Source organism: Blennius ocellaris (assembly GCF_963422515.1).
Source record: "Blennius ocellaris genome assembly, chromosome: 10".
NCBI classification, from domain to species: Eukaryota; Metazoa; Chordata; class Actinopteri; order Blenniiformes; family Blenniidae; genus Blennius; species Blennius ocellaris.
This window is the reverse complement of record NC_137659.1, coordinates 13,063,273-13,206,467: the sequence shown is the minus strand read 5'-3', so window position 1 is coordinate 13,206,467 and position 143,195 is coordinate 13,063,273. Positions and strand designations below refer to the sequence as shown.

The 143,195-nt window shown below is 40.9% G+C and overlaps 4 protein-coding genes across 5 annotated transcripts; 2 read left to right on the top strand and 2 right to left on the bottom strand.

The window, feature by feature from the left end:
- Positions 1 to 14,815: 14,815 nt before the first annotated feature.
- Positions 14,816 to 17,467, top strand: LOC308135165 (protein shisa-like-2A; the record flags this gene model as incomplete). The annotated part of the gene is made up of 3 exons (XM_080503040.1): positions 14,816 to 14,997; positions 15,628 to 15,764; positions 17,271 to 17,467. 3 exons carry the CDS (start codon positions 14,816 to 14,818, stop codon positions 17,465 to 17,467), a joined length of 516 nt encoding a protein of 171 aa, XP_080359166.1.
- Positions 17,468 to 29,599: 12,132 nt separating this feature from the next.
- LOC308135936 (transmembrane protein 125-like) lies at positions 29,600 to 30,304 on the bottom strand (the record flags this gene model as incomplete). The annotated part of the gene is made up of 1 exon (XM_080504100.1): positions 29,600 to 30,304. One exon carries the CDS (start codon positions 30,302 to 30,304, stop codon positions 29,600 to 29,602), a length of 705 nt encoding a protein of 234 aa, XP_080360226.1.
- An 8,351-nt stretch (positions 30,305 to 38,655) lies between these two features.
- On the top strand, positions 38,656 to 122,635 carry LOC308135604 (low-density lipoprotein receptor-related protein 8-like; the record flags this gene model as incomplete). The annotated part of the gene is made up of 18 exons (XM_080503676.1): positions 38,656 to 38,722; positions 39,376 to 39,492; positions 67,890 to 68,012; positions 79,408 to 79,536; positions 93,755 to 94,144; positions 97,023 to 97,145; positions 98,681 to 98,803; positions 103,085 to 103,204; positions 104,064 to 104,189; positions 109,218 to 109,389; positions 111,501 to 111,728; positions 113,965 to 114,083; positions 114,510 to 114,649; positions 116,697 to 116,838; positions 117,547 to 117,699; positions 118,992 to 119,282; positions 120,178 to 120,246; positions 122,295 to 122,635. The coding sequence occupies 18 exons, from the start codon at positions 38,656 to 38,658 to the stop codon at positions 122,633 to 122,635; spliced, it is 2,973 nt and encodes a 990-aa protein (XP_080359802.1).
- Positions 122,636 to 128,141: 5,506 nt separating this feature from the next.
- LOC308135466 (KN motif and ankyrin repeat domain-containing protein 4-like) lies at positions 128,142 to 140,734 on the bottom strand. 2 transcript variants are annotated; one of them, XM_080503475.1, is made up of 10 exons: positions 140,480 to 140,734; positions 135,495 to 135,573; positions 133,921 to 135,393; positions 133,137 to 133,212; positions 132,129 to 132,461; positions 131,900 to 131,984; positions 130,949 to 131,168; positions 130,718 to 130,860; positions 130,005 to 130,205; positions 128,142 to 128,714 (listed from the first exon to the last, which is right to left on the bottom strand). In XM_080503475.1, exons 2-10 carry the CDS (start codon positions 135,511 to 135,513, stop codon positions 128,622 to 128,624), a joined length of 2,643 nt encoding a protein of 880 aa, XP_080359601.1. In that variant the 5' UTR covers positions 135,514 to 135,573; positions 140,480 to 140,734; the 3' UTR covers positions 128,142 to 128,621. The 2 variants fall into 2 exon arrangements, with proteins under 2 accessions (XP_080359601.1, XP_080359602.1); XM_080503476.1 differs by having other exon boundaries at positions 133,948 to 135,393.
- Between the last annotated feature and the right edge of the window lie 2,461 nt (positions 140,735 to 143,195).

Here is a 143,195-nt window from a genome sequence, read left to right as displayed (position 1 = left end):
GCAGATTCACATGATTGTATGTAATAAAAAACAAACGAAGGTACATGTGTACTAACAGAAGCACAGGGGTGGTCTGTGGTAATGGGAATGCTGAAGAGCATTTGGAGACACGCCATGCACGGTGCCACAGCAGATGAAATCAATAAAAGTAATAATTATGAAAATGAAGTGAGCGTCTAGCAACAGTGGTAGGTTCATGACATCCTCCATCATTGTGGTAATACTCACATGAATTCATGTTTAAAGGATAAGGCTGGCAATAATCTATTTAAGATAATCCCGTGAAAGACCTAAAACCAACATCGTATCTCCATATTTTTTGTGACTGCCTCATTCTGTCCGTGGACGATTCGTACCAGCTGAAAGTCTGAGCTTGTCAACTTTGTATGCTCGGATGATTTTTACACACAACATCATGATATTGAGTTGGACACGTTAGTGAATAAGTGCACTTGTGTGAAGCGTTTCCACCTGCTCATGTAGAGTCATAAAGGACGGTGTGGAGAAATAATAACTGAACTAATATTTTGCATGAATTACTTTCTTTGTTCATGGGTATGTAAGATTTCAAAATAAGTAATTACATCTTTGTTTTAATTGTTTTACACGTCGCTATAATTTGTCCCTTTGAAATGACTGAGAAGCAGAAGGACATCAACCAAAACATGCCACCAAAATGATCCAACATAGTGACTCTGAAAGGGAAATATGCAACTTGTACGAAGTGAAATTGCCATCGTTAACATATTCCAAATGTCTCAACAAACAGTTTCATCCATGTGTAATCCTATGTGAGTGTTGCTGGTTATAAATAATACAGTGCTTGTAATATGTGGTAATCATCAGTTTTGACCACATGTTTGACACATGTTTGAAGAAAAACAGAAGGCCTACTGGTTTGTAAAACACCATTCAAAGCATGACCTGTAATGATAACTGACGGGATTGAATGTAATCAATGCCTCCTCATTCATTTCCCTTGATTTCCCTTCAAACAGTTCAATTCATAATGTATAGTGCCAAATACCACACAGTTATTTCAAGGCACTTTTACTGAGATGAAAAAAAACCCAATTCCACATGAGCAAGAATAAGTGACAGTGGAAATAAAAAAAGAGAAAACTTCCTTTAAGCAGGAAGAAACCTGTAAAGCCACGCCGAGAGGTGGCGGCTTTCTGCTGATCCATTTGGGGTGAGGGGATAGAAGAAGAGAAAAGGATCGGACAGACAGATTGTGAGGAGGGATTCAAACAGTGGTTCATGTAAGGGATAGGAATTCTCCACTCAAATCAGCATACAGACTGCAGGAGAATGACAAATGTTAGTGACATGTGATAGTGAACGTGGTGAGTGAGGTAGGAACGAAGCTCAGTGTCGATCCTTCAACAGTCTAAACATGGAGCAGCTTCACTAGGAAATGGTCCATGTGCTCTCTCCTATCAGGACTCGCGCTGCGGCATTGAAAACTTTTTAATCAGTTTGTCAGACACCCTGGTAATATGGAGTTACAATATTCTGTACGTAACAAGCGTAGGTGAAAAAAAGGCCGTCCTGCAGACTTGTTTAATGTGGGAGTTGAAGGATAGTTCCTGGTCCAAAGTAACTTCCAGGCCTCTCACAGTGGTACTGGATGTCAAAGTAATTCCATTCAATGTAAATAGATGTTTAGAGAATTTCTCTCTCAGATGTTTTGGGCCAAATCTAATAAAAACATTAAAAAAAATAATAAATTTAAGTTTCATACGGAGCCCCACAGAGGCCACAGAAAAACAAACAAAAAACAAAAAACAAACAAAATGCGTGGGATCAATAAGTTATTCCCTCAAGTTACTAATGTGAGGGAATGAGATAATTTAATTCGTAGCTGCGAGATATTAACTCATGGCCACAGGATAGTTATTATTTTGTTCTCTTGCAATAGATTTTTTCACCGATGTCGCCCCTATCCCTGTCATATTTGCTGTTATGGACGCTTTGAGATCAAATGATGCGGACCACATTAGATATTGATGTTTTCTAACTAAACCAAGTGAATTACAAACATGTTAAACTCCCCTTGGTCCAAAACCAGGGGATATAATTCTTAGCACCTCCAAAATCTTCCCTGCCGATTCATGTATCCACTCTTTACCATAAAACAATGAGCTCGTAAAAAAAACAAAACAACTCAATATTGTATGTTCCCTCCTGGAAATGAGGAGATGAACAGTGAATATGAAAATGCAAGAGAACACTGAATTTAATGAGGCAGATAGTAAAAAAATTAAACCCCCACTACTTGTCTGTCACCACTGGAAGAATGGTTGCAATGCATCAGCTGCGTATAATGAATGTACATATTATTAGTGTCACAGGAAGAGGGAACTGCTTCTTTATCTGGTTTTGTACTTCTAAGGATTAGGAAGTTAAGAATACCTTAAATACTAACCTTGGCGTTTTTAATTTAATTTCATTATAATAGAGGTTGTTCCATCAAATATGGGATAATGACTTTTATAACATGCAAAAAGAAGCATATAAAAGCAGTATATATAGCACAGTGTACATACTAACTCAGATGAAGAGCCCAGAGATCAAAATATTAAAATACTTTCAGGTCTCAGTAACTTACTTTCATGTTAATGACAAGACATTGAAAAAGGTTTTGCTCGTGTATGTGTTGGTTGAGTGGAGGGACTGCACTATTTTTGCGACGTGATTAAAGTAAGTCAGGTGTGTCTGACTGTGTCTCCACCCTGGAGGACACTCGTCTCACATGCAACATGGGTGGATGTTTCACTCCTCTTCGATCTATGTGTGATCAGTCATGGGTCTACTTCACATAGCGGCTTCTTGAGGCAAAGGGAGAGCTTCTTGTACCATGACGTTAATGCCAGCCCAGTCCAAGGTGAATAAATCTCTTTGAAGTCATACTTTACTTTAACTCCACTGATGTTGAATATTATGAAATGATGCCGTATTTCAATGCAAAATGATTTCAATGTCATTATTGACAGAAACATCAGATCACTGTAAGAATTAAATATAAAACACTAATTGGATAGCTGTCTCACTTAACTTGTCCTAATTACAATATCCATGAGCCATCCATCTTCTATGTCCGGAGGCGATCCATTATTACTGTGGGAGAAGGCAGTTTACTCCTCTTGTTTTCATAAAGGGACAAGCACAGAGACACAGGCAATCACACACATTTATGCTGAACTTGCACTTTCAATTAACCTCAAACATATGTTTTTGTACTGAAGCAACCAGAGTGCCTAAACAAGACCTGGTAAAGAACACAGAGTGAGAACCTTTAAACACACACATACGGCGCTTTTCCATTACACATTTACAGGCCTTGACTCGACCTCCTCATCACTCCATGGAAGTTGCCAGTATCGTAAAAATGGAGTTAGTGGTGCACGGCTATTTTTTTTTTTGGGGGAAAAAAAGGAGGCATACAAGTACGGGTAATTACCTTTTGCTACTTGCCAATACCGAGTACCGATTACGAACAGGACAGCTCTCCCACCGTTCTCATGAACATTAAAGAATCTCTAAACCACAGACATCACTCATGCTTCCTTGCGTACTTCTAGGCAACATTGCTCATGCGTGACATCATGTAGTGCTCGCCTGATTGTATCCGGGATGTATAAATACTAGTACTCTGTGCCACATCAGACCCTACCCAATACTGGTGTCGGTGCATCCCTGATTGGCATACATGAACAATACATGTGTTGGTGGTTTTTCACTGAAATTGACCAACCGTGGTTGACAAGCGGCGTGTTATTCCTCTATGGCACAAGTTGTTGATTACATCCAAAATGCATATGGTTGAAGGCTCACATCAGTGTGATATTACTGTCCAAAACTGTGTCTGCGTCAACAAAACCTTCTTCATCCCTGCAGAATTGTTAACACAATGTACTTGTTCTTCCTGGCCATGTTTCTATTGACAGTTGCTGTTGTGATTGTGGCAGATCAATATTTCCCGCAATCATTGTTCACACGTTTGCTGAGCAGAATTTGAGTGACAACCAACGACGTGCTCCCGGTGCTGAGTAAACACCTGCGTCTACCATGTGCAGTTTGGATTAGCTGGTTGTGAAAATGACGTTCGACTTATTGGACCAGTCTGCGTGTTGGTAGTTGGTGTTGCTGCTTCCCTGTGTCATTTTAAAAAAAATCCAGACTTGAGGTGATATTTTCCTCACAACATCTATTTTTAGCTGAACTTCACAAAACATATTTGTATGAGAAGCCCAACTCAGGGTAATGTCATTTCGTTTTAAGTATCTGTGGAAACCAACTTGTACTGCCAGTACATTATGAACATGTGCTGGCTTGATAAGATCATTGCAAACTTGTCGGCTAAGAATTACACTCCAATATACAACTAAAGTAATTGTGTCTTGAGTTCATGGAAAACCTTAATGCCACATTATGGGGACAGGAACATGTGGTTGATGTTCTCCGTCAAACCCTTTTGGGATCCAGATGACCCACACAAAGTCCCTTGGGAGTCAACGTGGCAACAACTTCTTACTCTAACTCGAATACCAATCAGCCACTACCAACCTCAAAACTGAAGCAATCTGCCAGAAAACCATTTGACACATTAAATGTAATCGGGAATAAACTGTAATTTTCATGGAGAGCTGGTTGGTTTACTGACAACCTAATTTAAGTGAAATGATGTGTTCACCTGAACATATTCTCTGTTGCAAATGAGCAAGATTGATGCACAAGACAGATAAATGCCGATAAATTCCACTGTGTTGTTGATCAAAATGAGAGACAAAGCAATGAAGAAAGGCACTGTGGCTGAGAGGTGATTAGGCACCTGAGAGGAGTCAGGTGTGCTGCATCACCTCTCTGCCTATAAAAGGAGGAGCTGCCCGGACACGCAGGGTGACGGGTGGGCTTGAACAAACAGAACAGCAGAGGAGCCTGCAAGATGCAGTTTGGTCTGTGAGTTTGTGTTTGGTTTTGATTTACTTTAATCAAAACAATGGATTTGGAAAGCTCCGACTCTGCGGGGGAACCCGGCGGTGGCATGGTCAATTGCAACAGGCACATTATAAACCGAGAACAACGCTGTTGTACTTGACAGCAACAAATGAGGCTGAATGAGACAAACTGAACTGAAAATGATAGACAATGAAAGTAGAAGAACACACAACTTTAATACAAAAAAGAAATTATATGAAAAAAAAATGGGGACAGACTACAATGTGCATGAAAAAGATAGATGCATAAAGCCTGAAGCAAACTGACTGGACTGACTCAACATGTCTGAGGTTTCACCCAGAAGTCTGTCATGAGCCCTGGTCTCCCAACCTTGTGTTCCTGTGATCGCTGCTGCAACATGCAAACTGCTTATAATTCACCTGAATTAACAACGACACCCCACGTGCAACACAAGGACAAAACCAGAGGCTCTCCTGTTATGCTAGCGTAACAAGCTTTCAGCATGATGGGCAATATTACTCTAATTGTAAATCCCAGATGCCACAGCTGCTGCTGCTGCAGTGTAATCCGGGACTGGGCTCAGGCATGACATCCTCTGCCACTGAGTGTGTGGGTTCCCATGTGAGCAGGACCCACCAACGACAATCTGCCACACCAAACTTCATGAATTATAGATTTACTGATATGAACATGTATTCAAGACAACCTAAATCTGACATGGAACAACTTAACAGACGCAAACACCAATAATGTTGTTGTTTTTTTTTTCTTTTTCTATTTTTGTTGGAATTTGACACAATGTTACAAGTTGACCTTTAACTCTATCAATCAATTTAATCCAAACAAAACATTCTTAAAGTGGGGCCACATTAAAAAAAAAAAAACCTGGGACAAATGTATAGAGCCGAAACACACTCAGTTATACTGAATGTGCATCATTACAAATCGGCATGTTGCAGGGTTTCTATGAGCTCCCGTTTCTGCTCGATCCATCGAGTTCTTGAATTCATTAGCATATTTTGACCGGTGGTAGTGATTCAAACTGTAATCTGCCAACACATTGAAATGTAGACCTGCAATCAGGAAAATGCACACAAAACCAAGAAAGCTGTCACTTTTAAAAGAGAAGCGAAACAGTTGTATTGTATGCATTGTGCAGACCCCGTTTCATTAGGTCGAGAGGCCAGATGATACCCATGTGTCATCTGAACACAGACCTAACCAGTCAGTTTCAAAGACCTGCAGCTTTCTATGGTTAGAGCCGGATAGCTATTATTTTTTTTACACATATTAGTGATTCAGATTTTTCCCAATTGTAAATAGGGTCTACTTCAAATTTATTCTTCCATGTTAGCTATAAAGCCACATTCTAAACTTATTTTACACATTACTTTAAATTAGTTTCACATGAAAAAATTGCCCTATGACAGACTGGCAACTGGTTCAGGTTGCATCCTGGGTTTTTTGCACAGTGAGCTGGGATCAGCTCCAACACCCTGTGACCCTGAACAGGATAAGTGGGATAGAAGATGTATGGATGTATAGATAGACGGATGGTTAGAAGAAAAAAATGTTGAAACTATAAACCATTTTTTTAACACAAATCCAAATAATACACATCGTTTCTTTTTTTTAAAAGACAGAACCTGCGTTAATATTACACCAAACATGAACTAATGTTTAAATCAAAAACTTCTATGCCCGTAAAATAAGCGTTGTGGTAATATTGAAGTTGTAATAATGTGGAGCCTAAAGCTTGTTAAGATTTACTGAAGATTTACAGAACCTCTGTTTATTTTCAGTGTGTTAGAACATGGAAAATCTGTCTGATGCTGCACGATAAGTAAACATCTCACAACAATCACATTGCTCAGCTGACGATAATTCACTGGATACCAAAGCCATAAAAAAGCAGATTTTCCATGTTTCACCTATTTTGGCTTTCAGAAGACATGGTGCGTTCTGAGGTGTCACTGAGACATGAGCTAAGAGATTGTTTACATATAAAATGTGTCTGGTGGGAAAAGTACGTCAATATATTTATTTACATTTGTTGACAGGTTGCATACATATGCAAACAAAACATGACTGAAATATCAATTTCTAGTAATTGTTGAGGCTTGGGCTTGTGGTGGTGATTGTTGCTATGCAGCTTGCAGAGATGGATGCCATGGAGCAGAGCGCAGGGATGAAAGATGTTTACCAATGTTTTCCTGCAGACCAGCCGCGGATGACAGATGAGTGGTACAGGGAGAAGCACAAGAAGGAGGCGGTAGATAGAGCAACGCATTCATGTTTATGTTTGCATGTTTGTGAACGTTCCTATTTCAGTGATTAAAAAAAATGTTTTTTTGAAGAAACAAATAGGTGTTGATCTGAATTCCACCACAACCATTTACCCACCAACCAAAGTCAAATAATCCCCTTTCTTCTGCCAATTTTTCCCTGTTTCTGGATTGGTCAAACAGAGATAATCCTGGGATTAGAGTGAGCAGTCAGGGCTGGTGTGCTCCTCATTCATTTAGATGGAGTGAGCATGTCAACACCCACAGGTCATCTGCTGTGTGTCTCAACATATTCCATTACATATCATCTCATTGGTAAATTTCAGCACATTGGAGCTGGTTGCATGCTAAACCGAGCAGGAATAAATGCAACTGCACCAGTTGACAATATATGGAGATGTTCCAGTATTACCATATATTCATTTTCTTTTTCACGTCTCACCGCTGAAGACTTTACAACTCATGTTCAGTATCTCAGATTTTTCAAACCTTTTATGTGAAAACCTGTCTCTTGGGAGCAGGATAGATTTTTTTGGTGGGGCTTTTAACATACAGTAGCTTTTACAAAACTGCATGCAAATGAGCTGTTATTGCATTATTGCAGGTGTTATTGTACCTGTCCAGGGTGTATCCTGCCTCCTCCCTCAGTTCGTAGGCATTTCCATCGCTCCACAACCCTGAAATGGATAAAGAGATATAGAGGATGTATGGATTAAAAATATCTGCCACATCCAGTCATCATATCTGCCCGAATTGTTTTACTGCATGGAATTATTGTTGAGTTTCTGACCCCCAGTCCTTGGTGGACTAACCATACATGAATCCCCCCCAAAAAAGGGAGAAAAAAAAATAAAAAATCCTGTTGGAAATGATGTGATTGAATCAGTGTGGACAGAATCATTTGCTGCCCTATCTTTAGTTTAGACATTAAAAAAATAGGCTTTTTTACGTTTTCTTTCTTTAATGACCTTCATCTTTTCCCATGTACATACAGATTGATAAATATCAATGTAATATTCAAATGAACGAACGAATGAAGGAACTACCCTATAGAAGGCTTCTCTGATCTTGACATGATGGTTTTGACACTAGCAATGGTTTTAAGATCTGAGATGTTTTCCATTTCCCCATCTAACCCTAACCCATCCCGCAGCTCTTCCTGTATTTCTCTTGACTTTATTTGTGTTTTTGACCACCTGTCTTTTGATTAGTCTTTTTGGGTTTAATTTTTTTTTTTTTTTTTCTACTCTCGATTCTTCAAAAAACTCTTTAAACTATCATCACTGCTCCGAGTCTGCTTTTGGGTTTGCCATGATCTTTGATGTCTTCATTCAATTCAAAGCTGACCTACTCAATATCAACCGCTTCTTCGCACAGGGCTCACACTGTGTTATCTGTTTGTGATGTAATTTCTAGATGAACATTTGCCTGGTGTTATGGCGAACAAGACTGTCACTCAGTTCAAGGAATTCAAGGCAAAGAAGTGCACCACCTCATCAAAACCAGGAATGGAAATCTGATCTTTCATGTGCAGGCTGTTCCCCAGTGCCTTGTTACTGTAATGGAAGCACCTGAACCCGGAGTCCCGTCGTCTCACTAGGTTTTAATTGCATTAATTTACCACTCACTGTCAATCATGAAGATAATTATATTGCATCTAAGCAATGTACCCCACACTTTGATCCTTCAGACTTATTAGAAGGGAAGGGCTGCTTTCATATTAATTGTAACTCCTCATGTATTAATATGCTGATGTGGAAATCCTCATTGAGTTGTAGAAAATGCATAGTCTACTATTGTTGAATTTAAATGTTATTTAACCAGCTGGGTGAGTCTTAACCCAAGAGTAACTATGTCATTCATAGCTTAGTGAGTAGAGGGAGATGTGGTCTGTTGTATCACATATTAATGATTCTGGCCAACCACAGTCATTCAGCTTTGGGGACATTAGTCAAGGAAATGTGACTTTGACGAGTTCATTTGTGTGTCAGCATTCAACAAGCTCTTTGCACTGTTCGTCACATTTGCCCCATTCCCACTCATGCACAAGCCCACTCACCAAACAAATTAATTCTGCCATGCAAGGTTATTGTCCTCCAAAGGGAACTACTTGGTGTTGTCGAAGAATTTTAAAAGGCGGAGAGCAACCTGCTCTCTGGCTCAGGACTCAAAGCTATTTACTGAGTGATTTACTTAGTGATTGGGCTCAATTGTCAAACCGTATCAAGTTGTCCTATATCGCGATGCATCTGAAATGAAGTGGTGGAACTCACTCGGAGCTATCCATGCTCGCTGGCCATTACTTAATGCATCATCCAATCAACCGCCCCACATTTAGAAGCTTTTCCCCAGTAAGGAAACTCACGTCAGGATTCCATCGGCTCTATAGACTTTAGCTGATAATATGAATGTTTAAAACTCAGAACACACATGTCGCCTGACAAAAGATTTTAAAGCGGCTATAGAATACGTTTCTAAGCAAACAGCAACCACGTGTCCTGTGCTTGGTTTAAAATCAGGACTCACTCGTTTGTCAGCTCCTCACAAACTCCCCTGGCAAATTGAATATCTTCAATTTTCTTAGGATTCTGATGAAAAATAAATGTCTAATGAAGGGTATGTTGAGTATGGTAGTAAATTGCTGCTAGACTGCACTCGCTGTATTATAGAATAAGATTGAGTGAAACTCAATGAGTCCGCCTGAGCCCCAAATCTAAATTGGACCTTTTTAGTATATTCAAATCATGGGAACATGAAATGGAGTACACTAAAATATTGTGGTTTCAAGTAAGAACACGTGAGCCTTTTTTCCTGATAATTATTCCAGCCTCTCCTTTGTTAGGAAAGGCTTCAAGTTAATTATTTTCCATCATACCAATTACTCCAACACCAGATTGTGTGCATAGTGCCATCTGACACTTAAAGTTGCTGTTGGCGATAAGTCAGTAATATTGCAGCTTTAACAGAAGGTAGGTTGAAGGTGCAGGTGGCCCAGGTGCTATTTATACTGTAATACACATCGAGTTGTTGTTAAAATGCTCACGTTCCAAAGCTCTTGTTATTATTTTCGAAAGGGAAAGGAATGTATATATTTTAGTGTAATCACAAATCCAAACATTGTCTGCTTTCCAGTTTGATGATTACAGCTTTCTGATAAAAAAAAACAAACAAACAAAAAAACAAACTGGAAAAAGTGTTTTAATATTAGAAAAATTCATTATATATTTGCATTCCAGGTAATGTACATGCCACGTAAATCATGAGGAAGACTGCTGACTCTAGTTTTTTGGACGAGAACCATCAAGAATGGGAAGGAGATTCCTGAAGAAGAGATCCAAGGGGGCAAAGTGTGTCAGGGGTTAGCTGAAATTGAATCCACGCCAGTGGGGGGGGGGGGGGGTCTTACATTGGCTGAGGAAAAGAAGAACTAGATCATGGCTCAGTGGTCCAGAGTCCTTGTGTTAGATTAAAGTCAATATTGCATTTCATTTTATTTCAGAGCTTCTGGAAGAGAGAGCGGAGAATCAATGAGTCCGAGCTGGAGCGAGCGCCGTGTGATACCTTGCCATCTGCTGTTCTTATTCATCTTTGTTTTTATCACAACTTCAGCTGACATGTTTCTCCACCAGAGAATTTTCAGGGTCCCCCCCCCCCCCCCCAATGGCTTTATGGAAATACTAATTTTCTTTTCCATTCTGTGCAAATTGAAAGATATATACAGAACTCCATTCTGGTCACGGTGTTTATATGCACCAGCTCTCCTGAACTGAACCCCTTGGAGAACCTATGATCAAGAGGGAAATGAGCAAGGCCACACACACACATTGACATTAGCGTATGAAATGAAGGTGACCCTTTGGTAACCTAATGAATGTGCGTGAATCTGTCTGCTGAGACAAATTCTTTAGCTACCTCAATATCTGAATCTAAAATGTCTTTTTACCTGCTATATTTGTCTCAGTATTGCTCTTTATAGTCCAGGAAGATTTGCTAAGGTCTTCTCAGTATGAAGAGCGACCTTCAAGGGCACCCTTCACTCCGGTACTAGAGTTAAATTATCGATCAAGAAACATACTTTTGTAGGTTCCAACATTTTTCTGCACTGAAGTGGAAATTCCCACATACCGAGAAGAGAAATACTATAATGTGTATGAGTGTAGTTTCTTAATTCTTAGTGTTTTATTTGTAATAAATTTGCTAAATAAAAAATAAAGAAACTTTTTATATTGTCAATTTGGGGTATTTTGTATACGATTATGACAATATCTTTTTTTCTGTTTGGAATAAGGTTGTAGCATAAAATGTGGAAAAAAGTGAATACTTCCTGGCTTTCCCTGTATGTTCTCCTTCTGAGAGCTGCGTGGCACCTCGGGAGATGATGATTGTAGGTCCTCCGATGAGTCAGTTTCTATTTAAACAAAATGGGGAGAACATTGGCTGTTTTTACACACACACACATGCACACACACACACACACACACCCACACACACACACACGCACACACACTGTAATCTCTCGGTGCTCATTTGGGCGTTTCCACAAGGGGAAGAAAAGGTCATGACTAACTGTAACGGGGCTGCTGGTCAGATCTGACAGATAGTTTTTAGTTTTTAGAGCACGTGGAGCGTCTTTCATAAATGTCAAGCTACGTTGAGCGTCACAAAGAAACTCAAGGGTTCTTGGCAAGCAGGGGCTTTATTCTTGGAAAGAGAATGGATAGTTTAGCTAATGAGCGTTTCTAAGCCTGGAAGCCAGTGCATCAACAGATTAATGCAGTATTAGCGGATATGAATCTGATGACCTGCCACACACAAAACCCCCCCAAACATATTAAAAACTGAATGCATTCAAAGGTTCCACTGACATCTCACTTACAGTTCTTTTTTCTTTTTTCTTTTTTTCGGTTGCTAAGATGCATTGGTCGATACTGAAGTGGCATGTTCAAACGCTGTTAATGTAGAAATCCACATGTGCTAGACTTTGTCTCACTTTTCATTGCTTTCAATTGAAAATCAATTCAGTGACCACAGTCACCGGAATGGATAAAGTCTTTTCTCATTCACACCTGCAAAACACCATGCTTTACTGTGACAGCACATTTTTCAAACGCTCACACGCTTTGTTCAAAACAGTTAAAAACACACTCAACACAGAATTATAAGGGGGGGGGGGGGGGATCACACTGAGAGTTGGCGCTGCAGCCACATTGAAATCTCTTGAAAATTATATCAAAAATATTGACAATAACAATAAATCAAACAAAAATGCAATTCCAAACAGCTGATGGTAGCTTCCAGCTGAAAACTGATTCGGGTGATTCGCATTTGGCCTCATTACAGTAGAAAGCGTATACAAAAAAGAGTGGCTTCTGATTCTTTTTCCTGTTAAGGTATGGATCAAAGAGCAGTTGAGCAGCCAGACAACATATAAGATGTGACGTCGACGAAAACATGTGGCCAAATACAGATGGCAGAATCTGAATATTACATTATATGTATCTTGTTTTTTTTTTAGTTTGATCTTTTTAGTTGTATCTCTTACTGTAATTTCTATTCTAGCCCTGGAATTCTGAGATTCTACATTATTCTGTTTCTGTAATTTTTCTTATTTTTTTTGTATGGTCCTGAAGTACTTATGCAAAAGCACAGATGTTCTGAAATAAATCTCTGCATTCCCGATTTAGTGTTGTTGCAATATATTACAAAATATGCAATAATTTAGAACCATTAAAGTGCAAAGGATCCTCTATAAAACACTGATTTACCTGACAAAAATTATTCAAACTTGAAATATGAGGTGTATCTGATGTACTGTGCTTTGCTGTTAGTATTAACAGCTGAGCTGAGCTGCGTGATGGAAATGGAGACCGTGTTTAGAGTTTTAAATATGTCGCTTGAGTTTCGACCAATACCTCTGAGCAATCAGTAAAAAAAACAAAAACAAAAAAAAAACCGTAAATGGATTAAATTAACTTTATAATGGATTACTTTGCATTTCATCCATTTTGGTTTGGTTAGCTTTCTCTTCCTCTTTGTGAAGGGAATATATTAGAGCCAATCAACGGGTTGATGGTTCCCCTCAACATCTGCTTCTTCAGAGCAGTTATAAGATATTTACTAGACATTATTCAAGCTTCAGTGGTGCAAAACAAGAACAACAGTGTTATAGCATCGTCAATGGGGACAGAGTGTTACGGGGGAAAAATACAGAATTAGCCTCACAGAAAAATATTCATTGATTTATCATTGGTGTTATTTGTACACGGCGTGTACATCCTTCCTCAGTACTTAAGAACTGATAAAATCTAACTGATGAGGTCTGCTGTTGATAATCAGTCTCTAATTTTAAGTCAGAATATCCCCTGTGTGAGGCTGTGTGATACAAGACTTCACTCTTGCCACAGGCGCAAAATATAATTTACTCCTGTGATGGGAAGGACAATCACAGCAGTGTCACACAATGAGAGGACAACAGGGTGAGGCGTCCTCCGCTTTCATTATTGCAGCATCACAGCAGTGACCTTCATACAATAGTAAGGAAACTATAATTTCTAAATACTATTTCACAGTAGAATTGAGTGGATGATCTCATTCTACATGCATTCTAAATTCAATACTGCCATTAAAAAGACAAAGTGAGTGTGGTAAGGCCATGTGTGTGTGCGTGTGTGTGTGTGTGTGTGTGGTGGAAAGATAAGAAGGAATTGGGATTGTGCATGGAGGTGAGAGAGAAATAGGTAGAGAGGGAAATAGGGAGAGATAGAGAGAGAGCGGGATAGAGACAGAAAGAGACAGAGAGGGAGAGATAAATAGAGAGAGGGAAAGAGATAGAGGGAAAGAGAGAGATAGAGAGAGGGAAGGAGTGATAGAGAGAGAGAAAGAGAGGGGGGAGATAGAGAGGGAAGAGAGAGATATATAGAGAGAAAGAAAGACAGAGGGGAGAGATAAAGAGGGAAAGAGAGATAGAGAGTGGGAAAGAGGGATAGAGAGAGAGAGACAGAGAGGGAGAGATAGAGAGGGAAAGAGAGCGAAAGAGAGGTAGAGCGAGGGAAGAAGTGATAGAGAAAAGGAGAGATAGCGAAAGAGAGGGAAATAGATAGAGGAAAAGAGAGATAGAGAGAGGGGAGGAGGAGAGGGAGAGAGGGGGATGATAGATAGATAGATAAATAGATAGATAGATAGATAGATAGATAGATAGATAGATAGATAGGTACTTTATTCATGTATGAGATAGAGAGAGGGGGAGGATGGAGATAGAGAGAGAGAGGGGGGGAGGAGGGAGAGAGCGAAATACCGAGGGAGAGAGAGAGGGGTAGGGGAAGAACGAGAGCGAGAGAGAGAGAGAGACAGAGAGCGAGGGCTGGAGGGGTTGCGCCACAGTTTTCTTCAGAATTAAACTTTTGTACCTCCTTCACTCTGCGCCTCCTCGCACATGGAGAAACTCGCGGCTCCTCCACAGCGCACCGCAGCCACACCGGGATCCTCTTGTCCTTGTTCTTTTTCTTCATCCAACTCCAGACTCCAGCGATCACACGTGTTTCTCCCCCCGCCGTCTCCTCCGCTGCAGTATGAGCGCAGAATGCAGCAGCTACCAGAGCGCGGACGGCGCGTTCGTGGGCGCGTTTTCTTGCCCCAAACCTGGAAGTGCGGCTGTCGCGGTCTTCTGTTGTGGATTTAACGATGTGAAGTATTGCTGTGACGATCCCAACAGTTTCTTCCCATATGAGTATGGATATATGTGGTGGCTGAGGTAAAGCCTATACCCCCCCCCCCCCCCTTATATTGTTACTCACTTGTACTTTCTAAATATTTACGCTCGTGGTGTAACCAAAACATTTTGTTTCTCTTAGTTTTTGTTCACTTACTCAATTATGTGGGCGTGTTTCATTTTATTCCCACACTATATGGGCTCCAATTCCATCGCTCACTCTAAAATATGGCGAGAGGAATTCTTTCAACACTTAAGTGGTCGTGGTGGAATTTGTGTGAGACAAAGATGAGTTCTGGTTTCAATTGGCACGCGGGTTGTTTCTTTGGAATTGCAAAGGATTCAAACGCAATTGACTGAGAGTAAGAACAGAACTCCAACCAATCTCTGACATTTCCACAGTCCTCTTCACAATCACCAGATTAATATCTGTTGTTTTACCCCAGATCAGAATTCATGAATCAATCCAGTATCAGAGCAGTTTGACCTTTCCAACACGTGTGTTTGAAGGAACTTGAAATCTAAATCTGATATTGAAGTAAAAAAAAAAAAAATATCTAGGTTAGAAAAGCAAAAATATTTGAGCTGCAATACTTGATCTTTACTCTATGTCTAATCTTTGCACCTCAATTTCCAGTTAATAGCCCTCTCTGCTCCTCTGCTCTCCTCCAGCATCGGAGCTCTGGTTGGCCTGTCTATTGCAGCAGTCGTCCTCCTTGCTTTCCTCATCACTGTGTGTGTCCTCTGCTACCTCTTTATCGCCACCAAACCCAGTCGTCTTGACAACGGCCTACCCCTCAGAGCTCCAGGTTAGTGTGTATATGTGACATGCAGCAATATGCATTATGAACATTTTTCCATGGATTCCACTCGAGACCTCTGAGGGTGTGCTACGGATAGTTCATGATAAAGTGGGGCCTCCACCTATTGGACTTGTTTGTCTGGCACATTCCACAGATGCTCAATTAGTTAAAGGTCGCAGATCGAATCAACACAAAAAACTGTGCTCTTCAAGCCATTTTGCTTTGTGGTTGGATGTATTATTCTGCTGAAGAAGGGCACCACCAACAAGAAATGTCATATCGGTCTGAAATCAGGCTTGAGTAGTTGATTCCTGCCAAAGTAGCAATCACATGAATGGCAGCACACAGCTAATAATCATCCAAAGTGTCACATTAGTGGTTTGCCTCCTTCCCATAGTACATATAAGCAGTACACATGCACCCAGTCATCCACATTATGTAAAAGAAAATGTGATGTATCAGACCAGGTCGACTTCTGCCATTGTTCTGTGGTCCTTCGTCAATTCACTATTTGATACTGGCCACAGCAGATTGGGACTTCAACACATCAACTTTGTGGACAAAATGTTCTCTCGCTTCTTGACACACCCCACCTGTTAGCAGGTGCCATGATAGAGGGATTATCAGTGGTATTATACCTGTCAGTGGTCATAATGTTATGGCTTTTTTGGTTTATTTGCCTACATGCAGTGCATTCTCGGTGGTATGTTAATATGTTTCTGGTAATACCACTATGCTTGGAATACTGTAAAATTAGTGGCACAGCTATGATTCGCAAGTTTGTGCTTTTTTAGTGAGTCTGTTACACAGTTGTTCAGGTTTGCTCAGAGTTTGGAGGGATAAAAGATGTTTAGTATGTCAGAAAACAGTACAGCTTGGTCTACTTCTTTTTAAATATGAATTAAAATATCCATGATATTTACATAGTTTCCTGAATGCATGATAGAATCACTGTACAAACTGTGCTTTGTATTATGAGCACACTGTTTGCAGCCATATCAACAAAAGAACCCAACTCCAACTTCAAATTTGAAATTCTGACATCAAGTGAGTTACTCCTTCAGGATTTATGCTCCTCAAATGTTAGAACTCCATATTAACTCACTTAACTGGAAAAAAGAGGCGATTTGGAATTCACCATTTATCCGTTGAGTTGTTTCCTTTATTATACTGATTACAAGTATATTATGGCACATATCTGATATCCTGTGCCTTAACTACGGCATTTTAAAGAAGTTGCGAAATGCATTACACAATCTGTCAGAGTTGAGTGTACTTTGGTCAACAATAGTTTCAAAATAAGAAGAAGCCTCAGAAAAACAGAATATTGCACAATTGCACATTATCATCTTTTGTGTGTGTCATAATGCAGACATCTACCACACAAAGCCTTTATTGCATCCATTCAAAGGCCCTTTCAAGATTCAAAGCTTTCAGGGAGTGAGAGTGATAAAAGATCATACAACTGTGGTCTTTTCCACATTTTGTTCATTATCTCTGCATTCTTTTCAGAAGGAGAGTGCAGTGAGGGACCCAGCCATGTGACGGTGACCTGCACTGCGGGTCCTCAGGGATTAAGAAAACACTTCATGAGCAGGAAGTTGGACTGCGATAATAACCAACCTTCAGACCCGGAGCGTCTCTTCCAGAGGTGTTTCACAGCTACAGTCACTGGAGTGAAAGTGGACAGTCCATCATTAGGCCATTGAGAAGCTTCTTAATGGAATAAAATATTACCAGCAATTGTTCAGCCAAGAAGAATGAAAGGATCTGGAGGAGACCCGAGCTGCTCATAAGTGCTCTTGGTTGGGGAAAAAAAAGAGTAATTGACCTCGTGTTGTGTGCAGGGAAGCCTCAGTTAATGAATGAGGAATACGGCAAAATAGTAACCATTGAAGAGAAAAAAAAAAGACCTGCAGAACATCCTGAAAAAAATACAAATTTAAAATTGTTTCACCTTAATGAGTTTGTTTGAAGTGGTTGATTTCCCTAATTTTTTTTTAATGTATTTCTTTTGACATCATGACGAGTGGAGATAATTATCCTGTGTTGAATCATAAAACATAGGCCGAGGCAGACAAGAGAGCGAACACTCAGATTTTCCGCTTGATCTGCACATAGGGAAAATGCTAATGGTGTGGCATTTGGTAAGAAGAAAAGCCTGGATACACCAACAGAAAAACAGAGCCTGTGCAGCGAGCTTGTGAAGCCAGGAGGCATAACTGTGAACTGAAGTGCTGCTTTTTTGTAGTCTTTTATTTATTTATTTATTTATTTATTTATTCATTCATTTTTTGTGGTACATTTCACTCAGGGACCAAGGGTGTGAGGGAGGAGGAGACTAATTACCATGAGACTAATCACTAAAAAAAAAAAACCCAAACCAAACAGTATCAGTTGTTTCGACAAGTACTTACATTTTTTTTTTTTTGTGACAAGTGACCTCATGTGAAGGCCTGTGTGACGCATGAGGAATTTGCTGGAAAAGTGATTTTTATTTTCATAAAGGCATCTATTGATATAAGGACTGCCGCGTTGGCACTGGAGCGTGAAGAAGTTTAAAGCTTAAAACAGCGACACTGCCATCTGATATATCCAGCCAGCTGAGTGAGCCGATGAGCGGAGCTCCAACGAAAGACTTGACGCTTCAGTCGAGATTACTGCAACAGTTCAGGACACTGACGAAGGGGACAAAGGCACTAAGAAAACATAGCGGCTCATTTTTTTTTCATTCTCTGTGACGTAGAGAAGCACCCAGTATGTAAAGTGGTCTCATTAAAAAAGAAAGAAAGAAAGAATGAAAGAAAGAAAACCCGCAGAAGTGGCTTTTCACTTATTGAGCATGGTGCTGCATTGACAAATCAAATACATGCAAGTGCACACTCCCGTTGTATTACTTGTGTGCATCAAGTTTTCAACTCGTGTGAGTCTTAAGGTGTTATATTGGCAAAGATGTTTTCATCCAAACGCCATGTTTTCATGAATATACAGTGCGTACCTGTGATTTTATTTTCAGGAGGTCCCATTGTCTCTAATGTAGTCCACAATGAACACTTTGTTTGGGCATCTTTCTTTTAAGTTCAAACATAAACACTTACACTTAGAGAGTACAAGGAAGAAAACAAATTAGCCTCATTGTTCAGAAAATGCAGTCTTTTTTGCTGCACCTTCACTTTGCAATTATTGTAAGAACAAATGTACTAACTTTTGATTGTATATGAAATCCCATGGCAGTCTATTGTAAACTCCGTGCCGTCATTACTGTCATCTCAGATGTTTGAATATTCGTTTTGAGTGAGGCGGGCTGCACATTGGACTGCAGATGGGATGGCATGAGCAACAACTTTTTCCAGTGTAAAAAGCTCACAAGTTTAATTTCAGGGAGACCATCCTCCCATAGAAGAGGGCAACACACAGTAGATGTATTTTGGAAGAGTTTATTATGACCCAAAGAAAGAGGTGGACAGGATGGATGGAGCCACAAGAGGTCTGTTTTTTCAATGATAACTTATGTTTCTTTACATTTGACCTTTCCATATACTCCATTTCCATAATGCGTATTTATTTTATTTTATTTTATTTTATTTTATTTTATTTTATTTTATTTTATTTTATTTTATTTTATTTTATTTTATTTTATTTTATTTTATTTTATTTTATTTTATTTTATTTTATTTTATTTTGAATTTAAATTTACATTTAATTTAATTTAATTTAAATTCAATTTTAATTCAATTTTTTTCAGTCAAGTTAATGCCAAAATAAATTGAGACAGAAACATTTCGAATTAACATTTTCAAATCAAGCACCAAACTTATTGTCCGCCTTGTCCTTGTACAGAGATTTGATGTGAGCCACCTCAATTGCCTCTGTTTTCATGACATTTAAAGCAAATCAGAACAGAAAGTACAAAAACTATTGATGTAACTTGCGTCACATTGTGTTCATCACTACCATTTAAACACAAATCAATGACACTGCACAACCGTTGAGTTAAGTTATTTATTTATTTCCAGACTCAAAGAATCTGTTCCCGAATCTTCACCAGACGGTTTCCATTTGTTGGAATCTTTTTTTTTTCTAAAGGCTTTTGGCACTTGTGTGTTCATCATTTCTGTGACCTGTCTGTGTAACCTTTCTATAAATGTTTTTATTGGGGTTTTATTCACGCCATTGTAGGTGAAATGACTGCATGAGACACTTTCACCTTGATAATTACAGATGTATTCATTTCTCTGATACATTTATTGCCTTCAGTACAAGATGCAGTGATGCAGCCCGACAAAGGTCCCCCATGTTACTGGCTCTTCTCTGACTTTTTGTAGTTTTCTGTCTGTGGTTTCTTTGTCCACGGCGCTCCGCTCGGCTTCGAGAGCAGTGTTTTGAACAGGCTGGAAGGACTTTTCTTGATGGATCGAGTGCAGCCAGAAACACACTCTTCCACACACTAATCCTGCCTTCGTCAATAATAGCCCACACTGCTCCAAAAGGGATGTGGCATTGTTTGATGATTACCCGTAGCCTTTAGGGACAACGTATGCCATGAGACAACAATCCACTCATAAATTATATGAAGACAAAATAGAAAAAGCCTTTAAGAAAATGCTGTCAAGCAGAGTCACTGTTTTATTTCTTTAATTTAATTCTCTTTTATTGTCATTAATTGCAATTCATTGGGGAAATAAGAGTGTCGTTATTCACAACTTGAAACCGTGTTCTGGTTTTGATAACCGGTGACATTTCATGTTACCAGAAATAGTCACAGAAATTATTCTGTACCTGGCTCATACAACCAGACACTTGATTGTCACTGGAGCTGTCTCCTGTTTGTCTAGCGATTTCTGATCAGCTTTATAGCGCCATTATGCTCACAACAGCCTTCACCAGAGAAACTTTGGATAAAGAGTCAATACTTTCAAGTGCCCTTCAAGACTCGTAAGTCTGGTTGCTCTATATTTCACATTTCATGCAACACGTCAGATACTTGACTTTGCTGTCTGGAAACAGAAGTCAGTTTTCCTATTTTTCTGCAATAGTTTCTTGTCAATTTCCCCAGTTGAAATGTGATACTTTACAGTAACGGCCTCATTTACTGTGCTCAGTGTATACATGTGTTTGTAAAGCTGAAGGTTTTTGTCTTTGTTCAGTTCACATTATCATGAACAAAGAAAGCTAATGTGTTCAGTCAGTAGACATATTAAAAAGAAAGATGACGAGAAAAAAATATGAGAGCTTCGGTTTTGTTTTCGAAAGATGTTTGTGTTTGTTTAGAATTGTTTATCCAATGCATTCTATGAATGTAAATGCTGATTTATTCACACAATTCTTAAACGAGCATCAATAAAATGGGACCCAAACGATGCTCTCTTTTTGATGTGCTGGGACGCTGCCGTGTCAGACTAGTTGGGAAAGAATAAAAGTACAGCTCACAATTCCATATGAAACTGTGGTTTGATGCACACTCATCCAGATGTATAGTATCCACGAAAATATTTACATAGAAACCCGAAAATGCAAATGAAACATCAGAAGGCTGCAGCAAATTACAGTACCTCTCTCTGGACTTCATTGATCAACCTTGACATTTATCGCGGTAACTAATTTCAAAGAAATCGACTGAAGACAGGCTGCGCAACAAGTGTGATTCATAGCACATTTATGTTAAACACATCAGTCTGAGACTCTTTGATGTTCATGGCAATTCAGAATTATTTATATAGTGACAAATGCTTAGTTTAATTTAGCAGCGTCACTCTGAGTCAGTGTGGTCCTGATTTGAGAGACATTACGCAGGTGAAAAATGGCAGCCATGCAGCTATATTCAATGTAGCAGTTGAAGAACAAGTCCTGGTCAACTGGTTTACTGGTTCCTCACAATGACACTGGAGGTCAAAGTAATACCATCCACTGTTACAAGAGAATATCTTTAGATCATTTCTCTCTCAGATGTTTTGTGTCAAATATAACTATAGTGAAGGCGTTCACTATTGGAACACCCGTTGAAGACTTTCAGAGAAATGCATCACATGAGCCACTGAGTCCGCATTTCCTTTGCAAAAAGGATGCAGTTCTTACAGTAAAAGAGAAGTATCCTACAAAAAAAAATGGTAAAAGGATTCAGTGAAAATATTTTGGAATCAGCAAACCCAGTTTGATCATTGTGCAGTCCTCAGAGTTTAACAGCTTTACTCATTCAGTATATTTCCAATATATTAAATTTGTCAGCAATTTGCCATCACTATCATCTCTTTTCCCACACGGTGGAGCAGTGTTTTTGCACTCTCCCCTCACAGCAAGAACATCGTAGGTTCAAATCCCGCCTGTGGCCCTTCTGTGTGGGGTTTGCATGTTCTTCCCGTGAGTGCGTGGTTTTCCTCCGGGGTACTTTCCTCTCACACTACAAAAGATCAAAATAAGAAATATTTTCTTCTTGCTGCTCCTTTCCAGTCATGGAGCTGTTTCTGTAATTGAAAATGTAAAGTGCAAGTGTCTTGGGCTGTTTTCCTCTTTAGCCATTTTCAGCTATTTTAACTATTTTGTCTGCTCCCGGTTTTGATTCTTTAAGATGTTTTAGCCATTCGATCTATTTGAGCTGTTCCTTGAAATTCAATTTTGTTTTAGATTCTCTTGTTGCTTTAGCCATGTTGGCAAGTTGAAAACTTTTCAAGTCAGTATATAAAAAAAAAAAAAAAAAAAAAAAATTGAAAACGAGTCTATTGAGCAAATAAAATATCTGGTAAATTTGTTAATTTGCTCAAAATTGGGAGGAAATCTCCAGGGAGCCACTCTGGTGGGACTGAAGAGTAACATGTGGCTCCAGAGCTGCTGGTTACAGTCTCATTTCTGATGCAGACATATATTTACTCTCACAGGCAATGTTTGTCACCGTAAACCTCCAACGCATTTCTGGGAGCTGCGAGAGAAAATGGGGCCTGTAGAGTCACTGATCATGATCAATTAACGCTTGTGCCTTTGAGCGGTAGATGGTGTGTTTGTATAATATCTACACTTGCATAGTTGAAATGTGTAAACTCAACAAACAAACTCATGCCTGTAATTTAAATGAGGTGTTGATGCTTTAAAGTGACACTGACATAATCACAGCATACAAAGCACCATTGTTCAGTACAGATTTGACCAAAATGGAATTTAAAAAAAATTTAATTCTGTATTTTTACAATAGAATTCAGGGTGTTTGGATGTTTAGCGCACATGTCTGTGCTCACTAATGGAAGTATTTTTGTGTGCCTCTCTCATTAAGTCCTTCAGGATCTCAAAATGGTGCACCACCATTAGGCTTCACCACAAGAAATGCTCTGCACTCCTGGAGGTACATTATATTGGATGCATCTATTCACAGCCTTCTCCCATCATTATATTTATAAAGCTCTATTAGTCCAGCTTTCATGCACACTGATCTTGCTTAAATATAACGCCTGCATCACACGTAGCCTTCTATTTTCATCAATTTGACCCTGGTCAAATTGATGAAAATAGAAGGGAATATGGCTTCCTGGTTTGCTTAGTCCAACACACATCACCATCATATGAGTCACAGAGAAGTCATTAATTAGTCATATGTTGCTGATGGGTTAAGTTGTGTCACAATAGCTCTTTAAGCATGTTATGCTTTGGGACTGAAAATGTATTTATTTGCATACATTATTTACAAAACCTCAATATTGACCTGCCATTTCAAACACCAGAATCCTCTGATATGTGATTGATTACAAAACTGTAGCCAAACGAAAAAAGAGACAGGATTTAAATGGATCAATGAAATCCACTGAATATTGTACATGCATTGATATTTTAAAGATTTGCTATTGAATTCCCCATTTTTTGTACTCAAACGTAAGTCATGCAGACATTTTGGATGACCACTTCAGCCCTTGGATACAGGAAATAGAAGAATGACATATAAAGAGGGAGGCTTTGGTTTTACATGCAAAGGGTAAAGGTCACACTAATGATGGTTTTGAAGGAATTTGAAATGGCCTTTAATGAGTGCTCTAACTAAAGCACACAGTAAGCAAATATGGGAAAACTGCACATAGCTGAACTCTTATTGTTAACATCAACCCAAAATATTTCTCAAAGAGGTCATAGGGAAAGAAAACATTAATTTACAAATTAAGTAAATGAAAGTGAAGCATTTTCTCTTAACATAGCTGAAACAAGACATCAAAAAGAAGGAGCAGATTTCTTTAGTACTCAGAAATTATGTAGAACGCTTTATGCACTTTGCATCTGCAGGGTCCACAGAATATAACACATTATACAGATCCTTTGGTTGAGTAATTACAAGCCTTTGCTTCAGTCATGAGTGGCAAGCAAACCGGTCTTTATCATTAAGGAGGCAGGTAGGTAGTCTATATCTGGTTTTAACAATATGTATGTATAGCTGATAAGATTCACAAGTGGCTGAACAATGAGAAAAACACAAGTAAGCCAAGAGCATCGAGAGCTTCGACACTCAAGTGACACAAGGTGGGCTTGTAATCATAATGGTTGAGAAGCGACCTGCTATTACCCCACCCCCCCCCCACACACACACACACACAGACAGACACAAAATCAAGCAGGAAGCAAGATGGATGTATTGTTGTCTTCTATGAGTGTTCTGAGTAGACCAAAGACACACGATAACATTCTCAGTGCATTCAATCAAAGATTTGCAAACAGGAACCGTTAAATAATGATGCTGGGTATCCAAGTGCTAAATCCTGCAGGCGCTCCCATTTTGCCAAGAGGAGTTTCATTTTCCTTTGCATCCATTTATGGGTTTTGACATAGGTAACCTCAGCCATGAGCTTCGCCAAATGGAAAGAATTCTTGGGAGGAAAGTCATACAGAGTCTCTCCAGAGTAATGGAATTAACTCAAATGATGATGAACCTTTTAAAGAGATATTCTACAGCCTCTTTCCGTCATGCAAAATTGCTGTTGGCATTCCTGTAAGAACTGCTTCATGTAAACGCAGCTCTTCCACACTGAGATTGATCAAAGCATAGCTGAGGTCTCCCACGGATGATAATCGACTGAGCAATGTTGGCGTGTTAAATGTCAAGTCTAGACTGACAAAATCTGTAGACTTTGTAAATGTCTTTGCAGTCCATCCTCAAAATATATTTGTTGATTACATTCATGCATAATATATATTGTTTTCACTGTGTTTCCTTTTCTGGCCTCTTCAAAAGCCTGAATCCTAAATATATTAACAATATTTGTTGTTGTGCCTTTTATAGAAACAGTTGTTTTCTATTGAAATACATTTTTGCGTTCTTAATTGTATTAGTGACCCCCCCCCACAAATTTTTTAAAAAATAAAATATAATAAATAAATAAATAAAAATAGTTTCACCCTGGTGACCACACTGATTTTTTTTCCACTCAATAAGGTACCCACTTGAATGCCTCAGATTTTTTCTCAGCAGTCTCACTTGGATCCCTAAACTGAAGAGCACCAGAGGAACACTTTTTTCGACACCCAAGCAGCACTCCTGCAATTTGCTTTTTGTTGAGGTGCAGCGGATGTTGAAGGAGCCTCAGAAAACAGAGAATGGTTGTTTCTGAAGAAGGCTTTGGTGTTCCTGGCCCAGTCCAGTTGTCATTAGTAATGTTCACATATTTACAGTGAAATGTAAAAAAGCAGGTAAACACCCCACTCTTACTGCTATCTACTATTGATTTGTATTTCAGATTTTCCTTTAATTGATTCATAAGAAAAGCAAGTACAGATGAACCATGTTCAACTCTAAAGAATGAGCCAAAGACGTTTGGCAAATATCCAGTGATGATAACACACAGTCCACCTAAAAAAACTCATGTTCTATTCATGTTGTTCAAGAACAACTTATGTCTAATCATTTCTTTACTAAAAATGCTATATTTTGCCTTATATGCTTGTTTTATGGACAAACCTTTCCTCAAGATTGCTCAACTAAGCCTGATAAATTTGACTTCTAGCTGAAAAAACAAGGGTTCAAAATAAAGCACATTTCATTTTGTGTGAAGTCTGTCCACTCACACCTACTCCCTCCTTTAAGAGAGGATTTCATATGAGTGAAGCGATGTGATTACAGTGCCACTATCTGGCCTGAGAGCACATGTGCATAGGCAGCGACAAAGTCCACAAACTCTTCAGTTCCTTGACTCCTGACTTTTGAAATTTTAAATGGTCAAAAAGACAAACAATTACTTTAGAGGAACCAATGTGGTTATTTAATTATTATTTGATATATTTAGCAACACAAGTGTTATTCATTATTACTCATAAGAGGGTAAACACAATAAAACAAGTCCTGAAAATATCCACATTTGAGAGTATATCACCATGTTTATTTAATTTAGATTTTTTTTCTCAAACATTTACGGTGACAGCAAAACAAAGAAATGATAAACCAAAAATAAAATCGAACTGATCCGACCAAATGTCATAAACTGGCAGCTAAACAAAGCTAAGGACACTAAAACAGGAACACTGGACCCAAATGGAAATTAATGAAAGACATACCCACCCCCCAACAATAGTTTCTACCCATGGCAACATTCTTCTCCACCTCCTCTTCTTCCTCCACCTCCCAGTCTTTTCTCAGTTCCCAGGTAGTGGAGGGAGTCTTCGGATCGGCCTGCTCAGGAAGAGCAAGTATAACAAATGACCAACCGAATGAAGTTACTTATTAACGTTTCCTTCTTGACAGTCTAATGTGTGGGGAGTGACAATACAGCAGATCGAGAGCAACCTTTGCCCCACAAATATCTTCATTTATTTTGTTTCGCAGGAGCAGAAGAGGAAGGCAGAGGGATAAATCAGAAGTGAGAGACACACACCTTCTTTGCCAGATCTCTCACTTTGTACAGGTAAGTCTTTGGCTATTTTCATCTTTTTGTGCAGTCCAGTCTGGGTAAATCAGTCTTCGTGATCGTTTATGTGACTCTGTTATTGAGTGGGCCGGAGTCATCTGACTTGTCACAACTTACCTCAGGCTTCCTGAGACAAAGTCGGTGAATGCTGCTGACCTCTATCACCAACACATCAATGAACACTTATTAAATTTTTTTGGGAGACGTAATCTGTTGCTATGCAGCTCTCCCCTTGTGAGAATGTAGTGAATATCAATATGAGTGTTTGGAGAGTTTGTAAAGTTAATTGATTACTAAGCATGCTGTGGCTATGACAGCAGGCATTGCTCAGGACTGTCAGTATCATCATGTGACAATGCCTGTTTTTAAAACAAGACTTCAGCTGTTTGTGAATCTTAGATACTTCTTCAAGAATGTAATGAAAATTATGAACCTGATCAGCAAAAAAAGTCAAAGACACATTTAATGTAGTTACATTTACCTTATAGAACAACGTGTGAAAGCTTACTGGATAGAGACGGATCATCTGAGACATTTTCAGGTTTTCCAAGTTTATAATGTACAAATAAAGTTACCTATATAGGATTTTTAGACTTTTTCCTACTCAGACTTGAGCTTTGTGCAAACTTGACAAGTATTTTACCTACAGTTTACCGGGTATTGCATATGTTATCATCAGATGACATTAAAGACTATTCTTTAACCCGATCACATTCATAAACATGAAAACATTTGTTGTGATACAATCACATCCAAATACAATCCATGGCATCGACTGAAAGCAAAACATAGACAAGAAACGTTCAAGTTAATTAAACTATGATTCACGATTCTCAGTCAATGCAGAATTGTTTGATTTCTTTTAGGTGCCTACAGGACGATGGGTCAGTGGAGCTGGTGCATCTTTCTGGTGTTTTTCCTCCAAGAACTGTTTATTGAAGATGTATACGCCGCGTCAGTAACTGATGTTGAGGGACACAAAGGCTCCAGAAGACGTCTCCTGATTGAGGAAGTAGATAGTTTTAATTCTACTGGCATTGACAGTAAGTAAAACAAAACAAAAAACAACCAGTCTGTTGGGGATTTTAACAGCCCCTGTCTATTTACAACCATGTGTACTTTGAGGACCTTGGACTCTACCAACCTTCTTTTACAAGAAACATTTAGAATCTATTAAAGGTTCAGTCATGTGTTCTCTTTATGACATTGTGGTAAAGCACATATTTCTTACTGTTTCTGCAGAAGTTGCCCAAGATGAGGGCCAGAACCCACTCAACTGGTCCATTATGGCTGCAGCACTGGGAGGATTCCTCACCATGTCCTTCATCATTGTGATGGTTGTAAAGCTTCGGCTTTTCCACCGCTTCCTGGCCAGCTACAGACACTCCCCGCTCCAGGAAAGTGATGGGGTCAGCCAGTACGGTCAAGAGGACATGTCCTACCCCAACAATGTGTCCGGCCAGGTGGGAGTGACTTCAGGCAACGTGGACGACGACGACGACGGCTTCATTGAGGATAACTACATTCAGACCAGCGACAAAGTCAGGGCACAGATGGAAATAGAGGAAGAGGAAGATGAGCTGGAAGACAGTGATGATGATTTGCAGTTCACTATTGGGTGATTTAAAAAAAAAAAGGTTTTGCCTTGCAGCAACAATTTTAAACCAACATAGAGAGATTTTAAAACAGTAAAGCAGCATCTTATTTTTTCTGTATGAAAGGACTCCTTTAACAACTCCTGAGATTTATTTGAATGTCGCGGGAGGAGTTCAGTTCTTGGAAACAACTAAACATGTGAAATGGTATTTGATAGATACTGTACATTCAAACAGCCACAGTTGTCACAATGAAGTCACGCCCGTTCAAATCCAACTGCAGCTTTGATGTACATTCAGTTCAAGACGTAATACACTGCAGTTATGCTGAAAATACTTTGATCAGATGGACTAACACCACTAACAGCATGAATTCAAAAGTTACTTCACGTTTTGTCAATTGATCTTTGACTTTTAATAGAATGCCAATTTTCATCATGCCAAAATATTTCTGAGCTGAACTGTTGTGACGCACTCTGTTTCTATCCAACTATGACCGAAGTACAATGAAATGACCAATTTCACTAAAGAACATTGGACTGCGTTTCCCATTCATGTAAGATGATTGTTTTGACAGTGAACCCTATCACGAGGAGGTGATGTAGTACTCATCTCTGTAATTTATTCGGTGTATATCTAATCGTTGCGAGCACAGTATCAAATTGTTTTATTGAACATTTCTTTTATGAATAAATTCCACTTTATGCTTCTCTCTTCATAGTGATACTTTCCCCCAGTGGGTGGAACTGGTTTCAGAGATCTTTGTCTGGCTTCCTCCCACAGTTCAAACACTTGTATTTCGGTATTTGGTCACTCTAAAAGTCCTGTAGGTGTGAATGTGAGTGATTATGTCTGTCTGTCTGTCGTGTGTTTCCCTGTGATGAACTGATGGTGTGTTCAGGATCTACTCTCTCTTCACCGACAGTCAGTAGGAAACAGTTGCTGCATCCCCTGACCTCATGAGTTTGATGAATTGGTAGAAAAGATTTTCAGATCTTTTTCATTCTGAAATATAGTTTGCAAGCTTTTCTGCTGGTAGCTCAAAACTCAACCAAATACAAGAAAGTGTTGTTTTAATTTGATGAAGCACAGAGTCTTTATTCATAACAATATTCACATTGAAATAAAAAAAAAAAAAATGGTGTATTCATATAGTGACAAGTAAAAATCTGTCTACAGTGTTTGTATTGTTTAGACAGAGCCAGTTAGTTGTAAAACAACAATAATAACAAAAATCCAGAGGAGAAAAAAAAGTATTTCCCGAGTCTCTAATTTCTGTCTTTGTTAAATTATTCTGTGACTTGAAATCAATTTGATGCAATTCTTTCAATCCAGCTCTTCACAAATGTGTCTTCTTTGTACACTTTGCCCATTTATCCTTTCATATAAGGCTGGTCCTGCTGGACGACGTCTCTCTTCTGGCTGGAGTCATCTGTCCTCCTGAAACATTAAACACACGGACAGCTCGACTCCTGGCCCTCCACCCTCTGCTCATCCTCATCATCCTTCTCCTCCTCTGCTCCCTCCTTCTCTTAAGGTACACCAGCACGCTGTAGCTTGCTACAGCGAGGGTCATGCCTGCTCCTGCGGCCATCAGCACCAGTCCGGACACCAGCATTTCTCTCCTATCATGAGCTTTACTTCTAATAATGACCACACAAGTCAGCACCGTCCCGCACAGCATCACCGCCAACCCCACAGCTAAAAACAGTGCAGGGTCAGCCCTCCCGCCACTCTTCAGCTGGTTGATCCTTCGCCGGCTCCGGACGCAGTTCATGTCCTGTATGGCAGAGCTGAGGAGCAGCTTGAGCAGGACAGCAAGGGCCAAGAGGCAGAGGGTGGTTCCCACTCCCAGACGCCATTCTCCAGACAGGCTATTGGTGGTGGACAGGAGGCCAACGCCACCAAGACCCAGCCCCATTATGAGAACAACCGAGGCGCAGTAGCAGATCAAGGAGCGCCGCGGTTCGCTGAACCACCACAACTCCACCTGATCATCCAGGACACGTTGCTGCACAAAGGAGGGGTCCAGGTAGAAGTTCTGGGATTGATACATGGCGTGATAGAGGGTCTGCATCTCAGACATGGGCAATCAGCTCAATCAATCCAAAATCAGGGTGAGATCTTCGAAGATTGTGCAGAATATTGATTGATGATCAAAAACAAACCTCTAGCAGGACTTTTCAAAGTCTTATCGACAATGAGAAACAGAGCTTGTACTTGGTCCCAGTTCAAAGATTTACCTCGTGTCAATTTCCATCCATCGGCATTCTGCGTTAGTTACTGAAAGTCTGAACGATCCCATAGCTTGTTTTGCTTTCTCATTTTGTAGAAGAGGTCAAATTAGTCCAATTTGTGGGAAAAACAATCCCCCCCCAAAAAAGAAAAGCCCATTAAAAAGTTTTAAAACTCCACTACTGTAGTTGGCAGAAGTATCTTCACTCAGACTGGAGGCAGAAAAACAGCAAGGCAGGGACTCCCTCAGAGTCCCACTGGTGGGAAGCAGCGAAGTGATGACGGTGTTGACGTAGCCTTGTGCAAGCATTTTTTTTTTTCCAAGCCTTCATCACCACATTGACAGTACTGGTGTCACAGGTTGACCCTCTTTACAATCCCTACCCCAGTGCCTGGTAGAACAGATACTCCGCCCTGCTCTTCTCATCCCTCGGGAACGCCATCTTATCTGGTAGAGCGGGAAAACCACAGGGCACAATGGCAGCTTTAGATCACGGTTCGGAAAGAGATTGGTGACATTGTTCACCGTGTTCCAACTCAGACAATGGGCGGACCAATAAACACAATGACTGTGCCACAGAAGGCGGGCGGTGGTGTGCTGAGAGGACGTGGAGGTCTGCTACATTGCTGCCTTGGAGGGCTGAGTGATGTCAGTGTGCACTGATAAAGGAGTTTCTGTGACCCTCCGGATAGCGTCATTCATTCATTCAGTGAGCAGGCCTCAAACGCTCGGCCACAGCAGAGACTGGATCTACTCAGTGAGACTCACATGAGGAGGCCATGTCAGAAACAAGCTTGCAAATGCTGACCAATTTTATGTGCTTGAATGGATATGTACGCATTGTCTTGGAGACATCACTTATATAACAAAAACAAATACCTATTTTTGAAATCTCCAAGTTGTGGATTTAAGACTTTATGAGGCAAGTGACCAGATTCTGCAACATTTTTCAAATTTTTCATTCCATAGGTGCACATGGATGTCAGTATTCAAACATTCTGGACGTTTTGCACATATACATTGCATATAAACATGCTGATCTATGTCTTAATAGTGGAAAAAGAAAGATATTCAGCAAGTTTCAATTAGTGCCCTATAATTGATTAATATTGATATAGCTTTCAATAATATGCTAATGTTTTCATTTTCTATTTTAGACTATTTTCATGAGTGTTGTGGCCGTTGTGAACTGCACGAGAACGACAAATTAGGAAGCCGTGTTTAAAACTCTTTTTTTCTTGAAAAACAATAAATAATAAAAACATTCCTTTTTGACTCATTGCCAATGTTTTTTTTATTATTTTGTAGATTATTGTCAAACTATACACTCCCATTGTACATATAAATATGTCTAAGATATTTCTTTATTCTTAGAAACAAACAAAGCCCCAAGGCAGGACACATGGACTTACAAGACTCATTATAATCAATCATTGACTACTTGTTGATGCACCACCAATACATAGTTGCAAGGCAGAATGGAGAGAACTTTTTATTTTCTACTCAAACACAACTACTCGTCTGTGAACTAAAAATGTTACAGAGAAACAGCAAGAAAAGCAACTGAGACAGTGTGGACCAATTATTGTGGCAGGCTGTGGTGTCTTTTGAAATTTCCTTTGTTTTTTTACATGTGAAATCATGTGGTTGTAAGACTTTGAGACACAACAGAAAGCCATTAGCCTCTCCTTCAGGGAAAATAGTTAAAGATTCATCAGAATTAGAACAAATGCTGAAACCTTATTGACAAATGAGAAGGGAAAAATCATGTCCATTGAAAGTATTTGGTTCCGTATTTTGTATGAGTTTACTAAAAGAAACTGTGGACATTCAGTGTGTTGTTCATGTGAGTTTTTGCATTTCACACCACTGCACGAATATAAGCTGTACCAAAAAGTAGGTCTATCCACACATTTTGAGAGAAGTCATTTTATGATCAAAACAAAACTGTCAAAGTGTGGACTGTTATTTTATTTATACTTTAGGAGTCCCGCATTATGTAATAGGATGACTGTCTTTGATAGTCTCCACAATTAAATTATTCATAATCCAAGCGCCAGTTCTGTAAAAATTGAATTAAAAATAAATAGACGGAAAAAATAAATTCGCCTGTAGAGGGCAGCAGCCTCCAAGTTTAGAAAACAGCTGGACAACTATTTTAAACGCAGAGGTAAAAGAAGCATCCAGATCTTCAAATGTCTGCTTTTTAATGTATTTCTTCTTGTGTACTGACATAAGATTTTGTTACAATAAAAGTCTTGACATCAAAATTCTCCTTACATTTTTTTTTTTCTAACTATCATATAATCTCTAAATGTCTGTATAACTCTTGGCTGCTGTGGGCCTCATATTATCATATATTTCATATTATCATATATTTTAAATGTTCTTCTATGTATTCTTTTTGTCACATACCATACAAAGAAAATCATTATACCATTAAAAATGACTATGAAGAGCTATGTTGATTTTTCAACTTGCATCATAAACAAGAGTGCCACACGGGGAAGTTGTTGCCCTCTTACTTCACAGAGAGAGTATCTCAGGTTAGAGCTGAAAGTTTGCATGTTCTCCCTGTGAGGTAATATGTTTTGTCTTTCTCCCACACTCCAAACACATGCATTTGAAAGAAATTGTCAACGTGTGACGGATGTCTGTGTGTCTGTTTACAGGATGCACCCTTCGCCCAGCCTAAGCTGGAAAGAGCAGAGGAGATGATGGATGGACTTCTATAATTAATTCTTCTATTAATGATGACAATTACTATAATTGTGCGGGGAGGAGAGTAATCACTGTGTACAGGATTAGAGGAGGGATACGCTATCAATGTTCGAAAGCAACCATGACGTCCAACCTGCATCAGTATGTGACTCCAAACCAGCGGATGTCCAAACAGATTTTTGGCCAACAGTTTCCCGTTCATATTCGACTCGCCAAGTGCTGACTTAACTCACCGGTGCAACATCAGCCAGAGAGGATGAACTAATCTCACAGTTGCAGACCAGTGGATTAAACAAACGGAGTCTGTGACGAGAACATTTCTGCTCCCTACACCTGCTGCTGAAAAGTGGAGAGAAATACAAGCAAATGCAGCTCTCAGTCAGTTGATTGTTACATTATCACTAAACTATGAAGTTTGTTGATGAAAGCTCCTGAAGCCACAAACAGGAACCACTATAATGAAAGCAAAAGCCTCACTAAACGCTAAGCACATGTCCCTGAGCTGCTGCTTAACCTGAAAAGTGACCAAAGTCACAGTATTAAAACAGTATATATATTTTTTTAATGCAGTGGTCCAATGTGAGGATGATGGAGGTTTCACTTGAATTAATGTCGTTTCAGTGATGGGGTACATCATCCTGACTGGCTGCTGTGACAAATGTAAATGGAGTGCTGTCAGTTCTCTGTCAACCTGTGTCAAACCATCAAACTCAGGCAAAGCAAACTTGGGGCTTCTTACCACTGCCTTGCTTGTGAACCTGGGCACTGAGATAAAGTTGACATTCGTAGCACTAATAATCCTGGGAGATGAAGGTTGACATCACTGATCTTTAGACGATATACTGCAAAAGCTTATATTATCCATATGTCCCATTTCGTAAACTTATTCATCTTGTAACAAACAGGCATTTTCAAAAAAGCAACCAGAAACACATTGTTACAGCATCAATAGTAAACACATTGCATTATAGTGATTTTGTTTGACCATCACACTTTTCAGACATCGCATAGGGTAGTGTGGAATATTAAAAATTGACACTGACACAAATCACACTAAACAATAAATACAAGACAATAATGATGATTCATACAAGGTATACCAACAGTGATCATAAAAATTAAGTCGAACTAACCTGATTTCAAATTAAGAGGACAAAGTGAACTCAACAAAATGAAAGAGTAATGAAATGACTGAGGATAAACAAGTGATGAAGATGAAACTAAATGTTAAACACTAATAAAAGAAAAAAGAAAGAATATCAAAAAAGTCATAAATACTATTTGCAACTGTGGAATGTACAGTGACTTGAAGACAAACCAACCATGCAGTGAATTTGAGAGGTAAACTAAAGCACGGACAGTAGAAAAACAGGCCTGGGCAGTAGAATCAACATGATGTGTGTTAAGATATGGAAACGCTGCACTCTGGTATTCTCATATTAGTCCTGATTGACAATCTCTCTCTCTCTCAATCATGCACACATGGATATGCCCGGCCTCCAGCTTAATCCTCAGTCTGCTAAAAGCATTTTCATTTAGTCATGACTCACTCCTTCCAGCAAATTGACTGTAAACTCAATTTAGCCTTGCGATATCTCTGATGCGTGTGAATCAGATTTGCAACTAATCCAAAAATATGTCTCTTGTGTTTCAGTGTTGCCCGTCGCCTTAACTTCTTCTCAAGCATAGCAGAGTATTACAGTACATACCAAACTACTGTATGATGGGATGTTAGCTGTGTGTGTGTGTGTGTGTGTGTGTGTGTGTGTGTGTGTGTGTGTGTGTGTGTGTGTGTGTGTGTGTGTGTGTGTGTGTGTGTGTGTGTGTGTGTGTGTGTGAGCTATCAATAATTATGTAAACAAATGTGTTTGTTTCAATCAATTCTCATGTTTGAGGAATATTGACACTTTATGCCTTGAAGTTACAGAAGCAGTCTTGAAACTGGAAGTTTACTGGTTGAAGTCGCACTGCTCAACATCAAAATACTCCGGTCACAACATGTTCCAGTAACACTGCAAAGGACCAGTCGAAATAGGGACTCCTTTATATAAGGTACGGTAAATGCTTATGTATCTAATTCATTGCATAAGATTGAGCCAAAACTAATAGGATATATTCCTGAGTTGCAAGGAACCAGGCAGGTGCAATATAATCCTGAAGTCAGAAGTTGAGAACAACACTATCTGTGAAATATGTGCAATATGAAGAGGGGAAATTATCCAGAAATCACTAGATTTTTTTATTTCTTGTCTCTGAACACAACAGGTTTTTGAACTCAGTTCAGTATCAGCAATGGCTTTAGTATAAAAGTAAACATCTTACCATCTTGCACATCACTACTGCCCCCAAGAATAATAAAACATAAAACATTTTTTTGTGATTTGGGGAATATTTCTGAATGACAGGAAACTTTAGCTTACACCGTGGGTTCATATATGTTTACAGTGACCAGGAATGAGCCATTGCTGCCCTGGCCAGCATTGGTTGAAACAGATTGGGACACCTGTTGAGCGCCGACCATCTGATTTCCATTCACTCTGCTCCTGGTGCTTCAGCCTTACTGGAGAGTTGCTGTGCAACCATGACAACAGGCCCTAAGTGCTGTGATTTGTTCCTCAGGGCTGTGATTTTTATTGACCATGAATACGACTACTTGTACAAGTATGCGTGCCGATGTCTCTTGTGCATTCACTACATATATATCGAGGATAGGAGGGATTAAGTTATCCTTCAGCTTATCTCCATTTAAAATGATTACGCTGCCAGCAATGGTCCTGGCCTATATTTGAAAGACAGCCCTGTTTGCTCTGGCCGGCAGCCACCAGACCTTGTAAATACCAGTGGAGCACTTTTATCTGCAGATGAGTATTACCTCATTGTGTTTAGTCAGAGTAATAACGCTGCAGTTTGGTTAATGAAAGAAGTACGGGGGGGGGGGGGGGGGGGCTTTCCTACTTTTGCTGCCTTTGAGAAACCGTATAGCCTGCAGTTCACCCTAATATTCGCATAATTTGCATATAGATGAGTCTCATCTCACATTATTGCTTAGAGGGAATATTAATAATAGGGTTGTTGAACAGGATACCGTAATGTACAAGAGAATCTGGTAAATAGTGAAACATGTGGGGCCCAGAGCCGGGAGTTCTGAATCAGTGGCTTCACATTATTCCACATGTTTCACATCCCTCTGCTTTCCATCATACATATCTTGTTTACTTCACCTCATTGTTTATGTTTGGAAGGGTTTTGAGTATTTGGTGAACATATGAATCTTGTGTTACATTCATGAGATTTGGGGGCTGCTGAAGTGGTGGAGAAACGCCATATAAGTGAAATCCATTTACCATGAGTATCAGTTGGGCTCATACTGCCTGAAACTCAACACAAACACACCACATACAATTGCTTGACCTCCCAACACCCACCTCTCTGCTTCTGCAAGCTGCTACCGCTGTGCCACCATTACCTGTCCGTCACGCTCTAAAATTGATTCCACTGGCTCAGCGGGTGTGACGTGAACAACTCGCAGACAACTTTCTTTCCCACTCTGTCTCATACTTCCATGATTAGTACTGACACTCAAAGGAAACAGATCAGTGCCGCCTCATTAAACACATACTGGTTTCATCCTGCAACATCTAATTCTCCTTGAATGGGGGGTTTACATTTATAAAACACCTTCTACACATGAGATGCCAATTTTAAGGCATGTCATCTGAGAAAAGTTGGAAAAAGGACAAACATTGTCCCTTCTTGTAACAGCTGCCTGTAAACATCTGGAAAGTGATAAGAATTGGCAGGGTTTTTCCTCAGCTGCTAACAAACAAGCACCATACAAATTAACATGCTAATCCCACCAAAACCACCACATTGTTACCTGCATCAAGCCTTGCACCCAAGTTGGAAATCAAATGTCATTATAGTAGCGTTCCTGGAACAGTGGTGGACGACAGCAAAGGGGGTCTCAGACCCATGGACTCTTAACGGGGTAATGATTTGATTGACATTCATGTGAGAATTAAATGTGAATTTGTATTCGCCGACATTGAAGATACTGGTATTTTGTTGGTACAGTTTTCAAGGTCCTCTTCAGTTTTCCTTTACTGTGCTTTGATTCTGAAGATATAAGTAGGAGTGAGAAATCATTCCAGGGCTGAATCGCTTTTTTGTCATTTTAGTATTCAGCTTTCTGTCTTGTGCACCTCCCAGTAAATGCACTTTTTAAAAATTAAATTTGTTTCTATAACAGAGTAACAAGCACGTTTTATTTTTCTTTTAACATAATAAAGAATAAAAAGTGAAATGTTTGAAGCTTGTTTTGAATTCAATAAAAAAGCATCACGATTTAATGACCAGGAGAAAATTATGTTTTACCAGAGTTCTGGAGTTCAACCAGTTGAAAACCACTGGCCATGACTTTAGAAAATCAACCTTTTGCCAGGAAGGTACTCTTCAAAATAGTTAATGCATGGGTTTATTTTGAGATCTGAATGTTACAGCTATGCATTGAAGATTACTTTATTATTTGGTCCTCAGTCGTCTGTGCTTCTGGGTCTTTCTGCCAGAAAAGTGATATCAATCCTATCCAAATAAATGTTGATTATATAGCAAGTTTAATCATCATATTTCAGTTTTTGCTTTTGTTCTTTTATGTCGAATATGATAAATAACTTTGGTGAAGGGGTTTGACTTTATAATACTATGGTCCAGATATACATTACAGGTTAAACATTTACAAAGCCCCGTTTTTTCAAGTCATTTATTACAATTCAAGTTATTTCGGTCCACGAATAGTGCTGAGGGTATTTTCCAGATATTGTTACAGGCAGGCGAAAACAACTGGCAGCACACTCACATGTAATGTTAAGGGTGAAGGCAATTTAAACTGCTGTCACGTCTGAGGATGACCCGATGTCCAGTGCAATAATTCATCAAAATAGACCCAGAGCAATCATTTTCAGTGCCACAACCAGTGCCGTTTTAGGATGTATCTTGGATCTTCATCACTGTTTAATTTGTATGTTTTTATACTTTTTATTGTTTTTGTTTTAAGACACTTTTTCAACCTGGGTTGTGAGCCTTTTGCAGAGTCTATCTAAACACAGTTGAATCAGGTGTAAATTAAAAGTGCTGTTGTAGAGTATATTTAAATTTTAAAAGGGAATTAAATGCATGACTTAATGACTATAGTTAGACATAAAATGAATGACTCATTAAATTAGGTGCATTGCTCATACATGGTCATAATTTGTCACTCTGGTCCGAGTAACTCTATTCTATTCTATTCTATTCTATTCTATTCTATTCTATTCTATGCTATTCTCTCGTGCTGACTCCGCCCCCACTCACGGGCAGCCACTCTGGCGGAAGGGGGGGTTCACGAGGGGAGGAAGGCAGCAGCAGCGTCGCAGCGCCACGAGCGGAGCGGCTCTCGGGCTTTGTTTTGTGGATGTGAATGAGCTCCGTCACCTCCTCCAGAAATGTATCCGGATCTAAGGACATTATCACTTTTCTGCTTCCTCGTCCTCAGGCTCCATTTTTCGAAAGGTCAGTAAGAGCGTTGCGTTTGTCTTTACTCCTTCAACAAAATGTAATATAATCAATAAGGTGCGTGGTGGGATGGAGCGCTCCTGGTACCCAACGCGCTCGCGTGTGCGCGTGGATGGATGTGTATGAGTGTATGTGTGTGCGCGCCTTTGATGCCACGAGACTAAAAACAGAAAATCATTTTGAAAATCAGTAATACACATATGATTTCTGTCACTGTGACTGTGTGTTTTCTGAACGCGTATTGAATATCCAGGATGGAGAAGGAAAAAAAAAATGCTCGTGGGTGTCATGTGTTTCCCGGCTGTGAGCGTCCATACTGCATCGGAGGTAGTAAAATGTAGTAGCCCACACTGGCTGACTGAATCTTTGTCTTCACCTCCCGTGCCACAGTCCCACCCCACACACTGTTAAATATCCCACATAAAGTAGATCAGGAACTGAAAGAAAACACTGAGCCCCTCCGCGCCTCAGCCAATTGACCTGGATGAATGCTGAATATCAATGAGGCATTCATTTGCAAATGACAGTTGAACTACTAGTGGGTACTACCCCGCCATATCCGATTGTTGCACGTCCATCTGGATTGTGATCTCCACTCATGTTGTTGTTGTTTTGTTTTTTTCCCTTTTTTTTCCCCTTGTTCCTTTCAGCCACCGAGGAGTGTGAGGATGGACAGTTTCAGTGCAACAACAAAAGGTGTATACCGACGATTTGGAGGTGCGACGACGATGACGACTGCTCAGACAACAGTGATGAAGAAAACTGTCGTAAGTCTTCAGATCATGGCAGAAATTAAGACGAATCTAATCTGCTTGGTTCAGAAGAATGGGCTCGGTTGATGAGATAAATGAAAGTGGTTGAATTACACGTGGAAAACGATGCCAAAACGGGACAATCCAGCACAATACACTATGGAAACATTCATCTCAAAATAAAAAAAGAAAGGAGTTGGTACTTTTTTATCCTATACACCAGAAAACTCCACATTATTATTTGCATTATTCTTATGCTGAAAACATGGGACGACTCCAGCTTGACATAGTGCCCTGATCATTTCTGTAATGTTTGTTGCAGCATCTGTATCTCAATGAGCTCAATTTCCTCATAATACCTCTACTATTCGGACTGAAATGCACCCATGTCTCTTCTCACTCGCCTCATAATATGCTGTCACTTTTTATTTGCTGCGCTATTAGCATTTTATGAGTTTTTATTCCTCCATTTGCCTATTGGTTGTCTGAGATTCAGATTTCAAGAGCAATAGAGTTTACACAGAGACTCAAATAACACCATGCTTTGACCGTGGATGTGAGTGTGTTTTTGCCTTAGGCCCAGCATGCATGCAGGTGATTTCAACCCCCCCACCCCCAATGCTCCTATATATAGAAAGCTCAACAAGCAGTGCTTTCTTTAAAATGTGCATTGATAGAGTGGAACCATTTTCCAATCAGCTTCAAATGAAACGCTGTCCTGGTGAGAGACACATATGCATGGTGCATCGGTCTGCTGCTCAGAGCTCTGACAGGTACCATGGATGTGTTGTTTCTGTTTGGAATAAATAGAACCCCAGTCTCCTTTTTGACTGTGAGCCAATGGCCTATATTTTGAAAGACGGCTTGTGCAGAAATCAGTGAAGTTGTGCCAGAGCTGAAGCCAAGCTCCGCATGTTTGCTGTGCCTCAACGTTCTTTTGTGTCTGGGTTAATTGTGGCTTGGGAGGAATTTCGGTACCTTCCCCATACAAGCATACTCTCTTTTCTTTTTCCTCTTCATACCTGCTCCGGTCTTTGTTTCTGTCTTTCTATTGTACCAACTCCCACACAAACGCATACACAGACCTGTTGTACACTACTACTACCACCACCACCCGCTTCATGGGTGTCTGGAGGTTTTGCCGTTGCTTCTCTGTCTCGGAGACCATCAGGAAGTGTCCTCGGGCGTGCAAAAGAAAGCAGGTCATTTGGAGCTTCTTTTCTCCTAAAACATTCATGTGTCACACAAGCAAAGACGAGCAAACCCGGATGTTTGTCGAGATTTATTTCCCTGTCAGGCTTCATTTCTTCTGTATTTCTTTCATGAGTCGAATAGAAAATTGTTAGTGGGGTTTGATTACCACCTGTGAGTTCCCACCAGACAGAGCTTCTGCCACATTTAGAGTCTGAATGAAAACACAACTCCTGGAAGCCTTTTAAGCTGTGACTTGCTGTCAGTTCACAATTTCATGATTAAGACAGACGCAGCGATATTAGGCTGGCCTCCAGACATTGTGTGCGTCCCTTCCTTGTGTGGGTAGATGGACACAGAGTCTCTGCCTTGGCGTCTGTGTAGCATTGGAGCTGAAACAGGTTAAATATATCTGTTGGTAAACGATAACCCTTACAGACTCTTGTAATTCATTGAGGCTCGCTTATGTAGAAGAAGAAAAAAGGAATTCAACAGTTTGTGGGAAGAAAAATCTAATTTTAAATGTTATTTTAATGCTTTTTCATCATTTGGATTTGACATTTTATAGAATTTTTCAATTCTGTAATAGTTGTCTTGTTTGCAGAAATTGGTTGAAAAGTAAGGAATGTCTCTCTGTGATTTTCGATACCTTTCTAAATCTAGAAAAAGGTGTAAAAACGTTTTTTATGTTCACCTTTTTCCTCTGTAGACATAAATCACACACACAGAAAAAAAATTGCAATTTTGTCCTCTTTCACCTCGCGAGTCTGTCATTGCCCCATTACTCACAATTTGATGAATAAATCCCCTCGGGGTATTTCTACTAAAACCCTAATTTAGACCCGTTGTATTTAAAGTCTGAAGTGCATGCTTTCAGTTGGACGCTGTGATAACTGCTCTGGAATATCAAATGACATGTTACATGTTGACGTGATGTTTTCAGCTCAAAAAGGGCCTGTGAGTGTGACGAAGTGAGCAATTAAAAAAAAAAAAAATAATCTGGCTTTATCCCCTATGCACCTACGGGAGTTATTGTAACAGGTACTTGTGTTTGAAGACTCTCTCTCTCAGTCTATGAACTCGCTTTCAAAACCTGCTGTAGTATCCTCGTATTCGCTCAGCAGGACATAGGCACTACTGCCACATTGGCGCTGTACGTTTTTATTTTAAATTGTCCTGATATCAGGATCATTCTCGCAAGTTGCTTTTTAAGCCTCTTTTCTGTGCCCATTGGTAAAAGACAGTGTGGCGCAGCGAAGTGCAAACCTGTGTAACATTTGCTGCTCGGGGGGGCGACGGTGGTGAGGATTTTACTTGTACACACAGCAAATCCTTTGCAGAAATGACACACTTAGTTTTCTTTTGTTGATGTTGAAGTGGTTGTGGTTGTGCTTTTTAAATTAAAGTTTCTGAATGGTTGAGTGGATAGGCTGCCTTTTTTTTCCTTCTTCTATTTAGTCCACTTGTGTTCACAATACATTATTTGGCAGCACAATGCCAAGCCACGGAATCACTGAGTGAATGTGTGCAACAGACCATGGTTGTGAAATATGCTGACAGGAAGAAACCTTTGCCGCAGCTCCTTATTTGTCATGCCAGTGCCCCCCCTCAACCTGACTGGTGGTGGTAGTGGAGCCTCACGGAGCACTTGTTAAGCTCTTTAAAACCAATTTCCTTCATGCTAACATTGTATGCTTGATGCGCTGTGATCTCCATCCTCCACCCCGTCTCCCACCGACCCCATCCCCCACCAGTCCACCCCACCATCCCCCATCATCAAACTCTATCCCCCAATGACCAGTCGCTAGCCGCACAGACCCAAGCATTCATGCACGCATCATTAGACTCATGAGTACGGACCTGATGCACACCAGCATCATTGCACGCATACAAACAGCTCAGGTGTAGTAACTGTTTATATCTGAACTCTCCAGTTTTGGAGCCAAAGCAGCTGACTCCACATAAACCATAACAGATATGTTAAGTATTCCTCACTGGTTGAATACGTTTTCAATGACGATGAGATTCAAAGCCAACCCTGGCTCCCGCCTCATCTCGAGTTGAGAGCAGTTGTTGAGACAACAAAAGAGCTCTGCCTCCAATTCTCAGTCAGATTTGTGCCAACTCTGACACAGAGCAGCAGTTTAATCCTCATCCTGATTATAGCACCGTATCACCCAGTTTCAATCTACCCACGTTACCTTCAAAGTCCAGAGTGCCCGCTTGACTTTCTTCTCAGCCTTGAATGTGATCAGGATCCGTTTCATCCTGGTTCATGAATTTAACATTTATACCTGCAGGGAGACATTTCACATTGCCACGAAGAGCTCAAAGTCTTCTTTTGTTTCCCCCCGTGATGCAGAGTCAGCAACAAGCTGCATGTCTCCTCTCTCTGTGTTCTTTTTACCTCAGAAATTTGTGCAATTTCAACTCCTTCAAACACAAACTGACTTTGCTGGTGCTCCTTGACTCCTGGTGTAGTCATTACTTATTTCTTATGCCTTTTAGGTGTGTGTAGCCTCATCTGCTGCAGTGTTTAAACCTAAAAAAAGACACCCTACATCTTCAAATCCATTATTATGTATTATTCCAGCAGGGCCTCTGGTTGCTCCTGACAGTTAATGTAAAACTGTTACGTCTGACTATCTGTCTGTTGCTCATTAAATCCGAGGTTAGAATTAATGTTGCATGATATTAATTAAGCATTTCATATGTGATCATTTTGTTATTGATAGTATATGATGTTAAAATATTTGTGCTTTGGGATTTGTACTTCTATATATAACGGTGCTCTTTCATTTCTTGGGCCCAACTTTAACCAGACACAGCGGTACGGCGTTTGTTTTTCCACATGCAGGACTCATCAGTTCAATTTTTGCATCGGCTTGAGATTTGTCATCACAAACTTTAGTAATGCCTTGCTTGACCCAGTCTTGGACCCAGTTACCATTAACAGCACGTCGTCTTCCTCGCACTTGAAAAGCAGAACCAGATAAAACGGCGTAATCCCGAGATACGTTGAAACTCGCATCTCTCGGCACTGACGGGTGGCTGTAGGCCAACTTCCACTTTCCGAGTGCTGGTGGCTCTGTTTTGATTACTCTCGTTGTGTGTACGCCACCTACCCAGGCAAGCTGACAGCCATCTTTAGACGTGTTATAGATGAGGAAACGCTCTTTTTCCCCGAGCTGAGATCGACTTGTAAGTACAGAAGAAAGTTTGAGCAAGAAGGAAAAAAAATGCGTCGTGTTTCTTCACTTATCAGTGTTTTAAGCACATCTCCGTTTGTGTGCGAGTTGTTTCCCCCCGCAGTCTCTCCACATCGCTGCAGTTTGAAGCAATGTGGTTGACAGCACCGACGCCGTTTGTCAGGGTTGTTGATGATCTGGAACAACGAAATGAATGAAGTTGAAGCGCAAAAAGAAAATGGGGAGGGATGCGATGTCCTGTGGGGTGAGTTGGGGAAAGTTGTTTGTGTTCGCATCAAATTCTCTTTATAATCTCTACGGCTGTTGACAACCGCACACGGCGTGGAAAGGATTACGCCTTTATCCCTCTGCACGACGAGGATTGTTTTATGTCTGAGTCTGTGGTCAATTTGTTTTCTGTTGCTTAGAGTTCACGGTTGTCAAAAAGTCTTAATTCGTCTTACAATTTTTGATTGCTGTGATTTGGACAACGTTGTTTTGCGAAAACTGATGAGATATAAAACGTACCGTATTAGTTCAGCATATAAAATTGACGAGTTCACTATTATTTTGACATTTTCTCTGTTTTCATTTAGTCGGGGAATTGAAAGCTTGTTTCCAATGCATTCAAGGTTTATAGCATCTAACGGGTTGTTCAAAACAAGTTCAGACCTCTTTAATAAAATAAATAAATAATCATTTGGTGAATAATCAGCAGGTTTTATTTTGTATTTTGTGGCAATGTGAGCAACTGCCTGGATCCAAGACAGTGGAACCAGGATGTTGTTGAGATCTCATTCCTGTATTGTTCCAATTATAGACTGCTCTCATGTCAGTTGGTGCTCAAACTTCAAGATCTCCACCTCAGGTGGTGAAGAGGGGAGTGGTGGAGACTCTTTGACCCACCTTCGACTTGATTTGGTGACTCCACCCACTTCCTCCTCAGCAGAAGGGGGATACCTCGACTCATCACCCGAGAAAACTCCACCCTGGTGTTGCTACTTCACATGAGTGTTAAAATCCGAGTGGCTGAGTGAAAAAAGGGCTTAATATCATTGCATTGGCTGAATAGATGACTTTGTGAACATTAATTTGCATGCTTGGCAGCATTACCAAGTATACAATAGTTACTGGATTGATGCAATAATTTTACTCACTGTAAGATGTACAATAAACAATCCCTCCCAAACACTGAATGTATGATCATTTGACAATGTTGTGAACATGGAATCAGCTGCTTAGGTCTGCCGGACTGTTTTTATGTGACCTCTGCATCTGTTCCCATGTGACTCATTTCCAGCGAATGATGCTTTGCTGAGGGTGCGATATGAGGGATGTTTGCGTGGAAACAATGAGCCTGATTGGCTACGTGGTCAGTTAAGCCCACCCCATGAGACGTTTCGTCAGTACTGATGGTGGGCACATTGTGAGCTGGGTCTGGATGGAGGATCCTATCACATGCATGGAGGGACTCTATCTGACTACAGGGAAACAATAGCCTTGTAAGAAAGGTGCACAACAGACTCCTTCAATATTTGATCATTTTCAGTCTCTGGTGTGATAAGCCTAGATTTCCCACCTGGCAACACTGGCGCCTGAAGATCTTTTTAGAGACATTGTATTTAGGGAGACTGAAGTTAATTATTTTCAGAATGATTATCATCAGTAGAGGTGCAATAGATGACAAACATCCTGATGGTTTCATGGTTTTGAGTCATAGATTGCATCGTTATTGGCAACAACAGTGCGAGTCCAGATGCCTTTTCATTCAAATGTTCCTCACAGGGCTGTAATGAGTTCACCTCCCGTCCTTGGCTTACTGCGATGCACACTGCCTGGTGTGTGAATTTTACCCCCCGTGCCCTATACCTGCAACAGAGATGGGACTGATGCGCAAGGTGTAAATCATCGTCAGTGTGTATGCATTCGTGGTACTCCCGCTGTGCCAGTTCACACGGTCACATAGAAGCCCCACCTCGCAGCCAGCCTCCAATAAGATCTCAGAGCTGAGGTGCAAACTAGTCTGGCGTGCTCATTCTGTTTGAAACAAATGCAGCAATGACTTTCCTAATCAGTAGACGTAAGTGTCACAGTTCGATGTTTATTGCAATGCACAGTATTTTTTTTTTTCCCTCTGCTGGGATTACGAATTCCTCAAAGAATAGCCACGGAAAAAAAAGCATTTGAAGCAAGTAAAGTTCAACCCAGTCGTGGGTGTGTTGCATCAACCCGACGGGTCAACAGGTCTCCACATCTGATTTAAATGATCTGCGAGTTATTAAGCCGTGCATTTATTTGAATCGTGTGTTCGGAGAACATCCATGGCATGCAGGTCAGACATAAATTTGACATTTTCTTCAACTCCAGTTGTCAATTTGTATAATTCAGCCTCATTCATGTGTGTTTTATGTGTCACTGTGCTTGTTTGTTTGCTTGCTGGTCCTACTGGCCCACTGCCCTGTGTCTGCATGTCTCAAAGCCTGCGTGCCCTAAGTGATCATTAAGAAGTCTGCGGCTGCAATTGAGCTATTATCTCAGATTAGTGTGTGCTGTTGCACAAAGTTGCACAGAGGAAGGGAGAAAAGGGGGGAGGAGGCGGATTAATCTGGGGATATAAAACATCACTTAGTCTCTCATCCTTATGCCATCATCTGCCATGTATTTATCTCCTATTCCACTCCACTTTTTAATGCTCGATCCCTAAAAGAGAGGGAAAAAAATTGTGAGCAACATTTTAAAGATCATACCTCCCAGAAATCTCACTTTTCATTTCAAAGGATAAAAAGCCCATATTTCTACAGGGACGCTGTGAGCCGTGTGTTTTGCCTCATGAAAAATACAGTTTCAGTTCGGTTGAACTATTGAAATACAGCTGAGGAATTAAAACAACAGAGTGAGCTGAAGTTTGAGCAATGATGGTCTTTAAATGAAATGATTATTTCTTTGGTCTGATAATGACATTTTTAGCTTCAGGTCGTTTTTTTTTTTTTTTAAAGCTATGGAGACTTAATTTCGTTGTTTTTGTGAATAATGTTCTTACGCTGTCATGAACCCAGGTGGGTTTAAATGCAGGGCTTGAATGGATCGGTCATATTTCTCTTGTATAGTAAACCTTCTTTGCATAATTAGAGCATATTTGTCATCAAACAATTCATAAGATAACATTTCCTCAGACCACAACAAGGCACCCAGAGCACTGTTGAAAATGTCAACTTAAAAGTGGAAGTATTGGATGTGGGTTTGTGGACAGGTGAAATCGTGAACAGTCTGTTTTCAGTTGAAGGACTCGTTTTTTTTTTCTTTTTATTGTTTCAGGCTACTTTTGAGGTAGAACCGTTCAGTTTACACAGAGATCTTCCAGATGAAATGATCGCTGCTCGACATCACTTTAGCTTTCCTCGAAGAGATTCAGTTGTAGCGGTGAACCCAGGTTAGTTTGAAGATCGATAAGATACATGCTGCATGTTGGAGAGCGGCTGCCTGCTCTGTGAACTCAGGCCTTGAGCGGCCTCTGGCATCCAGGCAGACAGCGCCTTTCATCCAAAATCACTGTCAGGGAAAAAAAACCAAACCCACGAGGGAAGTGGCTGGCACGCATTGAGGGAAATGTGGCCCTTTGCAACTTGTGACTCATTTTGGTGAAAAATGCCACTTCATGTGTGTCAATGGACACGCGTGGGAATCTTCACCGACGGCTCTGGGGATATGGAGATTGGCCGAGTGTGGCTGCGAGTGTCACTTTAGTTTGATTTATTTGTGTGTGGATGAGTACACACACTCGTCACAAAACTACAGAGGACATTCCGCCATTCAGGGAGGCCCTGAAGTTAAACAAGAGCAACAGTGAGCAGCAGCCGTGTGCGTGCTCGGGGAATTGGAGTGATGAGCAAATGGCTGTGACACAGCAACCAAAGCCCTCGGTCTCTTCTTTCTTTTTTCTACATGATGATTCATTGTGGCCGGATGAATTATCAGTGTCACCTCGGCTCACACGGGCATCATTGGCTTCCTCTTGCCCGGCCATGTATTGACTCATAACACTGCCACCATCACAGTGTTAAAGTTTTCACGGGCAGCCTGTCACAGCCGCAACATCATCCCACCTGCAGACACGTCTCTACGTTCAGAGCGCCGGTCAGATTATTTCTTTATTTTAAACTGTGGCGGTACGGAGATTAAAGGCATACGATGGATTCAGTGGCGCTGCGCTTATGTCAGAGTACAGCAATGTCTGAATTAAATCCTTTGAAAGTGCAGAACAGTGTGAAAAATCTCACCAGCAAAACGTAATAAAAGTGCCAGAATATGCACTTGTTTTTTTGTTTTTTCTCTCTCTGTGGCTTTTAATTAAATTATGATATTATTTCAATGACCGTCATTGTGTAAGCAGCGTGTTACTGTATTAGCTGCTGGAGAAGGAGCTAATTGAACTGCTTCATTTACTGTGAGCTATAGTTTTGTCCAGTGGTTACCAGCCAAGGGCTCCGTCGCTTTGAGTCTTCAGACAGAAGTGGTGGCCTATTAAGTGATTAACAGAAGTGGAAAGAGGGGAAAACAGACCCTTTCTTTTTCATATTCTTTGTATTTCCTTGTTTTTCTAATTGGACAATTTGAACATGAATCCCCTCAGCTCACAGTCTATGTTGCTGGATGGATTGAAGGTTTCTTTTTGTTTAGATCACATGGTGACGTAGTGGGAAGCACTATACTCACAGTGAGAAGACACAGTTTCTATTCTTAAATTAAATAGTCACTGTAAAATCCACGCTATCTATTAATTCCATTTTGCCGTTTATGTTTTCCTGTAATCTCACTCTTTAGTTTTTTTTCAGGTTATCCACTGATGATTTTCCTAAATATGTAATCATACTCATACAATGCCAGAATATTGATTTAAAAATCCCCCTGCAGGTTTTTTTTTTTTTTTTTTTAAACCACTAAGATCTCAGGATATCTTGTATTTGTGGACCTTTTTTTTTTTCCTTCCTAAGCGGTGATTTGGGAATTAATTTTTGCACAAATGCAGAATTTATGTGCTAAACCAAAGTTAAAAGGGGATTTAATAGTGTCAAGCATTGCATTACCTGAGCAATGATGGCAAATAAGAACCCGCCTTAAACCAATTTACTCAACAGTTGAGCCTTCAGTGTGAGAAGCCTTGAAGTCTTGCATCCTGCCTGATGGGGGCTATCAATGGGTTTCCTTACAAAGCCGGCTTTCCATTTACCAGCAGACCAATTTTACATGTGCTAATCGAATGTTTCGGCTACAGACTTGTGATGCTTCTTGTTGTGCAGACACAAATGGGACACGCTTCGACTCGGGGAGTGCAACATACCAGACTGACAACATTTAAGAACGGAGAGCTTTTATGCAAAGTAACTTTGATAGATGGAAGTGATAAACTAGATTTTTTTTTTTTTTTTACTTTAGCAGTGACAGTTGATTCTTTAGTTTCCTTTTATTAGTGTGTTTATATATTAATGCTTGTCGATATAAATGTAGTTGCTATTCTTTTGAAGTCTTCAAAACCTTCCCATATTTTGATGTGAATATGATTTTGCAAAAAAAACAACACATAATGCTCCTGAATACTGTTGCTTGAATCTGAGTTTGCCTTTACAAAGAATTACTTTAATTTATATCACTTCTTTGTATGTTTTAATAATTTCTTACAAAGCAAAAAATTGACCCCTTATCAAAAAGGGTCATCCTGTTATCATTTTTAAGCTTAAATCTAAATCATTGACTGTATGACAAATTCAGGTTTTTGTAAGATTCACACTTGCTGTGTGTTGCCACCAAAGTTGCAAAGTCTTTCTTGGAATCGGTTGGATATATAGGATGGGTAGTTGGAGACGTCCCCAAGCAGATTGTTTGTCTGTGTTGTGCCTGACTTTATGTGCTTTTGAGGAGACGCAATGTGATCAAAGCTCAGCAGCCAAGCTCTGCCGAGAGACAGATATATTTTAAATGCACAGCTATGGCCACGTACATGCGCGCACAAATGAACTCCATCCACAATTAACGTGACAATATGTGGACTGCTTGTGCGTACCTATTGTGCGTTGAAAATTGTCTAATCTCTTTTGACATGGATCACTAGAGAGAAAAAGAATGGGGGAGGTTGTGAGTGGGGAAAAATAAAAGAGGAGTGAGCGAGGAGGCAAGCTAAGGAACATGTTGGCGAGAGAGAGAGAGGGGGCGGGGATGGAGAGTGCTGCAGTCTCATTGATTCCAGACTGCTTGTTTTGCCGTGTTATTGTTGTGATGTAGATCAGACAGAGTGCAGTTAGATAAGAAAGACGTCCATTTTTTTTTTTTTTTTTTTTTTTTTTGGAGTTTGAGGTTGTGTTTCCTGCCCCACGCTGGGTAAATGTGTGCCACAGGGTGTCGCCACGTATGGTGTGTGAAGGCGGAAAACGGGACAGGAGCTGGCACAGCAGCAGAAACTCGTGGATGTGATGAGCAATAAGAACGATGAAACTCCTTGCTCTAGCCAGAACGCAGGCATGACTTCAATGGCATCTTGGTGGGTTTGAGTGAAAACAAGCGGAGATGCTCTATGGGGGCTGCAACTCGCAGCAGAACATCTGCTCCTCCGATCAGACAGCCGGGCTGCTGGGAACACCTGGCACGTGTGCTGCTCTACTTACAATGCTGTTTGAAGCTCATTTTCTGGGTTTACCTGTCAAACAGCATGGCTAAGCAGGCTTCTACTTTGGGGGGAAAAAACTGTTATAGAAACCAGTTATACAAACTAACATGAGCTGTTTATGCATGTGTATTGCAATGAAACAATTGATTAAGTCAGGGCACTGAAACGTAACAGAGCTGAATGTACTGCACAGACGCGTCATGGCATATTGCACCTCTATTTTTAAAGCTAACCTGCAAAAACATGTCAAAAACATAGTGTTTCTATTCCTTTATTTTTTGTCTTTTTACAATTCGGCTTCAGCAGACAGTGAGGGGTGTTCCTAATAATCAACAGCTCTACAACCACAAAACCATATTCTTCAGCGGAAGTCTTCCTGATGATATCAAGCAAAGCTGAGAAATAGCACACGATCACCTTTGTAAAGGAAGAACTTATGGTGGAGCTGTTGTACTGTACCCACTGACGGCTACACAGTGATTTTGGCATACGTGATTGGAGCAATTCCGCAGATGGCCAATGTCACAGTTGTGCAATGATTTTCTGACATTATTTGAAATTCATCTGCAACCTGCAGCTACTCGCCAAACAATCAAAACATGACACAATGATCGAGGCATGTCAGCGAAACAAGTTGACAGCTTTTAATAGAGGTGACACAAAAAAAAAAAAAAAGTTTATGGTATTACAAAAAAAAGGGGGCACCAGAAGCTTTGTTTGCGAAATGTTTCATCCAGCTCCAATCATGACCCCATTATTATGGTGCTGCTATTTCATTATCCCTCCATATTGAGCCATTCAGCCTGTTTCACTAGTTGTCTGAGGACATCAGTGGAGGTGGACATCGTACCCAAAATTCTGAAATCAGTGCTGCGCAGTGCGCCAAGTGGCCAGAGTGTTGACATTCTTTTGTCATCCAGATGTTCCGAATTCTGGTTCAGTGTGTTCTTATTGCAATTCTCTTCATGGATTATCACAGATTTCATTGCTGCGTTCACTTTAACTTTAACTCAGATATCAGTGAAAAAAAAACCTCTTTCATTTTTTTTCATCCGTTTTTCTCGCTTTTTTTCCCTTAATGTCTCGCTCACATCATTTGTATTTTCTACATTAATGGTCATTTAAATATTAATGACTTATTGCACAACAGCTCTTACGAATTTGTCTTCCAAGTACCGTTTTATCTGAGAGACTCCAAGTGGCACAAAAAAAATCCCATAAAGTGCACTTATTGTACATTTCTTGCATGTAGCAGTCGGCAAGGTTAACTATAAAGACGTCTGTATTCACATATCGGGAGCTGCACTTTTGCATAAAGTATGACTCCACGGCCTACTTTGAATCTCAGCACCACATATCTTAGTACGGGACAATGAAAAAGGAAAAAAATGCCCCAGAGAAAGGAGGAAAAAAAAAAAAAAAAAGAAGATTTCATTAAATTTCTTCATGCAACTCAAAGCTGCTATTGCATCTTAAAGTTCCAACCCGTTTGTACGGTGCAGCGGGAAAAAAATGTCATGTTGACATTAATGTGCAAGCTTGCTTTTGTTTTACGCGAGGGGCTTGTGATAGTAGCTTCGACTGTACTCGTTTGAATAATGTTGACTTCCATATGCCTCTCATTGAGTCTCTCACATTTTTTAATGTCGCTCAGTGTCAAACAAACGTCATGTTTGATTCTGTATCAGTGAGGTCTCTCCATTAGGCCAATCATTACTGCATGAAAACAATTTTACGTCGTGACATTTTCTTCTTGAGGAATGCAGACCAATGTTGCAAAAATGTTCCTCAACCCATTAAAGCTTAAGTAAGATTTGATGAAAACAGCCAATGAATCACTGCTCTCATATTAGTTTAAATGAGGCCAACTGAAATGCTACATCTCTGATGTGTAACAAATGTGCCATGCTTTTAATGGGGCCGCCTGAGCTCTCCATCCATGAAAGAAATTGCATTAAAGAGCCGTCACCTTCCGCTTTGATAAAGACACTGAAAATGTGGTGTATTTGCTGTTTGTCACGATGCAGATATAGATTCTTACGTAAGGAGGAAGACAAACGTTCAGGTTTCTGACAGAAAAATGTGGTGGTTGGATTTGACTATTAAATATTCATCCAGAGTCTTCACAACTGCAACTCATTTTATGTGGTGGGTTGCAAACATCCAGACCTCGCCCCCCCCCCCCCCCCCCCCCCACGATCCTCAGGGCTTCAAGGTGGATTCGGTCCTCATTGCATTTAAAGCTTTGCACAGTTGGTCTGATATGCCCACCCTGTAGAGAAGCTGCTACTTCGCTAACATTGAACAGCTCTGGTGGGGAGATGGAAGCGTTTAGTCACAGTTTGAGTAATCTGTTCGTGTGGTGTGGTTTGCTGCTGGATCCTTTGATTAGAAAGTGTGTATGCGGTGGGCCCGCACCACAAAATATCAACCCTCCTGGAGTCCATCAATAGCTGTCTGCAAATTTTCCTTCTCCCGTGTGACTTCTGTTTGCTTTTCGGGTTTTGTGTGTGCGAGAAGAATAAAAACGACACAAATAAAACCTGGGACTTTAAAACTGAGAACAGAAGACCGACTTTCACTTGTGCAGAAATGGAGGGGAGTAAAAGTGCACTTGCGTGCACGAGTGTTTGCATGTAACTGTCGGGTTATGTTCAAACAGCAGCTGGGAATAAAATATGAGCGTGTCTTAATTACTCGCTGTTGTTGCTAGGGGCAGATTTTTCTCGAACAAGGAGCCTGACCTTAGGCAGTGTTACAGTTATGTTAATTCTCGTCTGCTGTGGGAAATGTAAAATGTGCTCTCAACGACTGGTCACAGCAATTCCAATGCCTTAGTCCACAGGCCTGTGAGATTGTTCCTGAACATTTGGTCGACTGGCATTGTACGTTGGAGCGTTGGTATAAATGTCAGCGTGAGAAAAAGACAGACGAATTGAAAGGAAGGAGATTCAGCTCATTCTCAGCATAGCCTACAAGACTAATCTCACAATTCCAATTCCAGTTTCCCAGTTAGAAGACACACACAATAATCCAGTGTGGCGTACATTTCCGTATACAGGAGTGAGTGCATTGTATGTTTTCCTGATGCATTTGGCCACCGTGACTCGGAGTGGCGGAACAGTTTTGAACAATTATTCCCATACCCACATCCATTGTAAACTGAAAATGCATAATACAAGGTTACTTCTGAGTAATGGGAGCAGACAACACAACGTCTGAAGGCTTTTAGAGATGTTCTGAAACTGGATTGTAATGATATGCACTGCCCTGGAGCACTCACATAGATTAATTTATACAGTAGAGTTTAAGAACGGCAGTCACAACGTGAGACACTGCTCATAGCAGGGACGTCTCTAACCCTTTTTTTTTTTAAAACAACTCATGTCTGTATGAAACCATGGCTATCACTACACATGTCACAAATGCATTCGGTATAGTCAATTCTACATTTGTTGTTTTAATGTTTTATAATTTTAACGTCATATGTGGTACAAGGTTTATCTTCTATAATGCTTTAAAATCAGTTGTCCTTTGTTTAATCTTAGATCTGGATGGAGTTGACAACATAAACCAGGTTTGCAGTGTTGGGTTATCATGCTAAAGACTAAAATGTATTGAATTTTGGCCAAAATTATAGTATACCTAAATAGTATAACTAAAATAAACATTCCTGCTGATGCATGACAGTGGAATATAGTCGCTGTACGTGTTTGATAGCATCCTACAGACGCCTACAACTTTACCAACACATAGTGAATCAACAGCGCATCAGCAGCCAAAACCTCACAGATGTGTGTAAGTAGACACGGGACCTCATTGACAGCAGCTGTCTGCTTGAGCTTGAGTTAGTGCAGGGTTCCCCGATTCCAGGCCTCGAGGGCCGGTGTCCTGCGTGTTTTAGCTCTCGCCCAGCGTCGGCACATCTCAATCTGATGCTGATGTCATCATCAAGCTTGTAAAAAAAAGCCAAGTAACGAGGCACTTATTGCATTCAGGTGTGTTGCAACTGGGAGAATCCTAAAATGTGCAGGGCACCCTGCCCTCGAGGCCTGGAATCGAGGAACCCTAATCCCGTGTGACCGCCATTTTGGATGAGAGCATCAATTCCATTAAACATTTAGAATTTCATGTCTAAACATTTGAAATAGTCATAACTTGCTGACTATTCAAGTGATTCATATAACAAATGGTTGATATATGAATAATAATTAATTATAATACGTTCTTCACAGTAATTTGTTGCTTGATTATCACAATATTCTAATAAAACATTACACAATGTACCAGGACTGTGATGGATGGTTTATTTAGCCACTTGCTTCACATAGGAGTCTTTGTTATTGACTGTTTCACAAATTGTACTGACCTGGTTACACTTTTGAAGGAGTAAGATTATGTGTGAAAGTGGGGGTGTTGAGAGGATTCACACCTTTTCAATATCTGCCAAGAAAGTGTGTCATTTTCACCCAAACCTCTCTGGCCCAAGGGATGACAAAGCCACTTTATCTTTTTGTCAGATGAATTTCCTCACATTTCTGTTGAAACATTCATTTTATTGAAGATGAATCCATCCTCTAAGGGGCTGCATGCAGCTCATGTTGCTCTCTAAGATAAAAAGGTACCACTTATGACTCCAAATTCTTCCTTTAGTTTTAATTTCTACATCCTGAAATGTTTAAAGAACTCAGTTTTTGCAAAAACCTAAAAGTTTTGAATTTTTAAGCACATTAATGGCAGCTGTTTCTGCAGCCTTCAAAGATTGTCTTTGTTTATAACGCTATTTTGCTAGCTGACATTCACCTCAGTTGTTCACCTTACTTGTTCATTCCTCCTTGACTTGGTTTTTAACATTTAATACTTAATATTTTGCCTCTTCGTGGTCTTGTATTTTTTACTACTGTGCATTCTTATTGCTCTCACTGAGGATGTCTATTCTATTCTATTCTATTCTATTCTATTTACCCAGTGGGCTTGAAATAGTTTTACTGAAACATTGCAGATAATATTGTCTTTGTAGCTTTTACAGTATGCAAGGAACATGTTTGACCTTCACGCAAGCCAATTTTGGCTCATGTACCATATTATTGATGTCCATGATATAGCAGGTGATGGATAATTGCCGTGACGGCTGTAATCAACAACTGTTAGTTCTGGCTTTGTGAGCATCGTAGCACGATAGCATGTAAATATTAATTTTCAGTCGGTACAACTCCACAGAGCTTTGGTCATGCAGACTCTGGTTATGAAATCTCTCCATCACATAAACTGTCTTACAGTGATAAACCTGGCAGCTATTGCATTGTGTCACACTTTATAGATTATGCCAGCCAGGTCTTAACAGTGAATGATGACATTTGGTCCAGGAGTTGTAATTACTTTTGACAGATGGATAATGATTGTTTAAAGGGGTGTCTCCTGTGTTTTGGCTACATTGGAGCACAGAGAGGAGGTTGTTAATGTGAAGAGAGTTCGCTGTAGGATTCCCTTTTATTAATTTTGATTCATCTGATCTCTCAGCAGTGCAGAAATTCATTTGTGTTCCACTTTCTTTCAAATCACGAAAAAAGAAGGATTCAGTCGTATTTATCGATGCTGCAAAAGCTGATAGATGAATGGAGAGGAGAGTGTGTGTGCCAGAATTCAGTTTTAGCTGTGCGCTGCAGCTTGCACACACTTGGGATGTTGTTTGTAAACTGCTGGATTTGGATTATTGTGCTTAATATAATTGTGACTCTCTCTTTGAAAATTCAAAAAAAGTGCTCAGAACTGCTTTGACTGCATATAAATTCAAGCTTAAGATATTAAGCTATAATTTTAAAGATTTGGACTTCCAAGAGTGGATTTCTGCTATCTGAAGGAGAAAATGTGATAAGCTGCTCTCAGGTATATTTGAACCTCAAGCGAAGCAACTCGTCGTCGGGCCAGCAGTTGCTGGTAGTTAAAGGGTGTTGTTTTGCTGAAAACCGGCTGGGTGAAGCTGCTGTGACTCCATGCAGTACGTGAAGAGGCCCTTTGCAGTGGATGAGCGCGTATGTGTTGCGTGCAGGGAATAGTTCCCAAACCATTAAAGGTTCAAAACAGCGAGGCTGATCAATACATCTCTGGGGAAAAAGGTCTGGGAAGATTGCAATGATTGTACTGAGAATTACAAGACCCCATGACTCAAAAACAAACACCAAACCAACCTGAAGTGTGTAAAATGTGCAAAAATATCAGCGTTCGGTTTTTCAGGACCTTACTTTGAACTCTGCACTGCAGACTGTCGTTCCAGGCTATAAGGAAGGAGCATCTGGCTCTTACTTTGATTTGACTTCATTTCCACTGAAGCGTGCAGAAGAGGCTCTGGAGGGAAGAGCAGTGGTTAAGGTGGCACCCCCATACTGTGTGGGTCTATGTTCGCAAGGCCAGGGATATTTTTTTATTTTACCAAAAGGTGTGAGACAGGTGACAAAACTGTGCCGCAAGTGTACTGCCCTTCATTTGGATGGTCCTCGTTTGGAAAGTTGCAGATTCTAGATCTAATTTACATTTTGAGTTGAACAAAACCTTGTTTTTGTTTAATTCTGAAAGTTGATCTTTCTTTATTTTTTTTCACAATCAAGCTGTGAATGTTTTGTGTTCGCATCTAAGGCCTTTCTTTGTCTTTCAGAGGATTGATTTTATTTGGAAGGTTCCTGTTTTTGTGTTATTTTCTGATAAAAGCTGCATTTTGAGTTGCATTTACCCGCTCCAATTGTGAAAAGAAGGGCACACGGTCTGACCCTTGTCATGGATTTAGAAACAGCGGTAGGGACGAGATCCTGGAAACGGCTCCTCTTTACAACCGTGCCTGTTTCTGCCACTGTCCACCATAATTGAATTGTGTTACTAAATAGCTTAATATCACCTCAAATGCAGGTTTGGCAATAAAAGGTTCAGTAAGTGCTTTGGCTCTTTATTGCAGCTGCTTTGAATATTCCTGAAAATGCTCTGCTGTTTTTGCAGGTAAATCGCAGAGACGTTGCTCTTGTTAAGGCATGACACATTAGCCATTGCTGTCACATTAACCACACTTTCAGCTGATGTAATACAAAATCACATCCAACACATGAAACAAAGCAGTTCATCTAAGGTGCGCCCCCGTGGTTTCTACCTGATATGCAGCTCAGGACCTTTCATTCCCTCCATCACACCTTCCTCCTGTGTGGCTCCTGCCATCTGTATCTTGCGGCATTCCTCTTGAAGCCATGTTTTCTGTATTGATCCATCACCAATGTCTGCTGGGTGCTGGAGGTGTGATTGTTCTTCCCGCTGAATCATTACCTGGTTGCAGAAATTCATACAAGAATGGGGGAGCCTGATAGCAGAACCCGAACCACCAAATATGAGCATATAACCACTTCTACACTTATTTGAACTCTGTAATGAGATTCAAACTTCCTGGCTGAATCTAGGTTGCATTTTCCAGTAGAAGAGGTAATTACCTAGCATTGAATGACATTACAGCTGAGTTTCATCACTGGTACAGCTTTGGAATCATTGTGTGTGACCTGTAAAGGAGGTATAGTACATTTTGTATCCAGAATCACCTTTGGCTGTTTTCCTCTCTGTTCAGATGTGAATCTCTATTAACCCAGAATGTATATACTCAGGTGGGTCCTATATCTGGACGACTGAGTAACCCATTCTAGTATTAATCTCTTTCTGCATACTGACATTATTTAAAAAAAAAAAAAAGTTACATAATTTTAATGCCCATTACGTTCAGTGGCCTTGTGCTGGATTGAGATTTAAGTATGGTTAAAGAAGCAGCTGGAGTGGAATTAAACTTACTATTGTCAGCTAATATAGGTCAGGTTCATTATCTGACTGGCAACACTCTGTCATATGCAAACACTTCATCAAAGTCCCATGCAAGGGAAGACAAATGCCACTACTTTTTTGTCCTTTCCATCATGCTGAAGTTACACCTGCCTGATTAATGTCTTCCATGCCGCCACATCAGCTCTGAGTCACATTCTCTATAAAACCTGGCACCTGTGGTAACAAGAACCAATTTCAAACCAAAGGTTGTGATTTGTTCTGATGTGGATGTACATGGAGGCCGTATGTGGCCCGTGGATCACACTTGAGATTTGGGGAACTCAGAATTGTAACTATTTGGCACGTGCATAGCAGTATCTCTTAATTATTTTTGCAGCATTGCAGTTCACTGTCATGCTTCATTATAATATATGTCATAGGGGAATAGTGTTTAACAGTTAATGCTACAGTGAAATGTGTGTGGGATGAAAGTACATGGCACATTCTTTGGTCTTCTCAATCCTGCTACTCATGGTGCTTTGGCAGTCCTTCCTTCAAGCACTTTCTGGACTAACTGCTGCATTCATGTTAGTTCAGCTTACAGTGAAATTTCAATGGAAGCTTCTGTGGACAGAAATCTGCCTTATTTTCTATGATTATGCATAAATCACACAGGATGAATGTGTGATGTCAGCTCAACTGCTGTTGCTTTTCTCAAAACATTACAAATCGTGACAGATTCTACTGGAGTGTAAAACCGGAGAAATGTGCTACGGGTACAGAATGCAGTTAAGATATACAACTCGCATAATGTAAATTTTAGGTTGAGCTTGGTTGTTTTGGATATACAGTATGTTCAGTTCCCTGTAGATTTGTCCTTCCCTGTGGTTGCTTTAACGGTACAGTGTGTTGCAGGGAAGATGCCAAGTTGCATGATGAAAATGTAGACATATGGCTTCAGTGAAACATATTGTGCTTCTCTAAAGCAGGAATCACTGGAATAAAGGGAGTGGAACAGAAGGTCAGGCACATGGAGAAGGCAACATGCAGAGAATTGCAGGGGCGTGTGTGTGTGTGTGTGTGTGTGTGTGTGTGTGTGTGTGTGTGTGTGTGTGTGTGTGTGTGTGTGTGTGTGTGTGTGTGTGTGTGTGTGTGTGTGTGTGTGTGTGTGTGTGTGTGTGTGTGTGTGTGTGTGTGTGTGTGTGTGTGTGTGTGTGTGTGTGTGTGTGTGCGCGCGCACATTAAGAGCTGAGACAAGTTTTTTTTTCTTGGAAGCGATGTATATTTTTCATGAAGAGTTTTCTCAGCTTACAAACGTCTTAATAATCCAAGAATCAACAACTTTAAACATTCTTACAAGCAAATAAAAACAAACACACAAACAAAACAAAACCCCATTCATATTTCTTTAACACAATTTAGAGGCCTCAGTTGCTGAGGATCCAGAGGCTCATGTTGGTGAGGAGGTGTTTGTGCCAATGTGACCTGACAGGCAGGGAGAAAATCTGGCGTTTCGGAGGCTGAGGGTTATAATTAGCGCAGTATGTGTCTTTGAGCAGTACACAAGGTCAGAGGAAATACAGGGAACAGCTTCAAGTTGCCTCCCATACCTCTGGCGCCCTGCAGTTCTGATTGCAGGCTGCACTAGTAATCATATTAGTGAGTGTTGGTGAGCTTTAAATAATTCATGGCTTACTTTCTTGGATTCCTTTTGCATCTTGCTCCATCTAAAATCAATAGTACAATCTCACATTTCAGTTGTTATTGATAATTCTTGTGGTCCAAACGGTGGAGAAGAGGTTCGCAATCTGGCCACACATTGAGAGGCTTCTCTTTGTTCCATGTTAGAATGTAGAGTTTCTTTTTTTGTTGCAACACCATCTTTGTCCCACTTTCCAAAAACATGCTTGTTGGGTTTTGTTAATTGGTGACTCTGAATTGGCTCTGTTAGTGTTTTGTGTGTGTGTGTGCGTGTGTCTTTTCTTGTTAACCCTGTAATGGAAGTGCACCTGCCTGAAGCCGACAGTTTGACTCCAGCTCTCAGAAAACTCTAATTGGATGAAGTGGATATGGAAGGTGGATCATGAATTCTAAGCAAAAGGGTGGTAGAGTTTTTGATATTTGTTGTTTTTGCACCTCGTCCACAGTATTTTGAATATTGAGTTTGTCTGTGTTCTCATGGTATCATCACCAGATTCATCTCTTCACACCAACAGCTTTTTCTGTAACTGCCTGCAGTTGACTGTCAGCATCACCAAACCAACAATTGGAGCAAGCTGTTGCCTGGTAACAGCCACAGTGGTCCACGTGCGTCTGTTCATATATCCTCTCTTGATTCATTCCATGTCTCTTTCGTCAGAATTCTCAAATTTCTGTCATTTTCTCGTTTGATTTTTTTGGATCCATAATTTTGTCCTCCAGTTGTCCTTTTGCATGTTTGAAGAAAATAAGTCTTGTTGGTTACGGAGTAGTTGCTGCTTTGCTGATGGATAAACACAAATGATGCAGATCAGAGATCTAAATAATCCTGTGTTTGATTAACAAACAGCTATATGCTGCTCAGTGACGGGTATTCCATTCTCATCTTCGAACATTCTATATATGAAATGGCCTTATTGAGTGTATGAGGAAGGGTGGTGCAAGTTGTTAAGGGTTCATTGTGGCCCATCCTGGGAAAGGGAGCCGTTGTACAGAAACTCATTGAGACATTTCATTCAAAAATACATGATTCAACTTTGCTCCTGGTATTCAACTACTACACAGAGGTCACACTGCTGAGATCTGGGTTTATAAATCTTTAAACAAGGACAGACACATTTCTGGTGTGAAAAAAATGTGTTGGAAATATAAAGTGTTTTGAAGAGAGGGGATTTGCTCTCATGATAAGCAATGTGTGTTTTGCTAAAGAATCCTTGTCATGTTTTGGTTAAATGTATGAGACTATATATTTCAGGATGCATTAATTGGGGGATTGGCAGCATTGTTACTTGCTGCTGACCACTATTGGTCAACTTTCATGAGAGACAGTAAGGAAGTAATATGATTCACTCCAACAACCAATGACTTCTCTACTACTCTTTGTTTAAGAGTTGTTCATAGTTGCGCCCCCCAGTAGTTGGATAGCCCCCGTTTGTCGTCCCAAACCCTCATTGTGATACAATTTAGATAAATCAAGCACAACAAAAGTTAAAGTGTGCAGCAATTGAGGGAACAAAAAGGAGATGTAATCTTAGGATGTCACCAGTGCGACTCTGTGTTTTTGGATCAATACTCTATCAACCGGTGCTGAGGCAGAACTCAGCCCTGTGAGACTTTTGGTGGTTCACTGCAAAGCACACAGACCTGACCTCGAGCAAGACTATGCACACACTTTGTTTCGTTTGCTTGGATAAAAACATATAAGTTAATGAGGAGGGATGAATACTGCCCGCTATAAGTTTTGTTTAAGAGGCACCTCTATGACTGTCTGCAATAACAAAGTTATCTCTTCAAAAATAAACAACAAAAATCACTTAACTTTCTGTATGTGCTTTTGGTACTTTGAGAGAAGCCCCAGCGCTCAATTTACTCTAATTTGCTAAAAGGATTTCAACAATAGACTTGCTTCAAGTCTTGTCGATGCCATGTCGATGTTTCCTCTCATGATATCCCATTATTTTTGAAAGCTTTAATCATTTGCGTTCTGGTTTAGGCCAATACAATAGAAGGATATACATGTGTTTTGCTTTGACAACACTCCCCTACTTCAGTCTGGGCTAATGAGACCATTTGTCTTCTGATGCCCAGGAGAGTGTGCTTATCACTGCATTACCTATTAAACATCTCATGGCCCCCAAAATGAAAGAGCTATCATTAATATTACTCATGGAAAAAAAAAAAGGAAAATCCTCAAGGGGTGTGTGTGTGTGTGTGTGTGTGTATGTGTGCGAGATGACCGAAGGCTGTCTGCTACTTTGCTCTTGAGCAACACTGAATGATTGAGTGAGTTTACTTCCTGGTGGGATGCATTAAGATGTTCATCTCGTGGCTTCACGTGGGCACATGCATATTTACAGAGACCCAACAAATCTGAGCTTTTACTGTTGGATTTTGGGCTCATTTCTATTCCCCCAATCCTCAGGAAATGAAAAGCTTGGACAATGCATAAAATAAGGATGCTTCCAGGATGTCCAGGGGAGAAAAGAAGCTCAGATATCCATGTCCCCTGCAAATTCATTTAGCGCCGACGCGTGAACCCCAAGAAAAACGAAAATAAAAGATGTAATCCCTCTCTCATGTTGGATGGACCCACTCCTCATTTTGTCACTTCATCCTCTGATGGAGAAGCATAGTTGCATCATAGCATTTGACAGAAGCATCACTAATAACTAGGGATGCACCTATACCAGTATTGGGTATCGGTTTATCGGGTATCGTTTCGATACCAGGCATGAGTACGTGTACACAAATACCACGACATCCGATACCACTTTACGGCAGCGCTGGCGTAATGTTTACCATCTCAGTTTGTACTGTGACCCTGCTAGTATTTGGTCATTTGTACTATGTACTATGGGCACTATGAAATGGATCTGTATCCTTATTAGTCCAGGCATTTAACACATCTTGGAATATTGTGTTTTCGTATACTGGATTATTATTAGGAGCAGTTACGTATAAGTTTTGCTTGTGAGAGATAAATCTATAACTTTTTACCATTGGTATTATTTTGCACATATTATCAAGTTTGTGCTCACACACAGTCCAACATTACACAATTTGAAGTTGTTATCGTGTCTTGACCTGAGGAAGTCTTTACTGGTGCCTTGGAGATTAACAGCAAACGGATCACATTAAAAGAAAATGAAACTGGAGTTAAAGAAAGAAACAACCTAAAAATGAAAGTGGCTGTCCAGATATGTCGCTTCCATCGCTGGAGCCATAGCTGTCTTGGAAGAAAAACCTGCTTAAGGCTGGTTAGAAGGTCCTCCAAGCAGGATAAGCCACATTTCATTAGAATTTTTTCCACTCTGACACCTCTGCTGCTGCTGAGGAACTGATATATCAGGCAGAATCAGTGGTGAGCAAAACTGGCTTCTCTATATCAAACATTCACGCAGTTCTCAGCATCAGCCAAAACTAACGGCAAAGCCATACCTAATGTGGGGCTGTGCAAAGCACATCCAAGTGAGTGCTGTTTAAGAAAGATGAAAAGGAGGAGAAGCAGCGGCGTGTTGACAACATTGGCCCCAGAGGAGAAGGCTCCAGGTGGGGTTGACGGAGCGTGGAGCTCCTCCAACTGTACCTCCTCCAGGAGACATAACATGGCCGGGTGAACTCCCCTATACACAGCCCTCATTCTGTCTGTGTCGCGTCCCATTTGTAATGCTCACGATAGGCGATACACACATCATGTGGAATGGCTATTTTCTTTCGTCGAACTTTGACTCTTGGTAAAAGTCTAACATTCGAAGTTTGTACTGTGTGTGTGTGTGTGTTTCCACGCTCACGGCAATCTTTACATGTGTGCACACGCTAGAAAAATTTACACCCATTCAGTGCAATCTCTGACATTCGCGCTGCGGTAATGTTACAGGTTTTTATTCACAGTCACACTCTTCATTAGGATTCCATAAAGCATTATTACTGTGTGTCACTATCCATCTCTGCCACTATTACTCACTTCAGTTATTTCTCGGCTTTGTAATGCCTCGCCTTCCTCCGATTCTCTTTCCGCTTTTCCCGTCAGCCCACCCTCGCGCCCACCCCTCCGCCATCGGCCTCACATTTTTAAAACTTCTCCTAATTAAAACGGAAAGTCATTCCAACCAGATGGCATGAGCTGGCCTGGGTAATTATTGCCAAGTGAACCATGGCCCCTGTAGACCTTGACTGAAATGAGTAGCGAGCTCAGTTGGGTCAGTTAAGAAGAAGCTCAGGTCTCTCGGAGAGAAATCTGCACGTCGTGGGCACATTTGACCTGCGGGGGCAACGTACTGGATCAGCAGGAGATTCTCAAAGACTTTGTCATGCGATCAAATAAAGTCTTAAGCACAGTGTGCACCAGCATGCCGCGGCGCCTTCGGTTCTCAGCTCTGCCCTCGTCTCTCTTTTTGTGCGTCTCTTGGGAGTCAGATTAATTAACACAATATTAATACCCATGCATGCATTTGGATATACAGGAGTGAAAGGTTTATTTGGAAACCTAAAATGTTCAGTTTGCCTCCCAATAGGAATTTTAATGTGCTTTGTCAAGGATTTGTGTGGAAGATCTAATGATTGGGTCACAGGAGGTGGGTTGACTTTGAAGCTTGAATTATGCCTGCGGATTTCTGCGCGTAACCCCGCCTCTCTGATGCTGCCAAACCTACATGACCGATCAATGAATTTTAATATTATGCATGCAGTGTGAACGCGCAATGTACTTTCTTTCATAATGTGAGCATGCTACTAATGATTTCGGCTCTTAAGGGAGGTGTTGGTTAAAAGGATGTCACAATCCCTGTTTGTTGTTAATTGTATTCGTCTTCACCTTTAACAAAGGCTTCCTAATGAGCACACAAGTGGCACTTGAGCGTCACACCAGAAGAAAAACCCACACGCTTTATGTGACAGAAGGAAAATAACTGATGCTAATACGTTGTGGTAGTAAACCTAAGCAGACGCAATGGGTTTACACAAAGAGAGGGAGAGAAGAAGAGAGAAGGGATTGAAAGAACAAAGGATGGGAGGGGGCGACGAGATGGGAAGGGAGTGTTTGTCTGAGTCGGGTAATGGGGTCAGCTCATAGTGTTTTGCAAAAAAAGGCAGGGAAGTGTGTTAATTGGCAATTTTTGAAGCTAATGAAACAAGGGTTGGGGATAAACAGATTATTAGGGCAACCTTAAAACAATATCTGTTGGAGATGAGTCACTGTTGTCTAATCGTAGTCCTTTCTATAGGATGCCCTGTACTGTCAGACTGGAATAACAGGACCACAGCATAGCTGCTATTTACATGACCTATATATTGTAAATCAGAGGGGGGTGGGGGGGGGGGGGGGTCACTTCAATACAATAACTTGCCTGGAATCATGATATGTACAGACAGATGCCAAGCTATCTGCCAATTATTTTATTATGCCAGTTGTTTTTCTCTAAGCATTTAAAAATGTGAGGCGCTTGTAACTTTAGTGAGGACTTTTCATCAACTGCGTTAAGAAGAGCTCACAATCTGCAGCATGTCTCATTTTGCAATCTTCTTTTTGTGCATGTTAGGTGGTTTCTATAAGTATATGTATATAGGTAATGCACAGACCTCAACAAAATGAAAAGAGCACAAAGAGCCTGTTTCATTCACTATTTGAATTGATGCAAATGGAGGCCTACTTAATTGCACAATTTACATTTGCATAATTGAACTTAGCATTTCAAAGAACAATTTTCGTAATGTAAGTAATCAGCTTGGTAAGTATCATGGTGACATTTAGTAGTTAAAAGGTTTAACCTCTTTCGCCCGCTGTCTTTTGTCTTCAGTTTTCCCATGATATTCTATTGAGTAGCCTCTGGGGTTTTCTACCTTGACTGCATATAAGGAAATGTCCCTGGCATACAGTAAGGACATTCAAAAGTACATTTTATGGTAAGAAATGTTCCACAAAGTCTGTGTTGAGAAAAGCACTGTAAGGTACATATGATTCATTCAGAAATAATGTACAGTTTTCTCCATGTAAATGTCAGAGATGTTTTCGATCTTAAGTTGAATTATGTTTGTGAACTACAAACTTAAAAGTTAAGATAAAAGATGAGATACACGTCGTCGGAAAGTGCACTATCGACCCTGAAAATGATTCTGTGCCACAATCAATGAAACTCATGAAGGACAATAGAACTTGTGTTTGTGTGTTGTCCTGTCGTAATCATTTATTGATTGCATGATGGAAAAACTAGAAAATGTCCCAGAGTTTGTTATGTCCATGTTTATTCTAAATAATGGTAACAGGAATGCAGACTTGAGCGAAGGAATGCAATCTGTCACAGCAGTCTTTCTTCTTCTACTGTATATTCCATCCATCAGTAACACTGTGCATCTGTGCTTTTCTGCTCCTATGACATGTATGTTTTATAACTATTAGTTCAATTTCAATTAATTGTCTCACATTGTGGCTTTATGCACTTTACTCAATTCAGGGTTGGATAAGTAGTCAGAGCTGGAGTTGATCCAAGAGGCTGCCACACACACTCACTCACTCATATGGGCAATTTTACAGTCTTAAATTAACCACAAATACATGTTTTGGAGAAAACCAGAGTACAGGGTGAATATGCAAACTCGAGCCAAGACTCAATCTGCTAAAGTTTCCACCAAGACATGAGAAAATCTATTTTATGGGGACATTCCTGATCTTTGATGCCCCTACCACCAAGGTGGATCATCATTATAAAATGAGCACAGCAAAGAAATATCATTTGCCACCATTTGCTCTCATAGTTTGCAGCCCCTCAGCTAAGCTTAAGCTCCCTGCACATCTCTAAACGCTAAATCTAATTTGAGGTATCAGAGCCAAGATGGGGCCACCTTAGGAACAGCTGTGGTTGTGTAACAACAGCAGAGAACTCAGCAGAGGGCTTTTAGCAGGTGATTTATTAGACTCTACTGTGGGACTTGCCGGCGTAACGGGCTGAGGAAATTGAATCGTCTGACCTATGCTTGTGTCTGGCTCTCTGGCAGCAGGCGGGAGATGCTACAGGTGGAGAATACATGGTGTTTTGTGTCCAAGTGCCTGTTTTCATGCGCTATCTGAAGGTTTAAACACAGACACCCACATTTCAGAGTCGACTGTGAGAAGCTCTGGGCTGTTGGGGAAACTTTTCTCCACGCTGCCTCGAAATGGCCCGTTTCTGACATGTTTCTTTGATTTTTCAATTCTCTGCACGCTTGACATGTTTATCAGCCCGTGGCCTTGCTGGCTTGTAGCTTTCTGCTTTAAACAGGTTAGGAAGGTAAAAGGTTTAACCTCCCCGAGCTGGCGGTGTTCAGCATCCATTTCACTGCTCTGTGATGGAAAAACCTGAAGGAGAGATTGAATCGCTGTCGGTTTTTTTTTTTTTTTTTGAAGAGCAGATGAAGGGAGAAGGGATGGGTGGAGAGGGTGAGACAGCACAATGAATTAGAGGAGAGAAAATTGGGAAACTCAAGATAATTAGTGAAGGATATCAGGACGGAGAGCGTCGTAGAGGGCCGCAAAGGAATAATGTGAGAAATTATGGAAGTGATCTCTTGCGATGAGAGGGATGATTGCTCCAATTCAGATAAGCGGCGCGGTGCCCGTTCAAAGCGTGGCTGTTTGGAACGAGCTGAGTTCTGCTCGCAGGTGTTTCAAGAACCGCTCATCCAAAGGTTACGAGCACTGCTACTCCAGATGACTTCACGCTCGGCTTTCTTTCTCAGATCCCCAGCGTGGTGTCGAATGAAAAGTTGTCTAAGAAGATCCCCACAGATGTATATTTCTTCCTTTGCAGTTTCACTTTTCAGTTGTATGTGAGCAGTTTTATGCAAGCGTATAAATTCCCGTCCTCAGCCTGTTTTCCCCCGCTGTGCTTCTCTCTCTCTCACTCTCTCTCTCTGAGCAGCCAGGAAAACCTGTGCCCCTGCTGAGTTTGCCTGTTTGAACGGACAGTGCGTGCCGGGACGCTGGCGATGCGACGGGGAACCGGAGTGCCCGGACGGCTCCGACGAAGCGGAGGAGACCTGCAGTAAGTGTGAAACCATTCAGCTGCTTACATCAAGGATGTGTTTAGCGGCACACTTCAGGTCTGGTTCAACTTTCACAATTGTGGCCATGCTCGCTTCAGGGACCTTGGGCAAATGATCGCTTTAGCAAAGCAGCCAGACTCGATAGGCAACACAAGTGGTCAGAAAAACGGTCTTCACAACTTGGCCATGAGATGAATCCTGAATGCTTGGATACAAAAAAAGATGGAAAAAAACCCCTCCCAAAAAAACTTAAGTATTTTGCTGGATCACTTGCAAATAAATTGATGAAAAGCACATTACCCAGTGTCAAATTCACATCCATCATCTCTAAGTAGCCTGAGCTGCAAAAACATTGCACAATAATTTCTAAATGGCGACAACTTCAAACATTTATCCTAATTTAACCTTGAAGTGCCTTGAAGAAGCTTGTGTGTGTGTGTGTGTGTGTGTGTGTGTGTGTGTGTGTGTGTGTGTGTGTGTGTGTGTGTGTGTGTGTGTGTGTGTGTGTGTGTGTGTGTGTGTGTGTGTGTGTGTGTGTGTGTGTGTGTGTGTGTGTGTGTGTGTGTGTGTGTGTTGCTCTTTGATGGACTGTCGACCTCTCCAGGGTTCACCCTCACCCCTCACCAGTCACCACTGCTGGGATCAGTTGCAGCACCTTTCCCCCTTGACTTGGCATTTGGCTTATAAACAAAGATGGATGAGTATTAAAACATTGTTAAGTAATGAGCAATGCATGAAAATATCATGTGCAACTTACCACAATTGTATACTAGCTTTTAAAAACATGATTTCTTGAGTTCTTGGATTCTTTTTGGACAGACTTTGTTTGCAGGTGTGAGTCCCATCATGGCTTTTTGGTTATGTCACTGCAATAACTGTGGTAAAACTTAAACAAAACAATTTCAGGTCATGCGAAACTGGAATTTCTTCTCTCTTTATGTTTTCTAAGCACAGCTTTTTTTTATTTTTTTATCCTCTTTATTTATCTCAACTGGAGCATCTGTCAATAACCTGCTGTCACAGTTGGTCAGTTTGTTTGCAGTAAAAGGAGAAAAGTGGCTGTGGCCTCTTAATTACATCGCCATGTCATTTGCTGCAACTGGATTTTCTGTCACGCCTTCATCTCAGTCCTTTTAGACAAGATTTAATTTGGCTCTCCTAGAACCACATTCAGGTTGCTAATTCCCCTTGTTATCTGGGCATGCGGTGGCAGTTCAGCCATCTCGCCTGCCTCCACTCACCCACGCACTTCAATACTCAATGCTGTCTGATGGAGGAGAGGGAGAGAGAGAGAGAGGGGGGGGAGGGAGGGAGGGAGAGAGAGAGAGAGAAGGCCTCAATTATCTCTCTGCCAAGCTGTTAGAGCCGAGGATCGCTGGCTCACTTTTAGCCGGTGCCAGACTCGCACTCCCACACACCGGTCCTGATAGGGTTGAGGTGAGTTGACTCCACAACCAGGAAAGCCACTCCGGCGTGGGAGGATTGGATCTGGCATTAATTGTTTTCTTCCTTTAAATGCTAATTTTCTTTTCTCCAATGGCTGCTCAGGTCTCTCTTGGGGTTAGAGATAACAGACATAGCTCACGGCATTCCACTAATAAACAACAATATCTCAGGGAAAACAGATCACACACACACACACACACACACACACACACACACACACACACACACACACACACACACACACACACACACACTGGAATTCAATATTGTACTTCACAGTATTGTGGATAGAATTGCACATTTTGTGTGGCACAATAAAACAAGGTTAAAGTCCAAAGAGGCAGTGTGGTTGTACAGTATCATATCAGCTGTAACATAACAGTGTTATAGTTAACCCTATATAGTGTAACCCTAGAAAGGGTTAGGATTGACACCAATTACAGGTACTTGGCTAATCTGGACTGATCTCTGGGTGTAGACGTTGGTCAAGTGAGAAACTATATTCAGTAATTCAAGCTCCACAGGCAGGATTTGAAGAATTAATGTAATATTGAATCAAAGGTAAGTCGAGTGTGGTTGGTGCTGATCCTGCCAATGATATCACGTTTGAAAGTTTTACTTGGATTTAAAAAGTCCTTTAAACCCGTAAACTGTTCCTTAAAGTTATTGTGGGAGAGAATTAAAATACGTTCAGTTGAGCGAGAAATTAGTCAAGAAAAAGTGGAATGAGTGTTTCAGAGGATACTCATTCTGGTTTTGTTACATTTCATTGGCTGTGGATGTGCGGGTTGGTTCAATGAATAATGTAGCAGCCGAGCAAACCTTCTAATGTCATTCGCTAAAAAGTTGAATGCGGGTGGGTGGGGGGGGCATAAAGGGACCTCTGAAGGATAACACGTTTAGATTGGAAATCCAATTAAAGATAAATGAAGGACGGATTCATCTCTTGGCTGCAGAATAAAAGGATCGAGATCTGGGTTGAGAAGAAAGTAATTTATGTGAAAATCCCTTATGTATTCATACGGCGTTGCAATGTAGAAAAAAAAACCCATTCATAACACCAACAGTGAAATATTTGGTGTATTTATGTCTTTCTAAAAAACCGAAATGAGTTCACTCTGACATTTTCTCAGACATATGGCGGTTTTAGTTTCATCAGTTATTTCTTCAGACGTGGATCAATACTTTCTGCTGTGCGGCAGGCAAAAGGGAAATATCCTTTTCCCAGATCGTCGGGAGAAACTGCAGCACCGGTACTTTTCACCCTGCGGGCAGTTGGCCTCCTGATTATATGTTCAGATGAGGATTGCTTGATGGAGGCTGCATCCTGAACAGAAGGACTGCTAACGATATCCACTTCATCACAGCCGTCTTTCTGTTTGAGTGAATGCAGCTGTGCCGTAATCACGTCGAAGACACGCGATGCGAGGAAGCCTCAAGAATGGACATTGTATGAATATGTACACCGCATTCTAAAGTGTGCCAGTCAGCCAGCACTTGAGTGGCTCTGTTATCTTCTCTCTCTCTCTCTCTTTCTCTCTCTGCTCTCGTTTTCATTGCTAAATGACCTGCCTGTACTAATCACCTGAGTCAGATTACAAATCCACTGTGGGAACCGCGCATCTGTTGGCGTAAAACCTCTCCATGTATAATAATTTGTGATTGGAGTGAAGACGCAGGGCGTCAAACTTGTCCGAGACACTGGTGTTACTCTCAGTTTCTCTTTCTGTGTGGAGTTTGGATCTTCTCACTGTTGGTTTAAGTCTCTCTGTGTTTGTCCTGTGACGGATTGCTGACGAGCTCGGGGTGTATGCCATGTTATCGATGCCATGTTACGTAACTGGAGTGGGGCTCGTTGTGCTGTTTCAACAGTGAACACCGACGCTGAATTTCACAAAAAGGCTGCTTTCGATATTTAATGCGACAAAGATTTCAAGTTTACGATTATGGAAATGAAAGAGACCGGTGACAGCATTATTGTTTTACACTGGCTGATTACATATATTGCAGCATACACATATTAATGCGTTATGCTCCGCTTGCCTGATAAGCCTCAACTTGTATTTTATTCACGGCCTCCTCCCGATTCATCTGCACTTAATGTCTATTTAAGTTTCGCATGCACACAAACATACACGAACACACACAGAGCAGACATTTTGGACCCGGTGCTGCAGACATCTGTGCCACAATCATTCTGGCTCACTGACTGGATTCCCAATTACACGCTGGAGTAGCGTTACATTGCTGTATTAAGAATTCAAGCTCGGGCCGCACGGAGTGAGTTACTCGTGAGCTCTGAAAAATGAATGGCTCTTTGGAGAAGCATGTGAGGTGCCAGACCTCATAGTTTTTCTATCCAAATAATGTGTAATCAAGGAGGAACTGGGCCACCGCAGCCAGCTGTGCAGCAGCTTCGAGGCTCTCTCGCAAAATACATCAGCACTTCTATACAATCCATCCCGCCTGTGTCACGGCTAAAACTAGAAGAGAGGGAGATTATGCGGTCTTGAATGCTTTCCGAAAGTGTAGCTGTCAGTTTTTTTTACTTCTTGCTCTGAAAGTCATTTCTTGGAGTTGACAAGCATTTAAAAACTTCAGTGGTTCTTCATCCTTACAGTGATTTTCATTGTGTGAGGACATAACCTTCGATTGGTGTGTGTTCAAAAATAATATTCAGAGATGAAGCTGTTCCTCCTCAATCCACTCTGTTGTGTCTCTAATTTGGTTTTGTGATGTTATATAATTCATTGTGGATTATAGATATTTCTCTGAGGGACGGTTTGATGAAATTTCCTTTTATAAACTCCTCTCTCTATATTAAGCTTCAAAACCTGCTGAGCTTTTTTCCGGGGCAGTTCATAATAAAGCCTTGCTTTCAAATTGACCCTGTAATGGGGAAGCATTTTTCTTTTAAATATTGAACTGCACTTATTAGACTGAACACTTTAGTGTTGGTTGTTTGTTTCATCTTCGAGATGTGAATTGTCATTAAAAAAAAAAAAAAAAAACAGTTCAAAGGGAAGTTTACTGCAGACTGATCATATCAGGACAACCCAGAAGAGAAACAAATGAGTAAATAGAATGGAAGCAATGCAAAAACTTAACAAGGACACAATGAAACATGTTATAAAGTTGAACTAAGTTTTGCTAAACCTGACCAACTTGTGACAGTTTAACTGTGCCAGCTGGATATTGCTCACAGTTTCTCAATATTGGCTTCTCAAACAAAGCATGGAACCCGACTCAGTGTACATTTTTCAGGCTTTCTGAATGCGAGCACAACAGAGTTGCATCAGCCTTGGATGGGAGGTCTCTGATTCAAACCTGTGGCCTCATTATTTTCACTGCAGGGGGTAATTAAAGCTACTTCACCAGAGGATTGGATATAACACATTGAATAAATGTCTTCCAAGGAGGGTACTTCAAAGGGTTAATTTCAATTCAGTTATTAAGGAAAAAAAACAAAACATTTTAAAAAGACATGGACCATTTGCCAGTGCACCTGAGAAATGCTCTTTTTACTGTAGGGATTGTCATAGAAGCAATTCAAGGCTTTGGTTTCGCAACAATAGTAAATATGGGGCCACAAACAAACTGCTATATGTAAAAAAAAATAATTTACTTGTGTGAACATACATAAATCTATTCACAATATAATGTAAAATATTGTCAAATACTGAGACTTGATAAAAGTGGAGTTAGTTATGATTAATTAGTTACAATTTTGTAAATTGAGTACACAAATGTCACAATGGAAGTCAATCAGAGTACTTACCATCCAGGCATCAGGAGTGAAACTCGCGTGATTAAGTCTAATCTCATCATATTAACACACAACTTAACTCTCACTAAATGACGGCCTCATGCTTTATTCATTTCCATTACACCATTAACATGAATTTTCATTGAAACATGAATTTATGATGAAGTTGTAAAGCTTTGTATTTTCTTGAAGTGTGATTTATCATTATTTCCACATTGTATTTAGTGCTCTTAGCACTTTAATAACAACATTAGCTTGTGTGTGCTCGACCTCGCGATGCTGCTCCTTTGTGAAGACTATGTGAAAGCATTAGTTGCACTGACAGAGACTTCACAGAGGAGGAGAATGTCATTTCATCAGTGACCTCTGTCATTCACACACAGTAGGATGTAATCTTCAGAAAATGCCATTGAAAAAGGAGATGCCGCCATTACAGGGAGGAACTGGTGTTCCTGCTCTGCTTTCTTCAGTCAAATTATACATTTCCATTTCTATGTATTTATATTAAAAAGCACTGGTCTCATTAACATCTGCTAAATTTAATGAACAGGTATATTTTGACAAGCATGGAAACTGAAAAAAAATCGATTTCCTCTTTTAACGGAACATTTTAATCAGTTTTCCTCTTCTTGTCTATTTCTTGTGTGAAATGCATGAAAAAGGTGTTCAGCCAGGCACTGTGATTGCTTTTTATTTATTTTTTTTCCTATTAACTTTTTGTTGCGGTAATTATAACCCGTTCTGTTGGAAAACAGGCTAACCGTGAGTTGGCTCGCACCAGAGAGCCTTTCATCTCACATCTTGTTCGAGCCACTTCAGCATGAGCTCTTACTTTCCCATCAAATTTTACCTTTTCATGTTTTTTTTGTTTTGTTTTTTGTTTGTTTCAGTCCACCCACCAGTGTTAATGCACTGTTAGCTATTTGTGGAGAATCGTGGACTGAAAGGTGTGAATTATTTCGACACATCATGGTTGTTTGTGAAAGTGCAGGCCATGGTGGTCGTGGAGAGCCTCGCTGAGTGTACAGGCCTGTCATTACTGCTGAACAGTATCATTTTGGGACTCATTTTGTATAAGGGTGTGCTGAAATAGATGTACCTCTGTTTATTGCTTTGCGTTGCTTATCAGAAGTCTTTTCATTTTGATAGTGTGCAGTCGTGGTTCAAGTCTGGTTCAGAGTCTTTCACCTCTCCCTCAGGTTCAGGCTTTCACAATTCTGAATTGGATGAAGCAATTTAGAAGATGGATGTGTTGTATGTGTTTTACGTCTCATCTTTGAAACTTTGTTTCATTTTTCCTTTCCTTCGGCGAGCTCCTATGTGGGTTAGTTCAGTAACAATACGAAAGAAAAAAACAGAACCAACTGCAGAGCCCGACAGTGTTGGATTGATTCTTAATGATATTTACAGCTTCTCTCTAACGTATACAGAATTCAAGTGAGAGAATAGGTAGATGTCTCGTACCTTTTAATAAAGTAACGTGGATTTTTTGATTTCTACAAAAGCAAAGTCATTATGCAGTAACATTTTCAATGAAACTTTGGCTTTATAATATAAACCTTTCCAGTTTCGATAAAAAATATATCAATATTATATTATTCTGGTAGGTCCCATATTTTCAAAAGTATTATATATTGTCAGTAATAGTCTGCTTTTCTTTTTTTTCTTTTTTTTTTAAATATCCACGTTATCAGCCTCATCTCAGATCCTCTGGAAAGTTTATCCTTTATGATTTGGACAATAATGACTACAAGTCGCATCACTAAATGTTTTTATTTCTCGATTTAGGGACAATTATAAGTGAGAAAGCAAATGATATCTACACTATTTCCTTCAGAATTATTGAAGCCACTGGATGTTGGCGTCTTCCTACTTTGACGAAAGAAAAAGTGCACGACAGAAGTTTCTGAGATGCTTGTTTGGCCGCTGTGCATCTCATAAAGTATATAACATTTTAGGAGCTGAGGGAAACACCTACTGTAAGTCAGAAAGTACATGCTGCAGTGCATTACTTAAAATACAAAATGTCCCATCTTGTAGCGTGCAAGCAATAATGTGTTCCCTCAGTAACAGATATATAATTTAAAGAGGAGGACACGGCTATGTTAACCCAGTTTAATGAAGCCCAGAATATGAGAATGACTCATGTTTGAAGCAATTGTATCTTCTTTTTTTTTTTAGCTCCCAGCCAAAGTGGCTGAGTTTTTTCCTCCACCAATGAGAACCTCAACACGAGTGTACAGGACATGATGGAGAGCCCAACGTGCAGCTTGAACCCTGAAGGATGCTTATACAGACAAGCGGATATACAGTAAAAGCTCCAACAGTCAGAGAAATCCATTACGACTTTTTTTTTTTTCTAAATCAGAATGTGATTATGAATAATGATTTGAGGCATTGAATGGAAGCACGTGTCGGATCCGTTTCGTAGAGAAGGCAGGCCGTCATAGTAAGCTGTGCTCAATTTCAAATCCACTGAAAGCTGACATGACCTGGCTGTAGGATGAATCACACTTCTTGCATGTCTATTATTCATCAAAAAAAGCCAAAATAGGCAATGATTTATTCAGCCAGGTTGCAAATGATCAATCCCATGGGATGTTGTGGTGTAATATTACATCTGTTACAAAGCCGCAATTCATTACAGGAATCGGTTTAACAAACGTTTATCACCCACATATTCATTATGTCCGCGCTGTTCTCGTGCTACAAGCTCACTGACAGCTGAAGATATAAATGGTTTCTGCATTTTGACAGTAAAAGCTATATTGTGAAGTTAAAAGAAAAACCCCAGCAAAAACAAGGTGAAATGAAAACTAAAGCTCTTACATCATAGTTGTGATGAGCGCTGCCGCGAGTCTTGTAGCAGGTGATGAATTCTCCACTGATCTCCTGCCAGAAACGCCACCGTACTGATGAACCCTCATTTTTCAGCCCGATGGTAAACAACAGCACGGCAGTCAGTTTTGTCTGTGAGTAATTGGCTTTTATTAAGTTGCATCCTTTTCAAGCAAAAACCCATTACCCATGTCTTTATAAAGTCTGCGGTTTAAGTAATCAGTGGCTGTCACAATGAGCAGTGAGTCGCACTATACCCTGTTGTCGTGAAGTCTGCTTTCTTTGTTTGAATCCGAGGGGAAGTGCGCTCACGCTTCATTAAGGAGTCATCAGTTAAAATGGCAGGACAGCTCGCCCCCTTTGCAGGGTGGATTCAGATCGCGCTCGACACTGTGCTCAGCCTGCCTTTCCTCCTTCGTCTCTTTCCACTTGCCAGGGATGGCTTTGATTTTGCTTTAGGATAAGAATCTGAAAGGTCATGCTGCAGTTTTGTCTCTTCTTCCCTTCCCCCGTTACAGCATCTCGCTCTCTGTGTCTCCCTCCTTATGGATTCCCTTTGGCTCTGAAGTTGCCCTCTGAATTTCTTTTTTCTCTTTCTCTCTCCGCTACCATTTACTTTTTCATTTTTGTCTACCCGAGCCTTGTTTTCTGCCAGGTTATCCATGAGCGTGAAATGCATGGCGGTTCTTCTTTCAGGGACTCCACCTCCTCGTTTCTTTCATCCTTTCATGTTTCCAGACCAGCCAGACGTTACTCAACTTCAGTCGTTTTAGTTCAACACTACTCCAGTGTCACTATTTTGTCGTCAAATTCCCATGAATAATGTCTATGCTACTTAACATTTTAATGTTTCATTTTGCTCGCTTTGGTGTTCATTTTCCACATCCTGACTTGTTTCCCCAATTGATAATCGTATTGTCCAAACCTCACCTACGTTGCCAGGTGGAGTAAATTAACCGCAGCTATATATGACCATAATGGTATGTTATTGCCTTTTTTTTTGCGGTATGTCACCTGTTGTGAATGTTGACTGAAGGAGCATAAATTACAGAAGGCTTTTGTTCACCCACCCTGTAATTTCAGCAAAATTAGATAAACCGAAAACAGGTGCATGGGATATTATCATATATAACACTGTAATGGAGAGTTTTCTGACGTTCACTGCTGTAGAAACTGCCTTTACTGCAGTGGACTTATTTATTTATTTATTTATTTTTTCCTGTGGGGTCAGGGCCTGGCTGCATCAGCCATTCTCACTCCTCTCCCTCTCTCTCCCCAGACACCGGCTGCCTCCCCCCCCCTCTCACTGTCACCTCTCTATACTGCAGGGACGCTCACAAATGAAAGGCTGAAGGCAAAGCTTCAGTCCAAACTCAGATCTGTCAGCTGTGTCTTGTGGGAGACTAGAACAGTTCGTCCTGTGGTGTTGGTATACCAGTGGTCTCTTCTCAGTGTGCATTGTTTGATGATAAATCCTAATCCTAAATTGCTGTACGCATGCATATCACAGCGCTTTCCCTCGCGTCGGGACACTGAAAGGAACGAAGGGAGATTTATGTGTGCGATATAAACGATACTGGCACTAGTTCAATAGAACATAAATTTATAGTGTAGGTGTTTAAATGATAATAAAAGTAAACATAAACCACATTCAGACCCAAGAAGGATCACAAATAAATGTTTGCCTGTTTTCAAAGCTCTTCTTGAATTATAATGGAAGCTGTACCGGGTCCTTTTTGTTTTGATGAATAACAAACAGAAACTCAGTTGAAACAACCAACAACAACAAATACGTGCAAATTTCTAACTAATGAGGCTCCATATTCCAAATGTACAATGTTTGGAGAGGTGGCTTGGCAGGATTTCTCCCTTTCTTGTGTAATTATCTGCAGTGGAGTTCACACCTAACGTTGCAAGTGACTGCATCTGATATTGTGTTGTAACCTCATAATGGTTTTCATTATGCAGCCTGTTCTCATTCATCACAATACAAATGAGCCTCTTGCAACATTGTTTTCCAGCACTGTCTTAGTGAACCTGTGAAAGACGACCTTGCTATTGAGTATTATGAGTTGTGAAAGTTATGAAACTTTGTAATAAGTGTGTAATTGACTATTGAGTTGTATTTGATATCATTTGTTGGAAATTGGGACCCACTGATCACTTTTTAGCCTGTGTTTTTGATTTTTCTGTGGATTCAGGCACTTGTTGTCTGAGGCTCAGGTGGAATAATGACTTGTTGTCCAAAGTTTGCACGTTGGTCCTGATCTTTGCCCGGCTGTCTGCCAAAGTGTTTATGAGCAAAATAAGTTGCTCTAATTGATGGAAAGGTCAGCTGAGGTGTTTAAAAAGCCTCTGAGGCTATTGAAGAAGTAAAACAATACTCTTTTTATTTCTTTTGCTGTGTTTAACTTGATTATTTATTCGATATGTATTTATACTTGGTGCCCATTACTCCTTGTTGAGTGTATTCAATCTGCGCCACTTAATTCTGTTTTATGTTCCTGATTTGTTTGTTCTCTTTTGATTGTTTTCTGCCTTTTGGTGTCCATCATTTGCTTTTATCAATCATTGCTATTAATCATAAGCAGATTGTCTGCGCGTAGTTTGAAGCTGATTTTGGATCATTTTCTCTTTGGTATAGATGAAAATCGGGTGGTCCTGTTCAAATTTAGATCAAGAGTTCAGACAATATATATATATATATATACATATAATATTAATATATGACTGACATGATTACAACAAAGTGGCTCGAAGTTAAGATCAGAGTCATCAGTGATTAAAACCTACAAACATGTTTAAAAACCTAAATGAAAACATACAATTGGAAAACACAGCAATAGAAACCATTGAGAGTGTGAGATATAGCTCCCAAGTCTCCCAAGTCTCTTTAAATAATAAAAAAGCGAAATGATTTGTCATGTAGTCTGACCTCTTGATTTCCTTTTTGATTTCAGACCTTTTGATTTCATTCCTGAAGGCAAAAGATGTATAATTAACTGCATGCTTCATATTAAACTCACTGTAATCTGGATCAACCCAACTCTGTGCCAACTCGACCAGATTGGCAGGAAAAGGAGGAGAAATACAGCAAGCGCCAAGTGTGCGTTTGCTGTATTTCATGATCTTTCTGTACATCTCTTTCGAGGCAGCCCAGACAGTAAAATCAATTGGCCAGAGTTGTGGAGTTTTGGATGAGCTTTAACTGCATCATGGGTGTGATAGGAATCGAGTCCAACGGTTGCGTGTAGATTCATTTTTTTTGATGTTGTTGTTGCTGCCTTTATATGGCCATAAAGCCACTGCAGTAATCCCCGTATCGCTTTTATCTCTGCCCACAGGCAAACAGACATGCCCTCCAGAGAAATTTGACTGTGGGGGATCCACCAACAAGTGCGTCTCTTTGTCATGGAGATGTGATGGAGAGAAAGATTGTGAGAATGGGGCGGACGAGGAGGACTGCGCATCCGGTGAGTTTGGTTCTCTCATATCATCATGAACTAACCTTGTCGTGATGTCACGTTCAGTTAAAGCCATTTTAATGACACATGTGGACAAGAAGACAAAGAAGAACTCTGTTTTCTTTAGTTCTTCAGGTTTGATCCCCTCTGAGCTCACCATACAGATGCTTTAGACATTAAAGCACAGCAGGGAGCACTCTATATAATTAGGCAGATTTGAGGTTTGGTTTGAATCAGCTGCACTCGACAACAAATTTCCTTTTGATGCAAAATGATTTTTGCTGTGAAACATTTGACATTTGCAGCTTTCGTATGATGTCTAGAATTTTTTTAACCGTTGGATTTTGAACCTCGAGTCTTTAGTCTCTTTCTCAGACCCATCAAAAATGACATCACCACGCAACCAGCCAATCAGACAACTCAGCAGTGCGGCTACCCCCACCCCCAGGCCCCTGCAGGGACTATCCTTGCCCTACTTCTGAGGAGCCGTGAAGAATCGTCTTCTTCTTCTTCGACTCCTCTCTCTGCCTTGCTTCTTTGCATCGAGAAAATTTGATTGAGGCAGCAGAGCTGTGTGTGTGTGTGTGTGTGTGTGTGTGTGTGTGTGTGTGTGTGTGTGTGTGTGTGTGTGTGTGTGTGTGTGTGTGTGTGTGTGTGTGTGTGTGTGTGTGTGTGTGTGTGTGTGTGTGTGTGTGTGTGTGTGTGTGTGTGTGGAGGGGGGGGGGGCATTTGCACAGAGAGAAAGAATAAAAGCCATCTTTATATTATCCCATATTAATGATGAGGTTCATTTTTCCAGCTCCTGCTCACTAGTTCATGTATGTGTGGGTGTTCCGATAGTGTAAAGCTACTGAAGCTATGTATGTCTATTTGCTAAGATTAAAGACAATTTTGACAGGTTTATTCGCAGCAGCCGGGGCTAAGTTGAGCATAAGTCTAAGAATATGTTTTTCCTGGAAACATATGAACCACTTTCTCTTTGAAATACAGTTGGGGTAAAGCCATTTCAAATTTGTGGCGCTACGATTATCCAGTAAATGTCCCATCGAGGATGCCCCGGCCTCGAAGTGGCCCCACACACTCGCACTGAGTAAGGGTGGAGTACTGATTAAATCGACTTACGATCTAATGCCTTCTTAGCTTAGACGGCTTTTCACCACGTTGTCCATTGAGACCCAGTCGAGCCCGAGCTAATCCTTCTTTCATTCTAATGTCCGTATTGATGCGGCAGTCTTAAGCCTCTGAGCAGTGACACGAGGGCAGGCCACCACCCGACCAAGAAAAGGCCCAATTCCTCCAGTACTACATGCCGCTCAGCAAGTCTGTTTAGGAGAAGTTGAGTTCTGCAGCGAGCTCGATGACATCACAAATTAGGCCTATTAAGTGTTTATTAGGTCAGTTTATCCAAAGACTGACTGGGCCCAACACCAATCTGATAGAAGATGGAAATCAAGGGCAAGAGGCTTTCTAATGTCACCGTATTGGTAACAATCATGAACAATGTGTGGTGTGTGTTTGATTCAGCTCACTGATTCAGCCCATGCTACACAAATGTGTTGCTCAATGATGGTCTGACTTCAACAGTAAGTTCACTGAGTCTGATTTTCACACGGCTCAGCAAATCTGAGTTCACCACTTTCACCTTAAAAGAGCAGAAGCTTTGTAAACAATTCCATACATTCTACCCAGTTTCCTACTTAATAATTGTGTTTTATGGCTTTTTCTCAATGTGTGCTGATGTTTGGCTTCCTCTCAAAGTCCCCTCGACAGATTCCAGGAGCACTTGTTTTTTTGTTTTTTTTTCTCGATCAATACAGTTGTGTAGTATTAAAACAGAGCAACAACAAACACCACCCACTCATGTGGCCACTTGTGGGCTCTAAATCAAACACAACCTTCTTCCCGTTGGCATGCAGACAATAAACAATAGACCAGATGGAGAATAGATTTATGATGCAAGGTGAGTCAGATAGCTACGTTTCATCCAAAGATACTCACCGAGCACAACCACTCAAAGAATTAGTTGATTATTAGCCCTTGAAGATGAGTCTGATTTGTTTAGATGCTTTTATTTTTAGCAGAGATCACATTTTCTGCCGCATTATAGTTTAGCTGGAAGGAACCTCCTCAGGATGTGCTATGTATTTGGTAAGCTCTTTCTTCACCAAACTTTCAACATCACACATAGGTTTTTAGAAGATTATTAGATGATTAGAAGTTGATGTAAGAATGACGTAATTTGTTATTAGAAAGGTCAAAAGGATATTAAAGAAAATATATTTTTGAAAAGTTATAACAAAAAGGGGATTCACAATACAGGCAATACATTGTTTAATACAAGCAGAGTAACCTGTAATGGAGGAAACTGTTATTGACTCATTGATATATGGATATATAATTTGTAATTGAATGGCAATGAGACTGAAAAACAGTTAGCAATTCATTTGGGATGATTTTTTAAATACTACTACTAATAATAGAAAACGTGTATCAGCTTGAGATAAATTGTAGGAGATAAAACATGTGCAGTTATAATTCTTATTGCATGTTTTGAATATACTCTCAGCAGTTAATGTGTCTTTTTTGCAGTGAACTCTCTTTGGAAGAAACTGTCCCTGAATGTGGACGTCCTTGTTTCCATAGCCAGATGGTCGTTGTTGACATAGTTCATATCTGAAGTATGTGGACCGTGAGGTCTTCAAATGTGCTTTGATATAATCTTACTTTTAGAAAAGTGACCACAATCTGGCTTTTCTGAACGGATGTCCAAGTAGCAGAGTGCACGGACAGAAGGTTTGATGAGTTGAATGTGTTAGTTTAGTCCCTCAGACTCGGTGATCTATTATATGACTGAGGCTTGTGCATGTAAATTGTTTTGGCTCTGATTGGGGCTTTAAACTGTTAGAGCTCTCACTGTGTTGAGCATTAATAGATGTTCCCATTGGAGCTATTAAAATATCACAGATGACTAAGTGACTGCAGCTTGAACACTGAACAACCAAGATTGATGGTGAAGTTTAAAGTGTGTTGAAATAGCTCAGACTTGTAAATACAACAAAAAATGCCCAAGCTGTCTTCTTACTTGTAAAGTTTGGAATACTGTCTCAATAAATGCTGCATCGTTGTCTTCACACTACATTATACTCCAGAATCAAGCACAAGCAGGTCCATCTCCGATACCATTTTAGCCTATATTTTAATTGAGTATTAAGTTTGAAAAACTAATAAATGAATAACTAACCTAGATCTACATTTGTCTCACATCTCATCAACACTGTGAGCTACAGACCGAAGGCTTCAGATCATTAACATGAAGCGAGGTCAGGGAGGAGCGGTGGAAATTACCAGATGGTCTGTGTATGTATGTTTCCATGTGTTTTCATTGTGGGCGAGCTATTGGCATCGCAGCAGCTGGATAATTGACATCAAAGCAGCATTAATGCAGTTGTATATCTCGGTTTTGGGTGGGGGGGTTGAATGAACATGTGTGAAATGATGCAGCAGGACATGCCTAAAATTGAGAGTCAAGCATCCTAATGAGCAGGAAGTGTTTTCAGGAGCATTTTACTCCTGCCAGCAAAGGCTCAGCTGTGAACTTGCAGTTGTGCAGCTCCAAATCATGTCTGGGTGCAGTTATGGAAATCCAAAACATTAAAGCATGAAGTCAAAGTCTAAAACCCTTCCAGCGGCACTCAGCAGCTTATGTTGAAGAGACTTGGGAGTCTAAATATGAAGTAGAGATGCTGTCATAGCTGCTGTCCACATCAAGGAACACCTTATCTCAAGTGGGTCAGTGGTTCTGTCTTTTCATTGTCTCACTCAGAACGGTAGTTTACGAGCGGGACAGCTTCTGACATATTTGACAGTGTGAATGATGGTCTGTGGTCTGCATTGCTTGTTTCATGTAACTTCTGCATTGATTCACCAGGTATGCACAGCCACCATAAAAATCTTTTGAGGGCTCAGGGCATCGTCGTTACCTCAAACTCCTTTTCCCCCAAAGTGATGCATCGTGTCACACCAGAGTGCCTCCTTGTTGAGAGAAATGCTTTGTCTGCCTGCGTTATGAACACTAATAGCCTGCATGTTTTTGAATTGAGCCGCCAGTATTTCCTCCTCAGGAGCGTTTGATGGACAGTGGAATAGTTTCCGTAAGTCCCTCTTGGCATCAGGTGTCAGACAATTTTTGGAACTTTCAGAAAGTGACAATCCAACATTTGCACCCACTTAATGTCGTGACTGGCCAGCTGTATGGAGGTGACGGAGGGAGGCAAGTCTGATCAAAAATATAAGATGTTTTTTGCTGTTGATGGCGCTATACTAGTTTGCACTTTCTGCATATAAAACCATCAATAATGTCCAGGAAAAAAACTGTCTACACACAGCTATAAAGCTGCACTAATGCTTCTTGCTTTTCTCTCCTCCCCCCATCTTGTGAAATATTCCCTTCTTGGTCCTCGTGTTCTTTTTAGTCCGTGTTTCTTTTCCTACAAGTATGAAAACTTTTGCATAGTTGTAGTGTACACACTAGCCCTCTCATAACCTCCCACAGTACAATGCAACAGCAACTGCAGCTGACCTGGTTTCTGTTTCGGCTAATTTATTATTGAATTGTAGACTTGAACTCGGACTGACTGACAGGTGAATCATTTATTGGACACTGCAGCTCCTTTGTAGACACGCTTCAGGGAAAACAAACTTTATTCCAGTGACTGCCGAATTAAATCAAGCTGCACTTTATTTCACAGCGAGGCTTTATTCATTCTTTCTGCTTCTCAGTAAATATCTGCAAAATTAGCATTATGACACTGAAAGAGCTCTTTAACGTAATCAATGCAAGTAAAAAGCAAAAATGGCTGAGGCCCCCGGAGGCGTACTATCAGTATGATAAGGATGGTTCCTGTTGTACAGAACCTTTCAGTTGGATTTTAGTGGACGTATATGAGCTGCCTTTTCACCTTTGCTGAAATTGACAAATTTTTGATTTTCCAGACACAGGCTGAAGCAAAGCAAAAAGGTATATTGTAACTGCTTGAAGGTCAACTCGCATATATACATAAATGTCAGGTCAAGTGTATTTGCTGCCAATTTTCCGAGAAGAAAATTATAATTGTGGCTGGCAGAACACTAGAAATGGTGCTGTAACAATGCTTCAATCAATCCAATCATCAGTGTTTTGTATGAGGCACAATAACGGGAAGGAAAAAGCTGCCTGATGTTGAGAGGGAAAAAAGCTTTGGAAATTTGCCAAGACTACTGTATACCTAAACTGTATTGATCTTTCAAGTGAGAGTTTCTTTCAGGAGGCTGGGATATGAGTCGCTGCTATGGTTTATCTCTCTTCTTACATGCTGGCTCAGCAGTCTGCGAACTCCCATTGACTGCGCCTTTCGCCATTAGGCTTCATACATCTACACATAACTATCACTGAGTCATATTTGTTTTAAAATTGCTGCCCATTTTTAGCTTTCAATTACCGGATGAAGACTATGTAGTCAGTGAAACCAGCATTAAGAATCGCATAGCTTTATTGAATTTAGCAACAGAAGTTGTCGATCATTATGATGCTCATACGTCTTTCAGCTGTCCCCTCCCGTCAGTCCAGATAGTTTTCTCTTTTTGGTTGTGGGCCAACTCTGCCTGGGGAGTCCAATGTTTAATAGTGATCATTCGACTAATTGTACCGTCATCAAGCTTCATAAACTCTCCTACATCGTGGCTCCTTTCCTTTCTTTACTGCCTGCGGCGGTTTTCCAGGACTTCAGGAATTTAGTTGTTTCGGGACATTAGCTGTAGTTCGGCTCAGGCGAAGTATATCATTTGGATAACATGTGGTATCTCGTGACTAAATCAATTTGTGTCACCTTCAAATTGCCATTCAAATGCTCTGTGAGCTAAGTGAAGACTTTCAGTGCGATATTCTGTTTGAGCTTGAATCAAAAGGCTGTTTTCCGGCTTTCTTCTCTTCGCTCAGTTGTCCTATTTGAGAACTGGAGGCAGAGGGAGTTGTAAGTAGTGCTGCAACCAGGCAACCATTAGATCAGGGTCATAACGCCACAACACACCACTTGACTGCTAAAACTCAGACCATCTTAAACAATAAGTATCCCAAACAAACAAGATTCATTTGGATTTTTGTTTATCCGGTGGCTTGTGAGAGGCACCTTTTTTTTTTTTTGCTTTTGTGAGCATGCTCATGGTTAATCTTTCTCACACTGGGCATTGAGTTCAAGCTCACTTCACTCTTACTCAACTACGAAAAGAGCAGTTGTGCATCCATGCTGACTGAGCTGGAACCTATCCAGTGAGCTTCAGCATGTTCTGCTATTAGTGGGAATTTACAGCGCACATAGACTGCTGTGGAGTGGAATAAGTAAATCTTGCAGAGGTATCCTGCTAATTGAGTCGTCCACATGTTGAATTATGTATTAAGTAGAATCTAACCCTCACAAGAGAAAGCTTTCCCTGATCAACATTACATTAAGCGGCAGCTTTGGAGAGGCTGCATGGGGAAGTTGAACTGTGTCCTCTTCCCTCAGCAATGAGGAGATTAATGTGCTCTTCATCTCTGGGTGTTTTCTTTTGAGCATGTCTGTCTGCTGGGAACTATTGCAAGACACAGGGACCAGTCTGGGGTTGTGTGTTTTTTGAGTGCACGTATGTGTGTGTGTGTGTGTGTGGGTGTTTTTCAGCAGCACTTAACGTCGGGCTGAGTTGACGGCTTGCTGAGTGCATATGATATTCGTGTGAGGTTGTATTGTTCCTTGTTTTCCGTATTCATATTTAACGCGGCATGGGTAGTACGAGGCGAACAATTACAACCTGCACTCCTCACAGCTGTCTGCCTCTTCATGTGGTGAAAATAAACCGGCTAATGCTGTGCATTAGCAGTGATAACGCTTTCACAGAGGACTGTTTTACGGCTCTCGACTGCTTTTGCTGACAAGCTTCACTTTGAGTTTCACTCTGCTAATCGAAGTCTTGACAGGCCCTCAGTTCAGCTAAATAGTAGTTACTTTGTCTTGCCCCAGCAGTCATTTAAATCCCCCCCCTTGTTCCCAACAATTGGCCCTTAGCTAGTTGAACCTTTTGTGTAGTTTTGGTATCAGTCAGACTTTGACTCCTGCCTTGTCCTCTTTTATCTTGTCCCGGATTTTATCTTAGATGGGAGAGTTGTCTGGTCTCTGTAACTGCTGTGTTTGCTCTGTAGATGTGTGTGAAGCATCGCAGGAAAGGACAGCCACTTTGTCAGTTCCCTGGTGAGATACTGTGACCTGTCTGAACTGGCCGGCAGCGGGTTTGTGTTTCCTCTTTCGTAGGACTGTCATTGGTGGCTGTCCTGTGTGCTTGTGTGTGAATGACCTTGCTTTAGCGACTGTGGCTGCACAAGACCTCAGCTCTGGGACTCATGCAGATTGGTATGAGCTGCAACCTTAAGCTTAAATGTAGGAATATATATTTGACCAGTGCTTTCCGAATTGTGGGGTCGAAGAGGCACGGCAATGGAGACATAATCTTTAAAAATAACTATCATCTGGCTATTTAACTTCAGTTCTGCCATGGCCAAAAATGCATTTCAGTTTCTACAGTGGGAGAGGATACCGCCTGGAATGAGCAAAGAGCAGAAGATTTACAATTTATCTAAGAGAGGGCCATAGGAGTTAATCCCAACTGACAATGGGTGAAAGTTGTCAACCGGCGAGACACAGCCAATCACACTCCTCACATTCTCACCCAGGTAGGATTTATTTCCACTGTTTAACCTTAAAACCCCAACGACACTTCACCAGGTGACCATTTTCTCGCTGTGAGGCGATAGTACTGCTCACTAAGCCCCAGCCCAACAGTGGAGTTGTTATGATAATGATCTAAATTTGTGATTTTCACTGAGTAACTAACTTAAAGGGCTTCACACAAGAACAAAATCAAGATTTTTTTGCACAAATCATAAAGACCTAATCGTAGCCACTGCCATGGAAGGTAAATAAATCCATCAATACCAGTGGAGTGGAGCACAGTGTTTAGTGGGGAAAGGAAACCCCTTCAATGAAATGTACTTTGATGATTCTTGTCATGTTCTGTGGACAGAATGATCTAAAGCTCTGTTTTTGCATCCTGACACGCAGCATCGTCTGCATTTGCCATTTCTTCCTCCTCTCCACCCAATTTTATCTTAACCTTTCATGCTTTATTTGTTTCTGGGTTATGCCTCGCTTCATGCATTCAAACCGCATACACACAGTCCACACTCATCAGCTGTAATGCTAATGTGAGCAGAACAACCAGTCATCGCTTGCCTCCACATCTGAGCTGGTTGCTGCTGGCAACAATCTGCCATCATCAAAGCTGCTTGTGAAAGTAAAATGGGTTATGATGCAAGCTTCTGACGAGCACGGCTGCAGTCACAGAAGAGGTTCTCCCACCGACGGAATAACAAAAGAAATTGGTGGCATGTGAGTCCGATGTAAAGCTCCCACACATTTAGTAATAGGGTTTTTATTAGTTCACACTTGGGATTGGTGATTGGACAAATATATTGGCTGTTGCCAGTTGGCTGACTGGCTGCTTGGCTTTTTGACAATATTTTGTTAATTTGCTACTTTAATGGTCTGCTTCATACAGTGTTCAACTCGATTAATCATGAACCTGGAAGTACCAATTCAAAGCATGCCCGTATGAATGGGAACTACAGAGTTGTGCCATGTGCGCATAAGTTTCACTCCGAACCTGTCATTCAGAAGCTGAAAGTCGAGGTGTCCTTCATTTGACTCAATAAGACTCTGGAACAGCTGCTCAGGCAGTGTTTACATCTAATTGCTTCTTAAAGATTTAAAGGTAATTTATTTTATTTAATTAAACAAGTTCAGCCTATAGGCAATAGTGCAGCCGCATTTCAGGTTCGCCTCAGTCAGCAAACGCTTGTGCAACGTCAGTGTTGTGCCATTTATCTGTGAACTTCAGTTGGGTTCTGTCTGATCACCATAGACTACAGTCATGTTTATCCATTCTGCTTAATAAAGCTAAAGCTGATGCATAATCTGCAAGCACCGACACATTTGTTCTGTTTCTCGAGATGGCAAGAACAATGATGAGGAATTTCAAACTACAAAAAAACCCCAAAAAACAGTAAACGTAGGTGGCTTGATCGCATTTCCATAATAATCGTGCTCACTTCAATCAAGCTGCCAGAAAGTTGAAACAAAAAAAAAAAATGCAGTTCTCTGATCTTGCAAAGTATTTATAAACCTTTGAGGCCTGAAAATTAAAGTGGGCATGATTAATTTAGAAAATGATGCTGGGGGCCTTATGAGGACTTCCCAAGTGTACTGCACTTGAGGTTTTCATGCTGTATCAAATGTTGTGGCTGGAGCGGACTTGGAGAAACTAAGTTAAGTACATTGATGTGGGCCTGTTCTTCTCATCTGTTCTGATTAATCCTGCCCCTGATTGTTCCACTCAACGTCTAATTTCCTTCTCCTTATGAGGCCAGTGGTCTTGTGCCTACCACTGAACTGGTTTTACTACACCAACACGGTTACCGTTGGTCAAATCAGCTCCACTTTAACTTTGCTCGGTACATCACAATGCATGAGAGGAGATGGACAACAGCCTGTTTCCCCAAGATGTAATAGACTCTCAGAAAACTATAAAGAGATACTCCTGTATAAATTACTCTCAAACGACACATAAAATATGAATTGTTGCTGCTGCAGAACTTTGTAAGTTTTGGCCAGTTCCGTGATTCCCAGATGACTCATTTCTATTCTGGCTTGTCAACGTCTTGTGAATTGATGTACTGTTCTTCACTATTTGAACTGAATGTGATTTGCTCTTTACATTTTAGAAACGAAATTCCCTTTTTCCACAGTCCACTTTGCATTGAACTGAAGTGCAATGTGAAATGCCCCCCCGAGTCTCCTCCCATTCCTGCCTGTCTAAATATGGCGCTATGCTCCTCCTTTGAGCTGATTAACCCGGTCCCTGATTGTTCTCACTGTGTCTAATTTCCCTCTCCTCGTCTGTGCAAAAAAAGTCTGTGAGTGTCTTTGTCAGTCCATCTGTTTCCATTCCTGGAAAACCTGTTTTCTCTCAGTGAGTCTGGCTTTTTGTCTGTGCAACCTGGTCCCCCAACATTTGTTGGAGTTTGATTGCTTTGCTTTATCCACGACTTAACTCTTTATATTCGACATCTTGTCTTGGGTTCCCATCATGTAACCCTATCACATGCCAGGTTGATAATTACGAGTTGGGAGATTCTGCATATCCCACAACCCGATAACCCAAGCAGCCTGTAGTGGCTGGAGTCGATGCTGAGTAAAAGAGGGTTTTGAAATCACTGCTTTGAGAAATAATGAACTGACAAATGTTTCTCCTCAATAGAACATTTCTCAGATCATTTTCTCAGCAATTCCAGAAAAGCAGTCTGTTCGCTGGGCTTTATGCCATGAAAACTCGTCAGTTCGACGTCATCGCCACCTGATGAAATATACTCTGAAGGCAGCTCCAGGCCCTGCTTATTGAGCTATCATGTAAAATATTACACTTTTCTCCACTGGAGTTACCAGATGCTGAGGGATAGCAACATTCACATAAAAAATGGTCTTGCTCCTCTTGTCGATTTGAAGCGATCTCTTAAGTGAAACACGTTTTCCAAAATTTCATCTCACCTTTGATTCAGACTAATTAAAGGAAATCAAAGTAATTGATCATAATAAAATGTGTTAACATTATACAGTTTGCCCACAATCATAGTTTTACTATTGTATGCTTTCTTGCTTGCTGGTATGTATTGTGTACTTTTTCTGCACAGGATGAATGACGCTCAGGTTGGTGATGTTATATGTCCTCAAGTGTGCTTCAATAACTTTACTCAATTATGTTGCTATATACAATCGCGTTGCTTTTAGCACTGTCAGAACTTTTTATTTTTTCAGTCTGTTTAGCACCCTTATCAGGAAAAAAAAAAAAAAAGCTCTTTCCAGCTCATTTCCCACCCTAACTTGCATCTATTGCTAATTAAAAATGCTATTCGTTTAACATCTTGGAGTCGTGCTCAGTTCTCTCTCACCACATAGTGAGTCAGAGTTTGGGGACCACATATACCTTGTCCATGTATAGCTTTTCTCCCAAGTTCCAAAAATATGCATTTCATGAGAATTGTCTGTAAATAACTTGCAGGTGTCAATGTGAGCCTCTCCTTCTCTCTTTCGCTCTCGCTCTCTCTCTATCTGTCTGTCTGTCTCTCTCTCTCTCTCTCTCTCTCTCTCTCTCTCTCTCTCTCTCTCTCTCTCTCTCTCTCTCTCTCTCTCTCTCTCTCTCTCTTAATTGATAACTCCAAATACACCCATATATTTTGACTGTCTCTTTCTCTCTGTTTCTCCTGCAATACACTGCTAACCTGCCCAGAGAAATGACTTTTCCTGCAGTTGTTCAGCCAGTTACATCTAACTGTGTCGAGAAACATCTATTTAAATGTACCAACAACCCACTGTGTGAAATGCCAAGTTGCACTGTGACGTGTTTATCTTTCAAAACTGTCTCACTTGCTCAACATCATCAACAGATGGTCTGTGGGCTCAGATTTGCTCTAGAGTCCTGAAATCCATTTAGCTGGTGCCCCCATTGCAACGCCAAGTCTCTCTGCAGTGTAACCAGGCCAATCATGTACATTACTAATGGTCTTCCCCTTGTGTAATAATGCACATGCTTATTGAATCTCCTGAATTATTTAAGACCAAATTAGGATAGAGTGTGAGTACAGACGTATCAGGAGCAGTAGTTATCAAATGCATCAGTTTCACATGCAGCTTGTTTAATATTGATGAGTAAAAGCCTTTTTTTTTTTTTTTACTGCTGTCCCTGTGCTTCTGTGGCATTCATGTTGTTACTAAAGAAGTAATTAAACACAGATGTTTGCAAAGAAAAAGCAGTGGCTGTAACATATGGTGTAATTACACAGTATTGTAAGTAGGACAGTATCTTATTTTTTTGAGCTTAGAACACATTCACCCAGTTCAAGTTGACTCACGAGTCCCAAGTTCTTCCTAATTTTCCCTTTTCAGCAAAGCTGATCATTTGCTGATTTAGTTTAGCTTTCTTTTTTTTTTTTTTTTTTTTTTTGGCCTGCTTGTTTTGCTCCTTGTTTGATGTGTAACATTAAAATAAAGACAAACCAAAAAGGCGCTTCTGCAGAGATTGTAGGTTTTCCACTGCAGGTCTGTGACAATATGCTCCTGCATTAAAATGTGCTGACTGTGTAAAAAGCTGCGTAACAGCAATCCCATCCTGTAACCAGCCATAGCAGCCGAAGGCAGCATCGTTTGAGCCCAACTCCCCGTGGTTTGTGTAAATATCCAATTCTTCCTCTCCCTACACCGGCCTCCGTGCTGCTGTGGGCACACAGTCGGGGCCCTGAATCTGTTCACGGGCTGAATGCTTTTAGCAAGACATGGCAGCAAAGAGAAAAACCTGGAAAAGATACGGAGGAAGAGACAATGATTAAGACACCTTTGTATTTAATTTGAGAGCTACAAAAGTTTTCAACGAGGAAGATCAACACTGCAGTGCAAATTGAAAATGCTGCAATGACTAACTGAACCAAAAAAACAGTCAAACGCAGACATACACTCTTGAAGCCCCAACATCAGAATTATTTCATTATACCTCTTCAATAGAAGTTGGTTGTTTTTTTTCTCTAAACTCGTCCTGCCATGAGCCTAATTCAGCAGAGTGGCAATACTTTAATCTCTAATGTGTCTTTTGTTTACCGTCTCAATATAGAGAAATTATTTTAGATTTATTTTCAGTATAATTTTCAATATCGTTTTACACTATTCCTGAGTTTCTGTTTCAACACCTCTGACAATTAAGCAGTTAGTTTCTGTGTTTTAATGTCTCAGTAGCAGTTCACACAGTCTCTTTTTCATCAATGTGATTGAATTGTCTCGAATCGAGAGATCGGATTGCTCTGTTTACATGAACACTGGATAAAGGTATCGGATTGATTTGTGGGTTCATATTCAGCGAGAGCAATGTCTGGTTTAGTTAGTGGATCAATCCCATAATGCTTTGCACTGTGATCCTGGCTGTTTGTGACATGCACACGTAATCCCTGATTCAACTTCAGCAGGAAACCTGCCGCTATTTAAGATTGATTTGTTTGCTAGACTAATCCAGCTTGTGGTTTTTCTTTAACCTGCGACACCCGAGAAACATTTTCCTGGTTCAGCGTCCAATCAGGAGGAAAGAATGCCACATTTATGCGCTGTGCTGGCTTTTGCATTGAGCGGTTATGATGTTTCTTTACAAACATGCAAAGTTCCACAAATGATAAACCGGGTTGCACAACGTCCTAATTTCAATCAGATAGTCCCAATCTAATCAGTTACAAGTCTTTAGAAAAAGCCATTTTGATCTGATCAGACTTTAATCAGATTAGTTACAGTTCAGGTAGTGATGTTCCATTTTTTCCCCCTCCCTCTGAATAATCATCCAAAACGCTGACAAGAGGTCAATGTTCTGCTCCAGCAGTCTGCCTCCTTACAGCATTATTCTAGCACTGATCACTTCAAGCAAATATGGTTAATCCAAATTATATTGTAGTATTTTGTATTTATTGTAGTAGAGCAGCAGATTACAAACTATCCTAGTTTGACTTCCGAGCACAACCAATTTGGCTTGTGAGAGTATTAAGAAATTTACGAAGAACCTACATTACTAATAACACGTAAGCATGAAAGTTTTGGATTTATTTATTTATTCATTTCTGCTGTAGAGCTGAGAGTAAGTAAACACAGTGGAAACACAAAGAGGCTTTGAGAGAGGATGAAGTGCCAACATGGAGAGCCATCATAGGGAGGACGAGGACCGACTAATGGAAAAGCGAGTTCTCTCACCCGCCACTACTGGAGAGAAAAAGCCTTTCATCTGCTTCTTGTGACAACCACCCCCATCCTGTCTTGTTCTCTGGGTTATGATACCGCTATTGACTTTCAGCCTATCCAAGGAGCTGCATTTCTGTATAGCCAACAACTCTCTTAATAGTCTTATCTCATTAACCTACAGTTTCAGCTTGTTTCATTAAAACAATACTCTTAAGAACCGACTGTCTGCCAGTTCAATAACTCAACGCTCTCGAAACAAAATAATCACATTTTACTGACATAAAGATTTGTTGTTTGCTCGTCAAACTTTGGTCTGAGATTTGCTGTTTCTGTTGGTTCTCTAGATGCCAAAGCATGTCCCAGTGGAGAGTTCATGTGCTCCAACCGTAAGTGCTTGGCCCCCGTCTACGTGTGCGACGGCGACGACGACTGTGGAGACGGCAGCGACGAGCTCAAGTGCAGCTCCCCTCTGACCTGCGGGCCCAACCATCTCCGCTGCAACACCTCGGAGTGTGTGCCACTCATGTGGAGCTGCGACGGAGACCCCGACTGCTCCGACAGCTCGGATGAAGGGCCCGAGCGCTGCGGTGGCGATGGCGCCCCTTACCTGCTGAACCGCCGGGCGAACTGCACCGCTGGCGAGTTCCGCTGTGCCAATGGGGAGTGTGTGCGTCTAACGTGGAAGTGCGATGGCGATCCGGACTGCAAGGACAAGTCTGATGAGTTAGACTGCCGTGAGTTTCTCCTTTTTTTCTTTCTGCTGCATCCAATTCCTGCTTCTTCATACACTGTTCTCTCAGCCTACATATATTCTCCATTGTTTGAGCGATATTCAATCAAATGACTATTCTCTGTTCCTAGTGATATAACAACATGCGGCTTTGTTCAGAAGACTTTCATATAACTATAAGTTTGTGCTTGATAGAAACTTCAAGATCGTGGTTCTCTTTGAGTAGCTTTAATTCATTTCTCACATTTGAGCACTTGATATTACATCTTTTGGTCTATGAGGCTATTATAGTAGCAACATGAATTGAGGCATCGATTTATAATATATGTTTGGTGTGTATACTGAGAATTGTTAATGCCTTCAAAGACCTTTAAATGTAACACAGTAGAGCTCATTGGATGCGAATGTGACATTATAGGAACTAAATAGCTCTGGGTTTGACAAAAATAGGCCTGCAGATAGCACATAGCTACAAATTGGGCTTACAAATGGAATTGCACTTGCACATTCTGATACACACAGACCTGTCTGTGTACCTTCAACCAATTATCATTCACAAATATCAATACACATACCAATTCCAAATTATATATACATAATTTAAATTATGTAAGCCCTATCAACCTTCTTACACTTTATTAATGACATGTAAACAGTGTGAGCGTGCCAGACTACATAGAACACAAAATTATTTCTATTCAGTAAAATCCACTTGTAAATAACTGAGCTGACAGTTAGAGCTCTTCACAAAGATCTAATATGCACACAAAACATTATAAAATACAAACTGTAGTCACAAAATGGGACATACAGTCTTATATACAAGTCTTTTTGCAACTATTAAACACCCATGCATGTGACAAACTGTTGTGGACTGCTTATGTTTGTTCTCTTTGAAATCAATTGCACAAACAACTTTTTCTATTTACAGAACATGAATGACAATAAAGAACATGAAATTAGCTAAATTAGTTAAATTTTTGAATTGCTGCATTAGAATATTGTACTCGAAGATCACAGTAAAGTGTGTCTATATATTGTGCAGTGATATGAGCGATGCAACTGACTTCATGTGAAGCCTTAATATAACACATTTCGATCTCAGTGTTGCTCACAGAGCCATGGTTACAGATATAACTCTTTTCATACCCTCGGCTGCTCAGTTTCCAGGTCTTTTTTCAACTTTTAAAGGTCAGGCTAAATCTAAATTAGACAGTACTCTGTTTAAGATTCTTTTATTTGCACTGCTATGCATACTTCATATATTGCAACGACCACATATTCAAAACTGATTATGCTTAGGATCAAATTTATTTTGCATTATTGTTGTGTGGCAGGAAAGTTCAGGCAGCTGTCTGCTTTGGGAATACAGAATAAAGAAAGGGTCCACAAACAGAATTAATTTCCACTACTGAGGTGTTACTTAGGCATTTAGCATATTTGCTCCCCACTGGGAGTTTGGGTAGAACAGTTTTTTTTTTCTTCTTCTTCTTCTCCAAATGTGTTTCTGTTGATAAACTTGGTGCAGCGATGGTGCCGTGTGATAAAACAGGTTTTCCTATTAGCTGGTCATGGATGGGGGAGCCCTGAAGCTCTAGTCACGCTAAGCCAGAGTGTGAAGCCCAGATAGTCATACTATTCATTATCAAGATGTGCAGTGCTCACATCAAACGTACCTCTCGCGCTGTGTGGTGGTGTCATATGAGCAGCACTTAAAAGAGATTGATGTTTCATTAGGCCACTGGATCCCTGTGTAAAGGAGGAAAGCCTCAGGCGGTGAGAGGTGCAAACTTCATCCAGAAGCTAGAAAGCTATTGAACTCTGCGTTCACCACCTTTGAAATATTCTTTTTACTTTCATGTTTATCTGAGGTTTGGCTTTTCCGTAAAATTAATTTTTCTGCCTCTTCGGCAGCTGAAGACAAACTCTTTTTAACTCTATTACAGGGGTCGGTGTGTGTTTATGAATCTTTTCTTATGAATCCACAACACATTCTTGCAAGTCGGATGCTGTGGGCCAATCAGATCTCTCGACTGATCTTCAAGATACAGAGAAGCACTATATAGGTAGAATAACCCATGTACATGTGTCCAGTCAACAAAGGGCTCATGTTCATGACATTTCCTTCATCCTGCTCCCACCATGAGCAGGATGAAGGAAATCATATCACCTCCAGTCATACATATTGCTTTTTTAGGGTGGTTTAGAAAGGCGATTTATGAGCTCACTGCTGTTGAAAAGCTCGTCTGTGCTTGGGATATTAATGAAATTTGGCATGGCTTCACACAGCCTCCATCTTTGTGTTTTTGTATTGAAGAGCGTTCATATCGCCCCTAAGGCTGACGAGTTGGTCTTTCCTCAGCAACACAAACCGTGAAATAATACAAGTCGTAATCTTCTAATTTTATGCCTGAATGTTTTTGTTTCTCCATTACCCTGTCTTCTCCTATGAACGTGTCACCTTTACTTGAGTTGCATTTCATTTGTATTCTATTCCCTGACTTGTGTATGGTTTTTATTCATTTACTTTTACAACGTATTTATAAATAGTCACATTTTGATAAGTCGGTATATTTTTGCTCTCACAGTTATTGGTCTTCAAATTTGTTTCGGTGTCTCTCGTTTGTGAATCACTGTGAGATGCAATTAGTGTCTTAAAAGGAGGTATAGGAATTAAGATTACCTGGTTGATTGAGAAGTGCAGTACGTTACTGCTCACTAATTGTGACTCCTTTTTTTAACGAGTGAGGCAAACAGAATCAAAACTTGATCTGTAACGAAAAAGGTCTTGGCTTGGATTGGACCTCAGGATGTTTCTCTTGAAGTGATTGAAGGGGGTTTAAAAGTCCAATTTTGTGTGTGTGTCTGTCTCTCTCTTGCAGCTCTGCTGACGTGCCGTCCAGACGAGTTCCAGTGTGGAGACGGTTCCTGCATCCACGGCACCAAGCAGTGTAACAAGGTCCTCGACTGCCCTGACCACAGCGATGAGTCTGGTTGTGTAAATGGTGAGCTTTCCTGCCCTCCTTTTTTTTCCACAACACATTTTATACCAAAAAAAAGCAATTGTTTTTGGATGGTGTGTCTCTGATATTGATATTTCACTCGGTTATCTTGGAGCAGGAAATTTAAGATAAAAGCGGCAGCACATATCCTTCAGGCCACAACAGCATCCCATGTAAATAGCTTCTTAGCTTGTGGTTTGAGTTGAAATATTAACATCAGCTTATTTAATAATAAGTGAAAAGGCTGCACAAATCTTAAACTTTAGACGTGCTATCCTTAAATGACTCACCCAGTGATGCATTAAGGCATTTAAAATGTTTTTGTTTTGAATAATGAATAATGTCTCTGGTGTTTCTCTTCAGAAATCTTAAGTTTACTGCAAAGATATCACACACGCACACACTTAAGCTAAAGGAGTCTTTTTACTTTTGTATGCGGCTGCTGGCTGGTGTTCTGGTTAGGTTTGCATGTTCTTCAAACACGGTTTGAAGTGAATAGAGGACATAATTACATGCATGCTATTGTGAAATCAGGAAAATAAAACAGACCAGTTTGTATATTTGTTAACATCACAGTGAAAACAACTTTTGATTGTTAAATGAAAAGTCATTAAAACATAATTGCACTGCAGTGTGTTCTCACATTGTGCACACGGAGAGTGTTTCCCACACAACAGCATGGAAGGTAACTGAGCAGGCCACCTTGCTGAGATTAGAGGATGTGTGCAGCTTGTTGCATGCAGCTCTTTATCTTCAGCTCACCACGGTTGCTTCTTCATGTTCCATTGCTCGCCTCAATATTTGAAACCAACCTGCTGTCAACAACATGCAGAAAATCTTTATCTTGTTTTGATAGCCGACTCTGGTTATAACCAAACCATTTGATATTAACACAGCATAGAGGGCGGCAAGGCTGATGTTTAACACACAAAACTCAGGAGTTCCCTCTGAATCGTTCATGTTTAAAACATCCAGGTGAATTTGATGACAATAGAAAGTACTGTTTAAATGATGTAGTGAGTCTAAAAACCTCTACTGGCTGAATAATGGTGATCATTGTGGGAAAATAATGTTGGATTTTATTATGAAATTATAAGATCCACCTCATTTCCTGACTTGAAATTTAAGAAAAATTACCTTGATTACAAATGACATTTTGTTGAGTGGATACAACCCAGTCTCTTTTTATATCGAAATCCTTTTTATTTTTGTGTTTAATTTACATGTAATGAATAATTTATTGGACTAAGGGAACATTATTTTTGCAGGAAATTAAGCTTTGGCAATATGAACGAAGACCAGAGATTAAAATTTGTTTTCTTACACAGACATATTATTTGTGGTGAAATGAATGCCTTGATGGAAAGTCTGTTGTTCTGCCACTTGTTTTGTCTGAGCCTTTGGTTATTTGTCAAACCGCTGAAGATATTCAGTTTGAATTCACACATCCGTGACGAGCTTCTGCAAAGAAAAGTTCAGTGAAGTCGATGGTGTAAATGCTGATGTGTTGCTGTTGTGTGTGATTGTTGTTGTTACAGCTACCAAATGCGAAGGCCCCCTGAAATTTCTCTGCAAGAACGGAGAGTGTATCGACAGCTCCAAGGTGTGCGATTCAGTCAAAGACTGCAAGGACAGATCAGATGAGCCCAAGAAAGAGTGCGGTAAGGTTTTTTTTTTGTTTTTTTTTTAATGAGATAGATTGTGTTTTGGCTGGGATGACTGCAATTTACTATGTAATTGCTGTGGCTTTCAAACCAGCAAACTTCGTTACTGGATTTCTTCTCTAATATTTAGGCTGTGATGCGTTTTCCTGCATAAATCAAGGTTATGATATACAATATTTGCATTCTTATGTCAGTGCTTAGAAAAAGGTGTTTTGCCCATAAAGAATAATTGTATTTTCACACTTTCTGATTATAAGTAAAAGCTTTGACTTTATTCCTCGTTGCTGTGAAGTAATGGAAAGCTCAGATATACAATTGGAGTTACTGTTTGTGTCAGCGTTGCTTCAGCCTCTGCCACGAGGGAGTGTGTGCACAGCTATTGTAAATGGATTCACGCGGTTAATGTAGCCGCGTAATCGTGTTTTCCATAACAAAATGCAACTACCTCCCTCCCATTACCTTGCATTTCAAAGGGTGCGGAGACACACTTAAATTAGCAGCGGCCTCTGTTGATGAGCACAAAAGCCTGCGTGTACTAATTACCATCAAACAGATGAGAAAGTATTTTTCCTCTCTCCTGTAATCTCTCTGTTCTCTATCTCTCTTCATGTGGCCACACACCTTAACATAGTTACAGACCATGACCAATGAAACAAATGTTAGAAGGCAAGCCACAGGGCTTCTTTATTTGTTTCCTTGGAAAGACATGAGACAAAGAGTCTCCGGCATGGGACCGTGAGGCACATGCATATGCTGTCATACTGAGAGGAACTTGGGGTTGAGTGGGGAAACACGACAGCTTGGCAGGGTAAACCGACCTGTGCCAGGGATGTAAATTACAGCACTGAAGCAGGTATTCTAGAGAGTAACGCTGCCCGCTGTCCTCCTCTACCTTCATCTCTTCCTCCGTCTCTCCTTCAGCTCAGGTCTTGTTCGCAGCTCATTAAAAGCGTGTCCACACACGCCTCGCTCATCGAATTGCGCGCTCAACCATCACTTCGCAAGATGTTCCCTGGCCGAAACACGCACACACACACATATGCACACACACACATATGCACACAAAATAACACACACATGGAGAGACAAAAAAAAAAAATGTAACCCTCCCCATTTCTCTGAAACAGATTCGTGGATGTGGGATGACAGAGTGATTACATTTTGCCTCATCAGCCGTACATCAGTGAAAATGAAGACGATGCATATGTTTCCGTGCTCAAGTTAATGTTTTTCTGCATTTCCTATTTCATTAGAAATAATGACACGTTACCACGATGCCGATCCATTCCTCATTGCGCCGTCCTCTGTATATGTTCCACCATCGTTTCCATTTAGATGAACGGGCGGCAACAAGCAGTGTTTGACAGCGTTACTATGGCAAGAGAGATGAAGGTGGAGGACAGAAGCAGAGACGTCATGTTTGTTTGCCTCGTGGGAAAAAGCCAGTGACCTCTAAATCATGGCTGTCCTTGGAAATGATCTGCAAGAAGAACTGCATTATTTTCTCCACAGTCTCTCTCGAGGCTTCTTTGTTGGCCACACTGGCCACGTCACAAAAACGAGGCAGAGTGAGACCTCAGATCCAGCTACAGCTTGTGTTTTTTTTCCTCCGACTCAGTCAGTTGTGAACTGAAGGAAACGGAGAGGGAGCTGCTTTGACTGGCACATTGCTGTCACCCATCCAGTAGCTGGCAGATGCAGAGCTCAAAGTCTGCTGGCACTTATACAAAGCAAAGATGAGTTTCTTTACCTACATGAAACTTCAGCTTGCCTCAAGAGAATTAAACTTTTCTAGCTTAGCTATAATGAAGCATATTGATTCATAGCTTTGAAAGATTTTTTTCCTTAGTACTCTATCGATGAAGCAAAACCAGATATCAGTGATCTCTGCAGCCTCTGTCATGCTTACTTTGCATTGTGTTTGATTGTCAGAGATGGCTGCAAGTTGACTCATTTTCAGTTCTATTGTTTTGAATCAGGGAGTTGTTTAACAAGGTTGTTCTTCTACAAATCACTTCTATGTATTTCAGCTACTTGCTTGGATTCATTTGTCCTGAATAATCCATCTGGCATACTGCCTTTTTCATTCCATATTTGTGAGGTGCTGGAGCCGGTTCAAGCCGACAACTGGCGGTGGCGGGTTACACAGGGCCGCAGTCAATCACAGGGGAAACAAAGCGAGACTGTCACTCACACACTCACGTCTACAGGCGGTTTGGACCAGTGGCCAGTTCATGACCTAGACAGCACTGTCTGGATTGTGCAACAACTAGTGCTTATTTTTGAAGTACTCTTACCAGGTAGTTCAAGCATCAGGTATTGCACATGTTTCAGAAATCCCTACAATAGTTGTTCTTACAGTCTCATCTCCCACTATTTCTTTCGAGCCGTCTGTGAATCACCGTTATGACCCTAGAATTGCAGAATAGTGGAAACAAGGGCTCTTTCTGCAGGGGAAATCACTCTACTCGTGCACGAAGTGAAAGCTACAGCCGAGGTGGTGCACAGAACTGAAAACATGCGCTCTGTGTACCAAATAGACCAAAGAGCAAATGGCAAAGTTCACAGAAAGCGGATGAACGCATTGGAATTGTGCATCACCCTCAGAAACAATTCACGACCAATTGCAGAACCAGATGAAGAAATGAGGCTGTGGATACCTGAGATACATTTACCAGTAAAACATTGAAGTTACTATACAGTTTACTGTTTCGTTCTCTTGCTTTTACGTTGCAAAACACCTAAATATTTTCCCCAAAACATGTGAGTGACTAAAAATGTGAAAATATATTCACTCACTTAAAAACATACCAACACATAAGCTTGCTATTTCACACCATGTTAGGTTTCTTCCAAATGAAATTCTTCACAAAATCCACATAGGATTTTATTATCATGCATGAAATAGGCTGTTGCAAGCTTAGCTCAACACTATGCAAACTATTGCATTGGCCCAGGCACATTTTCACAAACAAAAACTGTCGCAAAATGTAAAAGAGGAGTCAACAAAGTGCTCGGTAATGAAGATGAGTTAAGAAAGGGGGCTATTTCTCTTTTGTGGGAGCATATTTGGCTTCTTCTTCAAAACATTTGTTGTCTTAATCAGGATTTATCTGATGCTTCACTACAACTTTTCACTAACTCACACACATACAGTAGCTGTGTTTTCTGTAACTGATGATGTTCAGCTTCTGGGATATTGACAAATGTGCAAAGCTATATTTGATAAGCACATTTTTAACTGTAATAAACACAATTTCATATTGAGGAGCCATTTTTTTTCCCTCTTTATCACCTCTTACCAGTGCTCCATCCTTCACCACGAAGCCTTTTATTGTCTCTCAATAAAACAGCTTGTATGTCACTGAATGAAATGTTTTTTCTTTCCTGTCATTTGTTTCATTTGCTTAGTTTTCTTTTTCTGACTTACTCAGACAGCGGGCAATTTCTTAAACTGAGCATAGACCAAAATAAGTTTGTAAAATGTTATGAATGAGTGATAAGTTGTAGATTCATAGGGGATGTGCAACAGTGACTTGACAAAAAGCCAGTTTTTCTATGCGACTCCATGATACTCGGCTCTCAACTGTATTGAACACATCCGTAAGGAGACTGATAAGCGTGTGTGACTTCTTCATACGCTGTACAATGCACACTGAAGCCAATTTATGTGGCACAATCAAATCTCCATCTCCATCTTTTTTATTGTCTTCTAGCCTTGTGCCAACTGACCTCGTTTTATGAGCAAGTGTCTTGTTGTTCGTCTGTTCATGTCTTAGTTTTTCATTGGTTCTGTCATTTTTAGGATCGCTCTGCCTCCACTGGAGCAGCAGACTTGTTGAATTTGGATGTGCTTCCTCAAATCTGTAATAGACCCTCACAGGACACCTCGCAATCTCAGTTCACGGCAGTAATCCCCTTCTACACATGTACTTCATATCCTCGAACATGAACCAGGCTGTCAGTTGTGCTCTGGGTTTGTTGCTGCGATTCTTTTGAGAGGGCCTGACAAGGATTCAAGAAGGATGGAAAGTGCCAAACATAAAAGCGGTGATAAATGCGAAGATGATTTCTTTTTCCCACCTTTTTCGCATGGCTTTTTCGCCACACGTATTTATACCTCTTTACAACATATCACAATCCTTTACTCGACAGGGTCATGACGGAGGAATAAAAGGTATTTTACTAAATCCGATTTTGACCTGCTGGGTGACCATAATGCCCCTGCCTCATCTATGATTGCTGCATTTGACCACTTTTCTTTTCATTTTCTCCCAGGGCTGAATGAGTGTATGATCAATAACGGCGGCTGCTCCCACGTCTGCATGGACCGGCCGATTGGCTTTGAGTGTCAATGCCCCGCTGGCTATCAGCTGCTGGACAAAAAGACTTGTGGAGGTAAATGAGGAACGTTATATTCCAGATACACAAATATGGAGTTGTGTGTGTGCGTGTCTGTGTGTGTGTGTGTGTCTGTGTGTGTTAAAGTAATGCAGGCCATACTGCTCTCATACACGTGTGGTGGGTGCTTTGCAGTCAAGGATGTGTCTTTGGTGCGTTGAATCCACATTATTGAATCCATGCGAAAGACTGCTGCAATTTACAGGCTCCGTAGTAAATCTGCAGAGGATGCAGTGTTTGGTTCAGAGTACAGGGTGCATGAGGTATTTGCTCGGCATTCTTAAAATGTCTATAATCGCACAATGGTCGGAACTTTTCAACAACACACCCAAAATGTAACACCGCAGTCGGTGTCGGTAATGTTCCACCTGATTGCATTTCTCTATTAAAACAACAGCCTTGCTGCACATGTCCACGAGCATTGCACTGTTTCATGATGTGCTCTCACAATACTAGAAAGGAGTGTTGCTGAGCTTCTGAAAGACCCAACATGAAAAGGGAGTCATACACCGTCCGTCCGTCCCCCCCCCCCCCGCACCCAAAGGAATATGCTGGTTGTAAGAAAGCAGGTCAGGAGACGTCAACGGAGACACTCCCCGTCTCCTTGTGGACTGTTTTACAGTGATCTGCCACTTGCAACTTGTTTCTCCAACACTTTGAGTTATAAATGTGCATTTTTACCATACCATTATGGCTGTCATTTCACTGAAAAGCATTGCAGTGTTTACGCTTTCGGAATTTAGTTTCTTGCCGTGTCTGTCACGTCTCATGAGGGGAAATTAGTCACTTGCTGTCTGACTCACTCTCTCCGTCTCTGAGCTGATGGAGAACCTCTCCTCCTATCTCCTCCCTGCAGACATTGATGAGTGTGAGAACCCTGATGCTTGTAGCCAGAGCTGCATAAACTATAAGGGGGACTTCAAGTGCGAATGCTACGAAGGATATGAGATGGACCCTGTGACAAAGACCTGCAAGGCAGAAGGTGAGTTATGATAATGATGATATCTCTGGTCATGTCTTTAAAAGTGAAGTCAATATAGTGCTTTATCAGAGGGAAACGATAGAATAAGAACATAAAGAAAAAGAATGAAGTAATGCTAAGAACATAGAAACTTTGAACAAAATATGAATTATAATTGAAAAGAACTAAACAAAGTTTACTAAAATGATGGATAAGATTACTACATGTCTATATAAGTGTGTCTTAGCAAATGTCACTGATTCTTCTAACCTCACCTCCTCAGTCAGGTAGTTCCTACCGACCTGCCCAAATCGCAGAAGCTCAGCCAAGGACGAATGAAATATTTTCATCTTTTTCTGTTTAGCAGTGCTGTTGAACCAGTCTTGTGTTTAACAAGGAGTGTTGTCGATAACAAGGCATTCTGTCAGATACCGTGTACCCTCATTAGTGCAACACTTCACTCTCCAGCTTTTGTGCTCCGGTGTCAAACCCTCCTCTTGCCATAATCACAAACATCTTTCGGCTCGCATAGTGCTTATCGTAGCTCCACAGTCGTTTGCGTGCAAAGCTGCAAAAACACACACAAAAAGACAAACATCACCAAGGCAACCACTCTGTTTCTCCCAGGCCAAATCTGTCCTCTGGGTCCCTTCCCATTCCACATTTCCATGAGTGACAGACTGATGTGTTTAGCCATGCAGAACATTCATAATTGGGTGTAACAACTCTTCAGGGGCACCTGGCTGCATCATGGTGGAGGGTATTTAGTTAGTGGATTGGAGTAATTAGTGTTAGGCTTGTTGATAACAGTTGTCTGACTAGTGAAGAACAAAGTGAACTGCTAAGAGGACAACTAATTTTCTCTGACCTCCAAGTATGGCCGAAAGCTGTCAGCAAAAAGGATTTCGGCACAGACGCCATTTTATGTGTTTACACTTCATTTACCCCCAAAACTTTCATTATTTAATTGGCAGTAAAGAGCGAGTCAAATGAAATGTGTTGATTTGGTCCCTGTGGCTGTCAAATGTTGCGATTTAATTTCCCCCAATTAAACTAAACTAATATCAAAGCTGAACATTTGAGCGTGTGTAGCTGCATTTGCGCACGCAATGTGTATGTGTGTGTCGCCTCTGTCTACACTCATGTGCTTGTTTGTGCATGGCTGCCCAATGCGTCCACTATTAGTTTATTGTGGCCAAGAGAGAGCTGTATGTCTGGCTGGGTGTCAAAAGCAGAATTACGGAAAATGCAACAGTTGAACTGCTTTGTTTTTTGAAAGCAGTGAAAACTGCTACTGCTGCTGTGACAGCCTATAAAACCAGCAGGGGAGCATTTTCCTCTTTAGAAGGGGTTAGAAATGGTGTCACTCTAATGGCCAGTTTTGGAGAGCACTTAGTCTTGAACGGCACTGTCATCATTCAGACTCTGGGGCTGTGCAGAGGAAGGAAGGAGCAGAAAGAGACGGTGCAGGAGTACAAAACTACAACCAGGCTATGACACAGACTGTCAAAAGGAGAACCGAGGCAAGCAAGCTATTAATGAGAGAATTTCATATCTGGCCCTGGAGATGGCTGGCTGCAGCTGCCATCCTATTACCATAGTGTCAAAAGGAAATAGGCTCAGCATAGACGTTACAAGACAAAGGTGGGCTGGAGCTGCTAGCCATACAGATTAAAGCTTCCCTGCAGGCGCATTCTGCGACTGCCTGTTACCCACTTGACTTCTCCGGCAACAGTTATGAGGCAGTAGATTGAAAGACATGAGCATATAAACATATCCGAGTCCCTGGTCTGATGTGATGCTGTTTAAAATGCATCCTGGGTGATCATATAAAGGACAAACAGCATTAAGAATAGGCCCGAGTGCAGTAAAAAGGAAACATAAACACAAAGGACTTATTATTGCACTCTGCGCTAATAGTGTGACGACCAAACAGAATTAGCTCAAATGTGGCTGAAATATGAAAGAAATCCTACACCCATTGTCTATACTGTTAATCCAAGTTGTTGGGGACTGATGATTGGTGAAGGCAGGTCACCAGCCCACAGGGCAAACACACCGAGCCAGACAACTGCATACCCTTAAATTAACACCCATGGCCAATATAATCACTAATTGGCCTCATTTGCATGTTTCTGAACTCTGGGAGAAAACAGGGGTAACTGGAAAAGAGGAGAAAAAAAAACATGCGCATACATGAAGAAAATTCAAATTCCACACAGAAAGGCTGCAAAGCAACATGAGGAACAAAAGAGCTGCAATGAGGCAAAGGAATACATTTATTATCCTAGTTTTTTGTTAACCTAAGTTAACAAAACAGGAGAAAAAAACTATTAAAAAATCTAATCGCTGCCCACCACGACAGCTGCAAACTAACCCACATCCCATAAATTCTGTTCGGTCTTTTCTAACCAAGGTAAGTAGTGAGAGTTGAGTCTGAGGTGAAAGTTAACTGCTTGCAGTTTAAATGAGCTCACTTCTAATAAAGCCTCTACCTGGGGAGCTTTGGGTGACCTGAAGCCAATGAAGGCAGCGCCAATGTGACCTGCTGACTCACACATGGTTGTTGTATTGAAGGAGAGAGAGAAAACACACACACACACACACACACACACACACACACACACACACACACACACACACACACACACACACACACACACACACACACACACACACACACACGCTGTCTGAAAATATCTTTGTCTCCGTGTTTTTCCTGTTAGCTGTCAGCAGCGCCCGACAACCATGGATGATCCGAATCAGAAGTACTGAAATTCTTGATAAAGAGATCAAGATCGTGAAAATTGATTTTTCTTGAGCAGCAGCCGCAGCTTTACCATTTAAGATGTTATAAAATCAAAAGATTTACCTATTGACATTACTCAGCTCTGGAGGTCACAGCAAACACGGAGACCACATCATGTCAAGGATGACATGAAAACATACTTTATTCAACCAAGTTAAACCAAATCAGATACTAATAATAATATTTTTTAAAAACAACACAGCAACAAAATACAACATAATGTGTGAATATCAGTGGTTTGTGGTTCAACTGCAGTGGAATGAGTAACCACTGTTCACTGAGCCCAAGTGTGCCGAGTATCAAACAAGTAGTGCTCAGAGAGTAGTGAAAGTCTTGATGAGACCACTGAGGTGATCTCACCAACTTCACCAGCGTGCTTGTTTAGCACACTGGTGCTCAGCAAGCCCACTTTAGTGTCTTAGCATCACCATTGCGATCCTGTTCACATGCAGGTCCTCACACACTTTCGGCTCCAGCCACCCAGAAGCTACATGGCCGTGGACACATAGCCCGAGGTACCAGTGGTCACGGTTTCGCCGCTGATAAGATCAAATAAGAAATGGGAAATCTAATCACAGCTCATCGCTTAGATTGCATTTGAGATGCATTCTGCCAGATGAGTCCTGCACGTCACAGCTGCTCACAGAAACATCCCTCATCAGCGAATAAATATAAAAGTTATTTCTTCACATGTTTCTCTTGCATGAGGGCTCCCTTTTGCGGCCACTGCAGTGTGTGTGCATAAACCACAGTGGCTTATTGTGAATGTCCTGTATTAGACAGCCATGACAAGGGCAAAATATTCGCCTAATTTAAATGTATTCAATGTTTTTTTATTTGCCCTCAGTGAGACTTTGTGACTTTTTGTGTGTACACACTGGTGTCTGTTCGGTTCTGCTGACTGCAGAAGTGAACAGCTTGTTGTTTAAAGAGGCGCAGCCAGATGCAAAGGTACCTCTGATCTATATTTGCAAGGGGAGGATAATAAGAGGCAAACGGCTTAATGCTGCATCCAGACACTCTGATCAATACATCAGCAATTTAGCTGTTTTTAATGAAGGATTATCATCCCTGCGTTCTCATTACAGGAGGATATTGAGTAGCATCAGGTTCACTTTGCTCCGTTATCTTTCTCTTTGTGAAATGATGATGTTTAGAGTATTGACTATAAATGTGCACTGGCACATCAAGCTCCATTGCTTTTCTTTGACACTGTGGTGAAGCCTCAGCGTTACTGCTGTGGAGGAATGTCTAAATCATTTTCTGACAAGCTGCATTCCCCATCTGGGTCAACAGTTCTACCACAGAGGCACTTTGGTCCTGTGCTGAATGTATTTGACTGCTTTTTTTACTCTGTTGTGTCTCACCATCCCCCTGGTTGTATCACATATTAAATGCATGTCATATAATCAGAGTTTAATATACAGCATCCTGTACATGCCAACATCTAAATGACAATAATACAGGGGCCTCACAGGCATGAGGAACATACTGGATTTGATGTTTAGACATGCTGAGCCATCAGAGAATGGTGATTTGATGATCACCAGAATGAAGACAAACAAGCTAAAAGTGCTTCGTAATGTTGTTAACAAGTCATTCAAATGCTTCAAAATGTTGCATCTCAAATGCTTCGAATGGTTGTTTGAGACATAGAGAGCGAGAGGACAACCGGAGAGGCAAGAGACCTGTGCAAACCAATAATAATCCAAATAAAAATGTTTGTAACGGAGAGCGCTGGTTAAGCATGTGTGCAGTATATGCAAACCATATATAGTGGTAAAAAACCAGCCAGGCCTTTTTTTTTTCTCCAAACATGAGTCTTGTTAAATACGGGGTTCTGCTGTAATCAGGTTATATATGATATGTTTTGCATTTGAATACTGACAAAAGAGCAGGCACAGCACTTGATACATTCAATTCAGACTACTAAGCTCACTTAAAAGGTTACATTACTTTAATATGCTGCTTTTGCTGCCTCATTCAAATCACATTAGTAGTGTTTTGTCTACATGGCCTGTGATAGACACTGAGTTGATCCCTTTTTGCCAGACCCAACTCTAAGTGTGCAATCATGGAGGTGATTTAATCTCCAATGTATTCCTCCTACTAATGCTCAATTACTATTTGTCCCTGTTCTGGCACCAAAAACTGGATTTATATTTTGCTCAGCCACTTTCTGTCCCAGACTTTTTTACACTTTGAAACAATAATTTCTTCCTTTGTTCTTCTTGATGCAGGGAAAAGCCCTTACTTACTGTTCACCAACCGACACGAGATCCGACGCATCGACATGGTGAAGAGGGACTACAGCCAGGTGGTGTCCACGCAGAAGAACGCTGTAGCTCTGGACCTGGACGTGGCCAACAATCGTGTTTTCTGGTGTGATCGATTTCACCGCAAAATCTACAGGTAAACAGAACAGAGAAGGTGGTTCCGACTGTCAACCTTGTATCATTTTAGAAATTCTCTCGCAAAGCCAAAACATCCGAGTTCTGTCATTTCTGTGCACGTGTACCAGAGACATGATGAAACATCCGTTCTATGTGAGTGCTCTATCTCGAGAACAATTCGTGAAATGTTCTTTACAGTTGGCACACAAGTTTTATGTTGAATTAAAAAAAAAAAAAAATATATATATATATATATATATATATATATATATATATATATGCCATTCTCAACAATAATCCTGTGAGTGTCTTTGAAGCTCCGGGCTGTTTTGTTTACGTCCATGTTCGCTGCCAGCGTCTCCTTCTCCTAATCTAGTTTATGTCACTCACCGGTGAAACCAACATCAAATACCTACAGAGATCCATTTTTAGGGCTGCTATCAGGCAGTTTTGCTGCCTCAGATGAAAGATGTGGTTTGAAATTAGTGGTCCATCACAATCAGAGCGGTTCACTGCTGCACGACCACAGAACAACCTGAGAAGATCTTCCAACAGTGTCACACATTTCTTCTCTGTCACGACACCGTGCAGTGTGACTGCTGCCACAAGCTACAGCTGCCAACAACCAATAGAAATACAGCAGAAAATGATCTGACAATCAAAGAGACAGCAACGGAGGTCAAATGCTGCACCACGTTGTCTGTCTGGTTTATTTCCTGAAATCACCAGTGACATGTGTTGATGACGTACATCAGGAATGTTGCTACCTGATGGAACCTTTAAAGAAATTATTTGCAATGATACTGTTGGCCTTTTATTTAGATCACAAGTTTTTGCTCAAAGCCCGAGGCTTGGTACAGGAATAGAGGTCTCATTTTTCTTTAATGAAGCTCAAATGTGGGAACACAACACATCTGATTTTATATTAGTCTCTCGAGGAGCTTTTAAACGGGCTCAACAACTATTTGACTTCTATGTCACATGTTCGCCGTAATACGCTTCAAGTGCTTCAGCTACCTCAAGGACTTCCAGTGCTTTCTATTTAATGGACTCCTGGAGTTCCATGTGTATGCACATCAACATTAACTATAAATGTTACACACCTTTCATGTACTTACACATATTCCCTAGTCTCTTATGTGTTCTTTACAGGTTTCAGTGTGAATATGCTTGCTCTGTGAGTCATTTTTACAAAGATGAACCACTTTAATACGACAAGTTCACCCGTTTCTCCTCCACCGTTGAGCCTCTGATTCTAAAAACAAACATTATGTCACATTCTTGCTGTCTGATGTAAGTCATCCCGCATTTGATGTACCAAAAAATGTAATCTTTTGATGTTCTTGAAATTTAATCAGCGGAGATGAGGGCTCGGTCCTGCTATTATTTTACAATGATTTCACCCCTGCTATTGTTATCCCAACTACGTGTACTCCCCAGAGCCAGCTCTAATTGGAGCACTCTGTTCTCTTTATAAAATGGAAGTTAAGAGGAAAAAGTCTCTGGGGGAAGTGAAATTGAAATTCCTGTTCGGGAGCACAGATGCCCTGCCCTCGCCTCACACCTCTGGTGGGGCCAAACCATTAGTGAGCGGGGCAAACCCTGAGTGAGGCCTTGTCTATTCTGATAAGTGGTGCTCCTAAGAAGGGCACTAACCCCCAGATGAACCTGCTTAGCGTGTGGCCCAAGGCTATCGCTCCTGTACCGGTACCATTCTCTCTTCTGTGCAGTCACTTTCCAGCACAGTGGAGAATTTACACACACATCAGTCGTTTGCTTGTCTTGAGTTTGCCGCTCACAATTCATCAAGTCAAATGTACCCTATGGACTATCTGCTCTCCATAAGCAAACATTCAAGCTGATTTGAAGTTAAATCTAGTCAAGGCTAAATGTTTTACTGTCTTCAAATCATCATGTAATCTCTAAAAATCTGTATTTTAAATTGATAGAGTTCCGGTGCCATTCACTGAGAAAATAGTGCACATAAAGCCATTATTACAAAATGATACCTTCCTGATGGCCAGTATCCTCCAATTTGCTTTGTTTTTTTGACTATATTTGACCACTCACATCTCACAATACCATGTACCTTCTATTTATCTAATTTCCCCCCCTCTGGTTGCTTTGCAGTGCCTTCATCCATGAAGCCAGCGACCCCGCCCAGCATGTGCTGCTGGTGGAGTCATCCCTGAAGACCCCCGTTGGCCTGGCTCTAGATTGGCTCCAGCACAATCTGTACTGGACCGACTCTGGGGACAAATCCATCTCCGTGGCCTCAGTGGACGGCACCAAAAGACGTGTGCTCATCAACACTGACCTGAGCGAGCCTCGTGCCATAGCATTGGACCCTCACTATGGGTAAGGATGGACGACAAGAGTGTGTGATTCTTTCCACTGAAGCACAATTTAAAACGACTTTAAACCAGGCGCAAAAATCAAAGATTGACCTTATTATATCATCCTTAGTATTTTACTGCTTTGAATAGCTCAATCAATAACTGTCATCAGTAAATGCTTGTGTTTTTTTGATCAGCGTCGTACGAGAAATCAATGACTCACACTTCCATTTTCACAAACTGTGCTAATTACTCCTTTGGCTTTATAGTACGTCAGCATTGAATAGTGTCAGGCTGAGATTATACGAGATATTCTCCTTTACATAATGCAATGACCTCAAACTTTTTGTATGAAATGAATTCTGCTTGGAACGCATACATTGAATAAACATAATCTTCTCCTGAGACCACATCGATTAGCATACAGTAAGTAAACTCCAGCTGTATGGAGGAATCAGGGGAAACAAGCCCATTAATCAATCCTGACTCAATAGTTTTTTCAATTCTGTTGTGCGTGATTGCTGATAATCTGAGAGGCTTTACGAATCTGTTCTGGCCCGTGCTTCTGCAGCTTTTATATTGTGCAGATGAAAACAAACATAACATAACAAATATAAACTCAAATGAACAGGCATTACAGACTCAATCATAACGGCATCCGCAGGAGTCCAGTACATACAGAACGTTCACAATGATGCATGATAACGGTTATATAAGCAGGAAAACTCACTTGATGTTTGTCTTAAGCATTTACATACAAATGAAAGTAAGTCATGGCTTATTTTGCTGTTTTGATTGCTCACTCATATTCCCCAATAACCATTCACATTATGCTGAAATAAAACCTCTTTTGAATTCCAATGCAACGTTCTTTTTTTTTTAGCCTACCACAAATCACTGCTATTGCCATACAGTTTAATATAATTTCCATTTGGCAAAGTATCCACAAACACTGAATAGATAAATGATAACAACCACAACAGCTAAACGTGATGCACAGTTACAAATCAAGACATAATGTATTTAAATTGTTATCACGCACATCTCTGCTTAGAGGTTGATAAATAAATCTGACAACTTGTCAGACAGGTCAATAACTGAATTAAATAGGTTAGTAAATGAGTTTGAAAGAAATATATGCACCCCAGTAAGCCAATTTATCAGAGCACTGTAAAAATAAATATAGCTGTCATAATAACAATGTGAGTTTAATATGCTGAATTGGCTGAAAAATCCAAGGACTTGAAAAGTCTTTGCAAGGGCTACCTGGTGAAGTTCACTGGTGAAGTTTATCAAATATAAAATAACTACACGTTGTTTTGGTTTTGTGGTGCTGAACGGACAGCTCCTGAGTGCACTTGACGGAGGTAAAGTAAAGTACCTTTTCGGTGTGCACGTTTTAAGAGCACAGAAATGTAGAAGATTTTTCTTTCTTTCTGTTATTTTCTAAAGTAATCCACATCTGTCCCATTTTTTTCTGTCCATCCTTTTGCCCTTTAAACACTTACCAGTGTATATTTTTCAAGTATCAAAACTGTATTACGACGTCTTTTGTGTGACACGTGGTGAAAATACAGTTTTTCACTTGCATTAAAGGAGCAGGTCCTAATGTTGTGTTGGCATTTTGCCATGGCTGCTTTTAGCAGCACCACTTTATTAGTCTACATGCCGGTGAGAGTCAGAGGCCAGACGTATTATATTCTCGGGTTGTCTGTCCAACTCCAGGTGTTGTCGTTGATGGCAACAAGCTGTCAGCAGTAGATCCAGTCCTATCGGTCGTACATGTTGTGAGGTGGGGCTTTGACCAACTTCACCATTTACCTTTAAGATACTGACCTCCGCAGACAAGAGCAGCGGGTTTGGTGATGGTTTCATCAAATCCTCTACCTGTCATCATTTCACCAATTTGAGTTGTGGTCCAACATTATACAATCGGTGCAAGGTGAGCGGCTGAGGCACAGAAGAATTATTTAGTATTTCTGGGATTCGTTTTTCTACCAACAACTCAGAAGAACTATGATTCAAATGTGCTCTGACATCAGTAAAATATTAATTGTTTGATATTATTAAAACAGCTGACGTATAATTTACCAAAATGGAGATGTACCCAATGAAACTTGAAAAGATAAATTACTGCACAATAATGTCAACAGAACTAGAACTATATGATAAAATGAATACTGTATTGAGTTCACCCTTTATCACATCTTCTACATTTTCTACTGAAGACCTAACTCAAATATTTGTCTTTGTTCCAGCTTTATGTACTGGTCTGACTGGGGCACACGAGCCAAAATAGAAAAGGCCGGGATGAATGGAGTAGACCGACAGGTGCTGGTGGCTGATAACATTGAGTGGCCCAACGGCATCACACTGGGTGAGCGAGCAGCCTTTTGCATGCATATACATTGTGCTATATAGCAATTATACTCTATAAATGTGCCAAGAGAACAGTCCTGAGAAGAAGAAGAAAAAAAAAACCAAATGCACCTAATCAGCACATTGTAGTTAAAGGTCAAAAATAATTGAAATAGCATGGACTAATGGTGAATGTAATGGAAAAAGAAAATGGGTTAATGATGTTATTATGTTTACTTTGAAGTCATATTCGAAAATGCTTCAGAGACTATAGATCGACATGGAAAAGTTGTGGTTGTGAAACGGTGAAAATCTAACACTTTAAACAGCGATCGATATCACCTTGAGGGATTTGTTGGTCAGAGAGCAAGAGTGCTTACCACAAAGATAATCAATGTCTGCACTGCTTGGGAAAGTCCTTTTTATGTGTGTGCATGCTTCCCAGATGGAGCTAACAGACGGCTGTACTGGGTGGATTCGAAACTCCACCTGGTAGCCAGCGTGGACCTGAACGGAGCTCACCGCAGAACGCACATGTCGTCTGCGGAGAGGCTGGGACACCCCTACGCTTTGGCTGTGTTCGAGGTTTGTATGTCTGTTGCTTCTCATGTTCATCCCAGTCCCCCGTAAAGCACCCAGTAAGGAAGTTGGGCAGTTGTCCATGATATCATCCTGCCTCCCACATCTCATCAGATCTCCATCTCTCTTATTAGCCTCGCAGGAGTCTGCAGATTGACTGAGTCTGACTGTAATGACTGTTGAATTCAATTTATTGCACGCTCAGTTGGTGGTTGTCCTTGTGTTTGTTTCCCCCTGTGGAATTGACTTCCTGAGCATACTAAACAGAAAGCGCTATCAGGAGTATAGAGCAGTCTAAAGCAACACACACACTTAAATGCATTTGGAAGCCAGCCAGTTTCCATGTGTGTGTGTGTGTGTGTGTGTGATTGTGTGCGTGTGTGCGCTTGTGTGTGCGTGATGTTGGGGTCTTCACAGAACTTAAATCTAATGTGGTCCTGCAGGTCTTCTGCCACATGGTTTCAAATTCAAGCATATCAGTGCCTGTGTAAGATGGTGATTTTGAAATATTCCCATTGTTTTCACTCATCGATTTAAAAAGATTGGTAACCGCATCAGACCTCGTGGTTTATTTCTCTTCGCGACAACTCACGCAGACTTGGTCACCGCAGGATCTGCAGCCAGCCATTAATAAGCAAAAATCTTTGACATTATACTTCCGAGCTGAACAATCACTAAACTTGCACTGCGGCTTTTTCAGTTTGAACTCCAACAGTTGTTTTAATTGGATTCAGAAGGAGCAAAGAAAGCTCCACTCTCCATTACTCGTATTTGATCTAAGAAGAAGAGTTGGAGATGAGAATATTATGCTCTGACTGTTGCAGAAGCAAATATCACCAAATGGACACAAAAGTAAAGTATTGGAAGTGCAATGCGTGGCTAAATTAGAAACAACTGAACTGGTTTCTGCCCCATCTACACATTTTCTAAAGTGGAACAATACATTTATTAGTGTTAACCTCCCCATTGGTGAAACATTGACGGTGGTTTTCTGCACTCTGAACCTTTGCTGTACTGCAACCCAGGAAAACGATGATAAATTCCCACTGGTGTAATACACAATCGATCCGAGACTTCTCTGCTTTCTGAACCTTGTGACTACAAGGTGACCTTCTTGTTGTGCATGTCGAAGTCCAGCAGCTTCACTGGTGCCACGCGGGGTTTACTGTAGTGTACATCAAATTACCATCGCTCTCTGACTCATTGACTGATACACACACCCACACGCGCACAGACGCCCACACCCGCTTGCACTCGTGTGATTAGGCCCATTGTCTTGTTGGAGCCTTAGTTTCTAAGGCAACGGCAGAAAATTGTAATTTCCTGTCTGAACCTGTCTATTTTAAACTTCATTCCGGGAGCAAACAGGGGAAGCAAAACAAATATTCATTTAATAAACAACACGGAGATTTGAATGAGCTGCTATATTCGCAACCTAATAGAATATATTTTAATCATTTAAGCTCGTACACTGCGATCAAAGTGGATGTGCCAAACACATAAAATCTTGGGAGAATTGATGAACTCTTCTTCCACAGAAAGTTGTCACTTTTGTGTGGCATCTCTGATGTTTACTACTCCACTGTGGCTCAACTAAATTAAAAACCCTCAATTACAATTAATTACTAATGCATTTCCCTCATGCAATTACCCCCTCATAATAGTTGCATCCAAAGCCAAATTAGCAATAGTCTCTTCTGCAAATGATGACTTAGTCTGTCAAGAGTGTGTCAACAAATGTTTGTCGGCGCATATTTCACTCCATCTCATTTTCATTTCCCTCATCAAGTCATGTTTCCTCAGCGTCCCTCTTGTGTCTCGACTCTCTGACATTTTCTGTCTCTGTTATTTCTATCCAACATATCAATAACATTTCAGCACAATCTTCTTTTGAAAGTTAAAGAAATATAAAAATAAATGTATGCATTTCTAAACTGAGCTGCAGCTTCATGAATTGACAATATGCGCTTTTGTATTCAAGTCCAACACGACAGACTTGCTCTGTGGATGACCTCCAAACTGATCATCAAACTGAACATCCTTTGTGTCTCAGGATCGCATCTACTGGACAGACAGAGACAGAGCGGCGGTCTTCATGGCCAACCGGCTCACTGGACAAGATATCCACGCGCTGGCCGAAAACCTCAACGACCCCCATGACATTGTCGTTTTCCACCAGCTCCGACAACCTCAGGGTACGTTTGCTGTCACTGTGTGTGTCTCTCACATCAGATTCCTCACCTGGCTGTGATCCTTGTAGCTCCAGGACCAGTTTCCTTACGTGTGTCCATGTCAGCCCAGGCACATGAATAAATGATGATGAGACGCGTTGCTGTGTTTAAATGACCACAGAATTAGGAGCCCTGGTGCTTTCACACATCTGTTCGCCAACCCAGTTTTCCCCAACGGAGTTATCCAGATTTGAAATGAACTGAACAGAGCTCTTAATCATGTATGTGACAGTAGTTTATTCTCCTTTATTGGCTGAAGGTTTCCATTTCTGTCTTTGTCTTTCTTTATATTTCCCCCACAGTTTCAAAAACGTATGTATGCCCACATACTGTATATTTTAATCTTCACTCGTGTTTCATCGCTGTCAGTTGGATGTTGGGTAGATTTTATCTGCACCTGGCAGAGTCGCAGTGAAGTGGGTTCATATTTACAGCCGGTTTCTGTATGTTGTCAGCTTTTATTCTTCTGTCTTCTGCAACAACTTGTTTACGGAGAGTAATGAGCTTTGTTTGAAGATAATTCAACAGTACTCACAGCAGGGGACGAGAAAGCACAACAGTTTTCTTCGGTGTCTCTCAGAGTTGCATTAATTATCATCTTTTTTTTTTTCCTGTCACAAAAAAGTGTGAAACTTGTTGTTTGTCTCTCTTTGTTTTTGTTACCGTCTCCAGGCCCCGATAGCTGTAATCTGGGCAGTGTGGCAAATGGAGGTTGTGAGTATTTGTGTCTCAAAGCTCCACAGATCACAGAGCACTCGCCTAAATACACTTGTGCCTGCCCCGATGGACAGGATCTGGGCCCTGACATGAGGGCCTGTGTGCCAGGTGAGAGGCTTTAAAACTTTGAGGGAAAAAATATTCTTAAAAGGAACTTCAAAAAAAAAAATGGCTAATGAGAGTATTTATAATCATTAGCACCGGGAGAAGATTTATCAGCTACAGGACTTTCTTTGTGGAAAAATCTGATTCCGCTTCAAACGAGGAAGGCTTCTGCCTGCAGGCCAATCTTAATTATAAAGCGTTTTTCAAGATTGGGTTAATACAATGTTGTACCGTTAAGAAAACAAGGGAGGAATAGGATAGAAAAAAACTAATTGGAAAAACTACGATTCAAGGCAAGATAGATTATTCATGGAATTAAATTGGTAATGGAATTAAGACAGTAAATATGTGCTAATCCTATATATCAGAAGTGTATAACATTTTCCTACTCAAGCTCATATACAGAGAAATATACAATTGGACAGTCCACTGTATCTCGTGTTGTCATTTAAACCTTGATAATTGCTGCAGGCCAATTAAAAGTAGATCGCGCCATGCAGTTGACTCTCGTCATAGTTCAACCCCCTCTGTACTGTAATAGAACTCCCTCAGTAAAACTATTAGAACATTTAGTGTTAAAAAAATGTTTTCACATGATCCACAAAAACAGCTTTTAACAAACTCTTGGTGCAAAAATAGATTTTATTTATTCTTCTCAATTAATTCACTCCTGTCTCTTTGACCAGTGCTTGCTGATAATGAGCGCCAAGTATGTGTAAATTCACAGCGGCCTCATCGTATAACCTGCTAAAACAGGAGACGGTCAAACAAAGAAACGTGACAAGCGAAGGTCATCTTATCCAAACTTTGGTGTTTTCGAAACTGAAAACTTGAGCTTTCTGCCTGTAGGAGTTACTTAAACATGCATTTAACCTGTCCGTGTTTTATATGAAAATGTATTGAGTTTTTTTTCTTTTTCTTTTGCTTCCGAAGTACACATGACACATTTGTTTGTTTCCGCGGCAATCTGCGCCAACAAATGCTGAAAGTGTTGGCAGTTTTGGCGTTGTGTTAAAAGGCCACGTCAATCAACTGAAGCACACCCACCCACACAGTTCTAATGAAGCAAGCTGAGAGGACTTTTCTTTCTCCAAGTATTAATAAATAATAATTGTGGATTTTCCATTGCAGGCCTGAACAGTGTGGGTTGTTCATTCAAACATGAATATTTAAACTTATAGATAATATACACTGCACATAGTTTGAAACCTCATTCGTGGATGATTTAACACGTCACAATGACTTAGTTTCCTGAGATAATCGTGTGCTTTTTTTTTTTTTTCTTTTCTTTGTAGGAGCTCCAAGAAACGACGTGACAACAACGTCCCTGCCCCCTACTGGGTATACACCTGTCACGCTACCGACGGTGGCAGAAGTTTTCCCTGCGCCCTCGGGGGGCGTGTCGCAGGCGGACGCCGCCCCCCACGTAACCACCGCTCCCTCCGGTTCCCCCGAGCCTCTCACGCCCCTCAGCACGCTCAAGCCTGTGTCGTCCCAGGAGTCGAAGGCGCTGGGCTCCCACTCCACCGCCACAGCCATGGTGGTCTCCACCACGCCTGCGGGGGACAGCAGCGTCTCGCAGCACTGTATGTAGATCGTGGAGTAGAAATTATGTTTTGTTTCCGCTGCCTCGGGTTCTTTGGTGCAGAATGGCATACATTCAGATTCTAAGATCTCTCGCTCTCGAGCTGCAATGTCTCCCGGTACTTACAGTCCCCCAAGGTCTTCTGCATGACTTGGAAAGGGCAGAGAGACTCAATGGAGTGTTGACGGAGGATAGTGTGCAGTGTTTTGATAAAGTGGCACTCTCACCTGAGCAGCCTCATCTCCTGCCAAGTAGCACATTCGATGATTCTGCTCACACCCATAATGTGACTAACGGCCTCTTCCTCACAGTAATGATGACAGTAAAGTGACGTATCTCTGAGCCCCAACAACCACTGTCAGCTGGCGGTAACACGAGTGATGAATGGAACCACGTCACCTTGAAATTGCTGTTGCTTCCTCTATAAGTTGGTCTGTGTGTGTGTGTTTTATGTCTGTGAATGCGCAGACAACTGTAGATGCTCATAAAACAGTGGCGACGTATGAAAATGAGCTACAAGGTGACATTGGAGCCTCACAGAGCTTTGATAGACAGAGTGCGGGAGGTCAGGGCCAGTGTCAAGGTCACGCTGAGGCAAATGCCAAGAAACACATAATTCCCCCCCCCCGTCATTGCCACCCTCTGTCGTCGTATACCTTTTCTCCCTTTATAAAACACTCACGGCCGTGCATGCATGATCACCCATTCCCTGTCTTGCTGTTTTATCTCCACTCTCTTCTGGCCACCCCGCCCTCCCTGAATGCCCTGCTTATCTTTCATTCTTTTTCTCACACATTTTTCATCCTGCACCCTGCCACTCTCTCTCAGCCTCCCTCACTCTTCTGTCTTTCCGTCCTCTGGCTCTCACACCTTTCTCCCGTTTCCTCTCCCAACAGCTGGAAGCGAGCATTTCCTCCTGGGCGAGAACCTGACAGTGGCTGTTTTGGGAGTGGTCATCCCCATCGGTAAGACACCTGCAGCTTCCTTGTCTCTATTTGTCTGTCCACAACAAAAGGCCTTGCAGGGCTGCGTTAAAGCTGCTGTCCACCTGCTGCCTGTGGCCACTGTTTGTAGTCCATCCACACTGAGCCTGCTTGTGTCAGGGTGAGAGAAGCCTGGCCTGCAGGTCTTCCTCGCTGAGCTTCCTCAGGAGTCATTTTCTGTCCGCCTGACATCGCTGCCACGCCACATTTTTCACTTCACACACTGTTGTTGTGTTGGGTTCTGCAACAGCAAAGACCTCTTGCCCCTTCAGTCTTTGCCTTCAGTTACAATACTATTGTGCAATAAGATTAGCAGATTAACTACCACAACAACTAGACCTGATCGGTTTATGCTTCAGATGGTTGTTATTGTATCTGGAAAACAACTCACAAGAACGCAAAGCAAACTTTAGCATCTTCACGGTTGTCGAATGTAACACTTGATGGATAGACACTGTACACAGTGTTGTGTTGATCACATTCTGTACAATTCTGCAAAAATACACAAGTGCGGTGTTTGAAAGGTAGTTGAAATAAAGCCTAGATTACAAATCCTGTTTTCATTAATGTAATGTCAATTTCAACATGGCCATCATATGGCACTTTACATTCATATGAATGTACTGAGAGTCAGCCACATGAGCAGACGTACGGGACAGATTAGAGAAGGAGCTTTCTCTTATCAGGAAGAAATCTGTAGCTGATTCTGAGGTGTTTGAACCAATTGGTTGTAGGAGGTAATAACAGAGAACAGAATTGAACACAGAGCAACAAACGGACAAGTTGACATCAGACAGCAAGGCAATCAACTCACAGGCTTCTTAGGGTTGAAGCACTGATGAAGAACGTCCAGTTCCAGAGTTATAGCAGAGCTATTGCGGCTTTACTAAAAAAATTTTTTTTTTTAAAAAGACCCAATGTTACGCCCTGAATTAGATACTTTAATGTCATTAAATTATCGATAATGAGTCTTCTAAATGTGAGCATCATGTTATTGTTGTGGCTGCTGACTGTCTTTGATTTCAGCTCACTTATATACGGTTTTATCTAAAAGTATCAACAATTTGTTTTGTCAATTTAAAAAAGGTTAGGAGGTATTGGATACATCATTAACACATCAACATTGGATGCATTAGTAATATAATCAGTTAATGAATATTCCCCCTCGTCATTTCAGGCACATTTTTGTTTTGTGGGTGGTTGTCAGCCAGAAAATGTGAGCAACTGCAACTCACATTAGTGTATAAACACATCAATTTGTTATATTTGCTACATATGAGTGTTCTTGGTTATTTGTTTTTGAGGGAAGAAAGAAAAAAAAGAAAGAAAGAAAGACCTCCTTCAACAAGCAAAACACAGTTAAAATCTCAGTATTTTCACCTGGATTAAAGCAGCTGCTGTTCTGTTTGACACCACTGGTTTTATTTAAAAAACAAAAACCCTAATCTGCAGTAAAATAAACATTGAGAAAGTTCTCCTGCAGACTGTCCATCTATTATCACTGTAACACTAATACATGATGCTGAAGTAAATGAACCTGAACAAAATGAGTAAGCCAATTATTTCTAATGGGCTATTCTCGTTATATTCTTAATAAGGTGAACATCCAGTACTGAGCAAAAAAATGATGCCAGTAAGGCAGGAGAGCTTTAATGGTGTAATTTAATAAAGTGAGATTGAATTAAAATGCTTATTCGAGGACAGATTTGCTGAGATGAATTGCCAAGAGATTGCGTGATAATGTCATAGTTCAGGTTTGTGCTCCCTGAGGAGAGTTTAAATCTAATTGACTTCAAACCTGGGCATTTCGCATAAATGTTTCAGAGCGAGTCAAAATCTGTATTTTGGGGGTATAACCTACACCCGCACACAACCTTGGTATCGCTGCCCCCCTGCCCTCGCTGTCCCCCGCATGCCTGGTCTGCTCCTCTCTGTGCCTGTCATTTCATGCCATGGATTCGTGATGCCTCATTAATGACCGCCCCCCCCCCCTTCCCGTGTCCCTGCCGCTGTGTGTTAAACGCATGCAGTTCCTATCGTTGCCACAGTGGTGTTCGGCCTGGTCTGCGCCGGAGTTTACCTGGTGTGGCGCAACTGGAGGCGCAATTCCACCAAGAGCATGAACTTCGACAACCCCGTCTACCGCAAGACCACCGGCGAGGGCGAGGAGGACGAGATCCACATTGGGCGGACTGACGCTATGGGACACCACACGCATCACCACCCGTACCCTCAGGGTGTCGGCATGGGGGTTGTGGGCGCAGGCGGCGGCACCTGCCCGCAGTTCATCGCACTGCCTCTTGGCGGGAGCATGCCGGATCCAGGGACTCACTGGTACACGGAGCAGCCCATGCTCGCCACTGCAAAGTGACCCACGGGGGGCGACCTCTGGAGAAAAAAGGCCGCGCAGGAAAACGCACACACAGTGAGGCCAGACGCAACATGGACTGAGATTTGAAGGGACGGACAACATATGTTCATGTCTTACATGCAGCCATTCACAGCCATGTGCTATGCCAATTTCCATTTCAAAAACACCAGTATTAGTATGGCAGACATGATTCTCCTAAACATTCTTTTTTTTTTTTTCCCTTTTCACTGCACTGGAAGTGAATCTATTTTCTTCTCCAGTAAATGCTGAGAGATAACAGTATTATTAATGTGTGGTACTGTGACCTAAGCTGGGATATGGAGTTATACTGGTTCGTCTTTTGAATATTTTCCATTGATAGTTAAGTGCGGTGTGAGTTGTGTGTTTTCATATTTCGTAATGGGGCTAGTGAGAGTTCCCGTTTCATCCTTGTTGTATAATTTGGGGCTTGGTGTTGTAGCTGGTTGGCTGTGGAGTTCTGGAATCAACTTTATAGAAGGAGGAGCTCTGAAAGTAGGACAGCCCATGCTTTGATGGCGCAATCTGTACAGATTCATGTTCAAGTCAATCACTAATGTTCTTACTGAAGTTGTGTGCTTAACATTTTCATTATAAAAAATGTTTTTCCTTTGGAAAGATTTTCTCTATTCTATGATTGATGATGAAGGTTCCCAGCTATATTTAGCGCTGTCTCTCTGGTTCAGAGACAAACTGTTCAGGGTGACTGGTCTTGAGCATGCAGTTGAAACACGGTTGATAAGAAGTTATGTTTTTATTTGACCTTCAACACGTCAGAGCGTCAGGAAAGTTCAGCAGATTGCTAGACTGGAAAGATTAAAAAAAAAAGAGAGAGAGAGAGACATGCTTTTGTTTGAGCAGGGAGGACTTGAGGATAGAGAGAAGTTGATTTTCCATGTGAGTTCTGTCTTTTTCATTGTGGCTTGTTTGGATGTTCAATGGTTCGAGAAAAGCAATAGACTGCAGCTTTTAACCAGCCGCACACTTGTGTGCTTGATGAAAAAAAAAAAAATTTCTCAAATGTTATTTGATCACCTGCTTTTGACTGTGACAAATGCACACATATCTACATATGGGTGCAGTGGGAGCGAATTTACACTGTTCTCTGGAGGATGAAGACAATGTGCACTTGCCCTTCGAAAACACAAACAGCATGCATAATTGCTCACCAGCCAACAGTGCACCCAGTCATTGTTTCAGACACACGCTTGCACACACACACACACACACACACATGCACGCACACACACACGCCCACTCTCATCCTCCTGAGATGGCCGATATCTGAGCAGACAGTTTTGGCTATTGCTACGTGGGAGGGCCCAGCTGGTGGATGAAGAGGAGGAGGAAAAACCCGCCATGTGATGTAAACACAAAAAAATGTGATGTAATGAGGTTGAGACTGACTTGTTGTGTCAGTAAATATGTTTCATGCTGGTTTAGCTCCATGATCAACACTGTTATTCAAATCATAAACCTTAAGTGTGCGTGCGTGTGTGTGTGTATGTGCGTGTGTGCACGAGCGCGTGTGTGTGCGTCTTGATATGCATGTGTGCCATATGTTCATCCCACAGCCATATTTGAAATGTTTTGTATGCTCTTTGTTGCACAACCCTCTTAGAATGCCTTCTGTATTGTGTATTGCATGGGAGAAAACTGTGAATGGAAGTGTGTGGATGCACAGGTGTGCGTGTGTGTGTGTGTGTGCGTGCGTGTGTGTGTGTGCGTGAGAAAGTGTGTGACATAGGAAAAGCTTTGAGGGTGCTTTTTGATTCATTGGTTTGTAAATATGTTTTCATAAAGGTTTTTGATAATGTATTATATAATTATGTAAAAGATAAACTGTACATAAGATTTTAGATAAAGTGTCGACAGGTATATTAATTTATTTGTATAAAGGAGAGCACTGCATTCCCTGATTGTAAAGAAATCTGAATTACCCACCAAAGTTGTTTGTGTTGATTTTCTCGGTGTGCATCAGTTGAAATTATTTCTGTGTACAACCTTTTCTTTCTCTGTTAATTCACACAAAACACAGAAACTCTTCCCAAACACACCCTCGTCTTTGTAATATTTCTAACCTTGACGTTACTGAGATAATTGATTTTTTTTTTTGTGCCTTTTAGTTTCCTTTTTTTCTACTCGTGGTTTTTAATCAAAAGGACAGGGATCTGCCAACTGCTGTACATGCAATGCTGAACTGTGTTTAGACCAAACTGATTCCACTTTTTTGATTTTCTGTTATGAATTACTTTGGAATATTCTATATATTGGTATATAAAATCTGATAGAAAACTTCCGTAAGTCTCTGCTGTTTTGTTTCATGTAAAAAAAATATAACTTCATATTTGCAGGAAGTTTGCAATCATAAATGCAGTTTTCAAAGAAGACGGTTTATACCAGGACAGATTAACCAGATTTCACCTGATTATTTTCATGTTTTTAAGCTGATGGCGTCTTGTACATACTGTATTAACCCTAATCTGTATTTTGTAACTCAAATAGCTCAGGTATGTGTGATGGACAAATGGATTATGTCTCACTATGTATTCCTGTGCTTATTATGCCATGTGTGAACAGCAGATTCATCCGTTTTGCAAAATATCTGAGGTGCGGAGAAAAGACTTCACAAAGTAGAGAATGTTGTCAATGTTGGGGTGTGGGATGAAGACTGCCACCCTACATGAACACCCTCTTTAAACGATGACTGGCTCTACTTGATGACAGTCTCATCACATCCTGCACAGATGTTTTTATCCACTTGAATATTAGATTTCTTTTTTTTTTTTTTCGTGTTGCACTAATGCTTCAGCCTCATAGTCTTCAAATTTGCTGTCAGCTACAATTGCCAACCCTATTTACTGACGGCAGCCTTAAATATACACATCACTTTAGTCGAAGCTTTCACTGAAACAGCCAGTTGAGCAATCTTTCTGAGCGAAGCGCCCGTTAAGTTTGTTTCCACTTTCAAGGTCTTTTTCTTTTGTCGTCTTTTGGCAAAACCGGAATCATCGGGCCTTGTTGCTTTATCACACGGTATGCCTGTCGAACAATATGTATTCACCGTTGGTTCACTTGATTCTTCCAAGTAGGTTCCCAACTTGTCACCAGTTTGTAGCTCAGGCTTTAACGTAAAAAGTGATAATGCTTTGCACACAAGTGAACAATTTTATGTTTTTAAACAGAGGAAATTAGGAAGAGTTACCTTGAGTGACTCTTGCTATTGGCTGATTGCTGATTCCAGATCAAATCAGTGTGTGTAATTTGAGTTAATTGTTGGTAATGACCAAAAAAACACTAGAACACATAAAATGAGAGGATTGACCTCTGACCCCTCACACTCACTCAACTCTTTTGAAATTGTAATGGATGTTTTTCCTCTCATTATGTTTTTATTGTTCACATTTATTGTTGGATTCAATCTCACTGCAGCCTCTTTCAAGATACTGCTGACAGATGTTATCTGCCTTGGTACACTGACTTTACCATAACTGGCAGATGAAGACCGAACAGAACAGACAACAACCTCGCAGGTTTAAATGTTCACAGAAATAGTACAGCTACAACCGAGGGAGACATGAACATAATCCGCAAAACCCTAAACAACAACAGTTATATAATCAAAATAAAAACCTACACTATTGACCCTCTTGGGGAAATGATCTATCTGCATTTAACCCATCCTATTCATAGGTAACATTCATAGGCTTGTTCAGATGAAGGATTAGGCCAAGGTGTATCCTGCCTTTGTCCAGGGTCAACTAAGATCAGCTTCAGCCCTCCGGGACCAGGAATTGGATAAAGCAGCATTGAAGATGGAGAGATAGATGATCACAGAATGATGATCACTGTGACTATCTCTTGACAGTGTTTTGCTAACATTAGGACTGGCTTCTTGCAGCTGTGGTGGAGCTCTGCAAATAGTCCTATTTGTTTTAGAATCCGGTGTATGATGCAGGCTTGAAGCAACACTTCAACTTCTGCTCATTGTGAAGCTCCTCAATGCTCCGCATGTTATCTTTCTCATTTAGCACCGATTGTCTCGGAGACTTCTCGCATTGAGTCCTTTCAGGTCAATATCCTGGAAGCAACTTCACAATTTGATAGCATTACAAACTACAGCAATATAGATTTAATGTCTTCCAGTAAGAAACACTGCATTCTTAAGGTTGATTTACTCAAATATAAGCTCATATTCGATGCTTTGGCATACCAGTTCAACCAGAACAAGTAATACTGTCGCTGAAAAGCCCCTGAGTATGTGCCCACGCTGACTGTGAAGTGTGTTTCACATCCATCCACAGGCAAAGTGATTCATCAGCAGACAGAAAAACAGTGGCAGATAAATCCAATCCATTACCATTATTAAACCGTAGCAGGGCACATTCTTTCAAACAGCCATCTATTTGTACCACACCCTGCGAGCATGTGGGTTAGTCTGTTTTTTTTATTTTTTTTTTATTAGTTTACTGATGCCTGCAGCAGATATGAGGGTATCACAGATGGTCAGCGCTGCTTATAGCCTGAGATGAACACCTTTATTCATTGTGGCATGGTGGGGGATGGAGAATTTGCACCTGTGCATTTGTCGATCATGCATGGCCTCTCAGTATGGTTATTATGGACATTCTGCAAGTGATCTCTTTCAAGCATTATGTGTCCACACTCGCCTATTTATTATGGTGTTGATAGTTTATCAGTGACACTTGACTAATAGAAAAGACCCCTGTTCCATCTCTATCGAGCCACCTTGTTCTCTTTTCTAGGGATATATATTTGCTCAGGGTCGTTACTGCAAGACGGTCAGGCTGCTTGTCTGCAGGAAATCCTCTGGGGAAATGAGGTTGCTTTGCTCTGTCAAACAGAAATCCTGCGTCTTTCCCTTCTCTGCACTCAATCCTTTTTGCCTTATCTCACAAATATGATCGCAAGTCCATGCAGCAAAACTAAAGCTTTTTCTGTTATGGTTTGGTGGGGGTGGTTACAGGAACAAAGACCATTAAAATAAATCTGCTTCATGACCGGCTGGGTCTTCCTAACAGACGTGCAGGTGAATTCATGTCATGTCACTTTAAATGGATTTGATCTGATCCCTTGGATATACTCAGTTTATACATCTACAGGTGAATATATGTTTCTCTCTCTCTGTGTGTGTGTGTGTGTGTGTGTGTGTGTGTGTGTGTGTGTGTGTGTGTGTGTGTGTGTGTGTGTGTGTGTGTGTGTGTGTGTGTGTGTGTGTGTGTGTGTGCGCGCGCGCGCTGTATTTGCGTTTACTGGGAGAATTGAAATGGAAGCGCTCTGCCACCTGCTGGTCAGGTCTGTCACTGCAGCGAACAATATTGACTAATGAGGTTTCAATGTTTCCTGACAGCTCAACCAGCACCCGAGCATGTTTGCTTATGTGCAACAATGCAGTTTGATTGCTTTCCCGACGTTTCATTACAAAAACACTTTTAATCCATCAATTCAACAATTACTTGGGTGTAATCAAAATACTGCTTTATTGGCACCAGAATCGGGTTTTACATATGATTTGCATGCAGAATGGAACAGGTACTTTGCAGGCATTTCATCCAAAAAGTGCATCATTTTGGCAAAATACTATAAATCCCCTTTAAAACGGGTAGTAGCTTTAGATCATTGTTAACATAATATCTTGTTCAATACAACAGCTGCATAAATAGTTTTCCCTTGCATAGTCTGGAGCTGAGCGGGTACTTGGATGTGCAAATATGAAAGATAACTGCCAACAGAAACAAACCACAGCACATCCTCTGCACCAGCGACCATGACATTAGAGCCCTCATCTTTTCCTCAACCTTAACATACTCACTGATGTGGTACAAAATCAATAAAAAGGTGTAACTCTATTTTAAACTTGATGTGCATAAACAGATAGAAACATTATCATGATTAAGCTAAATTGCATGTGTCTCAAACAGAAAAGACCATCTGCAGCTTTCCAGGACTACAGAGCTCGAGCTTTTGCATGGGCCTGCAGCAGGGCGGCAGTATCAGTGTGGGAACCTTGCAGCGCAATAGAAAGGGCAGTTTGACCTTGCTGGGAGACAGGGGAATAAAAAAAAGGCATAAAATTAGCAAGTTCACTTTGGCAGTCAACCACTACAGCTCATGTTAGCATTAACATGCTAACATGCCAAACCAAGGCCATGATTGAACAAAGTTAACCATTTAATTCCATTACACTTCAATTTGAGGCATCAGCATCCACATTAATGTTTATTAGATTTACCAAACGACATCGATATGTTCACTTTTTCAGTGTTGTCCAGCATATATTAAGCTTTCGTTTATTTTCATTTTGGTATTAGACATGCATTCAAGTTGACCTGCGCTTTGCTTACAATAATATAGAGCTTTATTGTAACTAAAAAACTTCCAGATGTTTCTTCCAGGTTGGGAGAAAACATGTTGAATAACCTTTGAGAAGCTTATCCGAATTTGTGTTTTTTATTGACAGAGATTATTTTGTTATTTAACTGGAGTTTCAAGCCAAATAGAGGAGGCACATTTTCAATATATTAAAATTATATTGCATCTTTGATTACATTTTGAGTTTCATTCATGAATATGTTCATGCTGCACTAAGTTTTTTGTTTATTTATTTATTTTTGGTTGGGGGGGGTGTTAGTACCTCTGATGAAAAGCATTGATCCTAGCAGTGTGGCTGTAGGGCACAAATTCAATGAGTTAAAAAGGCATTACAAGGGAGCTAATCATTCTAATTAAATCGGTTTCATGTTGAGAAAAAAGCATTAGCTTCAGTTCAAGTAGACTGCTGGGAGTTGACAGTCTTGTTTAACTCCTGAAGTCCTCTTCAGGAGGGGAATCTGTCAAAAGTCGAAGATACGTTTGCATCATTTTTCTATACTTGCCCCAGACTGGCAGATAAGGTACTGTTGGCGGATTAGCTCATCTCAGCCAAGGGAGATTTGTCTTACTGTAGCCTTGATTAATCCTGGGGAAGCTCCATTCTGCTGCAACCAGACTGTCAGTCCACCCACGTCCTCACAGTGTGAGTCAAAACATCTAAGCTTGCATACATCTAAGCTGCTTTTCTCGTTCAGTTTTATGAATACATCAGTCAATGTGCCATTTTGTTTACAGATGTAACAGGGCTTTAGAGTCCTAAAAAAAAAAAACCCCTGTTGAATAATGTGCAGTTGGAACAATATTGTTCTGTGAATTTGTTATTGCTTCAGTAAATTGACCATAAACTGTTACGATCGCAGAAAGCAATTTCTTTGACAGTCTAACGGGATATTTTCCCCAGCTTCGAGTATAACATCAGAGCAAAATTGTTGATCTGGGTTTTAACCTGCAGTGTTACCTTGTCAGTGAGTGTGAGGTCACACTGACTCCTCTCCAGCAGCAGTCTAGCGATGTGTGTGTGGCCCCTTTCAGAGGCAAACATCAGTGCCGTGGTTCCCTGGATGTCCTGGATGTTAGTGTCTGCCCCAAAGCTCAGCAGCAGGCGGACCATCACAACCCGGCCGTGTCTCACTGCCAAGTGCAGAGCCGTTTGGCCCGTCTGTGTGCACAGTGAAAGATGATGTGACAAAAGATGGAGAACTGTTAAAAAAAAACAGCATTTGTCCTACTTACATACCATTTGCGAACAAATGTCTTGCCAAAGGGACATTTGAAGTGGCTGTCTACCAATTCAATAATGTGCTCACAATATTTTGGATGCTTTCCAATAGACAAAAAAAAAACCCTCAAAACTGAAGCAGATGAAGATTTCTGAATCACACACTACTACTGACTGCATGTTCAATAATCTACCTGGTACATTAAAACTATGTCTTTAAAACTACCGCAAGTGTTGAACACACGGTTTCTTTTAATAATGTGGAATCTCATGTCTTTGTAGATCATCTTGATAACGTCATTAATTCAAAAACTGCACCAAGCAAGAGCATATACTGTATTATACGGCTGTTTAAACACTTCATTTCCATGTGTTTAATTAACTGTGTTACACCTAAATGTTGCCTTTAATTCACCTTGTCGTGTCCCATTTGTTCACGCTGCTTGTTTTACCTGTCTGGAGCGAATATTAATGCTGCCCAACTCCATTAGCTTGCGGACAACTTCCATTCCCCCAGGCCCATCAGGGGCTGTCAGCGAGGCCAGCATCACTGCTGTATAGCCGGCATTGTTTTGAATGTTGATGTCAATCACACCTGTCGCAGGTAAAAGATGTCGATATTTTTAGTCCCGACCAGTCAGCCGTTCCCCCGTGTCCCACCTCTGTCAATATAATTCCATCACCTGTGTCCACTAGCAGACTGACAATGTCATAGTTGCAATGAGAAATGCTGTAGTGCAGGACTGTGTTGCTGTTGTCATCTGCCAAGTTGACCAAAAAGGCCAGCAGTGTGGGAGCAGCTTTCTTCACTTCCTTCAGGTACAGAGACACTGTGCTGGGTACGGAAGTCTCTTCTGCTGCTACACCAAACCAGTGCTGGAACAAAACAATCAAGGCCTTCCTCTGGAAAAGAGATCAGACATATGAATGAGATCTATGATAGTCATTAAAATGACATAAAAGTGTGGCATTTGATTCAGCTTTAGATTAGCATACTGTCACCGTATAACCTTATGTGATGAAAGTATAGTACCAATAACTCAATATATTTGTATGGAATATGCACTTCTTTCCATTAACTGTTTCACTCCCCACCATCAAACATCTGGCTGAGCTGGGCTAGTTGCATTCACAGCATTTTCACTTAAATGAGAATCAAATTGAGAGTGAATGCTGCAAAATCAAGCATTGTGCTGAAGCAAGATAAACTACTGTGGGACTTCTGCAGTATATTGTTTGAGGAAAACAATTTCTTCAATTGTAAGAGCTGTGAAGCATACATATAAAAAAAGGTAGCAATGTGACAATATTTAAAATGAAATCTGGTATTGCAGGTGTATAGTGTAGATTTGAGTTATCTTTGGGGCTTTCAGGGCATTTTATTGTTCCTCTGCATGTGCAGGTTTTGTCTCACTTCTAATGTTTCATTCCACAGTCCAACAAAACAAAACAATGTGCTTGGGATTATTGGTCATTGTCTCTCTGTGTTTCTCCAGCGACCTGTTTACGGTGTACGTTGCCTTCAACCATAGTCAGTTGGAATTAGTTCCAGCCACCTACAACCCTAAAGTGGATAAAGTGGAGATAAAAGATTGATGAATGGATTACAGATGTGACTTAACGTTTGCGCTTACCATGTCTCTGTTAGGGTTATTCATGTTGTCCATGTGATCTTTGAGGAAGTGACAAGCAGCCATAAAATCTGCACTAATTGTTTCCCTGGAAAACAAAGTGTGTTTATGTGCAGTAAGAAAGAGATTCGAGATAAAAGCAATAGATAAAGGAAAGCATTGGTGTGCTTCCGCGGGAATAGAATTTTGCAAACAGAGATTGCTCCAGTGTTTTTTTTTCTAGCCCGCTCACCTGCCCCTGGTGCTTGTTTCTGAGTCAGAGGTCAACTCCATCTGTTCTCCTGCGGGCTGTGTTTTGGACTTGGCAGTTCTCTGCGTCGCATCGGCTTGCACAAGCGCTGTGCATCTTTGTGTCTGACACGATCCTGTTCCTGTCGGCATCATCTGTCTGTCTGGGCCTGTTTGCCTCGCTCCCTCCTTCGCTCTCCTCTCTGGTTCTCCACCCATCTGGATGGCAGCCATCTCCTGAGGGGTACTGCTGCTCCCGCTCTGCCCCACATCACCACGGACATGCTGGGCCAATGAGTCCTGTTTATTTAGACTCCCACTTTTGTGCATTTGGAATCTTTAAGAAAAGGAAAGATAGGAAATGTGTATGAAATATCGAAATGTAATATCTTCCTAGATTCTGGTAGATGCTCAGAATGATCAAAAAAGGAAAAGGTCAGTGAAATATGACATATTTGCCAAGTGATGATGCCAAACTGTGTGTTATTGCCAGAAACAAAATTATCCTCTGCCATGTCCAGATGTAAATCATCAGGCATAAATGTTCAAGCAAAATAAACATTTTGCCTGCACTGTCTTAGTTTGGTCATGTCGGCAAAATAATTAGACTCCTATAGAAGAGTTCAGCTGCATTATTCATGTTGTTTGGCTTGATAATACAAGTCCAGTCATTTTAATGCCCCAGTGACTTCAAATTCAAGAACAAAGTCTCATCGGACTGAACATGAATACCGTCATTTTGAGAAAGACTCTTGCAACAATTGTAGTCAAATAGATTTCACAATGTGAATTGCTTCATTGAGCCACAAAATGTAATTGTCTGGCTATTCTCAGAAATAGTGACTCTGTCATCCTGACACAGGAGTCACCATTTCTTCTCTGTAAGGGAGTGGCATTCATCTTGCCACCCTAAATCATGATGTTTCGCTCCGCCAGGACCATACAACAGTACATTAAGCCAGAGAACCAATAATCACAACTGTTAAAATTGCAAAACTCAGTATTTACTAACCCATCACGAGCACCCTCAGAAAGAAGTGTGTTTGAGGTCTGGATGCGTCCCTCTGGCCGCAGGGTGGATTTACAGGCTAAATAGAAGACAAACACATCACATGTGATCCAAAGAAGACGACCAACAACATTACATCCTCCTGGTGAGATACATGTTTGTCGGGGTTTATGTTTTTTTGCACACTGTTATTTCTGTAATCCTCTTCTTTCTTTTTTTTTCTAATACGGGAGCTTCCTATTCATCATGTAAACAGAAAGCTAAGCCAACAACAACAAGCAATCAGGTTGCATTCAATCTAACAATCAGTAGATGTTGCTGTTTATTCTACTATAAACTGTGACTAAATATAAATCCTCAAGAAAAAAAAAGCTAATCTGCCATTAAAAAGACATCAGTGTTAGAATACAAACAAACATATTTACATTGAGTCATTACTTTGTCGCTATATGACATCACTGTGTGTTTAGGGCTTCAGTGACCCATATTTCATTGTTCGATTCTGTTGAGGCTCATTTACTTTGACTCAGTCACCTCTACATCGTAAAACTGTATCTCTGACTCATTGGACTCAAAGGTTGCTTCTGGGGTTTTCAAAAGTTACACATTGATTTTAAAGGTGAATGCTTGAATTGCACATTGTAGCATATCTCAATGTTGGGAGCTTTTGCTTGTTGCTTTTTGTTGACTTTGTGGAGAAGATGCTAGAATAGTTGGCCAGTGTGTGTCTTTTCCCCTTGTTATACATATTCACAATGCAGCACAAACATCTGATTGAATTCTATACCTCCATGCTGAATATGCTTCCCATCACCTTGTCCATGCTGTTTGTAGTAGGATGCAAGAATGTCAACAAGCCTCATCATCTCCTCTTGCAAAGAGTTGACTTTTGGATCTGGGTGTTTCGGCAGTTTACTCAGTTTACTCTCCCCTTCTGACTTGCTTTCTGCACACAAAATCCCCCACTGTTGATCCAAGAGACTCTTGATCTTCTGTATATGATGGACTGCCACTTTTGTCTCTGTACCCTCAATTGAAGTACTAGCGGGTTCCACCGACAGGAGTGGATTAGAAGAATTAACTGTATAGTCTTGTTGTCTTTGACCGTTTGTGTTTACAGTCTTTGCACAGGTGAAGGACACTTTATTATAATTTGGTTCAATGGATCTCACCACTGTCTCTTCTCCATCCCAGTCTACCACCACTCTCTCTGCACCAACCCATGCATCAGGATTCTTGATGAGGTGCTCTATCTTGTTGTTTTTTCTTCTGGTCTCCTCCTGCTGCTCCCTCAGAAGTGCGGTCACCCTCTGGAGCTCCAGGCCGGCCTCGTGGAGTTTTTGCTCCAGCACAGCTACTTTGGCCTGCAGGGATGTCACTGTCAGCAGCTCATCCAGATCTGTGCTACTCCTCCACTCGTGTGTAGGATTAGAGTCATCTGAACTGTTGCAGTGGTTTCTAGGAAACATTATGTGGCCTTCATGGCGAGGCCTTTTAATGTCCACTTTGCTGTAGTGAGAGGATTTACAAGGGGCTGTCGTTCCATTCAGGCCCAGACGCAGCCTTTCTCTTTCCTCCTGGAGGAAGCAGACCTGTGCTCTGAGCTCTGGAATAACCCTCACCTCCATCTCCAACTCCCCTACACGTTCCAGGGCCTCGGTCAAGCGCCTCAGCAACCCGGAGCGGTCCTGAGGGTAAGAGTTATCTGTAGTGAGGAAGACATCTTCACACGAGGTGTTTCTTCCTTTGAGGCTATCCCGTGAACTCCGAAGGCTGCCAGGCTCATCTGTGGACTCTGACCCTTGTCTTAATAATACAGTGAGGGGCAGACTAGAAGCACGAAGAAGATGAGGTCTGATGTGCTCCCCTAATGGTTGTTCATCAAATTCCTTGATTCTGGCCTCCATTTCTACCAAGGATATGAGTCCTGTGGGAGAGAGCGGTGGCTTGTGATCATATGCCCAGGACCCATGATGAGGGGCATCTGACACTCGAGACCTAGGGCCAAGAGCCCCAGTAGATCCCCAGGCATTGGGGCAATAGCCACTCCCTGAAGGGTTGAGGTGTCTAGGGAGAGTGCTTGCCCGGGGTCCTTTGCTGCGGCGCTGAATGGGAACTCTTTTGATGGTGTTCCCTTTCTCAATGTCGTCTACATATTTCAAGAAGTCCAGATCAAGTTGGAAACCATACGGGGTTTCTACTGAATACGGTGGTTTCCCTTTAATTCCATTCTCTGCTGTTTTATGATGAGAAATATTTCCTGTAAACATAAAAAAAAAAAACTAATAATTAACTTGACTTCAGATTCTGAATGTTTTTCAGAGTTGTTTTAACTCTGACGTCTGACAAATATCTGTGTACCGTTTTGTCTTTCCATCATTGATTGCCTTCAGTTCTCCAAACACTTTGTTGTCACATTATCTGGTTGGACTTCTGGTATCTGGAAAAGCAAACAAAATAGACGGAAAAACAAGATGCATTAGTACAACTGGTAAAAGGGAACATATCCTTGATTTCTGATGGCAGAAAACTAATACATTTTGGAAACTGACATTTGTTAAGGGTTCACTTGTGATACTTTAATAGTAGATATAGTTTCAAATTCATGTCCAGTTATAGCAGTTTTTTTTTTTCAACTTAGTTTTTGTTCATTCACCCACATGCTTTACAAAGAATGAAACACTTCCAATTACACTCCACGGCTTTCTCCCTCAAATGGATTCTACCCTTTCCCTTCATATTTCTCATATTCTTATTGCCTCATTTCTTCCATGCACCAAAGCTGCTATTATTCAACAGTGGCAGGACTGATGTTCACTTGATTACAGCCTTGCCATCCAGCATGAGGGCTTAAAATATCCTCAGACTGTTTAGCCCAGTAGCTATGGCCAGTGGTGCAAAATATACTCCTACAGACTTAAATACAGACAACCATTGTTCTGACTCACTACTTCCCTCTTTCCTCTCTCCCTGCTCTTTGTGAGCCTCCGCCAGGGCCTGCAGTCTCCTAACAGATCATCAGTCTACTTTGCCTCAACTCATACATTTCCTTTGTTCTCTAATGTATTTACTACAAGTATTTGACTGTCTATTAATTTCAGATTTGCAGATTCTCATAATATTTTTATGGTCTGTGTAATGGAGAATCCACCCCATTCTATTATGTTTTCCTGCCTCTGTCATACAGTCTCTCCCTTTAGTTGTCACCTCTTTTTCCCTTCCTCTGTGCTGACCACCAGCCTCTGTGGCAGCTTGCCATCCTCTTGAACGACCGCAGCCACCAAGCCACAGCCCCAAACAATGCCAGCTATGTAGTAAACAGAAAAATACCACCAAATTGACTTCTACACGTGCACGCACGCATGCACGTGAGGCAAGCACAGCCCTTAAAGCACGATCCGGGTGTCAGGGGGATTCCTTTTCCCAATTTGTTTTGATTCCTTTTTGTTTTTGACATGACGTTATGGAGAAAATAATTACTTTGAAGGTAAAACTGTTAAATATTTTTATTAAACTGCACATTTTTCGTACTTTTCCACACCACTCGGGGCAGCTGTGGCTCGGCTGTGGTTTCAATCGAAATGTTTCAGATTCAATTCCTCATCTCTCCCTGCCCACATATCAATGTGTTGGTGAGCAAGACACTGAATGCTAAACTGCTCCCAATGGATGAATTGAGCACTTATATAAGTGAAATTGATTTTCCTAGTAGCAGAATCAAAGCTATAAAATACAGTTAAGTGTAACTACAGTCTGTATGTAAATACCTACTAGATTTGAAATTATGATTTGGGATTGTCGGATGTGGTGGAGGTCAGGGTTGGAGGAGTAAGATCATGGTGAAAGGTCAGAGTGCATTTTATCCAGTCATATTATACAACCCATATTAGGTAGAATATTTAGTGTGATAATAGCTACACCGAGGTCTTGACCTCAGAAGTTGGTGTTGGGAACTAAGGACACGATTCCACCGCGCAGTACGTGTCGGAGCAGGAGGGGACAGTTATATGTTGGGCGGTCCCACCACAGAAAGTACAGTTAAAATGTAGGCGTGGTTGTGAACGACGTAGGGACGCATCAGATGAAGTATGGGGAAGCGGAGGCCTGCTTTACCCGGCCCCAACTCCACTGCCTTCCGGGTCATTCTCTGTGACACAGCACAAACTTTCTCTCTTTTTCTGTTCTGCTTTTCTACAGAGCTGTTGTTATAAATAGTTTGGCCACTCAAGGGTCACATAAACCTTAGTCTGAGTCACCAGGTTCAGTTGGATCATTTAATTCCACATCACAGAACTACAGATTGCGATTGTTTATTTATTTGTTTGTTTTTCCTAAAGAAAAACATGAACGTTATGACATACATGTGCTAAAAGACAACTTACAGTCCACCAAAGTGCCTGCCATATTTATTTATTGAAGTACCAAAAATAGCAGAGGATCGAAACTGTGTCATAGTTTGTATTCGAATGAACAACTTTCTTAATCTTGTAAATCAAGCAAAATAAACGCAGCGATTTCATTTTCCCTATCCGGTTTTCACCACGAATGTCATTACCTTCTACTCGTTACTTCAGTTGCCTTCAGGAGTGTAACACTGAAACTGATATGGTACTGTATGCATGTTGTTTTGCCACAGCGGGGTTTTATGATGTTGAGAGGAATCTTTCAGTCCTCCATCTGACACGTCTAAATTTAGCTCATATGTGTGGGTGTAAAGCTAACACACACATATCTTGTGAGAAGACCTAGATATGTCTCTCTCAAAGTGATTAAAGATCACTCAGGTGATCATGCTCCAGGGAGACAGACAAACCAAATGATAGACAAGAAATACTTCCATAGAGACAGTGAGGCTTTGATATTCAGGGGGAAAAATACCCGGTGTTGACTTTAAGTGGAAGCTGCATTCACCATTGACTCCGTCAATCAACTCTGCACTGCAGAGCACCTGTTACTGCAGACATCTCAATCAGTCTCTGTTAGCTCAGTCATGCGGCTCAGGAGGCAGACGGCTGGCTCGACTTCAGAGGAATGAAAACACATTTCTCTTTTGTTCCTTTGACATTAATAAAAAGCAAATGTTCAAGTTCAATTTGAAATGTTCACAAAGTGAGAAAAGACATCATTGCACAAAACTCATTTCAATTTGCATGATGCAAATTATGAAAGTGTCATTTGACCCCGAAAGCAGCAAAACAGCTAGTGCAGAGTAAAGAGAATTTCAAAGTCAAAACTGTATTCTACTTTTTTTTTTCTCCCCAAATTTTTTTACTTGCTTTCCTCAAACTGAGAATCAAACTGCTTTATGTGTGTTTCCATTGTGTGACCCGCCCTCTAATTGTTATGCATGAATATAGACATGCACATTTCCCCCTCACCAGGTTGCCACAGGAAACAATACAGCAGATTTAGGGTTCGACAATTTCCCAGGAGCCATTCCCTGGCTCCCTCCACATTCCCATGCACATATTTTAATTGTGTGTGTGTTTGGAGCTGTGGGCCCACTCCACAGGAAACCCAAGAAATGAAACGTAAAATATTTGCCTTCACCCCAAAACGGCCCCAGTCAAACAGCAGTTCACATACCGAACTCAGTCCAAAGTCAAGCTTCAGGTTGAACCTGCTGGAATTATTTTTCAAGCTTCCAAAAATCAGAGTTTACTTTGCAGTCACCTAATGGTCCTGTATGTTTTAGTCGAGGGAAATGTCAGAATTTGTAGTTATTGCAAGGTATTTTGCTTTGTTTAAGCTCCTTTTCTCTTTTTGCACCCTTTCTTCTCTGCGGAATCGTATCTGTTCTCACACAGACCTTCATGGTTCTCCAACCATCAGTGTAAACCACATAATCACAACACGTCCATCCACAGCATTCATTACCAAAGCCACAAATCAAATATGCCCATGTGACACAAGGGAGTGACCTCTCTGTATAGCAATGAGAGAGAAGAAAGAAGTCATCATATGTTCAAGAGTTCGTTAAATTGCTGACTGGACTTAGTTGATGATGATTTCAGTGAATTCGTGTTGCAGGTTTTTTTTTCTGCCTGGACTATGAGAAAGGTCAGTCTTTGATTTGGTTCGATTCTTTAAAACACAATAAAACACTGTGAAAAAGTTTTCAATCACTTTCATACACAACATTTTGTGGTGTGTTCTTGCTGATTTTGTTTCCCCACCATCATGTGACTGACCAACAGGCTCATCAACAGAATGAAGAAATCACCATACAGAGATGCTGCAGATTTTTCAACATAACTTGAGGAATCAGTCTATAAATTCTCCTGTGTTTGCATTTTCATGTGTTTACGTGGGTGTGAACTTGTGTTTACACTGCCACCCGTATAACTGTAATCTGTTTCAGACTATTACACACTGCAGATGCTTGATTGTAATGTGCTGTAACACACTACTTAAACCCAACACACGTACCATGAGATTCAGAAAAACTTTATATTCCCTTTTTTCACAGCAACTATTTGTCCCTACAGTATATACCCTATATCTCTATGTCATGCTGTCTTTGTTTTTGTCTTCCAAGAAATATCTTTCCTCTCCTTCAGTTTCTGGCTGTACAGTCTGTGGTTTTTCCAGCGCATAACTCTAAACCTCCTCTTCTGTTTGAGGTTGATCTAAGAATTGAAGCCAACCATTTGGACTCAGACTCCCTTTCCCCTCTGCTCAACTGTCTCCTACTTTTTGCAGCTCATTATTTTCCTCACTGTCTCCATGAAGAAAACTTAGAAATTCCCATCTTTATTTATCTATTTTCTTTAAAAAAAAAAAAACATTTGTTTTGCTTTATTTTTACTTCTCTGGACCAGTAAGTTTGGCCTGGTCCTACTCCAACTGCAACAGGGTAGGAGTTGCCATGTGGCATCTAAAACTTCACTGATGGTATGTGGAGCCAAAGCTCCTGGGATCAAACAGCTGCCAGGGGCTTCCCGCAAGGAAGAAAGCAACAGTATGGTAACATGGTGAGGTTAAAATAGAAAGTGGGCTCCCTGGATGTTGACATGGACGTGTGTGTTTGTTTCATTTCAAGAGTATTGTTTACAACATGTGTAAGCAATAAAAACGTTAGTTTGATTCAATATTTCATCTTTAAAAGGCAAAGATGCTATACCGAATTAATGATTAGCATGCAGCCGCGGCCCACCGGTCCGCTCCTCACAATTTGTTCAGTCACATTAGAGTCAAAAGCTTTTCTGACCCTGAATTTAGATCAGACAGTTTTCGATCAAAGACGTCCAAGGTCAATGGTCAGCATCTCAGCTTTGATTAACTGTCCAATACAACAGCCCTTCGCTGTCTACAGAGATACAAGATTCATTTTACATCAGACTTACCTTGTGACATGTTCAGCAGTTTCCTCCCACTGATTTTAGGGTGTGTTCTGCCAGACGGTCCAATACAGTCCTCTGTCAGCTAGTTGAGCCTGTCTGTCTCCTCAGCAGTCAGGGAGGTGCTGTCAGAGAGAGCGGCATGCCGCGCCTGTTTGGTAAATGCCAATAAACAGCCCCTGCCATAACAGAAGCTGGGATTGCTTGTGCGTAAAAGAGAGAGTAATGCTCAAGGAGGAGCTTGTGAGCATGCCTTCCTACAGGACCTCCTGTCCAACAGACTGACAAGTGGGAGGTTAGACATACAGAACCATGCCCACTCTTACAGGAAGCATTAGCCAATAGGAGCTCAGACTTACAGCTGTCCGGGGATGACAGCAGCTTGTCTGAGGTCCTCGTGACAACATGTCAAAGTATGGAGCTTCTGGTAAGACACAAGAGAAAGTACCAGAGTCACTTTACTGTGCGCCTCCCATCAACCTCTCAAATAACATCAGTGACCATGCAGTGGTTCACACACATCCCTCCTTCAGAATGTGAAACACTATCCATTGTTATGTGGTCTGCGTCTCGGTGAGGGCCTGGTGCCACCCAAGGGGGTTAATTCTCTCGGTACATACCTCTCGTTCTTTTTGGATCCTCTTTCATCGTGTTACCAGCATCTTCCTCTGAAGCACAACCCTCATGCCAGGAACTTGCTTCTGCCCAGAGTCTGCTTTCATCATTTCAGTGCCGGGATTTGGGTTTTCACCAGAAGCAGAGTAACCACTCTGGCCGAAGCCTCCAACCATTAGATTCGCTTTCAAATTGTTCTTATCAATTAAATGTATGACCTTAAGCTCATCCAGTGAACCTTTTATTTCTGCTGAAACAAAGTGTATCATTAGTATTTGAAGACATGACTGACCAAGCTCGAATTACTTTTTTCAATTGCATACATTTTTGACCTCTCTTGTGCAAATTCTCTTGCTTGTTTTGTCCATGTGAAATACCTCTCACAATTCTTAGTAACCTAAGATGAGGCCTAATGAGGAGGGCTTTCTGCAGAAGTGCTGAAGCAGTCAAGAGTCAAAAGAGAAGACCCGGATGGCTGAGGGGAAACATTTGATGGAAAGCAACAGGCAAACAAAACAAACCATCCAGGTGCTGAATGAAAAAAAAGCATCTGACCGCTAAACTTCACAATGAAAAAGGTGTGGAAGAAAACCTGGGGAAAGTCCCCCAAGAAGTGGAAGAATTAGAGGGGAGTTTTCAATAGTTTACCCTAATTTTTGACTTATTAAAACCGTCATTATTTTGTTAATAATCACATATTTCTGCAGCTAATTAGTAAACGCTAGAAGGCTTGATTCTTCAACTGAATGTAATATTTTAGTGTAACTCACATGGTTGTCTGTACTATTTTAAACGGGTAGCTTGCTAACGTGACAATATGTTTTTTCTCTCTATACTTGTGATTCCTTTCAGCAAGAACTCTTTGTTATTCTCCCCACCTTCTTATTATGTTTTCACGTTTGTTTCTAAGGTAAAAAAAATGTCCGGCTGTATTTCCATGTGTGGAGCGAATGATGATTCACAACATATGTAAACCACAGTCTTTCCCTCAGTAAAAAAAAAAAAAAAGAGTGAGTCTAACTTAGAAGTAAAATGAAGAAGTAGATGTTCATGAAAAGTTTATGACAAGAAACATCGCATGGAGCTTTGACCACCGCCTTTTCCTCCACCAAGGATGGAAAAGAAATTAGAAAGAATTAGCAAGAAATTCTTCTTTTCCATTACACAAGCAGACAACCGAGTCTGAGAGGGATTGTGGTTTGACTTGAGAGAAGGAGGGGGGAAAGTCTTTATTGGACCAAATGACTGCTGACAGACTGACCGCATACTATTAAAAGAAAAAAAAAAAAAACCTCGGCCGTAATGCAAAACTGCTCTCAGAGGCAGTTTCACAGAAAGATTCAGACTTGCGTCATACAGCATTAGAGGAGAACTACGGTGTATAAATTAAGTTTGCAATTTACAATATTGGTTCAAAAATGAGCTGTTAATCGTTACATTATACAAACAGATGTTTTTGGACCCACAAAGAAGCAAATGCATTTTCCAACCATTTGACTGTTATTACTCATGGATGCTGCCTCCTGGAGGAAAGTTGTCAAGAGGCACTTCCTCCTATTAAAAATGATCACGTCATCTTATTCGAGATTGACGGTCTTCCACTAAAATTTGTGGTGATATTTCCCAATCATGTGAATAAATCCGATCAGCCACGTTCAATAGGAATTTTTTTTAAGCTTTAGAAAAAAGATGTAATAGTGAGGCCATTGTAAGCGTTGACATTTTTAAAGAAGCTAAAATACCACTGAACAGATGGAACGGTTTAAAGTGGTTTAGTTCACCTAAAGATCCGGAGTTTTTTCCCAAATTGAAGTCTTTTGTATAACTGTGGCTTGTGGCTGGTGGAGTTGCAGGTTTTGTGTTTGCCAAGTGGAACAACGTAATCATGCAATTGATTGGCCTCAATTCATTTTACTCTATGAATTGAGGCCAATCAATTGCCCAGAAGGACACAGACCCTTGACAACATGAATAAGCTTATTTAAGTTTTCAGCTGTGCAAAAAGCTCTGTGGCTTTGGTGGTTTGTACAAATCTGTGTGTGGTAGATAAAAAAATTAAAAAATAACGTGAAATAATTTGAGTAGCCTGAGGCAGAAAGCAAAGGCT

Bases quoted from the DNA above. Each gene is read 5' to 3' on its own strand.
- LOC308135466 (XM_080503475.1), bottom strand. The intron at 131,985-132,128 runs GTGAGCGGGCTA...TTTGTTTTCCAG, and splicing joins GAAACAAGCACCAGGGGCAG to GGAAACAATTAGTGCAGATT. The intron at 130,206-130,717 runs GTAAAACAAGCA...CTGTGCACACAG, and splicing joins TTAATATTCGCTCCAGACAG to ACGGGCCAAACGGCTCTGCA.